General features: G+C 51.7%; 2 protein-coding genes and 1 long non-coding RNA gene across 7 annotated transcripts; 1 reads left to right on the top strand and 2 right to left on the bottom strand.

The window, feature by feature from the left end:
- Nucleotides 1-10,329: 10,329 nt before the first annotated feature.
- Nucleotides 10,330-59,200, bottom strand: CCDC102A (coiled-coil domain containing 102A). 4 transcript variants are annotated; one of them, XM_048816730.2, is made up of 11 exons: nucleotides 59,057-59,200; nucleotides 51,195-51,385; nucleotides 43,721-44,047; nucleotides 37,813-38,832; nucleotides 32,131-32,348; nucleotides 30,890-30,998; nucleotides 30,095-30,211; nucleotides 25,523-25,732; nucleotides 23,542-23,712; nucleotides 21,559-21,662; nucleotides 10,330-11,735 (listed from the first exon to the last, which is right to left on the bottom strand). In XM_048816730.2, the coding sequence occupies exons 4-11, from the start codon at nucleotides 38,410-38,412 to the stop codon at nucleotides 11,609-11,611; spliced, it is 1,656 nt and encodes a 551-aa protein (XP_048672687.1). In that variant the 5' UTR covers nucleotides 38,413-38,832; nucleotides 43,721-44,047; nucleotides 51,195-51,385; nucleotides 59,057-59,200; the 3' UTR covers nucleotides 10,330-11,608. The 4 variants fall into 4 exon arrangements, with proteins under 4 accessions (XP_048672687.1, XP_048672688.1, XP_048672686.1 ...); XM_048816731.2 differs by lacking the exon at nucleotides 51,195-51,385; XM_048816729.2 differs by lacking the exons at nucleotides 43,721-44,047; nucleotides 51,195-51,385.
- Nucleotides 59,201-66,425: 7,225 nt separating this feature from the next.
- On the bottom strand, nucleotides 66,426-81,989 carry LOC142068616 (uncharacterized). Its single transcript, XR_012664491.1, has 4 exons — nucleotides 81,708-81,989; nucleotides 81,030-81,193; nucleotides 69,343-69,488; nucleotides 66,426-66,954 (listed from the first exon to the last, which is right to left on the bottom strand). It is a non-coding gene; the product is annotated as an uncharacterized LOC142068616 (long non-coding RNA).
- A 7,325-nt stretch (nucleotides 81,990-89,314) lies between these two features.
- ADGRG5 (adhesion G protein-coupled receptor G5) lies at nucleotides 89,315-116,577 on the top strand. Of its 2 annotated transcripts, none has more exons than XM_048816465.2 (13): nucleotides 89,315-89,448; nucleotides 98,231-98,324; nucleotides 99,052-99,181; nucleotides 103,262-103,403; nucleotides 104,275-104,394; nucleotides 105,321-105,437; nucleotides 106,852-106,894; nucleotides 108,438-108,544; nucleotides 110,263-110,384; nucleotides 111,943-112,211; nucleotides 112,990-113,089; nucleotides 114,284-114,567; nucleotides 115,006-116,577. In XM_048816465.2, exons 1-13 carry the CDS (start codon nucleotides 89,437-89,439, stop codon nucleotides 115,089-115,091), a joined length of 1,626 nt encoding a protein of 541 aa, XP_048672422.2. In that variant the 5' UTR covers nucleotides 89,315-89,436; the 3' UTR covers nucleotides 115,092-116,577. The 2 variants fall into 2 exon arrangements, with proteins under 2 accessions (XP_048672422.2, XP_074974424.1); XM_075118323.1 differs by having other exon boundaries at nucleotides 104,239-104,394.
- The last annotated feature ends 5,319 nt before the right edge of the window (nucleotides 116,578-121,896 follow it).

Genomic DNA, 121,896 nt, shown 5'->3' with positions numbered 1-121,896 from the left:
GAACTGTTTCACTGGGTGACCTTACACAAGCCCCCTTCCCCGCTCTGTGCCTCAGTTTCCCCATCTGTAAAAGCAGTGCTGTGAGGTTTAGGCAGCTAGTGTTAAGCATTTTGAGATCCTCAGGTCAAAGGGGAAAGGTAACATTGGGCCACAAGTCCTCCTTTTCTTTTTGCGAATACAGACTAACACGGCTGCTACTCTGAAACCTGTCATTATTTATTTATAATGATTATACTGCATAGTAAGTGAGACGCAGTATCAATTCCTCTGCTTTCTCCCATCCCATAATACTCAACCAAAAGGCAGATTTCAAATAATTCCACCAGCCACTGGTTAAACTGAGCTGTGGAAGAACAGGGTAGCGGCGAGCTGATTAACCTCAATTTAGTGCATTTTAAAACCAGAGGGGAGATTTACATGAATTAGAAGAGCAGCTGCAGATACACCAACTATAAGGAGATTCACCAGCTCAAACAACTGCCATGCATGCTTTAGGGTGGAAAGTGCTCCCTAGCTGCGTGGTCAGGTAGGTTTATACCTTCAGCATCAGGTATTGGCCCCTGTCACACAGGAGAGCTCATGAGATGAAGCTTTGGTCTGGTCCAGTAGGGCAACTGTTGTGTCTATCCATTTCAGGTATTTCTAGGTCACCCATTACCTGTGCCCCCTCCTAATATGTAATACATTTACCCTCACCCGCCTCTGATGTAGGACAGTGCTATTATCTCCATTTTACAGTTGAGGGGAAACTGAGGCACAGACTAAGTGACTTGCCCAAGACCTCACAGGAAATCAGTGGCAGAGCAGGAAATTGCCTGCGGGTTTCTGGAGTCCTAGGCTAGTGCTGCAACCACTGGAACATCCTTCCTCTCACTGGGGCTTTGTCCAAATTGACTTTACCAACCATGGGCCAGGTCCTCAATTGCTCCATTGACACGTGGCACTCTGCTGATGTAAACATGCTGAGCATGCGGCCCCTGTTTTATTACGATGCTATAATGCACATACAACAATCAACTCCAGGCTGAAACTCAGTTTGTAGGGGGCTCTGTTTAACAACACACAGTTTCTTCTGCATACACGTTTAACACCAACAGCATCACGGGAATTACTGGATGTACAAATACTTCAGAGATGAGACGGTTGAAATTATTTTGTTGGGGGGGGGGAGGGGGAAGGAGACAAGAAGGGGGAGGAGGGATGCATTTGTGTTTCACCCTCTCGATCGGTTTTATTTAAACCCTGGGCCAGATCCTCAGCCAGTGCGAACCACTCGACATCACGCCTTTGACTTCAGCAGCGTTACGCTGGTTTCCAGCAGCTGAGGATCTGGCCAGTGATACATAACGCACCATAGTGGGGTGTTTCCGTAAAACAAATGTATAATTGGCCAAAGATCTTTCTTTAGTTTTGTGTGCGATTGATTTAGGGTTGCTGGTGAAACAGCTGCTGCCTGTGCAAAATAACCACTTTACATAGGAAACGTAAAATGCCCGTTAAGCTAATCCATGAAGTCAAATGCCCTTTAGCTTTGCCTTAATTAGCACCTCCGCAGGCTGCCGCTTCAGTGAGAGCTTGTGCGGTATGCACTGGGGTTGGGACGCAGGACAGCTGGGTTTTATTTCTGGCTATGCCACTGCCATGTTGACTGACCTCGGGCAAATCACTTGACCTGCCTGGGCCCATTTCCCCTTTATCTGACTTGTCCATTAGGAGTGGAAGCCCTTTGGGGCAGGGGCTCTCACTCACTTTAGGTTGGTACAGGGCCTGGCGCAGGGCGACTTGCTTGGGATTTCACGTCTCAGCTGTGATACAAATAACAACCTGCAGCAGCTGGTCCAAATTCCAGGAGAGTCAACCTCCATCTACAGCAGTGGTTCTCAACCTGCGGCCCATGAGACAGCCTCAGGGCCACACCGGTAGTATTGGATACGGCCCACAATGGTAAATAGGTGGAGAACCACTGACACAAGAACAGGTTCCAGAGTAACAGCCGTGTTAGTCTGTATTCGCAAAAAGAAAAGGAGGACTTGTGGCACCTTAGAGACTAACCAATTTATTTGAGCATAAGCTTTCGAAAGCTCACGAAAGCTCATGCTCAAATAAATTGGTTAGTCTCTAAGGTGCCACAAGTCCTCCTTTTCTTTTTTTGACACAAGAACGTTTCTGGCAGTGGACGATGCGCTGCCTTCTTACACCAGGATTGAACTTGACCCTAAAGTCTGAAATGACCCAAGCCGTGTGGTGGCTCCCCCCTGACACCTCACTCCCCTGGGGCAAAGACTGGGGAAAGTCCTGGCACTGTAACTCCCCCAGGGAGATCGATTCCCTACCATCCCAGGAGTGGGCTGGGCTGGGCTGGGCTCCGTCTGGTGGGCAAGGAAAAGGGAGGGAGGCCTGGAGGCGCCTGGATCCCACCCCACCACCCTCACTTGGAGAGCACAGGGCACGGTGCCCGCAGACCACGGAACGTAGCTTGAGTGCGGCTGGCACAGCTCGGCCAAACTCCGCCAGTCTCGCCTCCACAGAATTGGCATCAATGGGCCACACACTGCCGAACGAGGCGCCCCGCTCCCTCCCCCCTCCAGTCTCCAAGCTGCCATCCTCTCGCTCTTCTCCTTCAGTGCCCAGAACCAGGCAGTGCCAACTCCCTGCCGAGGCAGCTCCCTTCCCTGCCAGCAAGCTGGGCTGGGCAAGCTCTAGGCCAATTCCAGTAGCCTCCGGACTACTGAGCAATTCTGTTGCCCCACAAACCCCGTTCTGTGACAGCAGCAATGCCATCACCCCCAACATCCTATTAACTGGCCACGCCTCCATTAGCTGGGCACTTCCCTATTAGTAGATGGGACTCGCCAGGCCTTTTCTCTCCCCTCATCTCTGGGCACCACTCAGAAAGGCCTCATCAATGTGCTAAGGACACGCCAGGCCCTGACTGGAATCCTGCTTCCCTGATGGCCATCCAGCCTGATCCCCCATGCCAACCTGTCAAAGGGTACGCCTGCCCTGTAGCACCCCCTGCTAGACGAGCCTGGCTCCGCATAAGCCTGACTCAGTTTCCTTTACTCTCCAGGCTCCTTAGTCAACTCCACCCAGGCTGTCTTGTGGCTACCACCACCCCAGCCTGGAGCTGGCTGAGCAGCAAGAACAGTTCAAAGCAACCCTCCAACTCCCCCACCACAACACAAAAGCTCACACTCTGCCCTGGCGTTTCCCACAGGCCTGGTGCTCGTCTGTCCCAGTCGGCTCTTCACCACGCAACCACGCCCAGCCCTCCCGAGCTAGCATTCAGCCTCCCTCAGCACCCTGTCTTTGGCTCAGAGAGGTCAGCAGACAACCACCCCTCCGCCTACCCATCACGCTCACAAATCTTGGGAGACAGGCCAGTCCTTGCTTACAGACAGCCCCCCAGCCTGAAGCAAATACTCACCAGCAACCACACACCACACAACAGAACTACTAACCCAGGAACCTATCCTTGCAACAAAGCCCGTTGCCAACTGTGTTCACATATCTATTCAGGGGACACCATCCTAGGGCCTAATCACATCAGCCACACTATCAGAGGCTCGTTCACCTGCACATCTACCAAGTGATATATGCCATCATGTGCCAGCAATGCCCCTCTGCCATGTACATTGGTCAAACTGGACAGTCTCTACGTAAAAGAATAAATGGACACAAATCAGACGTCAAGAATTATAACATTCAAAAACCAGTCGGAGAACACTTCAATCGCTCTGGTCACTCGATTTCTGACCTAAAAGTGGCAATTCTTCAACAAAAAGACTTCAAAAACAGACTCCAACGAGAGACTGCTGAATTGGAATTAATTTGCAAATTGCAAACTGGAATCAGGGCTCAGGATCGGTCCCCAGCTGGATGCACAACGGGGCAGTAATTGGGGCCCAGGATCTGTCCCCAGCCGGGCACATACTGGGGCAGTAATTGGGGCCCAGGATCAGATCCCAGCTGGGTGCACACCGGGGCAGTAATTGGGGCCCAGGATCTTTCCCCAGCCGGGCACATACTGGGGCAGGTTTCATGGGGCGCAAGGGGCAAAGAGTTGGGAACCCCCTAGCTGTAGAGCGTTTGAGTGTCCAACATCTGAAGCCCAGGCAGGCCCAGATCAGGGCTCTGCTTCCTGCCAGGTGTGTGGGGCTGAGCCCGTCCTGCTGGGAGGATGCCACCGGTCCGGTCGGTCCTCCCACTGCTGCCAGCTCCCCATCTCCCAGAGAACGGGAGACAGAGGAGGGGAAAGCCCAGGGGACAGGCTGCAGAGATGGACGGGGGCTGAGTCAGAGGTTACACAGAGAGCAGGCCTGCCTGGGCTCCCCCCCAGCCCGGGCCCATCTGGGAGGTGCTGTGTCAGCCTCCACGGGAGCCTGTGTTTCGCCCGCCTGTCACTGGAATAGAGATGGATGAGGCGGCAGAGAGACAAGAAACAGACATCGGCTCTTTCTCTGAGCAGCATGACAGGCCTGCAGCAGCAATGCAAAGAGCCCTGCCTAGCATTCCTCTCCTTAACCCTGTGCGTGCCGTAGCCCTGCAGCGAGGCAGGGGGCCAGTGATCAGATCAAATCCTGGAGTTCCCCATGCCTGGGAAAACCCATCTCCTCCTGCTGGGAGAAGGGAGCCAGCCCCTTCATTCCCTCAGAGCTGGGCCTCCTCCATCAATCCAGCCCCCTCTAGTGCCTCGGGAAGAGAGGGACTCTACCCTCTCTGTGCAGGGTCCGGGACAGGGAGAGCTCCAGCCCCTGACTGCAGAGGACCCCCGTGCATTAACCTACTCTGAGGATCTCCTGCTTCACGTCTGCCTGGTTCCGGTGGGCTCAGCTGATACTCCCCTGTGCACTCAGCCATGCCCATGCCATGCCACGCGACCCACGCCAGCGGAGGGAGGACAGCTCTGCGTCCGGAGCTGAGAGACGCAAGCCCTTTTGCCAACACATGGCCACCAACTCCAAAGGTTGGCGTTCAAGGCAGAGCTCCGAGCCTGCCCCTGAAAACAGGCCGTGCCCACGTTCAAGGACGATCATGGAGAAAGGCTGGAGACCAGCTGCAGGGGCAGGTTGTGGTGAGCCGTGACCCTACAGGGCCTTAACAGGGTGTTTATTGGTCCCCAGCCCTTCCGGCTGCTGCAGGGCCGATCTTGCTGGTTTCCAAATCGGCTGCTCTTTCTTCACAGATAACTGTTCCCTGGGGCAGAGGCCTCCAACAGGGGGGCCACAAAGGCCTGGTACACCCCATGTCAGTCATCATGACATAACCAGCACCCAACACACCTCAGTGTCTTTGTGTCATAGCACTGGACAAATACTAATCACCAGCTCTTATACAGCACTTCTCATCTGTAGAGCTCAAAGCGCTTTACAAAGGAGGTCAGCATCATTATCCCCATTTCACAGATGGGGAAACTGAGGCACATGGCGGTGACTTGACTTGCCCAAAGCCCCCCAGTGGATGAGTCGGGAATAGAACCCCGGTCTCCCATGTCCCCGTCCAGTGCTCTATGCACTGAACGACACTGCTGTTACCGCAGCATAGCTGGATGATGACCTTGTTTTGGCCTGGAAAGTTTTTTTCAGGTTGCTTTTTGCCTGTACAGTTCAGGCTTTCGTGTTTTGGATCAAGGCCAGTGCTCAGCACCTGGCAGGATTGGGCTCTTAAAGTTACGTCAGCTCTTCTTGCACTGTCAAACCCAGGCGTGTCCCTTCAGAAGTCAGGATGAATCACTAGGCAACCTAACTCAGGTGTCCTGCCATGCCAGCCTTCCAGGGAGAATCATTTCAGACCTCCTGCCTCTGCCATCCAATGACCTTGCCCCAGACGTCTGCAGCTAACCCAGTTGCTTAGGGCTGCCGAAATTGCTGGGTGAATACCTCTGCCACTACAGTTGGATTTGTTTGGCCATGAAAAAATTAATGTTCCCCGCAAATAAAAAAAAAAGGGAGAGGTAATGCTTCTTAGACAATCAATTAAAAGCCAGAGAGAAAGGGATTAGCTCATTGAAATATCAATTTTTAATAACATTGCGTCTCTGAGTCCTTCTAAACTTTTCTGCTCTGTCGTGCTCTCTCTAAATATGCGCCCTGCGACACAGACAGGACAGCGACTCTGATGCCAGGTGAAGTCGGGTTTCAGCCGGGCCTGGCATTTTCACTAGCACCCCACAGTGAGGGTGATTAACCAAGGGAACAGGTACACTCTCTCTCTCACTCTCTCTCGAGATGTGCTCAAATCCAGACGGGCTGCCTTTCTGGAAGATATGGGTCAGCCAGACACAAAATATCGGGCTCAGTGCCTCGGTAACGGTGAGATTCTCTGGCCTATGATATACATGGCTCAGCACAACTCCTGCTTTTCAACAGTTGCAAAATTTTCGCCCCAAAAATGAGCTTTTTTTTCAGAATTTTGTGATAAATGTTCCGTATATAGTTCAAAACTTCCCCTTCAACTCGGACGCCCTCTGGATAAATAACTTCTCAGCATCCTCTCCACCCTAATTCTCACCCTCTGTGGCTTTAAAAAGAAAGAGAATGCTCGTGTTGTTTTTTAAAGATTGAGGCGGATTATTCCTAGTCCCCTGAAACCTGGTGTTTAACCAGATTGAAAGTATCTGGATGGAAAACAATCTGAGGGGCTTGGAGTTTACATGCAGGGAAACAACAAAGCAAGGAAGAACATAAGTAAATTCCTATGAGAGAGTGCAGTGTGCCCCTCCTGTGACAATGCTGCATTAGCTATGCCCACAAAATGGCAGCCTCCATCAGAGACCTTGAAATGTCAAGGTGCAGGGCACAGAAAACAAGGTCATAACAATACCTAGCTGTCTACAACACAGATGATAACTTGGGATGGGTAAGAGAGGAGTGTGTGCTTTAAGGGCTAAGACTAGTTGGGCCAATCCTAAAACATAAGTAGCTCAGATCCTAGTTCCCCTTATATGTTCCCTAGTTCCCCGTATGGCCAACCCACACATTCAAAAACCACAAGTCAGCCCCTCAACATCATGAGAGTGACTTAAAATCCCGAATCCCTCCTGTTGGCGTAGGTAGCATCTACACTGAAGCCAGAGGGGCTCAGGCCCAGATGGGGAAGAAGGGAAGGCCACGGGGATGGGGCAGAAGACGTGAGAAGGAGCTGGTGGGGATGGAGGCAGTGTGGCAGCACCCCACCTCTCCCCAATGGGATGACTGACCCCAGTGATGCTAGAAGAACCCCAGAATGTTTGCCCGTTGCTCTTTGCTTTGGAAGCATCTGAGAGTTCACACCCGTGTCCAAAACCACCTTGAGGCCTGCTCTGTCCCCAGGCCCCATGGCCAGGCCCTGCTCCTGCAGCAGCCTGCTACTTGCCAGCTCAGCTTCAGCCAGCTGCTCTGGCTGATCCCCACCTCAGAGCCACTCGGCTCCCTTCTAGTCGGGGGTGACCTGGTGGCCCAGTGACCCAGCCCTTTACAAGGGAAGCGGCCTTTGTGCATTCAAGGAAAGGGGAGGGCTGAGCTCTGGCTCCAGCAGAGGGGTGGGGCAAGGTTCACAGTGGTCGAGGGGGCGGATTCATATTTAAACCAAGCTGGGTCAACCTTAGCTAATCGCTACTGTTGTTCACCCAGGTGGTCTGAGAAATACACAGCGCCCCAGCCAGGCACTGTGCCCACCTGCTCGCCCGAGCCAGACTTTCCCTGCTCCACAGGATGGGGAGCAAAGAGATGAATTTGCCTGGACCCCTGGCTTTCTTCCTGTGGGATTTCATGCTCTAGGCCCCGCGGGGCTGCTGCTGCAATGAGTGGGGCTGCTCCTCACGCCTCTATCCTCAGCCTCTCCCAGAAGGAGGCGCTGTAGGGAGCCGGGGCTGAGTGCTGATGGGCTGTGTGGAGCTCACGGCTGCGCCAGTCCCAGCAGGTCCTGGGGGGTGAAGTACGATGTAGCCAAGGATTCTGTTGGTCCTCGGCTTGTTCATTCTGCAGCCGTCTCGTTGACCTGCAGCAAGACCCAGCCTCCAGCATGCACAGACTCCTGACTAATCCAGGGGGCCCTCCCCAGAGCAGCACAAACACCCGCCCGCTCCGAAGCTGTGAGGGCGGAGGCTGGATCTATCCTCACTCAGCCAAGCACCATGGTGCTGGAATACTTGGGGGGAAGAGGGGGTGGGGCGGATGCACCCACTGAGGGTTCCCACCCTGGAGGGAAGGAGGACGAGGGAGGGGGCAGAGTTAAGGTTGATGGGGGAATCTGAGTTGTACATTCCTGTGAACAGGCTTCAGAGATGTTAGCGGGTTACAGAGAAGACAGGAACACACTGCTCTCCATGGCCACTGAAGGTAGGACAGCAGGTCAGCGGCCTAACCGGCAGCAAGGGACATTTTGGCTAGGGATTAGAAAAAGCTTTCTAACTATCGGACAGTTAATAGGATTCCCAGAGCTGGTGGAAGGAATGCCCATCATCAGAGGTTTCTAAGAACAGGTTGGAAAAAACCCCTGTCAGGGATGGCCTCGGGGTGCATCGCTGGTTTTGGCTGCGTACAGGGGGCTGGACGAGCTGACCTCTCCCGTCCCTTCCAGCCTTCGCCTTCTACGATTCTCCGAGATTGTGACATGTAGGGATTTCCCCTATTGTTTCAAAAGGGCAATGGAGTCTCAGACTGAACTCTGCCATCCCTTCCCTTAGGAGTAATTTGGCTTCCTCAGACCCACTCACACCCTTCTCCCTAAACAGCGTCTCTCTCCTCCCTTCCTCTGCTCTCCCATCTCCAGGTGACAAGCGGGATTCCTCAGCGCTGAGCTGGCCCTCTGCAAACAGGGGCCGCAGGAAGACCCAAGCGCTGTAATTACCCTGCTTGCACAGACGCTATCTTGTTTTCGGTGCCAATGAGTCTGGAGCAAAATACCCTTGCATTCTGACTATGTCTGCTGTGTGTCTGAGAAGGGCCGGGCTGGGGAGGGGAGTTGCCTGAATGCAGGATGGTGGTGCAGGGGCTTTGAAGATTATGGGCTAGATTAATCCTGGAGGGACTGGGATCAGATTCAGTGGGCTTAGCATGTCCTGGAGGGGAGGGAGAAAACCTGGGGCAACCCGCAAAAGGCAGCTGGAGTTGTCTTTTCTCCAGTTTCAACTTCCCCTTTGAAAACAATCGGGGGGAGAGTTTCAAGGAGCGCCCCCAAACCAGAGCTGCTGCCCCACTCCCAGAGCACCCCCTGCTGGGAGAAGCTGGGAGTTGCCCCGCTCTGGGTGCTCGTGCAACATTCCCTCCCGGGATTCCTGGAAGCAGCCGACTCTGGAGGAAGTGAGCTCCTTGCCATTACATCACACTCTGTTATGGGGGAAATAAACCCCAGGCTCCCTATAAAATTGTTATCACAGGCCATTACTGTTTAGGGTTTTTTTTACTAGCGTTTTAGGCCCCAAGCCAAGGCCCTTTTCAGCTGCCCTGCAGACTCTGGGTGTCATGGGAATGGTGAGAGCAGTAGTTTATTCATGGGCTGATCCAAAGGGAAAACAACATGGTTCCACCAGGGCCTGTTAACAGCGATGTCACCCACCACAAGACACGGCGGAGGGGCCCTCAGCCCTCCAGTCATATCCCTCTAGCATCCCACCCGTACTAAGAGCAAGCCAAGAGGTCTTCTGCCCCACCCAGCCTCTCACTTCAGGGCCAGGCTTTTCAGCAAGTAGCATCAAACAAAGCCACCACCTTGCTCCCCCTCCTGCGACTCTGAGATACCAGTCTCTCCTCTCATTCCCCTACTCTCTTCCCATTCCCCTCTGCCCTCCCGTCAGGACACTGACCCACAGGGCCATGTCCCTCAATTCCTCACCCCTCCCTGGGAGCCACCAGAGGAGTGAAACCTGGCTCCTGCAGCTTCATCTCTCTTCTGCTTATGGCTGGGTTGGTCTTCTGCCTGACCACCCTACTCCCCCGCCCTGACTTATGGAAACTGCCCCAGCTGGGCCTGCTCCTCAATTGAGCCTGACATGCCCATGGGCTCTCAGGCACCCATTAACCCCAGTGTGGAGTTTATACTTCCCACCTAGGCAAGCCTCGCCTCTGGGCATCCCAGCATATAACACCTCTAGACACACACTTGGGTTTATCAACGGTCAGACGGTCTGTAAACGTTCCCTGCCCAAGAAGCCACCTGCTTCCTGATCTCCTGTCTCCACCAGCCTCCGTTTCCACACCACCGGCCGGCACAGCAACAGATTGACTGGCCAGGGACAACCAGCCCAGCCCCAGCAGACGGGGCGCAGTACAGAATAGAGCAGAGCATTAACACCAAAGGGGTTAGGTGTGGGGGGAAGGACTGCCCCATATCAACCACAGGGATCGCCTGGGCCCATAGCTCTATGTTTATAATATAAACCATATACAAATACATACATATATATAAAATCCGTATATAAAATAGAAGGGTTTGCTCCTGTGTACTTGGCTCCTGCTGTCAGTGCTCCAGGGGCCGGGCTCATCTGGGTTAGCTAAGCCTTGGATGCTCTCCGGTGTATTGTTGCAATGTCTGGTTATGCTGTGAGGTGCATGTGTTCATAGAATATCAAGGTTAGAAGGGACCTCAGGAGGTCATCTAGTGTACTCCCCTGCTCAAAGAAGGACCAATCCCCAATTTTTGCCCCAGATCCCTAAATGGCCCCCTCAAGGACTGAACTCTCAACCCTGGGTTTAGCAGGCCAATACTCAAACCACTGAGCTATCCCTCCCCCCAAACAGGGGTGAGGGAGAGGGGCTGTTGGTGGACAGGACACATGGGGAGGAAGCAAGACCTAGTGCCAGAGGTGCAGGCCTTGGAGGTCCATGATCCTGGGTAAGTCACTGCCCTGCTCTGTGCCTCGGTTTCCCCATCAGTAAAAGGGAGGTCATTGGTTGCGAGGCTCAGTTCATTCATGTGTGATGCTGAGGTGCAAACTGTTCCCAGGTTAGGCTGGAACCGAGGAAGGCATCCGAGATGGGGCCTGTCAGGCGAAAGCCATGTGCCAGGAGAGAGCTGGGGAGGGAGGGACTTGGCAGGCCAACTGCAGGGCGTGTGCAGGAGGCTGGAATTGCAGAGGGCATTCCGGGCAGGCATGGCGAGGCGGGGCGGAAGGGGCAGCGACTGCCCTGCGTACCATCCAGTGCACTGGCCTTCACGACCCCTCAGCTGTTGGCATCATTTATACAGAATTGGCCCCAATGCCATTGTTCTGCCAGGGCGGCTAATTCAGGCTCCGCAGCCTGGCCCCTCCCCCCTCCTCTCGTTATTGTCTGGTAACAGCCACCTGGGGATTTCTCTTCATCCCACTCTTTGGCGCTTTAGCTCCCTGTGTGTACGAAACCCACTGGGGTAGAACCAATCCTGCCCCCTGGGATGGGCCCTTGGCCACGGGGTTTCCCCCTAGCACCCCCCCATGACTGGTGGTGACACAGGCCAGCAGGGCCAGAGGCTCTATCCGCACGCATCCTCTGCCGGCTCTTGGCTTGTCTGACTGCCGATGCTGAGGCCTGGGACAGGGAGCGTGTGCGGCCCATGGAGCAGGCTCCTGCCAGTATTATCCTCCCCAAGTGTCCAGCCTGCCACTTCCTTCTCCTCCAGCCACAGTCTCATTGGCCCTGCGCGCCAGGCACTAAGGAACCTGGATCTGTAGATCTTCGTCTTCATCCAGGTCACTGGTCCCGTCGTCAGGGTCGTCGGGGCCAAACCGGGAGCTCCGGATCTTCCCAAAGAGCGGCGCGTTCTGCTGTCTGCGGAGCCTGGGCCGAGAAAAACCAGAGCAAAGGCAAACATAGCGGAGAGGGGGACCCAGAGATGCCCGCGAGCTCCCTGCCGCGCTGTCTCTATCTAGCCCCAGATGTACAGACCTCTCTATACACCTATCGCCACACGTTCCCCTTTCCCTCTCTGTCTGGTTAGGCTCTTGTACGACATCCATCAACACGGCATTGGGGTCCACTCCTCCTGCCCCCAGACCTTTCTATTTTCCCCTCTCCATACCCCTCACGCCTGCCGGGGCCCCAGTGCAAGGCAGGGCCCCAGGGGAACAGCATGTGACAATCTAAATGCTGCGGGCTCTGCCCTGCCGCTCTAGGGTGGGTGCTGCTGTGTGCAACCTCGTCTGCGCTTTGCTGTTTCTCCCAGGCCAGGGTGAAAGCCAGGCACCAAGCGGTTGGTGTGGGGCAGACATGGGGCTGACGGGAGAGGCACTGGACAGGCAAGTCCCTTTGGCCTCGCCCTCATTATAGACCCAACCTCCCCCAGTCCCACAAAGACCTGCCAGAGCCACCCTTCTACAGACCCGCTCTCGGCCCCACCTTTCCTGGCCAGATTCCCCAGGCAGCCCCGGAATCTGGCAACGGAGTGAAACCTGGGAAGAATCACTGGCACTAGAGGTCAGTGCCCATCCAGAATGGATGCCAAGGCACAGCCCCTGGGGGAAGACCTGGCACTGGATTTCAGTGCCTGCAGTTTGATCCTGCGATCCAGCCCCGGGGGTCCAGGGTCTGCAGATAGCTATGTTACAAACACCTGGAACCTGGCCATTCCCAGGGAGGGCTGGGCCTGGGAGAAGAACACAGAGCTGTCTTCTCTCTCCGCTAAGTGGGTGTCACCTGCTGATAAAGCCAAATCCGAACAGCCTTTCCCACAATGGCTCCAAGCAACACTTAATGGACTTTTGATTAAAGCAACCAAGTTCACTTAAAGCCTTTTTCAGATCCCGGGTACTTAACAGCAGCACATTATTGTCTGGAGCCATTTATCAGAGGGCAGAGGGGAGGGGAGTGAGGGCTCAAAGCTGTCATGACCTCCGCCTGCCTCCACCAGATTATCATCATCCAGCCTGGGCAGCACAGAGGTCTGGGTGTCACTAAGACCGAAATGGAGCCTGCATTGACACTGCTGGGAAGAAGGGTCTCCCAGCACTTCCCTGATCAACTGGGATGTCTCGTTACAGCTCCCGAGTTGGATCGCTGGACCCCAGCCCCTGCCAGTCCCAGGGGAAGCTCAGATCCAGCTCCCAATTCCACAAGCCCAGGGCCCATCTCTAGGCCACGATTCCAGCTCATTAGGGGTGGCTTTGCATTTGGTTCTGACATTGGTTTGGCAGCGCTGCGTGTTAGTTAAAGTTGCACCCAGAGCAGTCAGAGTTTGGCTATTTTCTGAGATTTTTGTTTGTTTGGCAACAAACAAAACCAATCCCCGCAATCACAGTGCGTCAACTTCTCAGCAGCCTCCAGCTTCGGCTGATTCTAGGGCTAGTTCTCTGCAGGCTCCAGCCCCAGCATAGAGAGCAACTCATATCGCCCCCCACTGGCTGGGGATTGCAGCCGTCTCCTCTCCCTGGTCCTAGACGGGGAAGTGATATACATTGACTCACCACCCCCTGTGCTCTCCTAGGCCTGGGGAATCCCTGGCTGGGGAGATCTGGGTGCTTTACACCCCTTTGAGCTGCCTGAGCAGAGCTGATCACAGCAGCATCACATGGCCCATTAATATTAAAAACAGAGACTTTCTGGAGGAGGGGAATCCCTTGGATTCCCCGCCCCCCCCCCCAGGTCAGACGCCAGGGCGAGCCCTGGAAAGCTGCTTCAAATCAGGCAGTGAGGCCAGGTGGTCCCTGCCGTTCCTCCCCCGATGCCCTCTCAGCCTCGGGAGCCAGCGACTGAGCCCCATCCCAAACTGGATCTCCCAGGACAGCCCCCTAGAAGTTTCCAATGTGCCCTGGGCAGCAGTACGTGGTCCCCCAAGAGGTTTCTAACCCCTCCCTGGGTGGCAATAAAATATCCCTGCGTGGGCAGCGCCACTTAGGGCGTGTCTTCCTGCGGAGTTAGCCCAGGGGATCGGTGCCTGGGTTAGGCTAGCCCAAGTGTCAGCAGCCACACTGCAGAACCCTGCCTGGGTTACTGGATCCTCACGGGTGCTGCACCCACCCGTGTGTGGCGCTGGGATTTCTGGGGGCACATCCCATGGGTCTTTATGCTGCAATGCGCTGAGCCACTCTGTGAGTCTTTCCCAGTGAACCGTGGGAGAACTTCTCTCCCTTTCAGGGCACACGGGGGGGAATGTAGGAGGGCACTAGAGGACTATCCGCGCTCGAGAGCTTTGCCCTGTGTCCTCACTGCAAAGCAGGTGGGTTACCAGCCCAAGGGACAGTTGAACCCGGGATCCAGCCTCTATCCCCAGCTGGGCCCGTGAGTCTGGGTTGAAAGCACCATCAAACTCGGGTGAGAGGGTTTTGTGTGAGAATGGGAGAGTGGCTAGGGGCAACGCCAGGTAAGAGTCTGGTTAACTCTGCAGTGAAGACAACCCTTCGTCACCGCTGTGATGGCACAGGGGATCGAAGGCGGGGAGGGGAGGGGTCGAATGTTCCCCACAAGGCGGCCCAAGGAAGCTAGAGGTTCAAAGTGCTGGAATTATTTCGACAAGAACCGGTTTTCCCCCGACAAAAATAGGTTTTATCCGAAACTGGCTGTTTTTTAGCAGGGAAATAAATCAGCTCTACTGGGAGAGGCTTCAGAGAAGCGTGTAGAGGGCGATGATGCCTTCTGAACCACCTCAACGCATCCACAGGGGAGAGTGGAGCACACCCTTGACTGAGGGAGTGCGGCAGCTGGAGCGGGGAGGAGGGTAAGGGCCGAGGTCTGTTATTGGAGCGATAGGAGGGAGGCCCAGAGCTGACTGGACATGGAGAACACAGTCTCATTGTGTGGCCTCCCACAGTATGGCCTAGTAGACAGAGCACTGGACTGGGACGCTGGAGATCTGCATGATATCCCAGTTCTGCCAGCAGGATTATATTACTGCTCTGTGCCTCAGTTTCCCCATCTGTAAAATGGGGATAATGCTCCTGACCTCCTTTGTAAAGTGCCTTGAGATCTACTGATGAAAAGCCCTGGGTAAGAGCAAGGGACTGATAGTACAACAGTGGGTGGGAAGCCCATGACTGCTCTCACTGGTGACTCTCTCCAGGAGACAGGACCAAGGGGGCCTGTACCCAGCACTGCTCCTCAGAGATGGTTTCAATGCCCACTGAGGTCAAAGGGAGGCTGTCCATTGGCATCAGGGGGCTTTGGATTGGGCCCGTGTTCTCCTTGTCAATGGGAATCTCTTTGTATTCGTATCAACTCACTCTCCGGAGCATTCTCCTTCATCAGCTAAATGTATGAGTCAAATTCCAAGCCCAAGCCCCGAGAACGTGATGGAAGCAGCTCTCCCATCATCCTCCGGGCGAAAAGCACGACTTTGCTGCCTTTTACTGGAAAGCATGAATTATTTAAAGAGGGGGTTGGGGAGGCGGGAAGAGCTGAAGCCTCCATTATTCCTGTATGATTTAATGGAGATGTCCCAGGAAAATAAAATCAGATTAAAAAAAGGCCAAGCTGCCTCTCAGAGGCACTTTGGATGGTGCAGAATCGATTTGTCATGCGTCCATTTCAGTGTTTTATTGCTGGAGGAATGTACCCCCCGCCCACCTCCCCTCCCCCGCTGCCCAAAAAAAAAAAAAAAAAAACTTTTTAAGAGCAATAAAACCAGAGCATCTTTAAGAGGACAATGCATTTCTCTGGCCCTGTGTCGTCCCCCCACCCCTTTCAGCCCTTCAGTCATATCACACACAGCACGCTCTGTCTCTCTCTCTCGAGATCCCCTGCTCATCCGGAGCTTGGTTTGTTTTCTGCTGCGTGCTCCTGTGCCTTTGTGTGGAATCCTCTCTCCGCAGCACAGTCTGGGGGGACTCCAAGGGTCTTTGCATGGAGGGAGGGTGAAGGGTCCAAGAACCTGGGAGCTGGTTGCCTGGCTGGGCACAGGATGGGATGGGTTCTGCTAGATGGACCCTTTTAAGCCAGTCTAGTAAGAGTTGCTCTCTAGACCGGAACGTCCTTCCGTGCTGCGAGCTAATGTCGCGGGCTAGTGAAGGTTCTTCCAGCTGTCCCAGGCTTGGCAGATTATAATCAGGTTAAAATAATAATTCTGAGCACTTCCATTGCCTAGTGCAGCCATAGATCTCACCCTGATTTGCACAGCAGGGTCAGTATAATTATCCTCATTCTTCAGACGGGGAAAGATGAACAGAGAGTCACGCCTCAAAGAGCAGAGCGGAGCCAAGGCCACGATTTTCCACCAGGACCAGCGATTTTGGGGGCCTGACCCGCTATAACGGAGTCTGGCTTCCAGAGGGCAGGTGCTTGGCGCTTTCTGAAAATCATGCTCCTTTAACGTGTCTCACGTTGGGCACCGATAGCTGAGGCACCCAAAAGCACTAGCCACTTCTGTTGATGTTGGCTAAACGCCTTGACTCCTGGCTTCGTGCCCAGGCCCTCACATCACACGTGCCCTCTCCCCAGGTCTGCCTCTGCTGGCTCAACACGGCTCCAGAGCTTGAAAGCTTCACTCCCCACAGGCCCTAAGCAGGGACTTTCTAGGTGCCCCGCAGCCCTCTGGCCTCGGAGGGGTTTGAAATCTGAACCCAGCTCTGAACAACGCACAATCTTCCCCATGGGCCAAGCCCGAACCGCGGAGCTGAACAGCCCAAAGCTGAGGACACGTTGGATCCATGGTTCTGATTTGGGCCAGTGTAAGGACAGGAGCCATTTGTGAAACCCTCCTCTGGGCCCGATCCTCATTTACATAGCTCGAGTTGCATAAAGGGGCCTTAGAGTAGGTGCAAATAATAGTTTATTCCCCTTTGAAGGCCCCTTTATGGTGCAAGAATGGGTGAGAATCAGGCCCATCACTTCCACTGAATTACCATCCTCCTGTGCAATTCCCATCGTCCAGTGTCTCGCTCCTGTTACTAATCATAGGCCTTTCCATGCAGAAAATTAGTGCAGTTTCATGGATCGCTCACCTGATGGAGCTCATACTACAGGCTGGTCAACACACCTGCTGTGGTCTCCCATTCCCCGGCTCCCCATAAGAGCTAGCCTGACCCCAGCATGGCCTGCCCTCGGCCCTACGCCTGGGCCAAGAGACAGGCGTAGATGAGTATCAGTGCTCGTCCCTGCCGTGTTCCATCCAGGCGTCAAACTGAGGAGGTACTCCAGGAGAACAGAGACAACCAAGTAAATAATGAATGACTCGCTCGACCCCGAGAAGTGACCCCTTGCAGGTTATGGCAACGGGGAAGATTGCTTCTCAGGGAACATGGATCAGCCTCGCTCATTACACTTCCTCCTCGGGCACTGCAGGTCTATCCCAGGAATGCCGGATCAATGGAGGAAGTACCCATGTGCTTTATATCATAATCACTTGCATTTCCGTCAGGCCAAACCCTCTGTTGACTGGTGCCTTCCAAATGCCAGTGATGGGTTAGAGACAACATCCTCCAAAAACACTGCGCGGCCTAAAATCCAAGACCTGCCGCTGCAACCCTGCCCCTCCTGGGTGCAAAGTGCACAGCACCCTACCCAATGGCTCAGGGCAGGAAACGAGGAGCAAACTGACCAATGGAAGCAGGAGGGGAAATTCAGGCTAAGTCTAACTCCCCCAAGTGACTTTGGCCAGGACACTGGGGCTAGCAGCTCGGCAATCTCTCTCGACTACTCATTAGCAAGGCCTCATTTTGACATGTTGTCCATAAGACAGCATCTCCAGCAGCAGCCGGGTTCAGAGGGAAGAGCGTCCCCCTACTGAAGCCCCAGCACTACTTCCTGTCACACCAGGGTGCTCCTTGGAAGTCTCCCAGCCCATTCGGACCCTGCTGAACTTGGGGGTGCTGATGGGATCACAAGCCAGGCGGATTCAGTTGTAGACCACATGGGTAGTTCTAGGGGTTTATGCAAGAGACTCTTTTCTCTCCTTGGCTTGTGCTATTCAGTGGAGCTTGCTCCCAAGAGCACAATGGAGAGTCTGCTCAGGGTGTCCCAGGTGGCGGCTCTTGTGAAGCCAAAAGGAGAGCTAGATCTTGCCTAGAAAACCTGCCTGGTGGAGGGGAGAATTGGCTCTTGCTTCGGAAAACCCTTGTGACAGGATGGCCGTCCCCAGCACCTCCTCCAGCGACGAACAGAGACATCCTTTCCCTTCGGGAAGCTGGTACCAAACTCCAGGCACTGGTAGCTGTGGACTTATTAGTGCCTTTCAGAGAGAAGGGAATCCGGGGGCTGGGAACCAAAGCCAGACTGAATACAACTGGAGCCTCACCTACACTCAGGGGTCAGGCCTGGGGCAGCCGAATCAAGGCTATGCACACAAGGCCTGGGCCCGGGCTAGGTGGTGTTGGCTAACACTGGCGGTGGCAGCAGAGAGAGGGTGCTGGTGTCTGGATTCCATGACCCAGCCTGTGGGGTTAGACTCAACCTGCTACAGCACCCTGAGGGGCTTGGCAGAGGAACAGCAGCCAGAGTCTAGTGGAAGTGTCACACCCACCTTGCTGGCCCCAACTTCAGGTCAAATGCTGCTCCTGATGGTGCCGGACACATGCAGCCACGGGGGCAGTGGGGAGCCACAGGGGATGTGCCTTCCCCCCACCTTTCACTGGCCTGGCCCTACTCAATACAGCTGCAGGGTTCATGCCTTTTCACCTCGCCAACTCGTCTCATGTGTCTTCACCTCTCCAGCTACGGGAATCCTGAAGCAAGTGAGCAAGGACCCTCCCCTGCATGTGCTTCTCCCCCTCCCCAGCTCACAGCTATAACCTAGCAGCTACCAGGTTACGTACAGTGCAGACCCATCCACATTGTGACCAGGTGTCATCTGGCCTGTGTGAACTGCGCCAGAACCATCTAATGCAGAGGTGGGCAAACTGCAGCCTGCAGGCCACATGCGGCCCACGGGACCCTTCTGCCTGGCCCCTGAGCTCCTTGGACACTCAGATGTGGGTAGGTAGAGGTGAAGCTCAGCCACATGGGACATCATTATTGGGGCAAAGAGATTTGGGCCAAGGTCTCCCAGCAGAGGGAGAGTGGGGAGGGTCCTGTTCCTAGTATAAAAATAGGAAGTCAAATGATTTGTAAAACCCTGGGACAGTCTCTGCAGAGGACAGTGCAGCTGCAGACCCAGCCGCGTGGTCTGACACTGCCAGGGCAGCAGGAAGACGCCGGAAGGTGTGGGTGTTGCTGCCCTTGGCTTTCCAAGCTGCCAGGACTGAGGGAGGCTTCCTCTGGTTTTAGCTTCCAGGCCTTTCTTGAATGAACGTGAGAGAGAGAGGGAGAGAGCACTGCCCTTGCAGATCCGTCACTACACACCAGCACTGGCCCTGCATTCCCATCATGACCCTCCCCTCTCCTCCCATCAGGAGCTGACAGGCATCCCCTGGGGGGACACTAAATGGATTAGCCCACTTTGGAAAGCAATTTATCACTGGCAGGAGAATTCTCTCCTGCTCCACTTGATAAATAATTCAGGGCAGATTCCGCCCCCATCTATGCACCCTGCCCTTCTTCGGTAAAATCCTCCTCCTTGTCCCCCCACCATTTCCAGCAGACGGGCTCAGACCAGCATTAGTCCATGGAGATTTGTCCAGAGTCCCAATTAACCCTCCCTTAGCAGCACTTAGTTATAGCGTCTGTGCCCATCTGTGGTCTAGACGCCACCTTAAGTGACTATGGGGAACGTGAGGTAGGTGGGATGAACGCTCCGGCCAAGCACCATGGAAAACAAAGAGGCAGAAGCCCTGGCTTGGCAGCTGTTCGCCTGAGCCTCCATCCCTCCTGCATAACACAGTTTAGCTGGGCAAACCTGAGTGCCTCCAGTTTGGGATTTCTGACAATGCAAGTACAGTGACTAGTCGTCCTGCTATTAGGGGGTTTTCTTATATACGCAAATATAACCTTCCCCCCCACCCCACCCCGAAAAAAGTGTGTCCTGATTTTTCACACTTGCTATCCTAGGTGCAGGATCACAGCCAGCGACTGTGGGGTGAAAGGAAACCCAAACCAACCCTGTTTCTCAGTGGCATCCCTTACGAAAGGGTAGCTGCCTTTCTACTACTGATTAGCTGCAGTGTGGCACCGATTTAATGGGAGGGGTGATTTTATTCCAGTGTAGTTAAACTGGTGCAAAAGGCGGTGTGGATGCTCTTATTTCGGTTTGGTTTAAATCGATTAGGAACCGAAATAAGCCCCTCTTAAACTGAAATAAGAGTGTCCACAGAGAGGTTTAACTAACCTGGGGCATATTTGTATGTAAACAGAGCTCTAACTAAACTGGTGCAAGTCTGTGAGTAGACCACCCCTGAGTCTGCCATTTAGACTAATCACTGGGAATCCCAGCTCCTGCTCCCTCACCATAGGCCAGTACCCTGGCCTATCCTCCCTTCCCGCTCATCCTCTCTTCTCCTTCCTTCCTTTCTGCTACTTCCCTTCGTCCACCCACTTCATACCTTTGTGATGCTGGCAAACCAGGTGCCAGCTCATGCCAAGGCCACTAGGTCTCAACTGAGCACTGACAAATACACAGTGGGAACTAGTCTGGCTCCTCCGTGGATTAGTATCATGAAAATAGGAATTAGAATTATAAAACTGTGTTTAGTGATTAGACTTTATGAAATGCCTGTAAACTGCCTCATGTATCAATCTCACTTATAACATCTGTAGCCCACGTGAGAAAGTAATATTTAAGTGTTTGCTCTGTAACTGTAAATCACCAGAGGAGAGAAGCATTACCAGGTGTGAAATACTAGCTTCCAACAGGAGATGTCTTCTGCCCAGCAAAGGAGGGCCATGAACATCAGACCAACTCTTGTGGAACATCAGAGGACAAAAGACTTTGTTGATTCCCTCCCACCCCCACCCCATGAAGAGGAGATGAGCAAGTGAACTGCTCCCCACAGCTGAATTTGCAACTCGAAGCAGAAACCGGGGAAGGAACAAAAAGCCCTAACAAGGAGGAACTGTATCTTTCATGCTGCTTGGACTCTGAGGGCAGGGATTGCTAAGAATAAGCAAAAGATTCCCTGTGTTTGGCCTGGGTTAGCCCTAAAGGACATATAGAGCTTGCTTATTATAGAAGCTTCTAGTCCTTTTGGAAACTTAAAATTGGAACTCTGTGTGTGTGTGTGTGTGTGTTTACTTGCATTAACCTTGGAAATAACTCTCTTATTTCCTTCTCCTAGTTAATAAATCTTTAGATGGTTTATCATAGAATTGGCTACAAGTGTTGTCTTTGGTGTGAGATCTAAGGTGCAGTCAACTTGGGGTAAGTGACAGGCCCTTTGGGACGGGGATCAACCTGAATATTACTGTGATTTTTGGTGCAAGGGACCACCTATCACAAAGACAAACTGAGCTGGGCAGCCAGACAGATCGGAGCCCCCACGAGGACTGTCGGACTCCATGTTACGGCTGTTACAGTGCTTGAGGAGTTTACACTTGAGAATTAGTTGGTGAACTCTAAGTATAAAATTCAGTTAATTCGGGGTTTGTGCCCTGCTTCCTAACAGTCTGCCGTGAGGTTAGTAACCGCGCTCTTGAGCCACTCCAGGTCAGCTTGACAGCTTCACCGTTCAGTCTTTCCACCCCAGCTTCCAACTTCATCTTGCCCATCTTTATTTCTGTCCTTCCTGTCCTCCCACATTCCAATCTCTGTCCCTCCTCAGGTCTTGTCAACAGGGACTCCGTCCTCCCCAGCCCTGCTTCTCCTCACCTGGATTGCAGGTGCTCCAGCTGCACTTGGAGATTCTCGCTTTGTTCTGTCTGCTCATCCAGGGACCTCTGCAGTTTCCGTGCCTGGTTATGGGCTTCATCAAGCTGCAAGGCCAACAGAAACACAGCTGTCTTCGCCATGTGCAGTACCCATCGTCCCCGGTCACGGCCACCCCCAGGGTTTGTAGGACAGCCCAGTGATCTGAGACGAGAGGATCAGATGTAGGGCATAACTGAACAGGATGGAGGCAGCTCTGCATTTCCTGGATTCTGTGGGTTGGTGTCTGAACATATGTGTCTTTTCTGCCATTCCCTCCTGACTGTTCCAGTGGCACTGGATACACAATGCACCAAGCCTGGCCTGGAGGGGACTGCTCTGGGGGCGAGCAGGGAATTCATTCTTTATACCAACCCTTGCTAGCAGGAGAGGTAGGTAGCGACATGGACACTGAGTGACTCACTAGGAACTGGGCTGAGCCCCATCAAACTTGTTTCACACAAGGCCATCATCCATCCGATAGTAACTTGCAGTCACTTCCGACCTAGGCAGGAGATGAGCTGGCACCAGAGGTGGGAAAGGCTCTTTACCTCGTTAGCCTATCTCCTGAGCCACTCAGTCCATCACATTAATACTTAATCGCCTTTTCTGGTTCCATCTTAGCACCTTTGAAACGTTGCCAGGGACATGACTAAGTGCTTGGCCTGCCCTTTCAGTAGGTCAGGACCTCCCTGCGGTGTGTTTAGATGTCCCTGATCTTACTTGCAGGGGAGCTGCTGTGACAGTGCTATGGGAATGGGTTCCTCTCATTGGGAAAAGGAAATGCTGATAGTTTGAGAGGTTCTGATCGTTGGGCATCTATATGTCTCTCTGTGGGAGGCAGTGTGGCCTAGTGGATAAAGCACTAGACTGGGATTCAGGAGACCTGGGATTCTATCCGCAGGTCTGCCCCGGGCCTGCTGGGTGATGTTGGGCAAGTCTCCGTGCCTCAGTTTCCCCATCTGTGAAATGGAGATAATGATCCTGACCTTCCTTGTAAAGCGCTTTGAGCACGACTCGTGAAAAGTGCTTGATAACAGCTAGGTGTTAGGCTGCCTACCTGTGGTTTCATAAAACCCTCTCACTGTGGCATCGCAGACATTATAAATTTATGAAGATGACAGGACAAGAAGTAATGGTCTCAAGTTGCAGTGGGAGAGGTTTAGGTTGGATATTAGGAAAAACTTTTTCACTAAGAGGGTGGTGAAACACTGGAATGCATTACCTAGGGAGGTGGCAGAATCTCCTTCCTTAGAAGTTTTTAAGGTCAGGCTTGACAAAGCCCTGGCTGGGATGATTTAATTGGGGATTGGTCCTGCTTTGAGCAGGGGGTTGGACTAGATGACCTCCTGATGTCCCTTCCAACCCTGATATTCTAGGATTCTATGAATTTTACCCTCCCAGCCCCTCTGGGCTGTGACCGACTATCAATATCCCCATCACTGGTCGGGGATGCAAGAAATTAAGTGCCGTGCTCAAGGTGACCCAGGAACCCAGCTCTCCCCCAGGGAAGCGGCGATTCCGCATCTCCAGACTGGCTGCCTTTCTGGGAGAGATGCTTTAGCCATGCGCAAGTTGCTGGGCTCCACACAGGGGTAAGCTAAGTGAAACTGAATGGCTTGTGAGACACAGGTCTGAGGAGATGGTCTGATAGTCCTTCCTTAACCTCTCTGAAACGACGTCTCTCCTGAGTCCCAGCTCAGTGCCTTTGTGCCGTTGCCACGACAGAGTCGCCGCATGCCAGCAACGGCCTCGCCATATTACCTGGGCTACTGCTCCATTTCCCTCTGCTCAGAGCAAGGAGCCCCCTGCAGCATCTGCTGGTCGATGGTGACATTTCAACGGCTGCCCTCCTCCGATTTTGGGCTGGGTGCTAAAAACCCTCCCCTTGTCCTGGAGGCCAGGGAGTGGACGGGCCGGGGGGAGGTGTGTGTGCCCCAGACTTGCCTCATCCTCAGCCTGGCCCAACTCCTTCTTCAGCTCCTCCACCCGCAGACGCAGCTTCTTCACCTCCCCCTCGTGCTGCTCCACCCGGCGGTTGGCATGCGCCAGCTCGGCCGCCTTCTCCTGGCACTGCTTCTTCAGCTTGCTGTGGATGTGCTTCAGGTCGGCCAGCTCCTGGAAGGGCCGTGGGAGGGAGTTAGAGTATGGGCAGGCTGGGGCACAGGTCATTCAGGGTGGGCTAGCCAGCCAGTATATTAATAATCCGCCCTGCTCTGGCCTCTTTAGCCAAGGAGCTGAAAGCACGGAACCAACACTAGTGCCTTAAGGCTCCTATCAGCCCTGCTAGAGGGTCAAGTATCGTCTCCCCTCTTTTACAGATGGGGGAAGTGAGGCAGAGAGAGGGGAAGTGACTTACTCAGGGTCACAGAGCAGGGAATAGAACCCAGGAGTCCTGAGTCTCAGTCCCCTACCTGAACCACTGCCCCTCCTCCATACTTCCTCTGAAAAACGTATTACCCCAGGACTCTCCAAGTTGGGGGGCGTGAACAGGTTTCAGCGGGTCGCAAGCACTAGGGAGAGAGGTTATTAGAGAGGGGCAGAGAATCATTAATATAAGGGCTTTCTTTATGGCTAGAGGAGAGGGGCACCCCAAAAGTCTGTCTGGAAGAGGCCCAAACCCAATGTTCTCTAGTAAAGGGTACAGATAGGAGTGAGCAGAGCTCCCAACGGTGCTACTGCGGGTGATCGACCTACTACTGTTTTACACTGCCAGACTTGTCACTGAGGGGTTAGACTGAACCTTCACCCGCATCTCAAACCAAACTCAAACATTGATTTTTGAGATTCCTATGTTCAGGAGACTTCCCCTCCCACAAGCCCTCGTGTCTCTGCATTTCCCAATTGCTCTCCAAATACCAACGTAGCACAAACTCCAGGATTTCCACCCAGCTGAAGCCAGAAAATGCTGATGTCCAGTCCCTTATCTCCACCAGAAAGGTTTGGGAGAATGGTCGTTCCAGGGGAATTGCTAGTGGGGGTCACAGCTACACCTGGACAAAGCCACCTTCGTTCCTTTCCCATCTGCCCACCCACAGGGCTGGAAATATGACTGACTCTCCAGGTGAGGAGGCACACGATGATGGGTGAACCTCAAACAACAGGGGATTTTGCTTCAGACATGCACCCCGAAAGGTGCATCCAGAGCTTATCTGAGTTGCTGCTTATAAACCTCTCTGGCTGGAAACCTCAGGACTCGATCGTCTTGTATTTCAGCAGCTCCTCTCCAGAGGCAGCCAGGACCAGGTCATGCAGAAACACATGGACCTTGACCACTAATGGGGGAAAGGTTAATGGAGCTGTCTCACACCTCACAGCAGCAAAAGCCCGGGTGGATTTTTATTTACTTGGATCTAGTTCTTCCATCCCTAAAACCATGTAGGTTTTACATCCAAGGTAGCAGCCTCCTTTCCTCCCTCCCCCAGCAATGACACTGGGTGCCCAAGCCCAAGACGCACGTAAAGCAACGCCCAGAAACCCCCCATGATCACTGTGTCTACACCTAGCCTGACTCTGGGCAACGACCGGAGGTGTCACGGTGTCTCTCACTGGATGCAGGTGGCTAGGTTCCTCTGATCCCCTTCCCACCTCTCCCCGTTGTCCTCTTGGTGAGATCCCAAAGAAGCGGAGAAGCCCACAAACACCATCTGGCCTCCTGAGCTTGACCTAGAACCTGGGCACCCTGCCCTGAGGTCTCTAAGGAGGACACGGAGGTTGGGATGGAGATGGGTTTTAATGGCCAGCAGCCTAGAGCCAACTGGGGTGTGACTGGGAGCATTCCTGGCCCCAGATGCTCTCGAATATCAAAGAGCCCAATTCATCCCTGATCAATGGGGTTTCCCGAGGCAGGAATTTCCCCCCAAGGCTTTCCCACTGCGGTTGCTTGCTGGGTCCCCACTGTTACTGATGCTCTGCCCATCAGCCTCACCTTGTTCTTCTCAAAGAGCTCGGCCTGGATGGTTTTGAGGTCAGTGTCCAGCGCGCTGGCCGTCTGCCGGCGCTTCCGGGCCAGCACCTCCTCCAGGTCCTCAATCTGCGCCCGCAGCTTCTTGTTCTCCCGCTCCAGGTTAAGCTTCTCTGTCTCCAGGCGCTCGCGCTTCCCCCACTCTGCCGCGTTCTCCGCTTGCAGCCGCTCCATCTGGGTGATGGGGTGGGGACACACACACCATGTCAAACCAGGCGATTGCCGTGTGTCAGGTACCAAAGGGCACCGTGGGGAGCCCACAGCTATCCCCTGTCTGAGGGTGATGCCCCCCATGCCACCACGGCTCATCAGCAAGGCTAGAATCCAGGGCCTGAAATGCACTCCTTAGCTGAAGTGGCAGAGGCCTGATTCCCTTGGCTGGTGGCAGTAGTAGACTCTTTTCTCTGTGGGCCAGCCAGTAGAGGGAGATATGCCCACACCTCTTAGTCAGTGATTAACGTAACATCCCGCATGGAGTAGCACAACTCCAGCCAGAGCTGGCCTCGGGGAAACTCACCAGGGGTTTCCCATTGAACTGGGTGTATGGGCGAGAGTATGTAGACCCAGCCGGCTGCTGGTCCCCTGGGTCCTGGTGTCAGTACCCAAAGGGTGGACGGGACTCAAGACATCTCAGTTTGGACACTGACACGGATGAAGCTCCTCGTCTCCACCCTGCTACGCCGCAGCACACAGGGCAGTCCCAATCAGAACCAACACCAAAGCAAAGCCCCCTTTCTCCCAGTGCTGGGCCCCTCCATACAGCTCCACCAGGGGTCCTCACTCCTGACTTGCCTCAATCACTGCGGGTCTAAGCCTCTGCACCCAGCTCTACCAAAGCCCCTCCATGCTGACCCACAGCCCTCTCTGCTAGCCCAGCCTGGTGGCTCCAACGCAGCTCTGCTGATGGATCCAGTCCTGACCTGCAGCTCCCCCTACTGTTCCAGCCTTGGGCCCGCACATTACTCTGCCAGCACCTGAGTCCTGGCTACACCAACCCCCATGGGGCTGCCAATGCATCTCAGTCTTGACCTGCAGCGCCTCCTGCTGGCCCAGTGCTCTGCCTCTTTCAGGAAGATACGGCCAACTAATCTATTCAGTGGTGGCTTTGTGATGTGCAGACTAGGGTGGGGATCAGCTCCTTTTGTTCCGTAAATTCAGCCAAGCTTCGCACCTCACTCCCTCAGCTCTGTGCCTTTCTCCACACTCCTCAAATGCCTGGAATCCTTTCTGCCATACGTCAAGCACGCCCTGTCTCTTCCAAGAAACCATCAAAGCATTCAAACCCCACTGGAGAGATCCTGCTCTGAGCAGCTTGCCCTTGTCTCGTCCTGTTGGTGTTCATTGGTGCCTTTACATCATGCAGCCGTTGGGGTGGGGACCTGGGGGGAGGGATACCTCAGGGGTTTGAGCATTAGCCTGCTAAACCCAGGGTTGTGAGTGCAATCCTTGAGGGGGCCATTTAGGGATCCGGGGCAAAAATTGGGGATTGGTCCTGCTTTGAGCAGGGGGTTGGACTAGATGACCTCGTGAGGTCCCTTCCAATCCTGAGATTCTAATAACTGGCACTGATCTGCTACTGCCCGACACATATAGGAGGCTCTAAAAATGATTGGTAGGAAGAGACCCAAAGCAGAAAGAAAGGATGTCCTAGTGGCTGGGCACCAAGCGGGCACTCAGGTGATCCAAGTTCAAGACCCTGGTCTGCCATAGACTTCTTGCGTCTCTTAGTCTGTCTGTACAATGGGGTAACAGCCTAGCCCTATATTAAATGCCTTGGGGTGCTCAGACAGTGGAGGGCTGTATAAGTATTTGGGCATTTGACTGGTCCCAAAATAATTGGTCAATTGAGCAGCCAAACAATGTAAAAAATGGCAGAACGATGATGTATTTTATGAGAGATAAGGCATGTGAAAGGTCATTGAAAAGGTTATGATTTGCTGAATATGGTTATCCAGTTTGTATGCATGTATCGTTCTGGCATCTGAAGTTAGGAATATTGTCTCTGCATCTATTACAAATGTGTTTACACCTGGGGAACACCCACTAGGCAGAATGCAATCAGTCTAGATGGCTGGCTGGGAACGGCCATTAGGGACATAGGTGCCAGCTTCTACTGGGGCTGGTGGGTGCTCGACCCCTGTCTGCCCCCGGCCCTGCCCTGACTCCACTCCTGCCCCGCCCCCTCCGCCCCCATTCCAACCCCTTCCTCAAAGTCCCCGCCCCAACTCCATCCCCTCCCTGCCCCTATTCCGACTCCTTCCCCAAATCCCCGCCCCGCCCCCGCCTCTTCCCCGCCTCCTCCCCTGTGCGCGGCACGTTCCCACTCCTCCCCACTCCCTCCTAGAGCTTGCCACAGCTGTTTGGCAGCGGCAAGCTCTGGCAGGAGCGGGGACACGGCACGCTCAGGGGAGGCGGCGGAGGAGGAGGTGATGTGAGGTGGGGCGGAGCGGGGCGAGGAGCTTGGCTGCCAGTGGGTGCAGAGCTCCCACTAATATTTCCCTGTGGGTGCTCCAGCCCCGGAGCACCCAAGGAGTTGGCACCTATGATTAGGGAGAACAATAGGTCTTAGAAGATGCTAATCTCCCACCAGGAAACCTTCCTGGGGAGCCTTCCCGAGGATGCTCCAAACAGCCTCTGACTCATGGCTGCTACGGCCCTACAGAGACATGTGACCTGGTACTGGACTCCATCATAGAATTTCCACTGAAAGGCATGGGAACTAAAGTAGAGACAAAGGATTCCCGCCATATGCAAAAGCTATTTTAGGCAGGGGAGTGACATCATTGTTGTTCTCCTTCACTGACTCCCTGTCCAAGATGACTGCTGGAAAAACCTGAGAAACAAGGACTGAACTGGGGGAGAAGTGCTGAACCCAGGCTAGAGGGAATTCTAGCCTGTGAAAGGAATACCTGGGGTTTTAAGAGCAAGCAAGTGAAGCTTGCCCTCAAGAATCTCTGCAAACTGCCTAAATGAACAATTAGGGTGAGAATTTGCTACTCATATTCAATTTCTTGAGTATGTCAATCTTAGATTGTGTTTTTGTTTTATTTGCTAGGTAATCTGCTTTGATCTGTTTGCTATCCCTTATAATCACTTAACACTGATCTTTTATGTTAATAAATTTGTTTTTATTTTGTCTAAAACCAGTGTGTGGAAATCATAACTTGGGGCAGAAAGCTGTGTATATCCCTCTCCACACTGAGGGGGTGAATTTCATGAGCTTGCGCTGTCCAGTTCTCTCTGCAGCACAAGACAGTATAATTTTGGGTTTACCTTTCGAAGGGGGGTGTGCACTTGGGTAACTGGGCAGTTCTTTAGCTGAGCCTTCCCATACAGAGCGGATCTCAGCATCTGTGTGTGTGGCTGCAACTGATGTGTTCCTACCTGCATGTGTGCTGGTAAAGTGCAGTCTGAAGCCTGGGAAAGGGCTTGGCAGGTTTGCCACCGCAGTACAGTGTATAGGGAGCCCAGGCTGGTGGGTCGGGGGGGCTCAGTGGTACCCCATTTCCAGGTGGCACCCCGGGGGGAACCCGTCACAGCCACCTAAGGGATGTGGCTGCCTGTGACAAAGTGCTGGGAATCAGCAACTGAACCAGCACTCATGCCACTGTTTAACCAATGAGGACCTCGGCAGGGAAAGATTAAGGAGAGGAGTTCCTGATTACCAGATCAAATTGCGGCTAGGTAGCTAGTGAGCTAATTAGCCCCTTAACAAGGAGACTGGATAAAAAGAGCACAGGAGGAAAGTGCAAGTGGGGAGAAGCACAAGAGAGGGAATGGCTAGGAGGGCCTGAAAAAAGGGAGTTCTCTGGGAAGAGACACCTTTTCAGAAGGGGTAATAAAGCCAGATAACACTGTGACAGCACTAGTGTGTACAAGGTGGTGGAGTGTGACCCTGTAAATCAGGGGTGGCCAACCGGAGCCTGAGAAGGAGCCAGAATTTACCAATGTACATTGCCAAAGAGCCACAGTAATACATCAGCAGCCCCCCAGCAGCTACCCCCACCCCCACCCCCAGTGTCTCCCACCTGCCAGCAGCGCCACTGATCAGCCCTAACCCTCCTGCCCACTGCAATCAGCTGTTTTGTGGTGTGGAGGAGGCTCGCGGGGATGGGGGGGGGGTAGGAAGAGGAGCAAGGGCGCAGCAGACTCAGGGGAAGGGGCGGGGGCCTTGGGGGAAGGAGTGGAGTGGGGCTGGGCCTGGGGCAGAGCTAGGGGTTGAGCAGTGAGCACCCTGGAGCTGGTGCCTATCCAAGGAGCCGCATCTTAACCACTGAGGAGCCGCATGTGGCTTCGGAACCACAGACTGGCCACCCCTGGTGTAAACAGACGACACAGTGGTATCTGCATGAGGAAAGATCTCAGAGCGCTCTGTGCAGAGCCAAGAAGACGGGAGCCACGGGTACCCCGTCACAATGCCCAATTCTCATTCATCTTCCTGCAAACTGGGCTTCCAGAGATCTTCCGGAAGCTTTGAAAATCTCAGCCATATCCGGGAGAGGCTGCATTCCTCCCGCACACCCCGCTCGCTCTCACCTCCGTGCGCAGCTCCGCCAGCTTCTTGTCCATGCTTGAGCGAGCCCCCAGCTCGTCCTCCAGGTCCTCCGAAATCCGCCCTAGTTCATCCTGGTGGAGCTCCTTCAGGATGTTTAGCTGTGGGGAGACAGACGCAGAGCGGTCACCACAGCCCCGGGGCTGTGAACCAAGCTGGCACCAAGTGGTGGGCTCACACAGAGCAGGAAACAGGAAGCAGCTTGGGACTGATTTAGACCCAGAAGGGGGCAAGGGGTTAGTTGTACCCAAGGGCATTCAAATCCACTTCTCAACGGGACCCACCTGTGATGCGACAACCCATGCTGGCAACCCTCCCTCTCCCGCACATCTGCCATGGCCTTGCGCAAATAGCGTATGCTGGTCATTGGCACCTCAGACTGGGCTCAGAGTCACTGCACATGGCAGCCAGGAATGTCCACTGCACTAACCCCGTCTGTCCCGCCCCGTGCCTTGCGGCTCAGATACTATGGGCATGGCCGGCTACATGCCTGGCCAGATTGATGGTGAGAATTCACTAGGGTAGAGCATCCTTGCGCACGAGGAGGTTTTCCTGGAGCAGGGGCTCCCCCTAGTGGATATCAAGTACTAACGGTCGCAGGGCACGCAAGACGGAATGAAGGGTGTGATGGAAACAGCCCCCCACCACCTCGCAGCCTGGGCTGAGTTTTCGGCCGCGTCGACGGGGCAGGCCTGTGCGCGATCGCTACACACGAGCGCCCTTCGGGGCGTAAGGGGCCCCCCGCTCCTCTCCAGGGTCACAGAGCCGAGCTCGCCCACCTGCTTCAGCACTTCCTGCTTGTTTTTGTTCAGCTCCTCGTACTTGATCTTCCACTGGCTGAGCTCGCCCTCCAGCTTCTCGATGTTCTTGCTGAGCGACAGCTTGTCCCTGGAAGAGACAACAGGGAGCGGGCTCTAGCAGGGCTGAGGCAAGGACAGGCTCCAGCCGCGGGAGTGTCCAGTCCATTCCTGGAGGGGAGGGGAGGCATCTTTTGGAGGACACCTTAAAACCACAGCTCTGGCCTCTGGTGGCCACGAAAGGCTGCACTTGCCACCACAGGGTGATTCCACTGCTGCTCAGTGACTTGGGGGGGAGAGACTATTTTCTCCCACAGGCCCCAGAAAGCTTTCAGCTACATGGGCTGAGTGCTGGAGAAATCCTTTGGCTCTTAAAGCATTCAGGTAAGATCCTCAGCTGGCATAAGTCAGCCAAACTCCATTGATTTCAGTGGAGCTAGGTGGCCTGAGAGCAGCTGAGGACCTTTGTTCTGAAACTGAGCTGGGGCATCGGACAGGTGGGAGGGCCATGAGGACGAGTGACCGGGGAGGGGAGGGGTGTTTAAGCAGAGAGGAGTGAGCAGGGGGCAGGGTCTTGGAGGGAAGAGGTGGGGCGGGAGCAAGGCTTCGGGGGAAGAGATGACACAGGGGCGGGGCCTCGTGGGGAAGGGAAGGGACGGTGCGTGGGTGGGACCTCGGGGAGAAGAGAAGGGAAGGGACGGTGCAGTGGTGGGACCTCGGGTGAAGGGAAGGGGTGGCGCGGGGGCGGGACCTTGGGGAGAAAGGGTGACAGGCAGGGCCACGGTTCTGGCGCTGGTGACCGCCCCACTTTTAGGGAGCTTCCACCGCTCTCATACTGAGTGCACTGCAGTCCAGGTGACGGGGCTAATATTTTTCCCAGACGCCTGCTTCGATGCTGGGTTTGGTTTGCACAAACCTGCCCTTTGGGTTGATCCATGTGGATTCACACCCTTTGCGTTTTGGGTGCAAATGGCTGCCCCAGTTCAAAGCAAGACTCTGGAAAGCACCAAGCGTCCCCTGATCTTAGGCTGAGACCATGGACTGGGCAGCCGGGCCACACGGGAATGGTTTGAAGCTGGACTCAGATCCTCTCAAGAGGTTCACAAACTGTAGGGAACCTGAGGCAGGTTCCAAGTCCAGTGCTTAGCTGCCAAGGCTAAATATGAGCCCCCCCGGCCTGCCCTGGGTGAGCGGGCAGGAAGTGATGTAAGAGGAGCACTCACTCCCGCTCCTTGAGCAACACTTTCTGGGACTCATCCAGCCTCAGCTTCAGTGCAGTCACTTTGGTGGCATCTTCCTCAATGACGCTCATGTCCTCCCAGAGCAGCCGGTTCCTCTCCGGGCGGGTGAAGGACGTCCGGATGCTGACTGAGCTCCGCTGGTCCCAGCACTCGGGCCCGTCCTGTTTGCTCTTCAGGAGGTTTTCCATCAGCTCGAACTCCTGGAACGACGCGGAGGGAGAAGGAGGATCGTCAACAGCACGACCACGCTCCCGAGCCGTTCGGGTTTTCAAACATCCAGGATAGATCCTGCGATAGACACAGCCACCCAGGCACTTCCTTCCCACCTCCCCAGTAGTCTGTCTCCTCGGGCCACCTTAGCCCAGCTCCTACCGGTCTGGCCCTGGCAAGCCCCTTTTCTGAAAGAATTGGCCCACCAAGGTCCTTGCTCAACTGGGTCAATGCCTCCTGCAGTGTAGGAAACCCAAGGCCAAAGGAATATGGGCACCAGGCTGCAGGGGGACATGTGGGCTGTGCTAATACCAGGGGTATAAATAGTGCTTTGGGGGCCAGATCCTCAGCAGGTGGAAATGGGGGCGACTCCACTGAAGTCAGTTGAGCGACATCAGTTTACACCAGCTGAGGATCTGGCTCCATTTCTTCAAAGCACCAGTGATCGCATGAATCCTCCCAACCACCCCGGCCAGGTAAGTCCCATCCCTGGTTTACAGCTGGGGTCCAGAGATGTCACCTCTGGGACTTACCCAAGGCCAATGAGGGAGTCAAGTGTCCAAGGAGGGGGTCAGCACTCAGGAGTTCCTGCTCCTACACTCCAGCAACTGGGCCACACCACGAGGAAACACTTTCATCCTTGCCTGCTATACATAGTGGCCTCTAACCCTTTCCCCCCCCCCCCACCTCCCCCCAAATCTTTTGGGCTGACATTTTGTCATGCTTCCCCTGCCAAGAGATGGACTTCTTTTCTTCTTAGAAAGGTTAAAAAAACAGGTTTTTTAAGTATCTGACCATGAAACACGAGAGTTCTTCAGCAATCAAGAAACATCTCAGAAGCATTTTCTGTGCTCGGGTAACCCGCAAGGTTTGGAACGAATACTTCAGACGTGGCACGCATGTAGCCTTCAGCTAAGGGGCAAAGGCCTGGTCTACGCACAAAGCTGTCCCGAGATACCCAAGGGGTGATTTTATATGTTGTTAAAACGGGGCAGCTGTGTGTGTGGACATGCCGATGTCAGCTTGAACCTTCTGGCTTCTATGGGTTTATCACGGGAACAAACTCCACAGGGTGCGTTTAAGAGAGCAGGCTGGGTCGGATGTGGAGCTGCTCTGTAATAAGATACGAACACCGTACTCGGTGTTGCCAATCTCAAGAGAACAAAACCCAGGAGTCAGATCCCCCCGAATCATGAGATTGGCCCCACAAATCATTAGACTTTTATATTATCATCAAACCATGTTTCTTCAGGCTGTCTTTGGCTGTTTAATTCCCCTCTACTCCGCCGGCTACGTGTGTCAGGTAATATCAGACTGAGAAGTCAAAGCACAATTCACACCTCTCCCTGCCTGCTCACTTACCCTCTCCTCACCCGAGCTAGGGGAACTGCCATCCGTTTCCTATTACTGTCCTGACTCCCCCATGGCTTGTCCCCTTCCCCAGACCCAGCAGCACCAACTCCCTGTCTCCCCCTCTCTCCTGCCCCCCAGGCTTCTCCTCTGCCCAGATCCCGAGTCGAGACGTCCCAAGGCAGCGGGAGCCAGGGACGTGTTGTGACGGGGACCAGGCCCCTGGACCCAGCAGCCACTTTTCCCCCCATGCCTCCCTCGACTGCCTCCTGCTGCCCCAGGACCCTCTCTTTGCTTTGGGGTCATGCATGAAGACTGGGCTCAGCTGCAGGGCAGGTCTGTGTCCTCAGCCCCAAGCCCTGAAAATCAGAGGAGCTTCTTGTGCCTTCACAACAGCTCCCGCTGCAGGGCACCAAACTCTCAACATTTATTTTTTGAGCACTTGTAATCCTGGAACACTGTCTTCCCCTGGCTGCTCGAAGGGACGCCTTTTCCCCACTGCTCCCCCCAGCCTGGGGGAGTGGCCATCTTATCTCCTCCATCTCCCACCCCAATCCTCCGCAACCCCCCCCCCCCAACCTCCCTTCCGGCCCCCCACATCCTGCTCAGCCTTCCTCCTTGCCTTCGCACCCCACCCCCTACCTCCCCCGCTTCCCTGCGCCCCGAGCTTCCCTCCTGGCCCCACATTCTCCTGTCCCCAGCCTCAGAAGGGACCGTTTATGATCATCTAGTCTGAGCTTTTGTACCAGCTTCTCCTCGCAAGCTGCCCCTATTCTAAAGTCCCCCTTGAATCTCGCCTCAACCCATCTTAATAATGGCATCGTAAGGGCCCCAGGCTGCAGGCACCATCCATTCCTTTCCCGGGGGTATGACAGACACCCAAGCAGCTCTGGCAGCCACTCCGCTGGCCTCCAGCCCTGCACACTCTATGGAGCACCCCTGCTCTTTGAGCTCACAGCCCCAGCGCCTGGGAAACCTGAATGGAAAGTGCCCAAACACGGGCATTTCTGTAACGACGCCAGCCCCGCCTCAGCCCGTCTGCAGTGCTTTTTGTCAGTAGAGCCTCCAAGCGCTTTACAAAGGAGGTTAGCTTCATTATCCCCATTTTACAGCTGGGAAAACTGGGGCACAGGAAGGGGAAATGACTTGCCCGAAGTGGCCAAGCAGAGAGTAGAACCCTGGTCTCCTGAGTCCCAGCCCAGTGCTCTAACCCCTAGGGCTAGTAGTTTTCAAAAAAAATTTCTGGCGACCCAGTTGAAGAAAATTGCTGATGCCCGCGACCCAGTGGAGCTGGGGCTGGGGGTCAGGGTACGGAAGGGGGTCAGGACTCTGGGCTGGGCGTGCAGGCTCTGGGGCTGGGGATGAGGGGTTTCGGGTGCAGGAAGGGGCTCTGGATTTGAGGGGAGGGTCTCAGGTCTGGGGCAGGGGATTGGGGCACAGGGTTGGGGGCACGAGGTTACCTCTGGTGGCTCCCAGTCAGCGGCGCAGCTGGGGAGCAGAGGCAGGCTTCCCACCTGTCCTGGCACCGCGGACCGCTCTGCGCCCTGGAAGCGGCCAGCAGCAGGTCTGGCTCCTAGGCGGAGGCACGCAAGCGGCTCTGTGTGGCTCTCGCCCGCAGGCACTGCATCTGCCCACCTCCCAGCTCCTAGGAGCGCAGAGCCGGTGCTCAGGGCGGGGGCAGCGCGCGGAGCCCTCTGGCCCCACCACCTAGGAGCCGGACCGGCTGCTGGCCACTTCCAGGGCGCAGCGCGGTGTCAGAACAGGCAGGGACTAGCCTGCCTTCGCCAGGCAGCACTGCCGACGGGACTTTTAATGGCCCAGTCGGTGTTGCTGACCAGAGCCGCCGTGACCCAGTGCCTTCCATTCTGTGACCCAGTTCTGGGTCACGACCTGCAGTTTGAAAACCACTGCACTAGGCCACGTTGCCTAAAATGCATATTTTTGGATCCTGCACTGTTTGACTGTACAGAGTCCAATCAACGTATTGGCTTCACACTGTTTGAACATAAGGAAATTAAATGCAAAAACCTACGTTAACCACACGTCACGCTTGAGATTTTACATACCCAGGTGTCAGGCGATTCTAAGTTACGGTCGCCACACCCTTTGCATCTCTTGTCACATCACTCAGATCCAGAAAGGCATTCAAATGAACACCCCACCCCATACAGAATTGGAGGGGGAACGCCGGGGCAAGTTACAGTTGCTGTGGGAACTGTATCGTTGAATGTTGATTTTTGCGGCTGTGCAATCATCAGCTCAACGATCCATTCAAACAGGCCTTTGCGTCTAATTCACAGCACCCTGCAAGTGCATCTCTTTTGATCCAGGCCATCTGGCCCTTTGAAGAGGGACAATCCCTATTAATTTTCTTGAGCAAAATATCTATTATTTTTCACTCTGCTTCGGCAGGAAACAATCCCAACTGAGTGCATTTCAGAGGAGTGGTAATGATTTTGTTTTTTACCCCGGATACCACTATGAATAGCTTCCAAACATTGGCAGATGAAACCCGGCAACCCACGCATTCGTGGCAGGGGACAGCAACTGGAGATTTGCCATCCGGTATCAGTATCACACCCCGAGGCTGCAGCACAAAAGAGGAGACAGCAATCTGACAAGCAGGACACACAGCTGGACAGCTGACCTGATCCATTTTTGTAGATCCCTCCCTGGTCTCTGGAGGAGGAAGGAACCGGGGCAGGCGGGGAGACCGGGGGTGGGGGGGGGGTTGTCTGGTAGACTAAGCAGGATGGTGGGATTAATCTAAACTCAAAGCAAGGGAGCATGCTGAGCTGTCCTGCCCCTAACTGGCCATGTGCTCTCTGTCTGCCCAAGGGTGGAAGAGAAGAACAGCCAGGATCTGTTTTGCAGAGGCACAAAACTCCAGCCTGGGGTTTCTCCTCTGGCTGCCCTTCCAGATCTCAAGACACTGTGGCCGTTTGTGTCAGCCTCCAGCTTGGAGTGGCCTCCCTTATGGGCGAGTGGGTTATGTGGATGAAGGGGGATAGTTTGGATCAGGTGTCTGCCCCCCCACCCCCTGGGACGGCTCAGCGATACAGCCCCTGGCAGAAGGAAAACCCGGACTGGAGTTCTTGCTCATTTCGGAAGGGACTCGGGGCACAGCATTGCCTCTGGGAGAACTTCATTTCTACCCCCACCTGGAAAGGGGTTTATGTTTCAGGGCTGAGACAGCACGGTGCCAGGTGCTATGAAAAATGCTAGGTGCACCTGCCATGGTGCAGACGAACCTGAAGCAGGCTCCGGGTAAAACCACTAGGAGACCTAGTCCAACACAGATTTCCTCGCCACGTGTGAGTGGACTCAGGATAATCCCCAGCCGGTGAGGATCCTGAATTTGGTCTCTCTGGCCAGCTGGGTAGAGAGGAGAATCTCAGGTGGGTCTTCTTAGCATAGACGTGGGGCACAGACATCAAACCACCAGCTCCTCTAGCAGGGACAGGGCTGGTCCCTGATGACCAAAATGAAAATACATTTGTTCCTCGACTGGAAATGTTACAGCTTGTAAAATCCCTGCTGGTCCCACCCCAGAGCCCCCCAGCTAGCCAGGGAGGAGAGGGTCCTAGCACAGGGCTGAGCAAGGGGGAGACTGGGAGGGGAAACAGGGGACAGAACCACCAGGGCGCGCATGAGTCTAGCCTGCTTTGAAAACAAACATGCCTGGTTCTGAGAGCGAACGTCACTCTGAAGGCCTGTGGAAGCTGTTTGGGGGGCGGGGGGTTAGTAGCCAAGGAGAAGGGGCTGGTTAACTAACTGGTGATGCTGTGTTCCACACCCCCATCGCTGGCAAGGCAAAGCTTGTACACGGCTCTGTCCACAGATCTCAGGGTGCTTTACCCACAAGCTGATCATACAGACCCTCCTAGTCACAGATGGGGAAACTGAGGCACGGAGTATGGCACGGACTTGTCCAAGACCACCCAGCTGGCCAGGGCCTGAGCCCACAACAGAGCTCTGGTTCCCAGTCCAGTGCCTTGTCCACTGGATCATGCTGGGTCAACCTGCGAGCGCATCCATTTGCACATGAAGGTGCCCTGCATGCGTTGGGGGGTGATGGAAACCTGTTCCCTTCTCCCCCCTCACCTTGTTTTTACTCAGCTTATCGGAGCCCACATCCCGCACGGGTTCCTGTTCCTGGGAGCCCTCGTTCTCCTTCTCTGAGGCCACCCTGTTGTCCAGCTCCTTCTCCCGCTCCTCCTCGCCCTCCCCTTTCAGCCGCGCCACCTCCTTGCCGAGCTGCTCGTTCTCGTTCAGCACCTCCTGCCGCTCCCGCTTGAGGCTGGTCAGCTCCTTGGTCAGGGTCTCCAGCTTCTGCCGCAGCTGGCGCACCTCCTCCCGGGCCTTGTTGCGCTCCGCCCGCACCTTGCTCCACTTCTCCCGCCAGTTGGCGGTGCAGTCCGACCACCAGCGCATGGTCTTCTCCATCTGGGCCGCCCGGGCCCGCGCCTCTTCCAGCTCCCGCAGCCGGAGCTCCTCCCGGCTCTCCCAGTCCCCGTCCAGACACACGGCGCCCAGCAGGGGGAGCTGGGGCGGCCCCGGCGAGGGCGTGCCACTCTTCGGGGTGGGGGGCATGGAGTCCGGCAGGCTCATCGTCTCGGGCTGGGGGCTGCCGAGGATGTTGAGGAGGCTGGCCCTGGAGAGCTGAGGGGAGTCTGCCAGGCGCGAGCTCGTGCTTTGACTCATGGCGGCCTAAGGGCAAGCCCACCTCTCAGATTTTGGGTTACAGCAAATTCTCTCTCATCTACTGCCGCTGGGCAAGCGGTGGGGACCCAGACTCGCTGTGCACAGACATGCAATGGGGAGCAGTTACAGCGTTGGATCAAGGGGAGCCCTATCTATCCCAGGTCAGAAACAGGCCAGGCATGACGGGCTGAGCAGCCAGACCCCCTCCAAAAGGTGCCTCAGACGAAGAAGGGCAGACATGATCCAGCCTCTGCTGCCTAGCCCCTGAGAGGCACAGCAGACGGCACCCCAGCGGAAGGGAAACGGCCTGCTATCTCCTCACTGAGAGGCAGCTGAGGCCCGTCATGAGCTTGCTTTCTTGCGTGGGAGACACTTTTCTTGCTGGGCTAGTTTCTCAGGCGACGAGATGATCCTGGAGCCCTGAAAGGAGGAGGAGAAAGATGAGACGTACAAACAGCTGCTTGTTCCTCAACCCAACCCAGGACTCTGCACTTCTCATCTCACACCTCAAGCTCCGGAAGCAACATCCCCGATGCCTAGCTTTGGATTGACTGAAGCGGGGGCCTATTGAGGGGAAGGGCAAGACGCCACCTAGTACCAAACTGGGCATCATGGAAGAGAGGACAACTGGGAAGGGACACACTGGTGCTTTGCTGCTTCTGTATTATTAGGGTTGGAAGGGACCTCAGGAGGCATCTAGTCCAACCCCCGGCTCAGAGCAGGACCAATCCCCAACTAAATCAGCAACTAGTCACTGCTTCGGGTCTGATCCCGCCTAGCTGTTCACTAAGACCCCAGGCCAGAAGTAACTGGTGATTCTGGTTGCCTCAGGTTTTTGGAGGCCCAACTTGAGACATCTTGAAGGAGGCTGATTTCCAGAGGGTGGGTGCTCGGCCCTTTCTGAAATTATGCCCCTTTTGGGAATCTCAAACAGGGCATCCCTGATTGCTGGTCATATTTGAAAACCACATTTTCAAGCGGCTACTAAATTTGGATATCCAAAATGAGATAACTAGGGCACCATTGCGAGGAGGTTCTGAGCAACCACAACTCTGGTGGAAGCCAGTGGGAGTTGTGGGGACTCAGCTCCGCTGAACACCAGCCCCCAGGGGTCTCCAGCTGGACACCGAAGAGAGGCCCCCCAGATTGGGAGCCCCCTGGTGAACGCGTTGATCTAAACTCTCCTGGGGTTCTAATAGTATGGAATGGAATTTGGTTTTGTCTCACACTCTTCACCCCAAAGGTCTCCTGCAGCTATTTCCATAGGGATGATACCACGGTCTAGGTAAACTTTATGCTGCTTCAGCCCCGGGGCTGGCCTAGATGACCTCTTGAAGGCTCTTCACCCTATGTTTCTATGATTCTATACAGGACAACGTGACAGTATTAACATTTGCTCTCTCAGTAATTTCCGGTGTACACGTTAAAATGTGCCAACCCTGCCCACTCTGCCTGGAATCTAGACACCCAGCTATCTCCTTTCTACCCCTTCCACCATCAACAGTAAAGATTCTCCAGTCAGAACTGAGCCTGCAATTCTACTGATGTGCAAACCAGAATAGAACCTTACTCACCTTCCCAGGCTAAGAAGAGTAAAAGTTTATGTCAATAGAGTAGACACAAAGGGAGATGATCAGTCGTAGATTTCAAGGCGGGAAGGGATCATTTTGATGATCTATTCTAGTCTGACCTCCTGCATTACACAGGCCAGAGAATTTCCCCCAGCGATTCCTGCAATGGAGGGAATTATTCTTCTCTCCAGCAACTTGTGGTTAAGCTAGAACAAGTCTTGTCGAAAAGCATCCCACCTTGATTTAAAGACTCAAGTGATGGAGCATCTGCCCCACCCCTTGGCGAGCTCTCCCACTACATTGCAAAAGATTTCCAATTTGAATTTGTCTCTCTTCCAGCCGCGGGATCGTGTTTTGCCTTTATCTGCTCCCTAATATCATAGATTTTTATAGATCACCATCAAGTCGCCTCTTGGCCTCCTTCTTGTTAAGCTGCTGCGTAAAGAGGTGTCTTTTCTGCACAGTCCCTTTTCTGACCCTAGCTGGAATCTCACAGTTTGCACCCATCTGCCAGAGCTTGGCCACCGAGCTGCAAATGTTTCTTAGAAACGCCTTCGCAGAGCTTCCAGCGGCACGTGTGTTCAAGTGGAGTCGTACTGCATTCCACTGTGCAGCCAGGACTGGGGGCCCAGGCCGGGAGCTGGATCGAGCTCCAGGGGGCGCAGGGAAAGGAGCACTTCGGCGAAGAATTCTCAGGGCACGCGCATGTGCACACACACACACACAGCGGGCTGGGCGAGCGAAGGCAGACGGATATAAATAGAGCAAGCGAGAGAAGCACACATGTACAGGAGGAATTGGCAACACCAAGGTGCAATTTGGGTCTAGCAAGCCTGTCATTAGAGGCAGCCTTACAGCATCTCTGCTGGCAGGGGTGAGGCAGGGACAGAGACCTTGCTCTTTAAGGCAAGGTGGGCTGTAGCTGGCTGGCCGTGACGTGTCTCTGGAGGGTTGGGTAGCCTAGCCCATCTGGGGGCGAAAGCCTAGCTAACATGCTGGAAAGTGGATTGCTACAGGGGGCCCTCGCCAAGCAGAGATCTGTGCTTCTCTCTCTCTCTGTGGCTGGGCCCCAGGACCGGTGCGTGTATGCACGTGTGATGGGGAAGGGGGACAGGCTAACCGCAGCGAACGGAGGGGCCTTTGGAAATGGGAGTGGGGGAGGGAGGCTGGATTCACGGCCAGTTTGGAAGCATCACTCCAGCCAAATGCCGGAATCTCCCCTGACCTGGTGTGGGGGGACGCAGTTCAACATGCATGAGTGAGGCAGGGCAGGGGTCGGTGGGGCTCAGCCAGGGCGCTGATCATGAACTCTCTCGCCTTCCCTCCCTCTTCACCTCTCCCAGCCGACCCCAGCCATAGTCTGGCATTGCTCTGTTTCACTGTAACCAGGCCACGGATGAAAGCAGCCCCCTTTTCCCTGGCACCGCAGGGACAGGAGCTCTTCGCGCCAACCCCCTGACATAGGCCTGCACCCCTTTACCAAGATGTCATGTCGTGGCTCCTGCTCCCCATCTCTGGGGGCTGCCCAGGTGTAAGTTGAAAAGCTCATGGCTTCAAAGGGCCCAGAGGCCATAAACCGTCCCACCCCAGGGCCATACAGCGACCGCGCAGGGTGCCACGATCCCTTTGCAGCGCGCCGGTGCAGCAGGAAGGTCACCGGAGCGTGATCACAGGTTTGCGCCCCCCGGAGGGTTGTGGAAGGGTGTCTCCTTAGGGGGTGTCCTGCTGCGATGGGGAGGCTGGGGTCTGCCTGTGGAGAAGCCACCTGTGTGCTGAGCGACCGCTCTCGTGCAGGTCATCCTCACCCGCCCGAGGGGGCCATTTCTGCACTGCAAACCTAGGGGTAAGTGATGGGGATTGTGGTGGCTTTATGAAGGGAAACAAGGATACTAATTCCCACTACAACAGTCAATGGGCCTCACTCGGCCTGCTCATCTCCAGCCAATAAGTGCCCTTCACCCGGACCGCTCCACCCAGCTCACCCACTGAAAAGCTGGGGATGCCATGGGAAAACCCAGAAGCCTGCTCCAGAGAACTTGGGTCTCTCCTCATGGCTCCATCACAGTGTGCTGCCCCCACCCAGATTCCTCATGGGGGGCACAGCTGTTGCGCAAACCTGCCCTTCCTGCAACGAGCGCACCCTCATGCTGCTCCTCACGCCCAGTTCTCCACTCTGTGCGACTCCCCAGCAAACCCCAAGATGTGTGGTCCATGTGGGATGGCCACCCATCCCACTGAGTCCTTGGCCAAGCCCTAAGGATGTCACCCATTAGCCATATTTGATCCCTTTACTATGTCCCCCGCCCCAATGTGCCAGCCGAACAGCACAGGACGGGACCCCAAGGAAGTCACTGTTCAGCAATGCCAAGCGCTGCCCCCCACCACAGTGCCCTTAGGCCGGAGCGCTCCATCTCCACAGCATCCCAGTCCTGGCCCACCCTTTATAGGGAGCAGAGTCCTCAGAGCCCCCGGGGCCACACGCTCTCTGCTCTTCCCATAACCACCACCGCTGCCCCTCTAGGCCCCAGTCCAGCACAACCATCCCCCTGGCTGAGAAGAGATGGCCAGGAGCAAGCTTCTGTGCCATTCAGGCGAGGGGAGGGATCCAGGCTCACCCGCCCTGGGCACTGAGAGAGATGTAGTATTTATGTAGCTCTCTCAAACCCCCAGGGCAGCCTCCCTTATATTCCAGGCCGCCCCCCCAGCCGCCAGTTACACATGCCATTGAGGAAATCCAGCAGCAACCCCACACACCGTAAGGGCAGCTGAAGGGAGCAGAGGAAGCTCCTTGCCCTCCCTGGACAGCACTTTGTGACCCAAAGACCCTCCAGGCCACCAGGACCGAGCTCTTCCAGACCGGAAGCAGGGGAGGGGAGAGCGTTCCAAAGGGAAGGGGTCTTCATGGAGAATCCTAGTGTCGGCACCCCAGCTGATCTCAGCGTGCTGGGGTAACGGGCAGCCTCTCAAGCAGGGAGACCTAAGCCTCTCAGCGCTCTACAGGTCGGAGCCAACATCTTGAAGCCACCCAGAAGCCAACAGCCAGAGCAGGTCACAGAGCACTGGTCTACATACTTGCAGCAGGACAGTGCTTCCCACGTGGGCAGCAGCGCTCTGCGCTAGCTCGAGTGGCTTCAAGGCACATCCCCAGGCAGAGCACATGACCGGGGCCTAGTCTCCAGGTGCCAGACAGAAGCAAGGAGCAGTTCCAGGCTCCTAGCCAGCCAGAGACAATCGCCGCCGAACTTGGCTGCAGCTCCGGGCACATGACCCCTCTCTGATCCTTGAAGCCACTTCCACTGGCTCCTCACCCCTACTTCCCCGGGCTGAGAAAACCACAGCTGCTTCCCGCTGCCCTCAGGAATCTTGCTTCGCATTTATAGCCAGGCCCGGAGACCAACACGCTGGAGTTTGCTGCAGAGTCCCTGGCTCCTCATCCCTCCCCGTAGCTCACGGCACAGGACACCAGGCCATTGCTGCGGCAACACGAGGACAGGCAGAGTCAGAGCATCGCAGCCCGGCTCCATCCGCCAGGGTCCCTCTGGTCACAGGAGGCTGGCTGTGCACATGCCCTCAGCTTGTCCTACAGCATCTTCTGGGCCAAATCCTGGCCCCAGGGGAGTCGGTGGGAATCTTGCCATTGACTGCAATGGGCATCCATGGCATTTCCCTCGACACTAACTCACTCCTTTGCTAGCCCCACCTCCACAACTTGTTTCCATGCCCTGGCAGCATCTCACCTCCAACACAACCGCTTCTTCCTCTCCGCCCGCCCTGGCTCCCGGCGATCTGTCCAAACCACGGCTGACCAGATCCGCTTTCCCCAGGTCAGCCCGCGGAATCTCTGCACTGGCTTCCCTTCCTCTTCCTGCACTTTGGAAAGGCTTCAGGGATCTTCTCTCAGGTCCCCCTTTGTCACCTCCCACGCCCTAGGTCCCAGCCGCGCCCCTCTCCTCGCTGCTCCCAGCGTCTCCTTCTCCCATGCTTGACTTCGTGCCTCCATCCCAAGGCCAGCAGGAACAGGCCAGATCCTCAGCCAGTGTAAATTGGATTGGCCCCAGTGAAGTCTACAGAGGGAAGCGAAGTCAACAGGTTCACACCACCTGAGGGTCGATGCCGATGGTCTGTGCTGTACGTCTGAGCTCCCTTACCTGCAGCATCCAGTTCTGGCGCCAGATGACTAATGACCATCGGCTTTCCCCAGCATCTTCTTTCCTTTACCTCCCTCCCTTTCTCCCCAGTTTGCTCTTCCCCTCTATTCCCCTCTCTCGCCCCCTTCTATTCTGCATACTGCCCCATCACCATGGCATCTGAGCCCCCTTCCCCGCCCCCTTCTACTTTCACCATCTCTTTGCTCACGCCTTGGCCATAAAGTTCTTTTACAGAGTTCAGCTGAACCAGGCTCTTCTATGTGGCTTTCACCCTGCCCCCCGCTCCCTCTCTCCCCCTCCCCGTCTTCCACCGCCCCCAGGATGCCATGGGAGGGGCTGCTAGGGAAGGGTGCCCTTGTTAAGTCTGAGGGCATAAATCACTAGAGGTAATAGAGCAAGAAAGGGGCAGCCGGAGGGCGAATAGGCCTCATTCAGAGAGTGGAGATGGCAGCAGATGGCTGCGGAGGGAATTGCAATAAAAATGAAGCCATATTCTCCCTAACAGGAATGTGCCCGAGGAACATCAAAGCCAGGGATTTCCCCAGAGCAGGGAACGTGGCTCGCCAGGGCACTCACGCAGGGAATGCGGAGGGGAGCCAATCTGGGCTTACTAGCCTGTGGGTTCAGAGGCTGGGAGAGCGACTTCTGGCATGAGTGGATCTTCGACACTCAGATGTTGGGCACACGGATCCAGACGCTAGATCCAGACTCGGGGACTGAGTGCGAATCCTGCCACTAGTGGCCCAGGGGATGGATACGCCTGCTCACAGCATCTGGATACTGGTGCTCCAGTGTGGATCCCTCACCAAGCATTTACAAACCAGGCTATTGCTGACATGCCCCAAGCTGCTCTAGCAGGCGGTTACACAGTGATGCTCAGAACAGCCAAAGGTTCATCTGTCTCCACCTCCCTCCCTCGCTGCCCCTGGCAGGCCCTCTGATCTCTGTCATCCCCTAGGCAGAGTGGGCCGCACTCCCCTGCCAGCCCAGCGGCCAGGCACACCGAGCACCTGACTGTGCTCACACCGCAGAGCCGGTCCCAGTCCCGGGCCGGGGGCTGGCGAGCTGTTTGAGGGGTGAGACACCACCTGCAGGACACCCCAAATGCTGGCCACAGTGCCTCGCCCAGGGAGAGGAACCCGCAACTTACCTGCAGGAGCTCTGCTCCAGCCTACCCCCTCTCCCCTTCTCCCCCACTTCAACCGCTTCAGTAAGTTACTAATTAATTCATTAACTCCTCCCTCTCCCCAGCTCTCCAGAACAGCTGTCACAGCACTGTCTGCCTTTGTCCAAAGAACAAACCCAGATAAACTCTCCTAACCTCTGACCCCCGCTCTCCCCACCCCATTAAAGCCGGGCATCTGGCCACTCCCACAGCAACCATCCCCAAACTAACTCTATGCCCTCACGTATGACTCGCGCAATGAGCTTGGGGGTTCTCTGCTCAGCTTCTCCCCTAAGGTCCTGTCCTGCTCCCCCTGAGATCAATGGGGCTTCTGCCTTCAGTGGGAGAACGGGATGAAAGCCCAAAGGCAGGGGCACAAGGATAAGGCTTTTCCTTATTTATAACAGGTATATTGCCTGGCTCTCGCCTTTTCATTCAAGGATCTCAAAGCACTTTGCACATCCCCTGAGGGACAGCTAAGGTCACCAAGCCCCACAAGGTCTTGGGAGATTATCTGCCTAGTGCTTCCTAATTATCGGATCTCTGGATTGCCCCATCATCCTTGGTGTTGCCCAGGTGGCTCACACAAGCTGATGCTACATCTTTATCCCTATTCTACAGCTGGGGAAGCAGAGGGTGAGGATGATTTGCCCTGGGCAACACAGCAGGTGAGTGGCAGAGCCAGGAGAGCCATCACATATGGCACCTGTCACTGCAGCATCTGAGTGCATCTCACAGAATGTAGGCCAAGAGCCTCACACATCCCCCAAACTAGGAAGAGAACCCAGGAGTTCGGTCTCTTGGAGCCTGCTCTGTGATAGACGACAGAGCGGGAAATAATGATCTTGGAAACATGTACAGCCTCATCCCACCCTGAGGAGCGCAAAGCCCATTACAGATGATAAGGAACCAAGTTTCCCTACCCGCTGATGCATTGGGCATTATGATCCCTATCGTAATGGGGAGGAAATAGAGGCACAGAAGGGGGGAAATGACAGCCAAGGGTGACGTGAAGATACCGTGCAGCTTGTGCAGGGAGAGGACACGGGGTTTAAATCAAACATCCCGTTTCCTGCCCCGCGTCAGCGCAAACATTCAGCTCGCTAACTAAATCCAACATGCCAGCAGCAGATGGGAGTTTGTGGTAATGCCCTACGAAGGGATGAGCGTCTGCTGTAGATTAATGCTTAGGACTGTAGTCAAACAATGGAGGGCGCAGGAGGAACATGCGTGTGTCTATGGCATATTATCCTAATTGTACAGTGGGGGAAACTGAGGCAGAGAAAGGCAAAAAAACGGGCCTAGGGTGAGGCAGGGAGTCAGTGGCAGGGTCAGGAAAAGAACCCAGGTCTCGTGAATCCCCCCGAGACAACGCAACCTGTCTCATGAGGGCATGTAAGTGAGCATGCGTTGCATGGCGGAGGGGAGCAGACGAGTACTCAAGGAGGAAGCCAGGCGAGAGAGGGAGCTGGAGAAGGTTCGAGGTAGAAGCTCTGCGGTGAAGCTGAGACTGGGAGACAGCGGAGTTTTAGGGATAATGGGAAAGATTTCCAAAGGTAGTTAGGCACCTTATTCCTATTGAAAGTCAATGGGCATTAGGCACCTATGTTCCATTGGGGCCACTGAATATCTCCCCAACACAATTTTCCTGATTCTAACAGAGTTCCTTGTTCCGTGCTGGAAGAAAGCGACTCTCTCTGGGAAATCTGCCGGTGCCGTACAGTAGGTGGTGAACCACATTTTGGCTTGGTGGACAAGAAAAAGAGATGGGCATGTTGGAACAAGCTGAAGCTATTAGAGAGGTTACTGCAAAGATTAGCAGGACCATCAGAGGAGCTGGGATTCCCACAATAGAGAGCAAGCCAGATATTCTAACACCTGCAAGCTTCACTTCACAGCTGGAAATTAACACCGACGGTGCACTTACTGTATAGTCAGGGCCTATTTAGATTGGAAGCTCTTTGGGGCAGGGACTGTCGCTTCATTATATGTTGGGAAAGGGCCTAGTTCCACGGGGCCTGGATCCCTGCTTGAAGCCTACAGGCACAACCATAATAAATAGCAATAATTCACAACGTCCCCTGGCAGGATACATTGCTGTTGCCAACTCTCGGGGAGCTAATTTTTAAAGCCCCAGCTTCTGGAGTCCTTGGGAATCTCAGCTTTCCATTTATAAAAGAGAGAAAGGTTCTAGCTCTCATGGTTGCGGAAAAAAACATAAAGGGATGAGATGGAAAGCCCCGGAATGGGGCAGCTTCTCTGTTGCACTGCAGTAACAATGTACAACCCTGGGGAGAGAAGGGAGGGGAGAGAGGCAGAAGATGTGTGTGTGTGGGGCACACATGTGTGTATACAAGGGGATGAATTTGGGGGGGGGAGGGGGGGAGGGAGGAAGCCCATTGGAAGCCTCTCTTGGAATGGTTCTGCAGTGGATCAAAGCCCAAAACCACAACATAGTTTCCTCCTTGATACTCGACTTGGGGAAGAGGCAAGGGCGCTCTCCCAATGTTTCCACTAGAGCCGTTAATCCCATCACTAAAGCTGGAGTGGGGCTGGGGGGAGGAGGGCGGGCAGTCTGGCTGGCTCTGGCTCTTCCTCCTGGCTCTGGGCTCCATCCCTGCGCGGAGGGGGAAGCGAGCTACCCGCAATTCACACTAATTAGTTGCAGATCTGCCCATTTCCAAGTAGTTTTGCCCACATGAAAGGACATTGCCACGAGCAGCCAGACAGCATGCAGACATGGAGGAGGGGGGCGCCTGGCCTGGGAGGGAAAGGGGGTTGTGCCAATTTTCCACTGGGCTCTTCTGACATTTCCACATTGCTTCAGCCAAGTGCCACAACACAACACAAGCCCCCCACCGCTCCCACCCAGAGGGAAGGGAAGAGGAGAGAACAGAGGTCTGCTGTTGCTCTCTCCTTCCTCCCCGCTATAAAGCCCTCTTTACACTCTTTCCCCAACCCAGCACAGCTGGGGGGGGAGGGATAGCTCAGTGGTTTGAGCATTGGCCTGCTAACCCTAGGGGTGTGAGTTCAATCCTTGTGGGGGCCATTTAGGGATCTGGGGCAAAAATTGGGGATTGGCCCTGCTTTGAGCAGGGGGTTGGACTAGATGACCGTCTGAGGTCCCTTCCAACCCTGAGATTCTGTGATTCCCCAGCGCGCACACAGGTGCTCCCCGTCACTCCCAAAGGCTGATCGCCAAAGACAACTTCCAAGCTACAGAGCAGGAAGCTTGTCCCATCCTCTGCACTTAGATCACAGAGCAAAGTGCTCAGCTGGCATAGGAGCTGTGTAGCTCCACAGACTCGAAAAGCTTTACACTAGCTGAGAATCTGGCTCCCTGGTGGACTGGGGAGATGGAGGAAGCTCAAGGCCCAATGGACATGAAGAATGAATCCTTTGGTCTGGTTTGTCTTCCTGAAGCGTGGCCTCCTGTAGCCAGCCAGCATCCCCCATGCAGAAGAGAAGTGATGGGTTAGATACAGAGACAGTACAAGAGTGGGATGGCATCCCCTGGCCTGATCCTCATCTTTCCCCTGTGAACGCAAACCACAGGAAGAGGGAGATCCCATTCCTTTTCCTCTCGCCCTGCAGGCGTGCGAGAGCCCTCTTCTGAATGGAGCGGAAGCAGAGTGGAGACAGAGTTGGCACGCAGTGCTTACTCCCACCAGCACGGCCCTGTGGGCCCCACCACTTTCTGCAGAACTGGCGTGTTCGTTCTTTAAAAAGCATTATCACATTCCTAGCTTTTATGGACACAGAGGAAAGCTTCCAACTGTGGCCTGACCGAGCACCGTTTGCCTGAGTCTGCAGACAGGCAGCGTGAAACAACAGCTCTGAGAGGTGCGATTGGCCCATTGAGGTGTATCCCTGAAACCGTCCCAGCACAACCTAACCATCAGTCCTCTAACCCAGTGGTTCTCAAAGCCAGTCCGGCACTTGTTCAGGAAAAGCCCCTGGCGGGCCGGGCCGGTTTGTTTACCTGCTGCTTCTGCGGGTTCGGCCGATCGCGGCTCCCGCTGGCCGCGGTTCACCGCTCCAGGCCAATGGGGGCTGCAGGAAGTGGCGCGGGCCGAGGGATGTGCTGGCCGCCCTTCCCGCAGCCCCCATTGGCCTGGAGCGGCGAACTGCAGCCAGTGGGAGCCATGATCAGCCAAACCCACGGACGTGGCAGGTAAACAAACCGGCCTGGCCCGCCACAGGCTTTCCCTGCACAAGCGGAGGCCCTAGTTTGAGAACCACTGCTCTAACCGATCTCCCTGCCAATGCTGAAGAAACATCCAGCTACGCTGGTATCACGGGCAGAGCTTGCCACTGTGGGTAGAGTGCCTGACCCAAAAGCACAAGGGCAAAGTAAAGAAAGCACTTTAACACCGTATTTTTGTCCCCATTTTGAGGGACTACTTTTGCAGCATAGGGGGAAGACTACCAAAATAGAAAAAGTCATGCACACTGGCTCTGCCATCCCAGAGCTGAGCCAGAAGACAGGTCACCTGCCATGGGCAGCGACCCCTGCAAGAACGCTCCGACAGCGCCGACCCCTTCGATGCCTCCACCCCCCGCTGTCTTTGCCCGTTCTGCACAGTCTGCCCTGCTGCGCCAAAGCCTTGCTTCAGAGCCTGACAGTGCCACTTCAGGGCGGATGCCTGCTGCCCCAGGAGCTGAACGGATTTCTCAGTCCAAGAACCTGTGACCACAGCACTGTGGCCGGTGGCTCTGCTAAGCTGGTAAACCGCTTCAGGAAACCACAATGGGAGGGTGCTGGAGAGTCTTAATTGGATAAGTACAGGGTCCCGAGGACAGTCAGCCCACAGCTGTCACAGTCCCTAATCACTTAAAGCTGCTTAACTGCACAGGGCAGCCCAGAAGCAGATGGACACAGCAGCCAGCTACAGGTCTCAGTCCTCCATACGAATGCCAGATGAGGGGATAGGGCATTGAGATCTAGCTATGCTCATCCCCCAATAAACACCAGCCTGCACCTGCTAGAGGGCCCTGCTCCACCCTACAGAAGGAGACCAGGCCTGCCAATGGGGTGGGCAAAGGGGGCAATTGCCCAGGGGCCTAGGCGATTTAAAAGGGCCCAGAGCAGCCGGGAGCCCCGGGCCCTTTTAAATCACCTGGGCAGGGCGCAGGGCTCCTTGGTGCGTGCGACCGCTCTGGGCCCCATGCTTTGGGGGACCCCTGGGCCGGTGCGATTGGCCAGCGGGGTTGGTCCCGGAAGTGATGGGTCTGTCCCAGAAGTGACGGATTTGTCACTTCCGCCCTGGACCCCACCCCACCCCCAAAGAACAGCCCTGGTCCCGGGGCCCAGAATGGCTGGCAACGGGCCTGAAGTGTTGCATAGAGTTTAAGGCCAGAAGGGATCACCTGGTCTGACCTGCACATCACAGGCCATTGAGTTTCACCCAGACACCCCCACACTGAGCCCAAGGACTTTGGTTAGACGAAAGCATTTCAGACCTCAGGAGACTAAACTGCAGTGGGCCACAAGCAGAGAGCAGGCGGGACCAAGGTGCCAGCAATACCCAAGGCCCCCGCGTCAGCAGGGGATTGATTAAGTTGGCTATGCCCGGATGATCCCAGCAGGAGAATCGTGCCCCATGCCACAGAGGAAGGTGACTCCATCCCCCACAGTCCCTGCCAATCTGAGCTGGGAAAAAATTCCTTCCTGACCCCCCCTTGGATGGCTGGTTTACCCTGAGCAAGACACACTAGGTAGGCGTGTGAGAAAGGATTCTCTGCAACCCCGCAGAACGCTGGTCCACCCTGCCCAGTGCCCCCGCCGGTCTCTCCAATACGGGTTCTGCCACTCAGCCCAAGGAGGGGAGAATTCCCGTCTGGCTGCATAGCCGGGGCCAGTCTGTGGAGCCCTTGCTGACATTGGCGAGCACTTACTCATGTAAGGGGTCTCATTGGTTTCAATGGGGCAACCTGTGGAGTAAGGGGCTATTCAGTATGTCTAGTCCCCGCTGATCAGTTGAGTTCTGTGCACGTGAGCAAGAATCATCCGCATCCAGCTCCATTTACAGCCTCAGATTCTGTCGGTGTCCAAGGTCATTAACCCTTTGTTTCCTGAATCCTTGTGTCTGCAGGGGCAGAGAATGAAGAAGAACAGGATCCTAGTCGGGTTACTGAAAGGAAACAGGCACACCCCGTTAGGACAACAACCCCACCCCCACGGGAGAGAAATCAGGATTGGTACCGGGTCTCCAGGCATATGGCACATGAGGGGTCAGAGGATCCTCACTGAGGAGTTGGGAGACTGCTCCCAGACATCTCAGCCACTTGTTCTGTGTGAATGAAGTGCTGGTACCGTACGACTGGGGGTACCAAGTCAGACCACTGGTCCACACAGTCCGGTACCCTTCCTCCAGCGGGGGCTGGGAGAAGGGCTAGAGTTAGGAAGAGGAAGCTGATAAAACATCCTACATCATAACGCACCCAACCAATTGTGCAATGCTGAACCCAGGAGGAAATTTTCCATCAGGACTCTCCGGCCCGGGGCATTAGTTTACTCCCTGCAGCATGAAATTAGATGATTTGGTACACTGGGTTGGTGCACTGGCCTGCCACCTCTGGACAGCTGGACGGAGATCCTGTGTTGGATCCTAACACCCCTAAATGTCATGGAAGCTCAGGGACATCCATAAGAGATGCAAGTGGATGGAGTTTGGTAGGGCTCAGCCCAGCCCAGCCCCCATCTGTTCACATCACAAACTCTCCTTCCCTCAGAGCAGGGTTGGCCACAAGAGGCTGAGAGCGTTCAGTGGTTGCAGCATGGAACCACGTACCCGAGAGCTCCAAATCTAGGTCTGGCATCACTCCCTATGTCACCTTTGGCAAGTCACTTTACCTCCAGGCCCCTCAGTTTGCCCGTCTGTAAAATGGGGGGATACTACTTCCCAGATCTACTGTGGCAACTAACTGGTTACTCGCTGCATAGTGCTTCGAAGAAGTAAGTTCTCTAGAAGGGCAAAATACAACCCTATGTGAGGCCAGTCCCAGATTGGAACAGGAAGAGGTGGTGTGGGTCAGAGCTGAGGTTAATTGGCAGAACTATGACTGGCCTGGGAAACGGTGCTTTGGGTCAGGACCGAGTGCATTGACAGAGCTATGCGAGAGCTGCCACAGCAGGGGCAACGCAGGCCAGAGCAAAGGTGCATCAGAAGAGCTGTCTGGGGCTCTAGGACTGGAATAGCGGTGGGAGAGAAGGGCTGCAAGTCACAATTCAGGTGCATTGGCAGAGCGGTACGGGAATCAAAGACTGGTAATGCAGATCAGAGCGACGGTGCATTGGCAGAGCGGTACGGGAATCAAAGACTGGTAATGCAGATCAGAGCGACGGTGCATTGGCAGAGCGGTACGGGAATCAAAGACTGGTAATGCAGATCAGAGCGACGGTGCATTGGCAGAGCGGTACGGGAATCAAAGACTGGTAATGCAGATCAGAGCGACGGTGCATTGGCAGAGCGGTGTGAGGATCAAGACCTTGAATAGCCGAGGTTGACTGTGCCTTGTGTGAAGAAATACTTCCTTTTGTTTTAAGCCTGCTGCCTATTCATTTCATTTAGTGACCCCTAGTTCTGGTGTTATGAGAAGGAGTAAATAACACTTCCTTATTTACCTTCTCCATACCAGTCACGATTTTATAGACCTCTATCATCTCCCCTTAGTCGTCTCTTTTCCAAGCTGAAAAGTCCCAGTCTTATTAAACCCTCTTCATATGGGAGCTGTTCCATACCCCTCAGCGTTTTTGTTGCCCTTTTCTGAACCTTTTCCAATTCCAGTGTATCTTTTTTGAGACGGGGCAACCACATCTGCACGCAGTATTCAAGATGTGGCCGTACCATGGATTTATATATAGAGACAATAGGATATTTTCTGTCTTATTATCTGTCCCTTTCTTAATGATTCCCAACATTCTGTTGGCTTTTTTGACGGCCGCTGCACATTGAGTGGATGTTTTCAGAGAACGCTCCACAATGACTCCAAGCTCTTTCTTGAGTGGGAACAGCTAATGTATGTACATATTCCAAGCCGAGTAATGCAGAGCCTGCAGCAGGTCAGAGCTGAGGTGCATTGGCAGAGCAGTAAGGGGATCAAGGCCTCGAATAGCTGGGGGTGCTGTGGGTCTGGATTCAGGTTCATTGGCAAAACTGACTAGGATTCAAAGCCTAGTAACGTAGAGAGCGCTGCAGTCAGATCTGAGGAGCGCTGGCAGAGGTGCCTAGAGGAAGCTCACGGTCAGCCTTCCTACAATACGTCTCGTTCTGCCCAGCGTTATGCCCAAGTACCAAATTCTACTAGCAACCCCCCGCTAGACAAACCGGGGCTGGAAAATACAAACTCAATAAGGAGCCTTTTCCACTACCTGCAGCAAATCGATAAAGACCAACCACTGTAGCTTGCAAACAGAAAAAAGCTGGCAGAGCCACCTGGCTCTCACGTTTAATGCCATTCCCCCCGCTTAGGAGTGGACATGTCTAGGGCTGGCTCCCAGGTCCCCCAGAAAGTGCATTTCACAGGCCTACTCCACGTGTTTCCGCACACGGGGATTTGCATGGAGTGCAGAGCACGACACACACCTGGCAACCCCAAGACTAGCTTGGAGCCATTCTGAGCAACCTATCTGGCTCCAAAACACCGCTGCATACCATACAACTCACTGCCAAATGGAGCCCATTCTTGGCTCTGACTTCCTGCCTCTGTGCCCACTCAGGATGCTATAAACATGACATGTTTCCAGATGTTTCCCTTTCCTTCTTTCGTTCTTCTTTTCTAATTAAATAAGGAGCTTATGAGAGGTTTTTCCACACTGTTACTAGACGTTGCAAGCAGGAGCATTTATCATTCATATTGCAGTAAAACGCACAATTTGCTGGGTGCTTTCCAAGACAAGAGGAAGATGCGGCACGAGACCCAAAGAGGGAATTATCTAGGGGCTCATTTTCAGTGTTAAGATCCAAATTTTCCTAATCTTCAGGGGGTGCTGTGTTGGTTTGAGCTCATCTCTAAAAATAGATTAGATTAATTTAACATGGTGATAGAAATATGCAGGCAGAAAGCGCGGCAGAGATGGGACAGACATAGGGCAAAATCCTCAGCCCTGCTCCGAACTCTGTATGCCACACGTAAGGGCTGAAGTGGGCTAAAAGGCTGCTGAATGCACAGGGGGAGGATTCTCCCACTGTGGAAGTTACCTGTCAAGTGGTCTTCCAAGGACCCCCTGCAAGCCCCTTGTTACTCCTGGTGGAATTCTGCACCAAAAAGTTTAAAATTCTGCACACCATATTTTAAAATTCTGTATTTTTTGTCAAAATAATGCAATATCATCAAGTTGGTTTCAATTATTTTAGTAATTTATTTAAACTACAATACAATGGATGGCGAGTGGGGGGCACTGGAGGAAATCACCGACCCCCTTTGTCTAATAGTAATGAAGCTAGTATTGACCCTTTACTTCTAGTTAATAGTCAAATATATGCAGCCATCTGCTGTGTTGCATCATAGGCAACTGAGGGGCAAGTGAGGGCTGGGGACTCAAACTCACAATTTATATTGGCTACAGACCACCTCCGGAAAGGTCAGTAGCAAACAGTTCATGGAGCAATTTTGACAGGAATTCTTTTCAGTCCAAAAATGTAGACCAGTTCTAATCACTAAAGCACCATAAGTTTTATATGGCCATACTTTACACCAATCTGGCAATGTAAGGAGCCTTAAAATGTTTTACACCTGTTTTATACTCCTGGGGAATTCAGCAAGAACAATGGGAACAATTCACTCATCAGGCAGGCTGTTACATATTCTGCTCTGGCTGAGGGAACAGAGCCAGCCCCACACCTGCTTCCTCAGAAACACCCCAAAGTCCTGCCCCTCCACGCCAAGCGGGCCACAATAGCAAGCGAGAGGGACAGAGGCTCTCTCCTCTGTCACATGCATGACTCGCCAGCCTTCCACCCCCATCCTCAGGTGGTCTCTACTGGTTGCTCTGGGTGCCCAAACCAACCTGCCTGCACTGCCGGGGAGGGGGTGCATGACCGCTCTTACAGCTTCCCTTTGCTTCCCCATCAGAAGTCATTTTTCTGCAGAGAAGCAAAGAAATCTGCAAGGGCCTTGAATTCTGCAGAACCGCAGTGATGCAGAATTCCCCCAGGAGTACTTTGTGAAAGACATGCAGAAGAGATTCCAGGGGAAGTTCAACCAGGGCCCTTTTCAACCCCTGAAGTAGCCTAGAATTGGGATGGTGCAAAGGTGGGTTAATGATACCTTAGCCCCCTCTCTCACTGGGCTGTCAGTTCTTTGCTGTGCTTCTTGGTGGGGCAGCACAGAATCTCACTTTTATAAGAAATTCTTTACACACGTTCTCTCATGCTCAACTTCCCATTTAATCCCAGTATGTCTAGTACCTACCAAACCCAATACAAAAAGAACATTCATGTCACAAAGTCAAGCACTCAAAAGTTAGGAAATGACAGAATTAAGGCTGCCCAGAGCCTTGTGTGCATGCATCAGGCTGCAGCTTTGAATTACGGGATCTCATGCTACTCTTCCATAGTACCTCTGCTTCATTTAGTGCCCAGAATGGATGATGCTCACTGTAGGGGTAGCTATTCAATATTCCTTTTTATCATCCTTCTAAGAGTGGCCGCAGGACCTGTTTAGTGCACACCATCCATACCCTGCACTAAAGACAGAATTCTTAATTTCTTAATTAATTATTAATTAGCTGGGCGTTGCAACCTTAACGTTCTGTTAATGTAGTTTTGTGCATGTAATTTCCTAGGTTTAAAAAAAAAAAAAGCAAACTGAAAAAACAAATTCCCTCACGTGGAACTATCAGCAGGAGTCACACCTTGAGAGCCACAGCACAGCCTGCTACCACTTGAACCAGTAGCAGTAGTAGGCTGTTATTCTCTAAGTGGACCAGCCGCTCGGGGGGGGCAGGGGCGGTGAGAAAAATCACAGCTTTTGCCACCGGGTGTCACAGCTACTTTCTGACAGAAGAGGAATGGTGAGCCTCGGAATCCAGGGTTCAATTCCAGGTTCTGGAAGGAAATGTTCTCTAGTGGTTATAGACCTTTCTTTCCTAAGCCCACATTCTTGCGCCATCCCATAGCATATACCCCACCCACCCATCTCTGCCCCCTTACTCTAGCCACCCCCACAACCTCTCTGCTTGCTCCCTCCCTACCACAGCATGCCTCTTCCCCCCACCCCCCACTTCTCCCTACCCTCACCCCCCTTCGTCTCTCTTTGTGTCTGCATTCCAGCCAGGCAGCTTCCTCTTTCTCCTCCCCACTGTCTGGGAGCTAGCAATGGGAGCTTTGAAAGAACACACAGGTATGGTGCCACGATTGCCACTGATGGCTCACCCACAGTGGCCCTGGGCTAGAGCCTGCTCAGTGCGAATGGAATGCACAGAGAATTTAGCTGCCAAACTACCAAGTCTCCATTGGGTGTACATGAACTGAGATTTTTCAGAGGCTTATAACTTGGCCAAATTTGGGCCAGTTTTCACAGGGAAAGCAACAGGCACACCCCTGGCACGAGGGTGACCTCGCCCTGCCAAATTTCAAGTTCTTGCCATAAAACATGGGGGGGGGGGGGATGGAGGGAGCTAGGGCTTCTCAAGGAAAGCGATAATTGTTTAGCCATTAGTTAATCATGTATTTTTCTCTAACTTCACTCTCAGAAACAGCTGAATTTTTTTTGTTGAAACTTTCCAAAAAAATTCAGTCCAAAGCAGGCAACTGGTATGGAAAATTTCAGCCTGAATGGTTATAGTTGAGGAAAAATTTGTGTGACTGAAAACAGGGTCTTATAATGGAATGTGTCAGGCAACCTTAACTATAGGCAGTGCTACCTGTTCCACCTACAATTTACTTTTTTCATCTATCATAATAATGCCTAGCTCTTATACCAGTGGTTTTCATCCCTAGATCTCAAAGTGCTTTACCGAGGTCAGTATCATTATCCCCATTTTACCAGAAGGGGAAATGGAGGCACTCTCTCCCCCCACCATCTAGACAGCGTGACACTGTGTGGATGGAACAGACAGAAGTGGGTATTCCCCCAACATTAAAGTATAAATTATGAGTATAAACACAATCACGTATTCTTTCTTCGGGAGTTGAAAAGATCTATATTCAGGGGTTTAGTTGAATTTTAACTTTTTCCTTCAACAGTGACCAACATTTTGTTCATTTTGAGGAGGCGGGGAGGGGAAAACTGCCGGTTTGTGTTCTTCAAACATCTTTTTCGGGTTAAGGCCAGAAGAGTCCACCTAGGGTTGCCAACTTTCTAATTGCACAAAACGGAACACCCCTGCCCCGAGGCCCCACCCCTGCTCTGAGGTCCCGCCCCCACTCACTGCCCTTGCGCTCACAGACGCCACCCCCCACAGCTCCCATTGGTCGCGGTCCCCGGCCAATGGGAGCTGCGGAGCCAGCCCTCGGGGCGGGGCCAACGCACAGAGCCTCCTTGGCCGCCCATGCACCGAGGGGCCACAGGGACCTGGTAGCCACTTCCGGGAGCCACGCGGAGCTAGGGCGGGCAGGGAGCAGACTTTTAAGGGCCCGGGGGGGCGGTGCCGACCGGAGCCGCCAGGGTCCCTTTTCGAGGGGGCGTTCGGGTGGTAAACCGGCCGCCTGGCAACCCGAGGTCCCCCAGATCTAGTCCGGTGGCCGGTGTAGCACAAGCCAGGGGCGCCCCCCAGAACCCACATGCTAAACCCAACGACCCAAAGGGGACCACATCCCCCCCCAGCTGGTGAACACGTAGCCAAGGGCCCCAAGCAGCAGCTGGCGGCGGACACACACACAGCCCCCCCCCCCCCCAGCTCCCCGCTGCGCCGGGCGAGGGCGAGGTCGAGCCCGGGCGCCCCCTCTCCGAGCCCGGCGCTGCCCGAGCCCGGAGCTCGCCGCCGCCCGGGGGAATGAGACTCGCGCCGCCGCCGTCAATGGGAGCCGGAGCCGGAGCCCCCCCACCCCGTCCCATCGCGCCGCCCGCCCCCGCGCGGCGCCCATTGGCCCGGGCCCCTTCTCCGCGCAGTTCGCTCACAGCCCCTTCCCCATTGGCCCGCCGGGCTCGCCAATCCTCAGATCACCATGGTGACTCCCCCTGGGAGAGCTTCAAATTCCTCTGCACACCCCCCCCCCCCTTCCCCAGCCCCCGCTGGCGAGTGTAACCACAGCCCCCCCCCCACCGAAGTGGGTCGTCCCGAAGTGGCAGGAGAAGCCCGCCGGCCCCACCCCTGGGGAAAGCCTCCCTCCAGCTGCCTGCAACCAGGTCCCTTCCTGCCCCCCTCCACGCTGCTGCCCGCCCCGGGGAAAGTTCTGCTTAACTCTGCAGCCGGGACGAGTTCCCAGTTTGCCCTTCACCCTCCTTCCCCGCCCCTGCACCGCATGGAGCTCCTGCAACAGGCTGCGGGCCAGCCCAGGGGCTGCCCGGGAAACTTGTCCCGGGGCGAAGGGCTGATCCCCTGGGGCAGCCCCGCCACCCCGCCTTTGGGGCTGCGGCAGCCCTGGCTGGAAGGGGTTCCCATCATAGCCAGGGTTTACAGTTTGGTTCAATGGCTCTCAGCACCCCTGCTTTAGGGCGGGTGTCACCCAGAGGCCCCAGCCGGGATCAGAAGCTATTGTCCTCAGTATTGTACCCACAGATAGGAAGCAGCCGTCCCTGTCCCGAAGAGGCATGGGGGGGGGGGACACCTAATAAGCCCTGAAAGGCTCCCACTGAGCCCAAGCGTCACTCACCTCCTTTCAGAGTGTCGCGCCCCCCTTTGCAGCGGGACCGAGCTGGCCGGGAAGCCGAATTGTGGAGGAACCAGGGTCTGCACAGCCAGCCCAAACAGATCCGATTGCTGTGGTGGTGGTGACCTAGGAGAGAGGCATAAGAGAACTTAGTCTCCTCCTCCTCCTCCTCCTCCCAGCTGGTTACAGAGCTGGGGGAAGGGAAGTGGGAAAAGTCTGGCACAGCCCCGACACAGAGGGGAGGTGGAATGGCCCAAGTTACACACCCCTTTCCCCGCGCGGTGTTGGGGCCATGAGAAGTCCCCCAGGGTGAGTGGGGGGTCGGAGAGCAGGGAGCGTCGGAAAGGGGGGGGGGATCTTAACTTGGAAAACAGTCCTGGAGGAGAATGGAAACAGGCGCACAAAGCTTGGATCAGCTTCTCAGCCTCTGCTTGCTGGAGCGGGGGAAAGGGGGCTCTGCGCTGGACTTGGCATTGCATCCTGTTCACACTCGCAGCAGGGAGTGCGAGACACTAGTGAGCATCAAAGCCCAGGAATGGGAGCCCCAAAGAAAGACCCATCCAAGGCCCCCAGGTTTGCTCTGTGTGTCTTTGGCCAGTCTCCTCTTTTCTCCTCAAGCCTCCTCGTGTGCAGACGAGCCCTGAACATCAGCAAAGGGCTCTGCACTGAGCCAGATAGTACAGAAAACAGGCTGATAGCAGCAGCAATTCCCCTGCTACAGCCGAACTGAACCATGCCAATAAATCACAAAAACCCACACAAGTAAGACTGCAAACCCCAGAGAGGTTTGTTGCAAATGTTCAGATTCTGACCACTCCCAAGTTTTTCTGTGCAGGCGTATTTGCGTGCGCACATCTCAAATCTCAAGTTTGGGTTTGATCCCTTATAGATAATAATAGTACCTAGCTCTGACTTTCATCAGTAGCTCTCAAAGCACTTGATAAAGGAAGTTGCTATTGTGATCCCCATTATAAAGAAGGGCCATTTGCTAAATTCAGATCTGGACCTTTTTTCAGATTTCAGGCACCCCTAAAGCTCATGGGTGTTTGCATGAGTGGAAATTTGGCCACAACATCAGAGCAAACACCCCATGATCTAGAAAAACACCATAGGATCATCAGTGGCCACGAGTGGTTAGGATCCATCTCATCAGAAAGGTGTCACCCCCAGAGCCCTCTTACACCACATGGGACTACTGGTTCAGGGCTACTAGGGGAACATGCTACCTACTCACTCCAGAAACCAAGACAACTTCCTACGTCACTATAGGTTCTACTGAAGGCCACACCATTCAACACTGACCAAGCGTAGCCTCTGTGATGGGGCGTGGCACCCACCTCTCACAAGCACCCCCTTCTGGTCAGGTGTGTCTGCAGTCTCAGTTTATGGTGACCCATCAGTGGTTTCTCAGGTGGTTTTTCAGTGACTCAGGCCTCCAGCCGAGTCACATGCGGTGTCTGAATGTGAAACAGAGCAAACCCCTTCTGGGGTATACAGTCTTTAACTCATCCCAGCCCTGATATGGGGCCATACCCCCAAGGGCTTCCTCCCTGTCTTCTTGGAGCCCTCCCTGAGCTCAGTCCTTACTCACTCCCAGCAGCCAGCCATGAGCTCCTGCTTTGCTCCCTGCTGGCAACCATCTTGGGCTCAGTCCCAGTGGCCAGCCAGGAGCGCCTTCTTAGCTCTCGCAGTCCTTGCCCACACTGAGTTATCAATGGTCCTGCTGCTCTTTCTTTCAGCCAGCCAGGAACATGACCCTCTCTCCTCCAGCTCCAGGCAGCAACTGACTGTTGCTTTAGTCTGCAGCTCTCTTTATATGGCCCTGATTGGCTGCTCCCTGCAGCCTCTCGCATTGCCTGCTACCCCACAACCACGCTAGGCCGCTTGGAGGACGTCTCTTCTACTCCTCTGTGGAATGAGTGTGGCAGGGCCCTGAGGCCTCCAGGAGGGGACCTTTGGGCCTAGTCCACCCCACCACAGCTCCTGAGGGATTTGATGAAATGACAGCCCCAGGGAGCAGGGCCGGTTTCAGTACTGGACCCTGGGGAGCTCCAACCCCCGCCCCGCCCAAAGGCTGCCGGGGGAAACTCGACCTCAGCTCCTGCACCATGTGTATTTAATATTACCAGCCTCACGCATCAGTGCCTGGAGGGCTACGAGGCACAGTGCTACCAAGGTGACCTAAGTGCAGCGTTTGCTGCTGCAATCGGATCACTGACATCATCTCACTCACACGTACCCCTCTGGCTCTGACTCTGCGCCCAGGGGATTTGCTGGATTGTCTTCACCTCACCGCTCCTCTGTCATTGCCAGCACCGACTGCTTATGCAGGATGGACTGCGGGCAGGCTAGAGGCAGCTTGATGCAGGTTCTTGGGCATCATCTGCCATCAAGATGTAGTAATGGTTGGATTAAGAAGGTGACTAGTGATGGGCTAAGGAACCTTTAATCTCTACGTTGCTGGCTGGACCCTTGGCCTGATCCAAGAGTGACAGGAAGGGCTGGAAATCAGACACTGTAGAGCAGTGGCTCTCAACCTATTTACCATTGTAGGCCCCAGCTGCAGCTCTCTCCGTGTTATGTGGGCTGCCCCCACACAATATTCATCCTACCGGTACGGCTCTGAGGATGCCACCTGGGCCCCAGCTGTGTGCTGACTGCACCCGCACCAACTTCCTCTCTACCCAGGGGGTGCCCCGCCCCAGGCCTCGCCCCCCACCCCACCTCTTCCCGCCCTCGCTCTTCCCCTCCCCCGCCCCCTCCTTCTCCCCTTCCCCCCAGGCCGCACTCCACCCCGTCTCTTCCTGACCCGTCTCTTTCCTCCCCAGAGCGTGCCCTGTCCCTGCTCCTCCCCCTCCCTCCCGGCACCTGAGGCGTGAGGTCCTGGGCGGGTGGGGGAGAAGTGATCAGTGGGGCTGCCGGCGGAGGAGAGCTGGCTGCCGGTGGGTGCTAAGCACCCGCTAATTTTTTTCCATGGGTGCTCCAGCCCTTGAGCACCCGCGGAGTCGGAACCTATGGCTGATGGGGTCGCAAGCGGCCCGCGAGTTGAGAACCACTGCTGTAGAGGGACAGGAAAGGCCAGGGGGACATCCTGAATGGAAGCCTCCATGAGCAGCCTTTGTGGAAGCCCTAGTGAAGAGCAGTCACCAGCTTTACTAAGCAGGGAGAGCCGGGGCTGGAAGCTGGGGGAGTGCAGGGGCAAAGAGAGGCTCTGTGGCATGATGGTAAGGTCATAAAGTGACTTGCTCCCACTGAAAACAAATTCCACCCTGGCAAACCAGAAGCTTTGACTATATCAACCCCCACAAGAGCAGCCTACCACCTGGCTCCAACTGACTTGGGTATGAAAGCAAAGGAGACGGAGTCCTACAGTGGAAGCAGAGACCACTGAAGCAATCTGCTCTTCCGAGGGTCAGGATGCTCCAAGCCAATGCTGCGGAGAGCCTGGACTGGTCAGTGCTGGACCTGGTGTCAGTCACTCAGCATGAGGTGTCCTTCCACGGGAGTCAGAGGTGCCAACTTCTCCTGGTGCCGGTGGGTGCTCGACCCCTCCCACAGCCCTGCCCCGACTCCACCCCTGCCCCGCCCCCATTCCAACCCCCTCCCCAAAGTCCCCACCCCAACTCCGCCCCCTCCCTGACCCTATTGGACTCCTTCCCCAAATCCCCGCCCCGGCCTCGCTTCTTCCCCTGAGTGGACCGTGTTCCTGCCCCTCCCCCCCTCCTCCCCCAGCTTGCTACGCTGCAAAACAGCTGTTTTGCTGCGGCAAGTTCTGGGGGGAGGCAGAGGTGAAGTGAGCTGGAGCGGGGGCAGGGAACTTGGCTGCTGGTGGGTGCAGAGCACCCACCAATTTTTCCCTGTGGGTGCTCCAGCCCCAGAGCACCCATGGTGTTGGCACCTATGACTGGAGTCAGTATCATGCCGGGTCCCCAGCACTGTGGGAGGGGCCGCTTGGCCACTGGATGAGACCCTAAGGTCAGTAAAAATCCCCTGGCCCTGGCTGAAAGAGCCAGAGTATCAGCATAGCCAAAATCCCACCCCCGCCTCCCCCAATTACGTTACCTTCCTAAATGTCCCTGTTGGTTCAAAAGGGATAATGTATTGTTCATCTCCTTTCCAGCTGCGGTCACGCTCCTGAGCTCGACTGGTGCGTGGGTAAACACACCAGTGTGCTCGTGTCAGAATTCCCACTGCCAGTCCCTAGGTGCGTGCACCAAGATTCACCCTCAAGATTTACACACTCCAAGATTCACACTCCAAGCACAGAAGGATACACAGCAATGCACTTGGGCCATGATGCAAAACCGCCGTCTTTGTGCACACAAACCAGCCCGAGCCTGATGCGCCCAGGCAGGGGATTGCGAGCTCATAGGACGCCCACTGACTTCTGTGCCAGGATGCCAAACCCCTGTCTCCAAGTGCAAGTGGATCTTCCCACAGAGGCTGCTTTTACGGAGCTCAGGAGGAGGGAGCTGAGGTTTTGGGGAACTGTCAGCAACTTCCGACAGTGTGGGCAGAGACTATAGCAAAACAGCTTTGAAATGCAGTGCAGCGGGGGCCCCACCCCACTGGCAACCCAGGGGCATTGTCTCGGCATCAGACTAAAGGAGACCCATGTGCTCAGCACTAGCCAGCCCTTTATTTATGGCACGCGCGAGCCAGAGATGGAGGGAATGCAGAAACCAGAAGCCGCTTGAAATCTCTAATTTAACATCTTGTGTTTCAGAACATTCACCCTCCCGCTGCAGATGTGGGAACGCAAGGCCCGACTGAAAGCGCATTTGCTGCCCTGGTTTTATGGGTTTCTTTTTTCCATTTTTGATTTTTGGGGACCCCTTCAGTGTGGGACACACAGGGATCCCAGAACTGCAATTCCCCTGAACAGGGAGGGGCCCGTCTAGTCTCTGCAACATAAACATTGCCTAGTTCAACCCCACGGCACTCCCAGTAGTTTGGGATGGAGGGCTTGTCCAGGAAAGAGAATTAAGGGCTAGTTTTTTGGCAGCCCTCCTTTCCCCAGGGTGCATGATTTGGGAGGGACTCTGTTATGCACACACACACACAACTTATATTCACGTGTGCAAAGGCTGGAAGTACATGTGCAAAACACCAGTTTGTGCACACACAATGACCCATTCTGTGCGTGCAAGCCAGTTGCACTGGGAAATCTCTGCAGGTGTAGGTACAGAGGCTACAGAGAACATGGCTCTGAAAATGTGACTTCTGGCTCTGCAAAGCTCCACACAGCTTCAATTCACGCAGCATGCCTGGGTCAGCAAGAGGTCCCCAGCAGTAGCATTGTCAGAGAAGACCTGCACCTAGGAAGGTTCCCAGGTGGGGAACTGGGGAGCTGGGCTCTTCTTCTTAGTCCATTAAAGGAGCAGTGTGTGACCAAACCTAAGATTGACTGGATATGGACTGTCTCACCTTCTCTCTCAGGCGATAGTTCTTCCAGGGTAGAATAAGGGCACGCTGCTCCGGGGTTCCCTGCTCCAGGGCGGAATCGGGGCACGCTGCTCTGGGGTTCCCTGCTCCAGGGCGGAATCGGAGCACGCTGCTCTGGGGTTCCCTGCTCCAGGGCAAACTCGGGGCACGCCGTTCCAGGGCAGCATTGGGTCACTCCTCAGCTCTCTCTCTCTCCACTTGCCTTTCCCAAAGACAGAACAGAGGGGCCATATCTAAACCCTGCCGGTTCCTGACTCTTTCAGAAGGAAAACTAATTTATTGCAGGAAAAGTTTAAGTCAAACATTTGTGCCTCATTTAGCAGGTCTCCCTTGAACGTGCAGGATGAGATCACTCTTGGAGTGTGAATTTAGAACAGTATCTCCTCCTAAACCCAGCCTTCCCTCTTGGGGGGCCAGCTTTTCACGTGCTGTCTCTTCTCATTCACCCAGGACCACCAATGATGCCTTTGGGCAGGGCGCCAGGGTGATAATCCACCCCCACCCCCACTTCACCCACCACCTCACTGCGTTCAATCAGGATGTATATGTAGAGAGATACAGAAAGCAATTCATGCAGCGCTGGACTCCACCCAGAAGGATGCCAAGCGGGGAAGGAGAAGGGAAATGTCTGATACTGGACTTCCCTGCTCCGGGCTGGGCTACCCCCTCCCTTTCGGACACGGACTGAAGCTTCATGTGGCCCAGGTTTACTAATGCAGGCTCCAGACCTGCTCATGTCTGGGGGCAAACAGGGGGTTGCTAGATGCAGAGGTGGGGGGTTCTTAGGAGCATGGGGCTCGGGTCCTGTTTTCACCTGGGTGCCAGCAGGATTTCTCCAGTGACAGCTCAGGACATTCGGGAGATCATGACATCATTTCTCCTCCCCTCCCTGCAAGCCGCAGGACACCTCCAGGAGGCTGTCGGACCCAGGCCAGCCAGCCCTTGTGCTGCCCCATCGCTGTGTCAGATTGGTGTCCTCCCCTAGGCAAACTCCCTGGCCCACCTGCCCCTAGGTGTGCCCCATCGTCCCAGCTCAGTGGGTTTCTGCTCTTCCATTCTGCCTCTCCTGTTTGCCCAGGGCCATCCCTGGCGCCCGGGACATAGGCACCAAGTTTCGATCTGCTGGGGGGGGCTCCTCTCTGGCTCCACCCAGGCTCTGCCCCACTCCACTCTTTCCCCCAAGTCCCCAGCCCCACCCTACCCAGTTCTGCCCCCCCCCCTCACTCTTTCCCCCTCTCCCCAGTGCCTCCAGAGGAAACAGCTGATCCACGGTAGGCATTGGGAGGGAGAGAGAAGCGCTGACTGGCAGGGCCCGCCAGTAGGTTACGGGCGCTGGGGGGAGGGGGAGGTTGGTAGGGGGACTCCTCATCACCCCCCTCCATCCGCCTCTTCATGAAGCCCCCCAAAGCACGGGGCCCAGGGTGGTCGTCCCTATTGGCAGATGGCTCTGTGTGTGCCCCTCCTCCATAGGGGAGAAAGGAGAGGAGAGGCACACCTGACTAATCTCTCGTCGAGGTCGAGGATGATCTCTTTCACGGGTTTTATTTTTCATGGGTCCTTTGGGTGACCAAGGAGTGTGATCCATGAGCCAGAGGCTCATTGGCAGACATTGCAGGTGGGGCTGGAAGACAGGGTTGGGCCGCGATTGCTGCGTGACTGTTGTCTTCCCTTTCATTTCTGGGGTTTTTCTGCCACAGGGCAAGGCGATTTTCCTCTACGGTGCACGGTCCCTCTCTGACAAGTCTTCGCCAGGTCTCCCTATTCTGGGTGGCTGTCTCCCAGTGTGCGGTGTCGATGCCACATCTCTTGATGTTTCTCTTGAGGCTGTCTTTAAAGCGTTTCTTTTGAGACAAAGACCCTGGCTTCCCTAGCACACTGCTGGAATGGCTCTGTGCGCCGGGTAAGGGCCAGCACCTAGGGACTGAAGTGTGAGCCAACGCTGTGCCTGCCCCCTGCATGGCATGCCCTCGCTCTGTGGGGCAGTATGCTGCCCTGGCTGGCATGTTTGGGGGGCAGGGTATGGAGACAAGCCTCTGCCCACTCCCCACCCTCATGCGTGGTAGGAAAAATAGAGCAGAGGTCCTGTGCTGTCTCTGCTCTCCCGCATGCTGTGCCCCACACCATGGGGAGCCCACACAGAGGCATCAGGGGGTGGGCGTCCTATGAGCTCGCAATCCCCCCGCCTGGGCACATCAGGCAACTCGTCAGGGAGCCCTTCCTGCACATTCAGGGCTTGGGGTTTTTGCACTCGCATTTGGGAGAAGAAGCAGATTCGATGTAATCAGCCCAAGCATGTGGATTTCCTGCCAGCGGAGCTGCATAGGAACCGGAAGTGGGTCAGACGGGAACTCTGTGTCTTCTCCAGGAAGACTCCAGCTGGCCTGCCAGGTGAGTGTCCCTCAGGTAAATCTACACTGAGGTGTGGTCCGAACTCCTTGGGCTGTGAGAACCTCCAGCTAGATTTAAATGAAGTGGGGGATAGGGCAGACAAAATCTGATAAGACGAATAAATAAAGGAAACGCACCGTGGCAAAACAAGCCTAAACTTCTCATACACCATTGTACCATGATTGTACCATTGTCACCAGCAGTGAGGATTGAACCTGAGACCCCAGGGTCTAAACACATGGACCTCTACTGCCTCAGCTAAAAGACTTACTTCTCTTAGGCCACAGGCTGTACAGACTCAAACCTCCTTACACAGTCAAGCCACTGGAAGTTGAAGCTAGACACTTTCACACTGGAAATAAGGTGTACATTTTTAGCAGTGAGAGTACTCTGCCACCAGAACAATGTACGAAGGGCTGCCCATGGTGAATTCTCCATCGCTCACAATTTGTAACTCAAGACTGGTGTTCTTCCAAAGGATCTGCTCACGGCATGATTTTGGGGCAGGTCTCTGGCCTGCGCTATACAGGAGGTCAGGCGAGAGGATCACAATGGTCCCACCTGGCGTTGGAATCTCTGAATCTATGAAACCAACCGGCCTGGTGGGATCCAAATAATGGTGTTTACTCAACATGCAAGGCTAAGAAACATATAGACACAGCTGCTCTGCGTGGCTTTTAACATACAGGGCACAAAGCACTATGAGAGGGCTTGCCAGCTATTTAAAGGGATACCCACCCCACTCTTGCACACCACAGCACGGACGCAGGCAACATATTCTTCTTAAGCCTCATTTTTATGCACTCTATACACGGAGTTCTTGTTGTCATCGGACAAAGACAAGCAGTGAGAAAAGCAATAGTGGCAAAGCTTACTCACAGGCGGCTGCACTAGACCTCCCGTTAAATACAGCTGTAGTGTGTTCCAGTGCCAAGCCGGGCCTGCTGGAGGTGACCCTGTCCCCTCGCCCCATCTCAAACATGCTAAAGAACTGGGGCCAATTCTATGTTGGTGTAACGCCACTGCGATCAATAGAGCAGTGGATCACAGATGCTCAGGATGAGCTTCCCGTCACAGAGGAGGTATGTTGCAGAGAGTGTGTTGTGTCCCAGTCTAGTGGCTGGTCTGCCAAAGGATAATAGCTTACTACTGCTACTAGGTAATGGAATTATTCCCTTATCTCAAGGGATGGAGACTGGGGCTGAAGATCCCAGGTTCACACATCAGTGGTGACCCAGGCAAAGAGAGCATTACGTGAGCGGCACCATCCCTATGGATTGTATAGCATGTTCTCTACCTCCGCAGGCTGGTGCTGGGGAGAGGGAAAAGGCCATGCCCTGGCTCTGTCGGGATGGTATCGTCCCCAGGAGGAGAGAAGGGCGCAGCCCCTTGAATTCAGGGACTGTGATTGTGCCCTGTCCTGTGAAGGAATGCAAGAAGGAGCTAGGGAGAGGTGCTGAGCTCTCCTCCACACACTGTATGGGAACCTGTCATGTTCTATTCTGTGTGATGTAGCACTCTTCTAGGTTAGTGTCCCAATAAACTGCTGGTGAATCTAGCCAGACACAAGCAAGGCTGGGTGGGAATGGTTTTCCCGTTGTGGGAGAACTTTCAAGATTTCCAAACATTTCCCATCTCTAGTCGGGAAGAACAGTTACTATCACAAAAACTTTTGCAAACAAACAAACCAAGAACATTTCAGATTCAGTCAATCGAGATGTTTCACTGCGATTGTTCTGACATTTCATTTCTGACCATTTTTTGGACCGTAAATTATGTTACATTTCAAAGGAAAAAGTTATTTTGAATTTGAAAAATGAAACTTCCCATTTCAACTATGTCAGAATGGGACATTATGACAATTTCAAAATGTTATGGGGGTGGGAGGGGAGTTGGGAAATTCATCGACACTGATCCTTTCCGGGGAACAGTTTCGGTTTTGACAAATTGGCATTTTTCATCCAGAAATATTTTACTGAAAAATCCCTGATGGGTTCTAGTTACCAGCCCTCCAGAACCAGGGCGAGGAAGGGAAAGGATAGCAGAAATGGTCTCCTGACTTGTTCTCCATCCAGGGCACGTATCACTTTAGTGCTCAGGGCTGCAGTTCCTGTAGCAGGTCTAGTGGCAACCCTCCCCCACTAACTCCCGCAGCTGATCCCAAGGGGTTTCATGGCACTTTGGCTATTTACAACACTTGTCCCAGGGATGGCCGAGTGTCAGGTGCCCATTAGCAAGAGGAGGTTGAAATGGGAGTTATGCAGATACAGGGTGGCTATTCTGCTATTGCAGATCTGCACAGCAGAGGGTGCTGGAATTATTCTACGGATTTGGCCGCCGAGTTAATATTTAGAAATACAACTGCAGTCTTGCAAATGGGTGTCTGCTCAAGCACACAGATCGAATCACTTTCCTTTTCCTTTGCTGACAACAAAGAAAAAAAAAAACTTACTTACCTGTCAGGAAAAGCTGCCGCAAATGGGAATTCTGCAAAGCCGAGCTAAAGAGTAATGAAGGAATAATGAAGACCCTGTCTGACCGTTCATGGATGCTGTCTCCCTTTGGAGTGATTCAGAAGCTCAGGTTGAATCTTGCAATAGCCCTAAAGAGAAAATGGTATATTGTGGGCACTGCAGGGTGAGAATCACAGATTCATAGAAATGTAGGGATCGAAGGGACTTCAAGAGGTCACCTAGAGTCCATCCCGCCCCCTCCCCCCCATGCTGAGGCAGAATTAAGTAAACCTAGATCTTCCCCGAGGGAAGTTTGTCTGATCTGTTCTTACAAACAAACGTCCAATGACGTAACCTCTCCCAGTGCTGAACCATACTTAGAGTGAGAAAAATTTTCCTGTAAAATCATTAACTGCAAATAATTTGCCTGGCTCAAAACTTGCCTGTGAACTAGCACTGACAAAAATACTCCATTCAGAAATCCAAAGAGCATGGTTTCCCCCCTGATATCAACAAGGGGCAACCACACAGGGGGGTGATACTCAGAGAATGTAACAGGTTGGGTCATTGGTTGAGACCTGGGTTCTAATCCTGACCCTCTCGCTATATGTGAAAATGCTTTTTGGGGTCTCCTCGCCTGCACAGTCCCACATGCTCAAACAGTCAGCCTCTGCTGTTTCTCGTGGCAAATGTTAGCCTGTTTGTCAGAGGAGGTACATTCAGATCCTGAGCCTTGAGGGAGGCATAGGCCATGTCTACACTAGCAAGCTTACGGCTGTACCGATGCAGCCAACTTTTCAGCCGGATTTACACACCAACGAGAGGTGTGATCAGAGATCACAGAGATCAGAATCAGCCCCTAACTCTCTTTGCATTACATTTGAGCAGTCAGAGCTCATCCGATCAGAATTTCCATTGCTCTCCTTCAAGAATACAATTTGTTTTCAAGTTTAGTTTAGTTAATATGTTATTTTCCAAGTGCTTTGCAGCACCTATGGTGCTGGTCATAGCTAGGGCTGTAAAGGGATTTAAAAAAATGAATCGCGATTAATCGCACTGTTAAACAACCATAGAATACCATTTATTTAAATATTTGTGGATGTTTTTCTACATTTTCAAATACATTGATTTCAATTGCAACACAGAATACAAAGTGTACAGCACTCACTTTTTATTTATTTTTGATTACAAGCATTTGCACTGTAAAAAACCAAAAGAAACAGTATTTTTCAATTCCTCCATTACAAGTACTGTAGTGCAATCTCTTTATCATGAAAGTTGAACTTACAAATGTAGATGTACAAATAAAACTGCATTCAAAAATAAAACAATGTAAAATTTCAGAGCCTGCAAGTCCACTCAGTCCTATGACTTGTTCAGCCAATCGCTCAGACAAACAAGTTCGTTTACATTTGCAGGAGATAACATTATCTGCTTCTTGTTTACAATCTCACCTGAAAGTGAGAACAGGCGTTCGCGTGGCACTGTTGTAGCTGGCGTCGCAAGGTATTTACGTACCAGATGCGCTAAAGATTCATATGTCCCTTCATGCTTCAACCACCATTCCAGAGGACATGCGTCCATGCCAATAACGGGTTCTGCTCGATAACGATCCAAAGCAGAGCGGACCAACGCATGTTCATTTTCATCATCTGAGTCAGATGCCACCAGCAGAAAGTTGATTTTCTCTTTTGGTGGTTCGGGTTCTGTAGTTTCCGCATTGGAGTTTTGCTCTTTTAAGACCTCAGAAAGCATGCTCCACACCTCGTCCCTCTCAGATTTTGGAAGGCACTTCAGATTCTTAAACCTTGCGTCGAGTGCTGTAGCTATTTTTAGAAATCTCACATTGGTACCTTCTTTGCATTTTGTGAAATCTGCAGTAAAAATGTCCTTAAAATGAACATGTGCTGGGTCATCATCTGAGTCTGCTAGAACATGAAATACGTGGCAGAATGCAGGTAAAACAGAGCAGGGAACATACAATTCTCTCCCAGGGAGTTCAGTCACAAATTTAATTAACGCACTTGTGATAAATGAAGTGGGGGAGCGTTGATCCCTTTTAACACCCAGCCTGCCAGTCAGCTATAAAATCCCTGTTAGTAGCTGTTCTCTACTTGCTTTACCTGTAAAAGAATTTAAAAAGCCAATAGGCAAAAGAGCCAATGGGAAGGCTAGAACTTTTTAAAATTGGGAAAAAACTCCCCGCTTTGTCCGTCTGGGTTGTTCTCCCAGGAAGAAGGAGACAGAGCAGCAATGCTGTAAAAAGCTTTGAACCAGGTATGAAAATCATCAGCTCATACCTAGAAACTACTAATTTAAAACCCCAGATATGTAAATAGATCAGGAAATATCTAGAAAGACACGATTAGGTTTATCCCTTTTATTTCTTTATGGCTTGTGGACTCCTCTGTACAAACCCCAGGTGCTTTTATTTTGCTTGTAACCTTTAAGCTAGACCTCAAGAAGCTATCTTGATGCTTCATTCTTGTAATTGTGTTTTTTTTAAACCTAGCAAAAAGCCTAAGTTCCAGATATATTTTCTTTCTTTTTGTTTTTAATAAACTTTACTTTTTTTTTTTTTAAGAACAGGTTTGGATTTTTGTGTCCCTAAGAGGTTTGTGCAGATGTTTAATTAGCTGGTGGCAACAGCTGATTTCCTTTGTTTTCTTTCTCAGCTCTTCCCTAGAGCAGGGATGAAAGGGCTTGAGGGAAGCCTACAGGAAGGAATTCCCAAGTGTGCCTTCCTGGGCTCTCAAAGGGGTTTTTGCCCTTGAGTGCTGGCAGCATCTACCCATCCAAGGTCAGAGAGAAGCTGTAACTCTGGGAGTTAATGGTCTCAAGTTGCAGTGGGGGAGGTCTAGGTTGGATATTAGGAAAAACTTTTTCACTAGGAGGGTGGTGAAGCACTGGAATGGGTTACCTAGGGAGGTGGTGGAACTTCTCCGTCCCTAGAAGTTTTTAAGGTCAGGCTTGACAAAGCCCTGGCTGGGATGATTTAGTTGGGGATTGGTCCTGCTTTGAGCAGGGGCTTGGACTAGATGACAGCCTGAGGTCCCTTCCCACCCTGATCGTCTATGAGTTTAATACAAGCCTAGAGCAGCCAGTATTACATTTTTAGAATTCTTGTGGGCCCCACCTTCGGCACTCGAAGTGCCAGAGTGGGGAATCAGCCCTGACAGTACTATTTGTTTAATGAACATCGTCAGCATGGAAGCATGTCCTCTGGAATGGGGGCCGAAGCACGGAGGGGCATGCAAATGTTTAGCATATCTGGCATGTAAATACCTTGCAACGCCGGCTACAAAAGTGCTATGCAAATGCCTGCTCTCACTTTCTGCTAACATTGTAAATAAAAAGAGGGCAGCATTATCTCCCGTAAATACAAACAAACTTGTTTGTCCTAGCGATTGGCTGAACAAGAAGTAGGACTGAGTGGACTTGTAGGCTCTGAAGTTGCCAATTTTTTTTGGTTGTTACACACCTGCACTCAAAAACAAAACAACCACCCGACATTTGTAAGTTGCACTTTTAAAACAAAGGTTGCATGACAGTACTTGTATGAGGTGAATTGAAAAATACAGTTTCTTTTATCATTTTTACAGTGCAAATATTTGTAATAAAAATATACACTTTGATTTCAATTACAACACAGAATTCTACATATGACTATGTAGAAAAACATCCACACTATTTAATACATTTCAATTGGTATTCTATTGTTTAACAGTGCGATTAAACCTGCAATGAATCGCAATTAATTTTTTTGAGTTTATTGCGTGAGTTAATGGCGATGAATTGGCAGCCCTGGTAAGAACATTTCCATTGACACTGTTTCTTCAACCATGACAAAAATTTCCAGTAACGCTTTTTTCCCTTGGTTTGAAATTTATTAACACAAAAATTGGAGAAGCAAAATTTCAATTTTTAAAACATTTTTTGTTTGGTTTGGTTGGGGACAAACCACTTTCTCTTGGTTTTTAACATTCACCTTCTCCCCCCTTCTTCCACCGGGAAAAAAATAAAAATAAAAAGTGAGAAAAATCCCAGTTTCTCTCATTTGCTCCCCCTCAGCCCAATGAATTTTTTCGAAAAATTTCACAAGATTGTTTGGAATTTTTCATCGAAAAAACCCCCAAAAAAACTTTCCCAACAAAACAAAAACCTTTACATTTCTTTTGATTTTTACCCCTGAAGACTTTGAGAAGCTCTAATTACTTAATGGGCCTGATCCTGAAATCCAGTCTTCAGGGAGAGCTTTTCTTAAATAGGAGCTGAGTAAAAGCTGGGTAAGGCCAGCAGTATCTGGCTGTGTGTGTACACAGACAGATCATTCACCCACAACCAGCATAGGACATGGCAACTATATAACAGTGCTATATTCGGAAAAGACTGGTTGGGTCTTTAGTCTACAAAACACAAAGGGCCAAATGCCCAGCAGATATAAATGTGTCCAGCTCCATCGAAACCAGCGAATGAGCTGCTGCCATTTATACTAGCTAGGGACTAGACCCGACTTTCCGCGGGACTCACACTCTGACCCATCCCCCTAGCAGGGTCCTACGGCCCAGGTCCTGAGTGCTTGCTGACCTGCGTCAGACTGATTTGCGTGTAGACAGAAGAGGGGCTTGGGCTCAAACCTGAGTCAGATTCTGGGCTTAATGTGCAGTGTAGACACACTCACAGTCTCTTCCCCGAGACCCAAAATAGAAAGTCTCTCTGGCCAGTCAGCCTATAATTCCCTAGGTCCTCTTTGTTCCCCTATCATTGCCCTTGTCCAGTCCTTTGGGACCTCACCCATCCTCCAAGATTTCTCAAAGATAATTGCTAACTGTTCTGAGATTGCTTCAGCCAGTTCCTTAAGTACTCTAGGATGAATTTCATCAGGTCCTGCCAAATTGAATATATCTAACTTATTTAGATTTCTTTAACCCAATCTTTCCCTATTTTGGCTTGTGTTCCTTCCCTCTTGTTGTTATTACTACTTGTGTGGAGTACCTGGTCACCGTTAGCCTTTTTCGTGAAGACTGAAGCAAAACAGGTATTCAACACCTCAGCCTTCTTGATGTCATCAGTTATTAGCTCTCCTTCCCTGCTAAGTAGAGGACCTCCACTTTCCTTCATTTTATGTTTGTATTTTGTATAATTTAAAATGAAGAATAAAGAATAATAATGTAGCATGTATTAAATGTATTGGTGTATGATCTGACCATATCCTGATGGCCACCCTTTCTGAAAGCAGAAAGGAATGGCCTAATGGGCCACTGGTAAAGATGCATCAGCCAGAATCTGTATCTGAGCTGATTTCAAGGCAGTAACAGACCTTTCAGGGTCACCACTTTGTTGTAGGTTTAGCATTTTAAAATAAGTAAAAGAATGCCATGATTGTTTCTCTTGCATTGCAGTTTGATGTTCCTGTTCAAATGTTCTGTGTAAATCAATTCTGTGTTGTGTGTGAATGAGGAATGTGTGTGTTAAGAAATAAGTGTGAAGCCCATCGCCGAGCCAGATGTTCTAGGGAGAAATCGAGGACAGACATAAGGGTGCCAGAAGATTGCGACACACCCCTATTGAGATGTCAGAGGAGGGCAGATTGACGACTCTAAAAATAAGACAGGCACCTACCAATGGGGACAAGATAGCTGTGATCAAAACTAGCATGGGGTAATTCCCTGAGAGACTTAATGAAAGAACAAGATAAAGAACGAAGAGGACAATTTAAGAAAAACAAAACACTCAAACAACTATTGACTACAGCATGACAGTGCAAAACTCATTGGTCCCAATGAAGGAAAATCACTATATAAACAGGGGGCCTGGCCATGAAACTTTGGGTTTGTCCTGCCAAGACTTCCCCAGAGCATCGTGTCGAGACCGACAGAACCCGGCTCCTACCTACCAGTGATCACCTAGCTGGCCACTAGATTGATCTGGACTGGTGACTGTAACATCGCCTGGCAGGACGGGGGGGGGTGGGGGGGGTGGGAGGGGGAAGTGATTAAATGCATATGCTAATTGTTGTATCTTCAATAAACGTGGCATATTGCCTTTTCCCCTGAAAAAGATCCCATGTGCTTCTTATAAGCATAACATTTTTGGTGGAGAATTGCGAAAGGAGGAAGACATGCACTGTGATTGTTGAACATACTGCTAAATGGTATACCATATGTATAAAACGATAGATCGTTCAGGTGTGCATACCCTTGGTTGTACAAGTGCCGGGCAATACGTGGAGGATTAGAGTCTTCATTCTGACCCGTCTGTTGAGGAAAACTATACAGATTATATATATATAAGTGTTTGTACAAACTGTCTAGCTATATATACCCCTGGTCGTAGAGGTGCCGGGCCATAAGGGGGAGGATTAGAGTCCTCAATCCTACCCGTCTGTTGGGGGAGAATTGCATAGGTGAATATACCCTCGGTCATAGCAGGATCAAACTCAAAAGGTGCGGGGCTTAGTGTTCCCCCCTCCTGCTCTGTCAGGCAGAGTTTTTAGTGGGTATAGACTTTTTGTGTGTGTTGTGTAAGTCCCAGCACAAGCTTTGGTCTACAGGAAAAGTTAAAAATGTTTAAGGAAAGGGACCAGGAGGTGTGGGGGCTAGATAAAGAGCCCACCCTCCTTGCTAAATGGTTAGTGGGACAAAGCCTGTGCCCATGGGAAGGGACAGTTCAGTGAGAAAAGCAGGATCGGGCCCAAACAAGCAGGTAGGCAACAAATAAAGAGCCTGGAAAACAAGTTGGCAGCCCAGAGGGGCATAGTAGCAGGAGTAAGGAAAGGAGTAAGTACAGGCATGGGGATTTCAGATCCCTGGGACAATATTTGGAATGGTGATATCTGGGCTGATGGAGGTGTCATTTTAAAAAAATAAGCAAGTAATTTAAGGAAAAAAAGTGAGAAGTTAACTCTGCAAAAGCTGGAAGGAATTAAGCCGTTAAACGTTGTAAAAATTGTTAAAAAGGAAAAGCATTCTAGAAAGAGAACTCTTGGTTTCTTTGCAGCCATTCTGAAGGGAAAATGGGCCCCTTTCCAAAGAAATGTCTATAAATAAGCCAGGCAAAAAGACAATCTAATTTAAATAATTTGACTATGAACATAAGTCAAATGATAAGGGGTTTCTCTTGGAACTTAACTGCCCTCAAATGTATACAAATGTAATCTATGTACAGCTGTGTAAAAATTAAAGCAATGTAAGGGATGTTAAGAAAAAAATGTGTGTGTGTAAATATCTTGTGTAAATGTGTGAGGTTTTAAGGACCTAAATCAACACTCCTGGTTTGTAGGTTTAAGATGAATTGGTTTTGTTTTTAAATAATACCACTAAAATCCATTTGAATCTTTCATTCAAAGTTGCAAAACTGAGAAACCCTTTTTGCCAGACACAGGTAACTAGTGTTTGGCGTTGGTATTTAGCATTTAATCCTTAAGGTACCTTAATGCTTTATAACATTCAATATTTTTTTAAAGACCAAAGTTGTGGCTGCAGCAAAACCCAGAGAAGGGAAAGAGATTCTGGATTTGTTTTTTGGTAACAAATAGCAGATAAGAGCTGTAAATAAAAATTTAATATTAAAATATAAAAAAAATATAAAATAAAAAAATTTTAAAAAAGACAGTGCCCCTCTGGAGCAACATAAGGGATAAGGTGCATAAAAAGAAGCAGCAACATTCAGAACACTGAGCCTTAAGGTGGCTCTGAGTAATCAGATGGTCACTTTGATAAAGTTACATGAAAACTCTGTAAGCACAAAAAAAACAGTTATACCTTATGTAAAAATCAATATGGCTAATATAATGTTATAGAATTTAAACTATGGAAGGAATGTGCATTTTTCCCAGGACATGTGCAGTGTGTATTCTAGAAGGGGTAAAAAAAAAATGCAAACAAAATATGCTACTTAATTCAAATGTTATTAGGGCTCCTAAAAGGAGCCACCATAGGGTGTGTTTTCTTTTTCAGATCACTGTGTGTTCCAAAAGCAGAAGCAGCAAAAAGTAAAAAGTAATCAAAACTCTGGAGGAAGTTAATTATGTCCCTTTTAAGACTGTCTCTGAGCTCTGCTGATGGCTTTAAATACAAAAGCAAGCCAGAAAGCATCTGTGTTAATGCAAAATTACCTAACTAAGAGAGGAAGAAATAGCATAAATAGCAGCACAAAGGAGCCAAAAATAAACAGGTCAGCAAACAAACTGTCTAAAACCAAAATGCTCAAATTATAACCCTCAACAGAAAGGTAAAAAAAAAAAGTCAAACCTAAGAATAAAAAAGGAACAGGTTAACCCTAAGTAGAAAAAAAAAACACTTTGTGTGTAAGCACAGGGCTAAAATCTGAAGTCAAATACAAAAGGGGTCTGCTTATATGCATGACACCCCACCTTTTAATTCACCAAAACTCCAAGGATATAATTAAATTAAGAAGCCTATGCAGAGATTTCAAGAGGACATTAAAAGGACACTGGCCTCAAAAACAAATTGTCTAAATAAAAAACATGGTATAACAAGATACTTTTAATAGATTTGATGTTAATATTAAACATTGGGATAAATTTAATGTTAATAAGTACCCCTGTAACAATGTATAGTGTATATAATTTTTTAAAAAAACCTTTAAGGTCAGATGGTAATGATGCTTCTTAGCGATTACCTGTGAATAAACTTAAAGCTTCGCACAGCAGAAAAAAACATTACAAACCTGGTGTGCTGCATAAAAAGGAAAACCAAGGTACACCACCTCATGAATTTAATGACTGAATAGTGGGATAATTTCCCCTAAATCCTTAAACGGTAAAAGCCATTGAAACCTGGTCTGCCTATAAAAAACAAAAACACAGGAAAATCTGGGGGTAATTTCTCCATTTTGCCTGCAATCAGCAAGGATATTTGTAAAAGGAAGGGCTATTTTAAGCAATAATCTGCCACCCGAAAAGGGGTAGAAAAATGTTTTTTGTCTTTCAAAACTTCAGAAAAAGCTGGTACCAGCAAAGAGCAACCCAGAATACCATGAATCTACTGTCATGATAAAAATTGTGTTTTATGTTTTGTCTTATGTTGTCTGTCTTGTTGCTAGCATTGCTGTGTATTGTTACAAAAAAAACCCTACCGCATTAAGCAAAAATGAATTAATAAGCATTTTAACAGTATTTACAGAAACCGATGTTGCAAAAGGGTGAAGGTCAAGGAATGCCGGTCTGTTAACAGGGAAACATCCTCATGTAGCAAATACCATATTAGGAGAAATTGGTTTTGGAGCAGGAATTATGAATCCTGTAAACCTGGAGGTAATTAAGAATAAGTTATGTTCCTGGTCACAACTGCAAGATAGCAGTATCTGCCTGCTTGTGAATGAGACTATGGACTTGTTACAAATAGGTCTGAAAAGCCTAAAAGCAACATGAAATATGTGGCGGTGGCTAAACACCACCTCCTGGCTGCTGTATAAACAACAAATAGAGTTAGGAAATAAAACTGCCTTGGCCATAGGATGTACTGAGATGCAAATTCTTAGTTTAGCATCACTTGAACACAAAATGTTATGGGTAATATCTGGGAATGTTCGGGTCTTAACGCATCTTTTAAAACAACGGAAAAGGTCCTTACTTACAATACTTACAAAAATAAATGGATGCAATATGTTTCCAGCATGGTTAAGCCTGATTTGTTATTAGGTAAATTATTATTAAAACTGCTCACCAACAGTCTGTGGAGACAGAAATATGGAAAGTAAGCTTGCTCCCAAAATTGACCACGGGAGCCTTTTGGCTACCCCGGGTTATGGGTCAGTGGGCTGGGAAAAAGGAGAAGTTATTGGACACCCGAGGGTGTACGGAGTGGAGCCCTCAGAAATGGGTGTGCTTGTCCCTGCCTGTCACCACAGAACCATGTAGCAAAAATACCTCATTGGGAACCCGTATGTGGGACGAACTAGACAATGTGATGTGTGTTTTGTACAATGGACAACGCGTACGTGCTACATCCTGGAAAACAGTATTTTGGGAAGATGCAAGTGCTACCAACCAACCCCCAGTGAATAAATGTAGATGTAATGTCTGTGTATTAGTTACCAAAAATAGAAAGAGCACAGAGCATTATAAGGGCTTCTCCGGTTAATTTCTCTGTTACTAATCACTTATTGTTAAAAACAAAGGTGATTCAGTTTTTACAACTGACACAGAGGGATACAGGGAAGTGTGTCATTCAAATATTGCATGCAAATGGAGACATGCTAAAAATTGTATGATCTGAAAAAGAACTGAGAGCCTATCATTGGAATGACGTTTTTACAGGCTGGTCCCTGACTTCTAAGGGCATGTTGTCTATCACGTTCCACCCATTGGTAGTTGTGTTAATATTGTCCTGTGGTTGCTTGCTAGGAATGTGCTGTATGTGCTGTCGAACAAAAAGAATGTTTGTTAAATTACAACCACAAGCTCAAATGGCCTCTCAGTATATTGCTATAAAACAGTTGTATAAAATATGACCCACTCATGAATTGTTCTTCAAGGGTCAAAAGGGGGAATATGTAGTAGTAAAATGTTATGATTGTATTTTGTATCATTTAAAATGAAGAATAAAGAATAATGGTGTAGCATGTATGAAATGTATTGGTGTATGATTTGGCCATATCCTGCCAGCCACCCTTTCTGAAAGCAGAAAGGAATGGCCTAATGGGCCATTGGTAAAGATGCATCAGCCAGAATCTGTATCTGAGCTGATTTCAAGGCAGTAACAGACCTTTCAGGGTCACCACTTTGTTGTAGCTTTAGTATTTTAAAATAAGTAAAAGAACGCCATGGCTGAATATCATTGAATGCCATGATTAAATAGCTACCGATGAACTCATACTGGCCTCTTGCTATTTTTCCTATCTGTCCTTTGCATCAGGATAGTTTGCAGTCCTTAATAGTGTCTCATTGAGAAAACACCAGCTCTTCAGAACTCCTATTCCCTTAGATTTTCTTCCCATAGAATCTTACCTACCACTTCTCTGAGTTTGTTAAAGTCTGCTTTTCTGAACTCCATTGTCCTTATTCTGCTGCTCTCACTCCTTACCTTACCAAAACTGCCTTCCACCTTCAGATTTGGTCAGAATCAAGTCTGAAATGGCTGTCTACTTGGTTACTTCCTCTACCTACTGGAACAGAAAGTTCTCTCCAGTGCATTCCAAGAACTATTGGAAATGTTGTGTTTTGCTGTGTTACTTTTCCAACAGATGTCTGAATAAAGTCCCTCATTACTATCAGGTCTTGCATTTTGGATATGTCTGTCACGTGTTCTAGAAATGCCTCATCCACCTCCTCTTCCTGATTTGGTTTATAGTAGTCCCCTACCATGATGTCACCCTATTTTGTACCCCCTTTATCTTTACCCAGAGACTCTCAACTGGTCTGCCTCTCACCTCCTTCTGGACTGCAGAACAATTGTATATATTCTTTGTGTAGAATGCAACACCTCCCCACTTTTTCCCCTGCCGATGCTTCCTGAACAAGCTATATCCTTCTATACCAATATTCCACCCGTGAGATTTATCCCACCACATGTGCGATACCAATTACATCATAATTTACCTTATGTATTGATACTACCGGTTCTTCCCGTTTATTCCCATACTCCTTGCATTTGTGTAGAGACATCCAAGATGTTGAGCAGATAAGAACCTAGAACAACAAACTGACTAAGAGACAACAAACTCACCAGCAGCACTCCACATCTTCTCCTTTCGGCTGCGGTGTTCCAGGTGTTCTGCCCAGGAACCTGAGAATATGGCCATGTCGTCAAGGTAGGCAACTGCAAATTCCTGAAATCCAGCCAGAAGGTTATCGACCAGCCTCTGGAAGGTGGCAGGTGCATTTCACAGTCTGAAAGAGAGCACATCAAATTCATACAGCCCTACATGGGTGATGAAGGCTGACCTTTCCTTGGCTAGGTCATCTAGTGGCACTTGCCAGTACCCCTTAGTTAAGTCTAAGGTGGAGATGAATTCGGCACGTCCCAGTTTCTCCAATAGCTCATCTGTGTGTGGCATTGGGTAGTTCTCTGCGTGAGTTACAGCATTTACTTACGGTAGTCCACGCAAAAGCAGATTTCCCCATCTGGTTTGGGAACCAGAGCCACTGGAGAGGCCCATGCACTCTCAGAGGGGCGGATTACACCCATCTGTAACATGTCCTTGATCTCTCTTTCTATTGCGGTTTTGGCTTGAGCAGCCACCCGGTAGGGCTGGGCTCTAATTGGGTGAGCATCACCTGTGTCAATGGAGTGGTACGCCCGTTCTGTCCGTTGTGGGGTGCCTGAAAACACTGGTGCAAAGCTGGTGCACAGCTCCTGGATTTGCTGTCGCCGCTTATGCCTAAGGGTTATGAAAAGGCTCACCTTCTCTATGCGACCATTGCTTTTTCTTTTCATAGTAGACTCCTTCAGGCCACTCAGCGTCATCTCTCTGCTGCGCTGTGAGCTGGAGAACCTTGATTTCTCAGGAATAAAAGGGCTTTAGAGAATTAACATGGTATTGTCAGGGTTCCCACCACACTCTGAACTCTGGGGTACAGATATGGGGACCCCCATGAAAGACCCCCTAAGCTTATTTCTACCAGCTTAGGTTAAAAACTTTCCCAAGGCAAAAATCTTTCCTTGTCCTTTGATGGGTACTGCTGCCACCACCAAGTGAGTTAGACAAAGATTCAAAAAAAGGGTCACTTGGAGTCCCTATTCCCCCCAAGCCCCTTCACCCGCTTTCCTGGGGAGGCTTGAGAATAATAATTGGTTACAATGTGATGTGACAAAGTTCCAATCCTGTATTGGTGGGTCCCGCACTTCCGGGCGGATTCAGTAACCTCAAAAACTCACTAAGGCCCCAGTGTGACCTTCCCTTCACAGTGTAGTGGCCAGAGTCACAGCCTATGGAGTTACTTTCATCACAGGCCAGTATGGGAGTTGGGAAGGGGAAACACCCCACAGTCTTTGTTACTCCATAGAGTTCAATAGGCACAGTTTGGCCTCCTGACCGGACCAAAGCCTGCTTCCCCCCTCAAGGGGATCTCTGTAGAGCATGGGGTGGGGGGGAACTCAGGCCCACCCTCTACTCCGGATTGCAGGCCAAGGACCCTAAGGGTAGCAGCTGTTGGTGGATTTCCCTTCACCATTGAAGCTGCTTTGATTCCCTGGGCCACTTCCCTGTAGTCCCCTTTTCCTAGCTTCACCCTTACCTTAAGATTCAGCAATGCTTCCTCACCTCCAGCTCCTTTCACCTGGACTTCCCCTAAGGGGGCTGGGAAGGAGAGCTTTTAAACAGTATGAGTGAGACCTTGATTGGTTCCAGCTGTCTCCATTAGCCTAATAGCCTTAACTGACCCTTTGCCAGTTAATTGGGGTCAGGTGCCGGCATTAGCCTAATTACCTTAACTGGTTAATTGGCATCAGATGTCTTAATTGGCCTGTAGTAGCCTTTGTTTGGCTATCCAGGGAACAGGGACCTGCTCATTCTGAGGCTGATACACCTGCCTTCTGCTACTCTCTTATCTTCTGGTCTGAGTCTGTCACAGTGAGCACAGACCAAACCCCTTGGTTTTTAGGACACTGAAAATCAATCAGGTTCTTAAAAGAAGAATTTTATTTATAAAGAAAAGTAAGAGAATCACACCTGCAAAATCAGGATGGAAGGTAACTTTACAGGGTAAATAAAAAGATTTAAAACACAGAGGATTCCCCTCTGACTCCACTTCCCAGTTACAAAACAGGAATGAAATTACCTCTTAGCATAGGGAAAATTCACAAGCTAAAACAAAAGATAATCTAACGCATTTCTTGACCTTACTTACAATTTCTGTAATGTTATATCGATCATTTCAGGTATGTTTTCAGAGAGCTGAAATGCATAAAGAACACACAAATGAGTACAAACTTTTAAAACAAAAGGTCAGAATTCGGATGGGGCTAACACCCGAGCATGCCCATCAGTGGTTCAGAGCCCTATGGTGGAAGCTAGACATGGCATTTTCCCGACACGCCGACCACATTGTGAAACATTGGATGCCTGGATATCAGGAGCAAGCGTTAAATCTTGGGAAGATCTGTCTCTCCTAATGCAAACAGAGCCATTCCCAGAGGGTGTTCCTGAGGAAATAGAAAGAAAGAAAGAGGAGAGAGGTGAAGCATTTGGAGGTGGAAATGGAGGTGATGCGCTTGGAGGTGGAAATGGAGGCGAAGCGCTTAGAAGCAGAGACAGAGCTGAAGCTGGAAAGGGCTAAGCTGGGTCAGCCAGGTAGCCCTAATAGTCCTCCTGCAGGCTCCCCATTCAAAGAAATTCCCCACATACAACATAGGCGATGATACAGAGGCCTTCTTAGAAAATTTCGAAAGGGCCTGCCTTGGGTACAACACCCCTACAGACCAGTATATGGTGGAGCTGAGACCACAGCTCAGTGGGTCCTTAGCAGAGGACTGTGGAGACATGACTGTTACTTGTACCGTCTTTTACTAACACAAGTATGGAGGGGACACATTCATATTGACAAATTTAAACAAGTTTTATTAATCGCCTGGTTTGACACGCCATTTTACAGCCACCTGTGAAAATGGATGTCGTGACCCCTACCATTAGAGAGTCTGAGCTGGTTCATTCTTCCATTTTGTCCTTTTCTGGATTTTCCTCTGGAGATCTGTGTCTCAGACATGAGCAAAAACAGCAGAGGCATGATAGATTTACTCCTACAGGGTTACCAATGCGTAAGTTCGTAAAGGCCTCTAGAAAGGCATCATCTAGCTGTCGAGAGATTTTCAGAAAAGAAACCTGTAGGCCCCTTATACTACTGGCAGTCCCAGCCCCGAAGAGCTACAACCTACACAGAAAAGACAGACAACAGGAACCTGAATTACCTGTTTGACAGAGAAACAGAACCACACAGAGGTTATGTGACATGCCTATGGTCACCGCAGCTGAGTCAGGAATTGAATTGAGGTCGTCTGAGCCATTGACACCCTGGATCTGGGCCCATACTCAGAAGGGGGCCTCAGCCTGCTCTGCTTGCCCTGTGCCCTGAGACCCCGCCAGCCCGCTGGCCAGCCGAGGGCTCCTCTCCACTCCCTGGCCCCATCCCGGGCTTCTCTCTGCCTCCTGGTCCGACCCCAGGGCACCTCCAACTCCGGGCAGTGTCTGCTTCCCACCACCTGTGGGTCCCCACCTGTCCCCCCAGAGCTGAGCTTTACACAGAGTAAAACGGATATATTCGGGGTTTAGGCTTCCAGAAAGTCTGAATACTGGGTGCTGGAAAAGTCTCTGTTAACTGAGAAGCCCCTGGGCCAAGTGAAGCTTAGTTTCTGCGAACTGCAGGGAGGATAAGGTGGATAGAAAGCTGGCTAGATTGTCGGGGTCAAGGGAAAGTGATTAATGGCTCCATGTCTAGTTGACAGCCAGTATCAAGTGGAGTGCCCCAAGGGTCGGTCCTGGGGCTGGTTTTGTTCAATATCTTCATAAATGATCGGGAGGATGGTGTGGATTGCACCCTCAGCAAATTTGCAGATGACACTAAACTGGGAGGAGTGGTAGATACACTGGAGGGTAGGGATAGGAAACAGAGGGACCTAGACAAATTGGAGGATTGGGCCAAAAGAAATCTGATGAGGTTCAACAAGGGCAAGTGCAGTCCTGCACTTAGGACGGAAGAATCCAATGCACCACTACAGACTAGGGACCGAATGGCTAGGCAGCAGTTCTGCGGAAAAGGACCTAGGGGTGACAGTGGACGAGAAGCTGGATATGAGTCAACAGTGTGCCCTTGTTGCCAAGAAGGCCAATGGCATTTTGGGATGTACAAGGAGGGGCACTGCCAGCAGATCGAGGGACGTGATCGTTCCCCTCTATTCGACATTGGTGAGGCCTCATCTGGAGTACTGTGTCCAGTTTTGGGCCCCACACTTCAAGAAGGATGTGGATAAATTGGAGAGAGTCCAGCGAAGGGCAACAAAAATGATTAGGGGTCTGGAACATATGAGTTATGAGGAGAGGCTGAGGGAGCTGGGATTGTTTAGCCTGCAGAAGAGAAGAATGAGGGGGGATTTGATAGCTGTTTTCAACTACCTGAAAGGGGGTTCCAAAGAGGATGGCTCTAGACTGTTCTCAATGGTATCAGATGACAGAACGAGGAGTAATGGTCTCAAGTTACAGTGGGGGAGGTTTAGATTGGATATTAGGAAAAACTTTTTCACTAAGAGGGTAGTGAAACACTGGAATGCGTTACCTAGGGAGGTGGTAGAATCTCCTTCCTTAGAGGTTTTTAAGGTCAGGCTTGACAAAGCCCTGGCTGGGATGATTTAACTGGGAATTGGTCCTGCTTTGAGCAGGGGGTTGGACTAGATGACCTTCTGGGGTCCCTTCCAACCCTTATATTCTATGATTCTATGATTCTATGACACTGGTGAGGCCTCATCTGGAGTAGTGTGTCCAGTTTGGGCCCCACACTACAAGAAGGATGTGCAAGTCTGGTCTTCCTCTTGGTCATCTTCCATCCATGATCATGGTCAAGGCCATCCTACCACTCTAATTCTTAGGTCTCTCTCAGCTGAACGTGTCCCTACCAATGTAGCCTAGCCTCCCTCAACTTGTCTTCATTTGGAGCAACCTGCTCTAGGCCTCAGCTTACACTCATACAATGGATCCTATTATATTTGGACATTTCATTGCATAGTCGAGATCAGGGGTGGGCAAAATTTTGGCCCCAGGGCCACATCAGGGTTATGAAACAGTATGGAGGGCCAGGTGGGGAAGACTGTGCCTCCCCAAACAGCCTGGCCCCCACCCCCTATCTACCTCCTCCCACTTCCCACCCCCGACTGCCCCCCTCAGAACACCCGACCCATCCAACTCCCCCTTCTCCTTGTCCCCTGACTGCCCCCTTCCGGGACCCCCTGCCCCTAACTGCCCCCCTGGAACCTCACGCCCTATCCAACCCCCCCTGCTCCCTGTCCCCTGACTGCCCCGACCCCTATCCACACCCCCACCCGCTGACAGGGCCCCCAAGACTCCCACGCCTATCCAAGCCCCCCTGTTCCCCGTCCCCTGACCGCCCCTGAACCTCCACCCCATCCAACCGCCCACTGCTCCCTGTCCCCTGACTGCCCCCTGGGACCCTCCGCCCCTTATCCAACCCCCCCATTCCCTGCCCCCTTACCATGCCGCTCAGAGCGGCAGGAGCTTGCAGCCCCACGGGAGCCAGCCACGCTGCCAAGCTGCCCAGCAGGAGCTTGCAGTCCCGCCCCCCAACGCCCTGGCGGTGCAGCGAGCTGAGGCTGCAGGGGAGGGAGGACAGCAGGGGAGGGGCGAGCCGCCCCGGCCGGGAGCTCAGGGGCTGGGCAGGACGGTCCCTTGGGCCGGATGTGGCCCGTGGGCCATAGTCTGCCCACCTCTGGTCTAGACAGGTAGTTTTGCTGAATCCAGAACACCTGCTACTTCTATGGCAGTTGATAGTATTTATTATTTGTATTATTAGAGTGTCTAGGAGCTCCAGTCACGGACCACAACTCCACTGTTGCTAGGTGCTGTCCAATCACAGTGCAAAAAGACAGTTCCTGAAGAGTCACAGGAGCCAAGAAGATTTCAAGAAGAGCATGGTCAACGAGTCAAAGGTGGCTGGCAGGTCAAGGAGAATGAGGCTAGAATACTGGCTCTGAGCTTTGGGTCGGAAGAGTTATCAGAGACTTTGGTGAGAGTGATTTCAGGACTGCAAGGAGTGGACTGAGGAGGGTTTAAGATGGAATTGGAGTCAAGGAACTCCAGACAATGATTGTACATTCAATGAGATCAGAGATGAAAGGAAACGGGGCAGCAGTTGGAGAGGCAAGTTGTTGATATTCAACAACCATGTCTCAGTCTGGAATCATGAACAGTGAGGCACCCCCAACCCATCCACCCAGGCCCTTTCATCATAAGATCCAAGAACCTGATTTGTGGTCACTTGTGAACGTTTTGGCCAAAACAGCTTCCCTGGCAGCAAGATAGCTTTCTCCACCAAGAGATGCTAAAATACCCATTATTAGGAACCGTAAACTTACATTGCTAGCAAGGACTCTTGCTTACTACACCAATTTGCACAGTGTGTGCGCTGAGCATGGTTTTTAATAACACATCAGTATTCAAACTGGAGAACATGTCATGGGTGTAATTCACACTCCTGCTGTTGCTGGGGAAGTGAGAACTTTCTCAAAGGCTGGGTTTGGCAGGGCAGCGGTTGCAGTGAGCAGGCTCCTGGCATACTGTCAATGAGCTCAACTGAAAACTCTTTAGGGCAAGGAGTATTTCTTTACTGTGTGTTTGTACAATGCCAGACTGAAGGAGGCCCTGAGCCCTGAATAGAGCCTCTAGGCTTTCCTGTGTGATAATAATAGTAAACTGTAAACATTATTCCTTGTACAATGCATCTCTGCTCTGAAAAGTGACCATAACAATGGCCTCCTGGAACTCTGTCAATTACCTTTCAGTGATTGTAGGACAAATTTGCTCAGTATATAAGTAAAACTATGTGGGTTTTTTCCTATTCGTCATCCCCACTCTTGATTCAAACAGGGCTCATAACCTCTTTAGATCATCACCAGTAAGGGTCTGCAGAGCAAAATAGCCCCTGCCTGACATGTTTGCAGCTCCCCTGGTCTTCCGTGGAGGTTGCCTGGCTGTAATATAAACATCCTGGAATTCAGTACGCATTTCTAATCTGAATCCAGTTCATTCTTTAACTGGGAATTGGTCCTGCTTTGAGCAGGGGGTTGGACTAGATGACCTTCTGGGGTCCCTTCCAACCCTGATATTCTATGATTCTATGATTCTATGATTCTTCCTGCAGTGTTGGCTTCTGCTGGGCTAACAGGGGTAAAAAGTAGCAAGCACTCGGTTTTGTCACTCCAGCCAGCAGATGTAAGTGCATGCAGGAAGCAGCAGAAGAGAGGGGAAAAACGTGCACTAGTTCCTCTTCAGAGCAGAGCTGCACTTGAAAGCCATGTTTCTGATTATGCTGAAGGAACCAGAAATAATAATAATAATAAATTTTATAATCCCAGGAACCAGGATTATATAGAGCCCACAGATTTCCACTGGTTTTAGTCATAGCATTTAGTCATAGCATAGCATAGTACGGGCAGCTCCGCGAGTGTGCTTCAACCCTGACCTGCTCGCCCAGTCCCAGTTCTCTGCACCGCTCTGCTGATACATCTTAGCCTTGCTGTGCAGCACCACCCTGCTCTTCCTGTCCTGGGTCCCTCAGCTGATCAGAGATTCCCAACCGGGCCATCCCAGGTGATGGGTCTGTGATGTGGGAACTATGCTCCAGGAGCCATAACGTCCCACACGCCCTGCACCAAGTGAAGGAGGTACAGGCACTCAGTGCCCAGCCGGGAATTCACCCTGCAGGGTAGATGGCGTGCTCTGCCTGTAGGAGGCAATCATTGCCAGTTGCAGTCTGAGCTGGCACTTGAATCCTCCTCTCCACAGCCGAGAAGCTGACGCCTTAACCTGGCTGCTTCTCTACCAACTGAGAAAACAGTGAACAAAACCTGGAGAGGAGAGGGTTAGGAGAAAATTGCAGAAGAGGTGGTAGCTCGTCTCCTTCACCTCGTCAATGGCTCTCTGCCTCTGCTCGAGGGTTCCGCACTGAACACCACACCTGGAGTTAGAGCGGGCAGAAAGGGGAAGAGATTATTTTGGTATGACTTGTTCTCAGCCCACAGCCGTGAGAAGTGGGTGATGTCCCATACTAGATATGTACCCTCACCACGAACTCCTCCACCATGAAACTTCCTCCCCTAGGACCAGCTCCTCCCCTGCCATAGAGCAGCCCAGCTCCATTAACTGCAGTGGAATCATTGACCCTTGTGCACCAGCTGAGGACCTAACCTCCAGCATTTCTTTTGGTTTAATCTCTACATCTGCATGAGGTGGAGTTGCATGAGAGCACTTCCTTCTCTGCTGCACAACGCTGTCTGTGCAGCTCGGGGACTCGACGCTGCTCTCAGACAGGATGCATTGTGCAGCGATCTAGGCAAAGAGTGAGGGACAGGAGACCATATGCACTAAGGGCAAAGGGAGAAACAAACCTGCTTGAGGAAGTCACCATCCTGCATGAGACTGCAAGTAAGTCCTTTGGTTTGAACTGTATTGGTCCAGTTCTGATCTTGCATGCAGCAGAGTAAATCAGAAGTTGCTCCAATGCAATTACACTGTGTAAAACCGGTGTGAGAAGAGATCAGGCCCACTTATATTGTGATTTGTGGTACCCTCAAAGGCTCTCCTGGAGCCAAAAGAGGCAAATGGGGTTGTCAGCCTCTTCGATGCAGCCTGTGAAATGCCCAGTGTATTAAAGGAAACAGGGAAAAGTGTCAGACCCTAGAACTGATCATCTGAGTTGGAGTGTGCAGTGGGTAACATAGGAGTGAGCAATACAGAGAGATGACTGGACTCTCACATCAATGCTCTGTCTTAGGGGTTCAAGTGACACCTATGTCTGGAATATCTAAGGGTATGTCTAGGCAGCTGGTCCATGCCAGCTGTCTCAGCCTCGCAGGGCTTGGGCTAAGGGACTATTTAACTGGGGTGTAGACATTTGGGCTCCAGCTGCACCCCGAGCTCTGGGACCATCCCACCTTGCAGGGTCCTAGAGCCTGGACCCCAGCCTGAGCACAAATGTGTACACCACAGTGAAACAGCCCTTTGGTCTGAGTCCTGCGAGCCTGAGTCAGCTGGCACGGGCCAGCTGCAGGGTTCTGATTACAAGGTAGACAGACCCTAAGTGCTCAACAGGTTATTTCTAACTGCAAAGGGCTGCTCATAGTGGATCCAGCTGTTTGCCTCTCCCAGGGGAGCTTCCAGTTCTTTCTTCTTATGCCCCCCGCCACCCCATGTCTGCTGGGGAGCAAAGGGGTTTTCTTCCTCCTTGTCCAGTTTTTCCCTCCCTTTAAGCTGTTTCGTTGGGAAGGAGGGAGGTGCAGCGTACGAACCCCAGCGGGAGGAGGGTCACAGATGTACTTCTGGGGGCTTCAACCACCTTCCCTTTCTCTCTGGCTAAAGGGCAGTGGATGGTGGAACCGTGTTCTGCTGTAACACGTAGTCCTAGGAGGAGGAGAAGGTGAGCAGCACTGTTCTGTTTCGTTCTTTAGCACGCTGCATCTTGAAGCGAGAAGAAGGGCGGGGTGGGGGGGTGATATGGCTACCCTGGAGCTGGAATTTCCAGCGCAGGGAGACGTACCCCTGCTAGCTCTGATGGTGCTAGCATACTAAAAACAGCAGCGTAGCTGCCCCGGCGGCACAGGGTGTCTCGGTACAATCCCACCCAAGCTCCTGGGCGCGTCTTCAGGGGACTAGCCACCTATGTAGCTGCAGCTATACTCCTATTTTTAGCCCAAGCGCTCGGGCGTACGTCTACCCGAGCCAGAAGTTACACTGCCAGCTGCAGCCTGGACATCGCCTCTCCTACCGCCAGACACACAGGGGGAGTTCACCCTTTGCTGGGAAAGCCTCAGCTCCGGTTCCCTGGGAGCACTGGGCAGCCCCTGGGGCAAGCCAGGCTGGAGTTCAGCCTTCACTCTCTTTGAAGCCCAAAGCCTGAGCTCTGTGCTGGAGAGCATGCTAGGCCACAGAGCATGGGAGTTGTCACAGCTCCCAGCTAGGGGAACCTTGGCTCTTGAGTTCCAGCTGTAACGGCTCTTGCTTTTAGCTTTGGAGGTCCCTGATTCCATCCTCGGTGTGTCAGCCAAGATAGCCACTGTCCCATAACAGCACCCTCTGAGCAGCGCTCCCTGCCCCAGTTTCTGCTCCCACTCAGCTGTAGGCCAGACTTCCACGGCGAGGAGCGTCTGCCCCACGCAAAGCCCAGCCTCTGCTCCATCGATGGAAAGACTTTTTTCCATGGGTCCAAGTGTGTACAGTGAAAATGACATTTACCAATAAAAATCTAATACTTCCAAGCCCACTTGTGGGGGTTGGGTAGCTTTAATCTCTCGCTAGGCTCTACAGCAGCCCCACCAGCACAGGCTGTCGGGAAGACGTGCGGAATCAGCACGTCTCCCTTTCTGGTCCGTGCCAGGTTGTTCCAGGGCCCCAGGATGGAAATGGGACTGACAACAACTTGTGCCACTGCGGTCACGCCCCTGGTGGACTTTCTGCTACTGGGGGCTGCAGCCTGGGTTCTGCTGTTGTACCCAGTGGGCCCAATTCTCCGCTCACTTGGAACGATGCAGTGGGGTTCAGTGGGGTTACTTCTGATTTCCAGTTAGAGTCCGAAACTTACTAAGAAAATGAAAAGCGAAACTTACTATTAGTGACTGTAATAAAACAACTCGACCGATTTTAAATCCCAAACCACTGCACTGAAGCTCAAGACTAGCTGACTATGTCACTTGATCACATAGAAAGAGTGCTCAGACTAGCATAGCAAAGTAACTCTTTTCTCTGTAAAAAGAAAAGGAGGACGTGTGGCACCTCAGAGACTAACCAATTTATTTGAGCATTCGAGGGTCGCATAACTAGTTAATTCTGATAACGAACGAGACTCTGGCATGCTAACTAGTTATGCGACCCCCGAATGCTCAAATAAATTGGTTAGTCTCTAAGGTGCCACACGTCCTCCTTTTCTTTTTGCGAATACAGACTAACACGGCTGTTACTCTGAAACCTCTCTTTTCCTCTGTTTGATTCGTACTTATTTTCAGACATGCTTACTAGCCAGTTGTGTTTCTAAATATTGCTGCATACCAGTATGCTGCTGTCTATTTCCTTTCCGTGGCCTAATAAGGTACAGGCAAAAGTTAAGTAAAGTGCTTGGATCAAAGTTGTGCTCTCCTGTGCAAAAGAGGTTATAAGTGGGTATTTGTGTCTACTTTGCTGTTACATTGAAATCACTATTTATTGCATTATATGTCTGTATTGCGGTTTCATATTAGTTTAATATTTTTGACCATGTTTTGGGGACTGGTTTACCTGTGCCCTGAAGATGCCACTCTACGTGGCAAAAATTAATTTATTTTTCCCCTTGGATTGTACATTAAAGTAACACAGATGAGCTGTCCAATGACAAATGGATTTGGGGACTGCCTGGCTCAGAAGATAAGCACGGGGAACAATGGAGCCTATCACCTCTAGATTGTCCATTCTAATCTGCTCCAGGCTGCAAACCACAATCAGCTGGAGCCTCTGTGAAATGAAGGGCTGGTCTCAGTCCAGTTCTTAGTGGACACATGTCCACATCATTACAGCCATTCCCCTAATTGCCATGCCTGTGGCATCCTTCTTGGAACTCTCACTAGTGAAGACTAGTGGGCCATGGTGACTGAACTATCATCTCTGGGCTGTGGAGAGAGGATCCCAGCAGCTTTGAACTGCATTAGCAGGGCAGTGAGGGGCGAGTGGGGGGTACTTTCACTGCTGCAAACACTGATGATAATCCTCAGCCCTTTAGGTAGGCGTTTTTCATCTGCGGATGACAAAGTATTGCTCAAAAGGAGGTCAAAGTCCTTATCCGTGGTGTATAGACAGGGAAATTAAGGCCCAGGGACTTGTCAGAGAGAATCAGTAGCAGAGTTGGGAGTAAACACAGGTCTCCTCATCTGCAGGCCAATGCCCTGTTCATGGGAGCACACCACCTCTCCAGGCAGCCAACAGCTTCCGACTCCAAGACCATCAGTCCAGCCCCTTGCAGAAGAACTGAGATATTGTTTAAAATGTATCAATACTTTATATTGAAAATTCATACTGAAAAATATATCATTGAATACAGTGAGCATATAAACAAAGCTTAGGGAAGGGAAGGTCCCTGGACGAAGGAGCTACCCTAAAAAAATACCTATCCTTCTATTGCAGATTTTTGTATAGTCACCATGTTTACAGGTAACAAGGAGCAGGGCAGGAAGGGGAAGTTTTTACCTTGCTACAACTTATTTCATTCTCAGAGCGTATCTTTCACCCTTATTACAAGTGTACTTCCTCTTCTAGATGTAAGCAGTAAACATGCATGTTTTGCTGGGCCAGCACCAGCCCTCCTTGGGTTGCCAATTCCAAGATCACATGAGCTACCTTTAAACTTTCAACTCATCTGCCAACAGTTTACACCATGTTAACTGCTGTCTGTGAGACATTTGTCATTGTGTGAGCTATAAATAGCTAGTGCGTAGTTAGAGTAAGAGCGAAACGAGGAATTGGAGAGACGCTTCACTGCACTCTACGAAATTCTTTCTTTTGGGGCACACAAGTCACTCAGTTGCCAGCCTAGGAGCAGGATGGGTTTATTATTTGTACTACAGCCAAATCTACTGCCCAACTAAGACTGAGCTGCTATTGTGCTAGGCTTTTGCACATACATAGGAAGAGACAGGCCCTGCCCCCAAAAGCTTATAATCTAGCAAGATAAGAGAGACAAAGAAAGCAGCATTTAAGGAGGGCAGAGAGATTAAGTGACTTGCCCAAGGTCACAGGAGACATCAGTGACAGAGCAGGCGATTGAACCCAGATCTAAGGTCAAGCCCACTGCCTGAAACACAAAACCACCAGCTGCAATTCAAATAGACGATTTCTAGTCCCATCAGTGGAACTCACACTGCTAAATTCTCTCACCCACTGGTTCCAGCTGTTAGAGCGCTTTCCCTTCACCCTCTCCCCTGGTTCTTGTCACGTAGACAGAAAGCAGAAGACCAGAAGTCCAAAGCGCAGACAATGTGATGTTCATTGGGGTTACTTTCCAAGCAAGCATGTTCCAAAGCCCTTCACACCAGTCGGGCTTATCTCTATACGCCGGAAGAGTCTGTTCCCCAGTGTTTCCTTCCCAGTTCTGATGCCACAGAGCATTTACCCCGTGTCCCCCTTCCCAGCTCTGACACCACAGAGTGTTTACCCAATGTCCCCCTTCCCAGCAGAGCCTTGCCTGTGTCCCTGTTCCCCGTTCCCTATTCTCATTCCCCCCTTAGCAAACATGATTCCAAATTCCCTTCCCCCCACTTCCTGTTTGACTCCAGTTTATACAGTAATATTCTCAGCTATATCTTAACCAATCATTTTACTGAAATTTAACTAACCAACCCTAACATATTGTAACATAATTCTCTAACCAATTATATCCCACTACCCTAATTAACTTACATCTAGCAAAATTAAGGATACAGCAGATATGTGTCTCTCAGTCCCAGACACTGGATATTATTACAATCTATTATAAAACCAGGAGAATTTCAGCAAATCACAGTGCAGAAAAAAAAAAATCAAATGTTCTCCTCACTGCAAACACTCTTGGTCAGTCCAATGATACCTTTACCCAATCAAGGCCATGGAGCTGCCTGGATCGAAGAAGGGGCAGAATTTGGTCCTTTATGTCCAGGGTGTCTGGACTCCTTTTCCCCACAGGCCACTCCCTCAACAGTTATTTGTTTTAGCCACACCCACTGGCAGTTACTCTATTCCCCACCCTCAAGGTGGGATCCCTGGAAAATGCCCAGAAAGCAGAGGTTCTGTCTAACCCTTGCAAGGCAAGAAAAACTGTGACACTGTCTAATTAAAACGTAACCATGCAAGCCATTATTGCTACCACTGCTATATAATGGCAGCAAATCTTATACAAAATATAACTCGTGGCCAGAAAGGGTTAACCAGCCTGCAGGCTGAATGACCCAAAGCCCACTTTTAAAGGTATGCGAATGGTAATGAGGGCCGTTCATGCTAAGTAGGCTAGAACTTTGAAATGCAAACCTGTATTGTTAGAAGTTAGATGGAATACTAATTATGTGTATTTTAAATGCTACTCGTGTAAACAGACAGTTCCTGTCTGCTACTAAGTCAGGGATCAAAAGGGAATATTAACATTTAGATGAATCTTGGGTAAAATAATGTCATTGTCTATATGTCTCTTTTAAGTTTGTAATAGACTGCCTAATGGGTAAATTGCCCTCCTATGTTGATTTGCATAACTAATTACTGGTGGTGTTTAGAAAGCAGAAGTTTACATCAAAAGCCTATTGTTTAACCAGGACTGTGTGGTCAAGTGGATGCTAGAACACTGTATAAAAGATCCGTGGGTCCAGATTCTGTCATCTCAGATCTGCTTAGGCTTCATCAGGGGAAGTTTGAGTCACAAGACTGAGGTCCCAGTTATGCTGGTACGCCCTGAATACGAGATACGGACATTGGACTATAACCTATGAACTATTTCTAAAATAACTCTTTGCAACTATAAAGCTCACCATCTCTGCTATGAATCTGTACCTAAATAAACTGAACTCATGTCTGTATGTTAGGGTTGTCAAGCGATTAAAAAAAATTAATTATTTTTATTGCGCGATTAATCACAATTAATTTTGATTAATTGCACTGTTAAACAATAATAGAATACCATTTATTTAAATATTTTGGATGTTTTCTACATTTTCAAATATATTGATTTCAATTACAACACAGAATACAAAGTGTACAGTGGTCACTTTATATTTTTTATTACAAGTATTTGCACTATAAAAAAAACAAAAGAAATAATATTTTTCAATTCACCTAATACAAATACTGTAACGCAATCTCTTTATCATGAAAGTTGAACATACAAAGGTAGAATTATGTACCAAAAAAACCTGAATCCAAAAATAAAACAATGTAAAATTTTAGAGCCTACAAATCCATTCAATCCTACTTCTTGTTCAGCCAATCGCTCAGACAAACAAGTTTGTTTATATTTGCAGGAGATAATGCTGCCCTCTTCTTATTTACAGTGTTACCTGAAAGTGAGAACAGGTGTTCTGATGGCACTGTTGTAGCCAGCATCGCAAGATATTTATGTGCCAGGTGCACTAAAGATTCACATGCCCCTTTATGCCTCAACCACCATTCCAGTGGACATGCGTCCATGCCGATGACAGGTTCTGCTTGATAACAATCCAAAGCAGTGCGGACCAACGCATGTTCAGTTTCATTATCTGAGTCAGAGGCCACCAGCAGAAGGTTGATTTTCTTTTTTGGTGATTCGGGTTCTGTAATTTCTGCATCTGAGTGTTGCTCTTTTAAGACTTCCGAAAGCATGCACCACACCTTGTCCCTCTCAGATTTTGGAAGGCCCTTCAGATTCTTAAACCTTGGGTTGAGTGCTGTAGCTATCTTTAGAAAATCTCACATTGGTACCTTCTTTGCATTTTGTCAAATCTGCAGTGAAAATGTCCTTAAAATGAACATGTGTTTGGTCATCATCTGAGACTGCTATAACATGAAATATATGGTGGAATGCAGGTAAAACAGAGCAGGGGACATACAATTCTCCCACAAGGCATTCAGTCACAGATTTAATTAACACATTTTTTTAATGAGCGTCATCAGCATGGAAGCATGTCCTCTGAAATGGTGGCCGAAGCATGAAGGCGCATACGAATGTTTAGCATATCTGGCACATAAATACGTTGCAATGCCAGCTACAAAAGTGCCATGTGAACACCTGTTCTCACTTTCAGGTGACATTGTAAATAAGAAGTGGGCAGCATTATCTCCTGTACATGCAAACAAACTTGTTTTTTCTGAGCGACTGGCTGAACAAGGAATAGGACTGAGTGGACTTGTAGGCTCTGAAGTTTTACATTGTTTTGTTTTTGAGTGCAGTTATGTAATAAAAAAAGTCTACATTTGTAAATTGCACTTTCACAACAAAGAGATTGCACAGCGGTACTTGTATGAGGTGAATTGAAAAAATCTATTTTTTGTTTATCATTTTTACAGTGCAAATATTTGTATGAAAAATAATATACAATTTGATTTCAATTACAACAATACAATATATGTGAAAATGTAGAAAAACATCAAAATATTTAATAAATTTCAATTGGTATTCTATTGTTTAACAGTGCGGTTAAAACTGCAATTAACCACAATTAATTTTTTTAATTGCGCTTAATTTTTGAGAGTTAATCACGTGAGTTAACTGCGATTAATTGACAGCCCTACTGTATGTATATTGATCGTTTAACCATACTCTCTCTCTCTCTTGTTTTTTTAATACATTAGTTAATAAGAATTGGCTGTAGTGTGTATTTGGGTAAGATCTGAAACATTCATGTGTCCGATCCTTTGGGATTGGTAGAATCTTTTCTTTTATATGATAAAATAAGATTTACAGAAATCATCATATTTGACGTGTGTACCTGGATGGAGGCCTGAAGCTGGATCACTTTAAGGGAACTGTGGTGTTTGGACTTCTGAGTAACCAGTGAGGTAATAAAGAAGCTGTTTTATGCTGGCTGGGTAAATCTAAGTATTGGAATATCCACCAGCTTTTGGGGAATTACTTGCCCCATTCTTTGCAGTTCACCCTAATTGAGGGACCACAGCTAACCCCCACTGGGACCCCGGTCACAAAAACTCTGGGCTTCTTGCTGCTGCAGCTCATTGAATCTGCTCTTGTCTTGCTGTATATCAGGAATAACACTAATGCACAGTGGAGTGCACTCAAAATAAAGGTCCCTGGCTGTTGTCAGCAACATTCCCTCTTTCCCCTAGTCTAATGGTAAATGGAGCAGCTCCCTGTCATGGAAGGAGATCCAATCCTTGAGTTGTCTTTGGAACTAAGCAGAAAGGGTTAGAAAGAGACAGGGTGTGACAGACACACAGTTTAGGCCTTCCTGAATGTGGTTACCACTACTAAGATTATAATCAGAATCCTAATCTTCTGTTTAGTGTCATCTGGTAAACCACCATGCTGGGTACAGCGAGGACTATATCAGAGAGTTTAAAAATGCCCTGCGATATGCCCCCCCATGGGCTTTGGATCATTTATTTAGATTGTAAAATGCACAGAGCAGAGATTATATCTCCTACTGGCTCGTTCAGCACCGTCTGTGCACATTGTCAGCCCTTTAACAACAGTGGTAATTGAATCCAGAAAGCAGAGCCCGTATGTCTCTTGCAGGAGATGAGCCACATTTGGAGCACCACACGGAGGGACTCACCCTTGCGGACCGGCCTCTTCTTGTATCTTGCTGCTCTTCTGCTCCAACAAGCAGGTATGGATATTTCTTTATTTGCAGCTCTGACATCTCCGCTGTCCTTTCGCCTAGAAGGCCACCCTGACATCTGCTGACGGTGATTGCACCAACCTGGGGACAAGTCTGGCATCCCGGTCAAAGCCCCCCACATTTGCTCTCATGGGAGTCGCTGAGTGATTGCAGTCACTGACGCTTTCCGGCCAAATGTTTTGTTTCTGACGAAGTGGCCTTTTCCAGACAAAAAAAACAACAACAACAACAACAAAAAACGGGTTACACACACACACACACGTGCAGCTGCAGCAATGGAAGGTCTCTGTGGATCCGGGGGCACGTGGGGAGTTGTGGTGGGAATCAGACTCCGTGAAAGCAGCAGCGTGCAGGGCTCACCTCAAGCCCCTCTTTCATCTCCCCAAAGGCCTTTGCGACCCTCCTCCCTGCCCTGGTGCCAGGCCACTTGCTCCAAGTACAAATTCATTCATGAGGTGCAGCTTTAAGAATACTGCAGGGCGGGGAGGGAGCCCTCACGGCCTTAGCCCAGAAGCAGGAGGGGGTGCTGTTTATCTAAGCCAAGGAGAGGTGTGGGGAGCTCTTCCTCTGCTTTCCTCATGCTCTCCTGAACACCTTTACTCGAACCCCCAAGATCGGTCAGGTGGTGGCGTGTCATGGGAGGGCACAGGGGTCAAACCTCCCCCGCACGGTGCTGTCGCTCTGCCCATCCTGACATGGCTCATTTCCCTCCCAGACCCCACAGGGGCCCAGGTACGCTGTCAGGGAGCCAGACAAGTGGGAAGGAAGAAGGAGGAAAACGTGGTGGCTGACATGGACAGCTACATGGAGAAAGGATGCTCTGCACAGCATGGGAAGCTGGTCAGGTGAGTGGGGAGCACGCACAGGGGGCTTTGCCAGACTACACTCTGGGGCCAGCTCCCTGAGTCCATCTCCTGCAGCTGGGGAAATTTCCAGAGAGGCGTTTTGAAGCCGAACACGGTGCTTTGGTCAAATGGAAATTTGAGTGAGAAAACCAGGTTGTGTCAAAAATTGGGGGCGGGAGGGGTTGACAAACTAAAACCTTAGCGATAAAACAAATCGGTTTTAAAAAAAAAGCCCCCCCCCCAGATTTTTTTTTCCTCACAGAACGTTTGCCACAAATTAACATTTTTCTCTTTGGCTGAAATGTTTGAAAGGGGAGAACAATTTATTTCCAGCTGGATCCACAGCCTCCCTCAATGTCTAAAGCAGGTTGCAAACCTCGCTCCCTCCTCATAACTCCCCAGGGAAGCGGCTCAGTCTCATCACCCCCATTTTACAGATGGGAAAACTACCCTGCAAAGAAAAGCCCGGGGCACCAAGTCTTGGTGACAGGATCAATTGACCTGGGCGCGTGGGGCTCAGGCTGCAGAGCGAACAATAGCAGCCGAGCTCTTCGGATTCGTGCTGGAGCCCAGGCTCCAAGATCCTTCCCCCTTGCTGGGTTTCCGTGCCCAGAAGGTCTCAGTAGTGCTCTAGGGCTGCTCCGAGCGCTCAGAGGTTCATTGTGTCAGAGGAATGGCTAAGCTCAGAGGAGGAATTAAGATCCCCATGTAAGCAGCTTCTCCCAGACCGCTCTACAGTCCATAGACTCAACGCAGACAGCCCAGAGAGAGAGGGGGGAGAGACAGGATTTGCTGAAGGTTTTTAGGGCTAGCACAGGGGAAGAGGAGAGTCAGGGTTAGCACAGGGGGCAGAGAGGTGAAGGGGAGGAGGTGGAAAGGGCTGGGGTTCACTCACCAGGGTAGCTGTGTGGCCTCAAGTAGTACAGCACCGGGTCCATGCCTCGTGGGCCAGCTCAGGGAAAGCAGACAGCAGGCAAGCGAAGCTGAGACACCCTTAGAATCCTAGAATCACAGAATCTCAGGGTTGGAAGGGACCTCAGGAGGTCATCTAGTCCAACCCCCTGCTCAAAGCAGGACCAATCCCCAACTAAATCATCCCAGCCAGGGCTTTGTCAAGCCTGACCTTAAAAACTTCTAAGGAAGGAGATTCCACCACCTCCCTAGGTAACGCATTCCAGTGTTTCATCACCCTCCGAGTGAAAAAGTTTTTCCTAATATCCAACCTAAACCTCCCCCACTGCAACTTGAGACCATTGCTCCTTGTTCTGTCATCTGCTACCACTGAGAACAGTCTAGATCCATCCTCTTTGGAACCCCCTTTCAGGTAGTTGAAAGCAGCTATCAAATCCCCCCTCATTCTTCTCTTCCGTAGACTAAACATCCCCAGTTCCCTCAGCCTCTCCTCATAAGTTATGTGTTCCAGTCCCCTAATCATTTTTGTTGCCCTCTGCTGGACTCTTTTCAATTTTTCCACATCCTTCTTGTAGTGTGGGGCCCAAAACTGGACACAATACTCCAGATGAGGCCTCACCAGTGTCGAATAGAGGGGAACGATTACGCCCCTCGATCTGCTGGCAATGCCCCTCCTTATACATCCCAAAATGCCATTGGCCTTCTTGGCAACAAGGGCACACTGTTGACTCATATCCAGCTTCTCATCCACTGTAACCCCTAGGTCCTTTTCTGCAGAACTGCTGCCTAGCCATTCGGTCCCTAGTCTGTAGCTGTGCATTGGGTTCTTCCGTCCTAAGTGCAAGACTCTGCACTTGTCCTTGTTGAACCTCATCAGATTTCTTTTGGCCCAATCCTCCAATTTGTCTAGAGCCCTCTGTATCCTATCCCTGCCCTCCAGCGTATCTACCTCTCCTCCCAGTTTAGTGTCATCCGCAAACTTGCTGAGAGTGCAATCCACACCATCCTCCCGATCATTTATGAAGATATTGAACAAAACCAGCCCCAGGACCGACCCTTGGGGCACTCCACTTGATACCGGCTGCCAACTAGACATGCAGCCCTTGATCACTACCCGTTGAGCCCGACAATCTAGCCAACTTTCTATCCACCTTATAGTCCATTCATCCAGCCCATACTTCTTTAACTTGCTGGCAAGAATACCGTGGGAGACCGTATCAAAAGCTTTGCTAAAGTCAAGGAATAACACGTCCACTCCTTTCCCCTCATCCACAGAGCCAGTTATCTCATCATAGAAGGCAATTAGATTAGTCAGGCATGACTTGCCCTTGGTGAATCCATGCTGACTGTTCCTGATCACTTTCCTCGCCTCTAAGAGCTTCAGAATTGATTCCTTGAGGACCTGCTCCATGATGTTTCCAGGGACTGAGGTGAGGCTGACTGGCCTGTAGTTCCCAGGATCCTCCTTCTTCCCTTTTTTAAAGATGGGCACTACATTAGCCTTTTTCCAGTCGTCCGGGACTTCCCCCGATCACCATGAGTTTTCAAAGATAATGGCCAATGGCTCTGCAATCACATCCGCCAACTCCTTTAGCACTCTTGGATGCAGCGCATTTGGCCCCATGGATTTGTGCTCGTCCAGCTTTTCTGAATAGTCCCGAACCACTTCTTTCTCCACAGAGGGCTGGTCACCTCCTCCCCATGCTGTGCTGCCCAGGGCAGTAGTCTGGGAGCTGACCTTGTTCGTGCAGACAGAGGCAAAAAAAGCATTGAGTACATTAGCTTTTTCCACATCCTCTGTCACTAGGTTGCCTCCCTCATTCAGTAAGGGGCCCACACTTTCCTTGACTTTCTTCTTGTTGTTAACATACCTGAAGAAACCCTTCTTCTTACTCTTAACATCTTTTGCTAGCTGCAACTCCAAGTGTGATTTGGCCTTCCTGATTTCACTCCTGCATGCCTGAGCAATACTTTTATACTCATCCCTATTCATTTGTCCAGTCTTCCACTTCTTGTAAGCTTCTTTTTTGTATTTAAGATCAGCAAGGATTTCACTGTTAAGCCAAGCTGGTCGCTTGCCATATTTACTATTCTTTCTACACATCGGGATGGTTTGTCCCTGTAACCTCAATAAGGATTCTTTAAAATACAGCCAGCTCTCCTGGACTCCTTTCCCCCTCATGTTATTCTCCCAGTGGATCTTGCCTATCAGTTCCCTGAGGGAGTCAAAGTCTGCTTTTCTGAAGTCCAGGGCCCATATTCTGCTGCTTTCCTTTCTTCCTTTTGTCAGGATCCTGAACTCGACCATCTCATGGTCACTGCCTCCCAGGTTCCCATCCACTTTTGCTTCCCCTACTAATTCTTCCCGGTTTGTGAGCAGCAGGTCAAGAAGAGCCCTGCCCCTAGTTGGTTCCTCCGGCACTTGCACCAGGAAATTGTCCCCTACGTTTTCCAAAAACTTCCTGGATTGTCTGTGCTCCGCTATATTGCTCTCCCAGCAGATATCAGGGTGATTGAAGTCTCCCATGAGAACCAGGGCGTGCGATCTAGTAACCCTTGCTCTCCTTCAGGGCATCTCAGCTGAAGGGGGAACTAGTGAGGAGGAACTGATGAAGAAAAGCCAGGCCCTCTGTCCCAGTCCTGGTCAGCACAGCCCATATCAACTACTTTGCATCCAGATTTGGGAAGAAAGCAACATTGCTAACCATTGGAATTTTCTGTGGGATGGCTTGTCTGTTTTTCGACCAGATCCAGTTATTTCTAAGTATAATTCTAAAGTTGGGCACACAATATAATACAGACTCGGATCTGCCCCACAGTCCCCTACAGACAGGAAGCCTCACGGACAGGCTTGGCACAATCTCCCAAACGAGGCAAGCCCAAAGAAAACCCATTCCGTCGTTTGTGTGAGGAACGTTTCAAGCTGACGGTGACAGGGTCCGATGTTTGAATCTGTTTCCAGTTTTAGTGCCCCTAGTCTGAGGCAACCTCTAACGGTGACGATACCTTCTGGACGTGATCTCAAATACACATCTTCAGTGTCTCTGCCTCTTTCTTATCCTCATTCACTCCCTTGTTCATTCCTTCCTCCTCCTATTATCTGCCCCAGCCCCGGCCTCTCTGATCTTCTCTGCCCCTCTGAGCATGGATTCTTGTTTCTCACGCTAGGTTAAAACAGTTAGAACAGAAGCTGTCGGAAGTCCGTTTCCGAGAGGACAACTTCACTGTCATATGCCCCAACATCCAGACTTTCGTATTCAAGATTAACGAGCTGTTCCGAGGGCTGAATCTCACCAGTGAGTTACTACAGGTCAGTATCCACCTTGCTCTAACAGCCAGGGGCTTTGCTTTCTAATCACTCTTCCCAGCACAGGGCCTCTCATACGGACAGCATTCTGGCACACGGAACGACAGCACAAGCTTTCGTTTCCACGGGAGTCTGATCTCTAGTTCTAGTCCCCCATTTCTCTGTCTCCCCTGACCCATCCCCCCTGCCTCTTCCTCCTTTTTTGGCCGAGTGCCTAAAGTAAGATCGACACAGGAACGATTTCTGGAGGAGACCTGATTAGTTTAGTTCCTTCCAGCTTGGTTCCCTCCTTGCTCAGCGGGCAGCGCTGCAGCTCACCAACCACAAGGAGCCCCATTTGCATCTTGGTTGAAATCGTGTTGGGATCAGGCCCCCATTGTGCGGGGCAGCGGACAGACGTGGACGCGGAGACATCGTGGCGAACGGAGGTGTTTGTCGCCCCTCGAGTAGCTGGTCCATAAAAAAGTTTTAGGAACCAGCTACAGCGCTTCACTTCGTTCTTTAGCTCAAGGGATGACAATTCATGCTTTTAGTGCAGACGGTCCTGGGTTCAAACCACACCGTTGGCCCAGATGGGTTCAGGGACATGAATAAATCTCTCTCCCTCCAGCTATAACCACATCTGACCCAAGCACTGCTCTTTTCATCCGTGCCTCATTTCACTTCGCTCTCCCTCCGCTATCATTGATCTAACGCGGACGCTGTGCTTAGCTCTTTCCAGCATGCTGGCATGCAGGGTGTTTGAAAGATGCTACAGGTATTACTGAGTTGCACTGCAGCCCCCTGCGATCACTCTTTCAGCACTTGCTTCTTGTAATCGTAACCTGGCATGTGTCAGTTTGTGCCTAGGAATGTTTCTGCTTCAACCTCGCAGCCCAAGCCCAGAACCCAACACTCCATGCGTTTCCCAGCTACACTGGCGAAGAAAGGCTGGAGTCGAGCTGCAGAAACGAAACTCGTCTGCATTTATCTCAACACCCCTTGCCTGTTCCAGGTTAGACACTGTGAAGATTTACCAGCGCGGGTGGGTTGGGGAAGCGGAGAAGAGACATTAGTTTGCATGTATGCAGCCCCTTTCTTTCGAAGAGCTGTCCAGACTAACGCACCAGACTGTACACATGGGGCCCTTCCGCAACACCGAGATGCAGATGAAGCAGGGCAGCTGCTTAACAGCACGCAGCAGCCCTGCATGACGATTAGCTCATTTATAGCACAGAAGTCGAGAGGAATGCCTTATCCAATTGGAAGTGCCGGGGAATTTAGAGAGGGCAAGGGCCCCAGGTATTTTGGAATTGTCCCAGGGGAACACCCTCTTCTGGTAATTAAAGCCCCAGGAAGTTGTAAAGATGAGGTCAGCCCATGGTCAAGCCATAGCCAGACTTGTCTGGCCTTGCTCACCAATGGGCCCCTCTGACCAACGCTAAGAAAATAGCTTCCACTAGCGTTTCAATGAGATGAGCAGGACGGTGTCTCTCGCCCACCCGTCTATCGAGCTGGATCCTTTCATTAACAGCATAGGACATGCCGGTGCCCACAAGACCCACACATGAAGCATAGAGGAATCTTAGGTATAACATGGGAAGCAGCAGTGCAAACTTCTCTGTGCAACCCCAATAATATGCATTGTGAAGGGACCCCTCTTGGAGTGGAAGGGTAGCTCGGCCTCTGACCATTCCGTCCATGGCCTCCCTGATGAAATGGTTAAGCATCGTGGTGTGGGAAGTTTGCAATGTGAGCACCTGCCTGCTAGGAACTGGATTGAGACCAACAAACTCATTGCACATAGGCCATCAGATTGCCCATGGATAGGAGCAGCGTTGATCATCTGCAGATGAAAGGCTCCCTATCCCAGTGACCTCCCCCCTCCTGGTAATAGTCTTTATGGGTCTGCGCATTGTTTCTTCTGCTCTGGCTTTGCAGGACGGGAAGAACAGCTCCCTGCTGAACAATGACATCTTAGGGGCCACCCTTGAAAACGTCATTGTCACCGGCCTCAGTGAGCCTGTGGAGATCCGGTTCTGGCATAACACCACACTGGTGAGCTGGTGGTCATGGCCCACAAAGGCATTTAGCTGCAGCTATCGCTCTCTGGGCAAGGGAAGGCAAATCCCTCTCCAGGGCCCTGGAGAGGGGAGGTCAGTGTAGCTGAAGTCTCAGGCCTCTTGAAACCCAATGGGAATTCAACCTGCTGCTTGAAGGGTGGATTTGGGCCAGTATCTATCTGCCTCGGTGTGCAAAGAGGTGAGAGCGAGCGCATAAGGAGCTCCCTCTCCCTAAGCCCTGGCACCGTTAACTGCCTGGGATCCCAAAGGGGAATGTAATTCCTGCTCCCTGCTAGCAGTGTGCTCAGGTGCTAGGAGCCTGGCAGGGAATGGCAGGCTAAGAGCAAGATCGCCCCTGCTCTATACCACCCAGTAGAACAGGCCTGGCCTGGAGGAGGGAGCATGCCACTTCCTCGAAGGGGATGCAGCGGGCCATGCCCGTGTGTGCTCCCTGGGAGGAGTTCTAGCTGAGGCAGAAGCTGTAGCAGGAAACAGAGTGGCTGCTGCAGGGATGGAGTGGGGCTTTTGAAATGCTTCTCTCCTCCTCTGACCTCAGCTGGAGCTACGGGAGAGAGGGGGGAGGTCCTGGCTCATTGCAACCAAAAAGGCGTGTGGGGGTTGGTTTGCTTTTAACCACAAACCCAGTGCAACCCCACTGCCCCTGCCAACTCTTCTCTGCGAAGTATTGCTGAGACTCTGAGGGTCAGCCCACATGCAAGGTGCCTTTGTCCGGACTGGGGAGCAGGTGGGAACCTTTGGGCGGGAGAGACGTGCCCGCCAAGTGGGCACGATGCAATGTAACCAAACTGTGCAGACGTAGGAGGAAGCCATTTGACTTTTTGTGCTCTCGGGTATATGGGAAACATGTCAGAGAGCAGCAATGAACCGATTCCGGGGATTTAGAGGAAAAGATTGCAAAGCAGAATGGACAAATGACGAAGGAGCTCTAAGACAACTGCTTGATAAGTATGTAGGGCCAGATCCTCACCTGGTGTAAACCTGCTTCAGGGAAGCTACGCTAATTTACACCAGCTGAAAATCTAGGTGTAAGCAGGGGGAAAGAAAGAAAGGAGCGTAGGGTACTCCAAAGGGGTATTACTACTCCAAGGGGTTATTATTACTAACTCAGAGTAATGGGATAAAACTGAGTAACTATCAAATATTTCCTCACTCCACTGCGGAATAGTCTCCCAAGCGATGCAGTGGATTCCTGTGATGGGGCTTTATGTGAACAGTGGGTCGGAAAAAGAGCTGGGAAATACGCTGTAGGGACCAACGCTGCATAGGCAGGAGGGACCAGGCACCAGGCTTTCCCCTAACGAGCCCAGGGTACATACATTGCTTGGAACTAAGGGAGCACAGACACCTCACCGTGTGCCTCATGTTTTCTCCCCCCGCCCCCCAACCAGGATAACTCAAATGCGACCTGCGTCTTTTGGGTGGAAGGATCAGGTAATTATGACACTCACTGCATCACGTGGTACACGTGCGAGAGAAACCGCTCAGGTAGTTACAGTTCACTCCTGCCCTGGGTTCAGGTAAAGCATCCCCAGAGCTCAGTGGTGCCTGCAAAGGTCCATCTGCCAGGCTCCTGGAGAGAGAGTGCATGCTTGCAAGGAAGGAGGATGGTGGGAGTCATTCAATGGAGAGCGCATTGCCTTAGACACCAGGGGGACCTAAGGACCAAACATGCAGCTGCAATCTACCAGACAGACTCTGGGGTTTCATGCTAGGACCATCCCTGTCTGCTGCCTGACTGTACTCACCACAGCCACCTTGCCAGGAGAACTTGTGAACCCCGACCTCCCTTGGCTCCCAGCGACAAGCATCCTCCTGCCATCCCAGAGCGGCAACAAGCTGCCAAGCCATCCTCTGCTCCGTGCTGCTTGCGGAGAGGCCCCCACACTGTGCACAGAGCCTTGCCGATCGTAGGGCTATATGGAGACCCACCGTGGCACCTACTGGAAGCCTAACCCCCACATCCTTCAGGGGGTTCCCGAGCTAGTGCCATTATCACGCACAAAGGGGGTGGAGAGCGGACCCAGGTCAGCCAGAGCCACCTGCAAACAGCCAAGCAGGGCGCGGTCACCTCCCACAGGCTTGTGAAAGCAGTTCCCGTTTTTATGCCCTGCTTCCGAGGAAGGAGTCATCTAGAGACCCAGGGCCATAGAATTTAAGGCCAGAAGGGACCCCCAGATCTTCTAGACTGGCCTAATGGATCATCGGCCACTAAAAACACAACCAAGCACCAAACCACCACCCGTAGAGCGGGATGTTACAGCCCTCAGAGACTGAACAACTGTGCCCCGCAGGCAGAGACAGGGACTCGGGTTCCACCAGGGCCCGGGGCCCCTGCAATGGCTGGGAATTAAGTGACCTGCCCCCGCACGCTGCAGAAGGCAGCGAAAAACTGCTCCAAGGTCCTTGCCCCTGAGAACTGGAGGCTCCCTGCTCTTTAAGAGGGCCTGTAGGTGCCCAGGGCTGGATCTTAGGGGACTGCCGGGGAGGGTGCAGGGCGGCGGGACAGGACGCAAGCTGTCCCTCTGGTGCAGAATTTGGGAGCAGCCTGGGGGACATTTTGTCCTGCTCGCTTTATTCCTTCCCTCCACTCTATGCCTGCCAACAGCTCTCCAGGGTTCGGCACCAACCCACGTGAGCCCTAGTGCTGTGTAGCCTTGAACCACAGCCAGCCCAAACCCAACCCTGATCCCAACGCCGGCCCATGTCTAGCGTCAAACACCCCCATGCCGCAGTAGCAATACCCGAGATCACACCTTGCCCCACACTCTGATTGTTTTTGCTGTTGGAGACGGGGGGGGCGGTGGTGGTGGTAACATTTTCAAAAGTGCCAAAGCCCCACTGAAAATCAATAGGCCTTGGGCTCCTAAGTGAGTTGGTGCTTTGGGAAATGTTGCCTACGGGCTTTCCCGAGGGTCTGCCTCACGGCTCTGTGGCCAGGGGCTGCTTTCCTTAAGGCCGTTTCTCCCTCTTTCAGAGAACGGCAGCCTGGGGAACTGGAGCAGCGCGGGCTGTGAGACCATCCACCAGGACAAAGTGGTGCTGTGCCTGTGTAAACACCTCACCTACTTTGCTGTGCTGCTGGTAGGAAGGCTGCTGCTCCCCTGCGGCTCTTGCTCTGTTTGGGGCTGTCTGCTCCCCCCACAGCCATCAGACAGAGTCTTTGCTCCCTCTCAGTCCCTGCCTCTCAGGTGCGCTAACCCAGTGGTTTTCAAACTTTTTTTTCTGGCCACCCAGCTGAAGAAACTTGTTGATGCCCACGACCCAGCGGAGCTGGGGATGAGGGGTTTGAGTTGTGGGAGGGGCTCAGGGCTGGGGCAGAGGGTTGGGGTGCGGGGGTGAGGAGTTCAGGATGTGGGAGGGGGCTCTGGGCTGGAGCAGGGTGTTGGAGGGGGTCAGGGCTCTGGGGTGGGGCTGGGGATGAGGGATTTGGGGTGCAGTAGGGGGCTCTGGGTTGTGGGGGGGGGGTCAGGGTTGGGGCTTACCTCAGGCAGCTCCTGGTCAGTGGCGGTGCTAAGGCGGGCTTCCTGCCTGTCCTGGCACCGCGAATCGCTCTGCGCCCCAGAAGCGGCCAACAGCAGGTCTGGCTCCTAGGCGGAGGCGTGTGTGGCTCTCGCCCACGGGCACTGCCCCCCAGCTTGGTTCCCAGCCAACGGGAATGCGAGGCCGGTGCTCGGAGTGGGGCCAGCGCGCGGAGCCCCGTGGGCCCCCCGCCTAGGAGCCGGACCTGCTGCTGGGGTATAGCGCGGTGTCAGAACAGGCAGGGACTAGCCTGCCTTCGCTGGGCAGCACCGCCGATGGGACTTCTAAAGGCCCAGTCAGTGGTGCTAACCAGAGCCGCCGCGACCCAGTGCCAGACATTGGGTCGCGACCCACAGTTTGAAAACCACTGCTCTAAAGCACTTAAGGGCGGTTTCCTGTTTTCATTCTCCTGACTCATTCCCCATCAGCCGCTCTCAGTGGCTCATTTCCCCGAAGCGGATCTCCACCATAAGGCCCTGCTTCCATTTCCCTTTCCTCCTTCACGCCCGCCCTGCAGGGGCTGACAGATGCTCAGGGCCATCCTCTGGGGTCGCCTCGCTCCAGAACCTCAGTTACACTGGGGGGGAGAGGCGTGCACACGCATGTACCCCCACAAGGGTTACACTAGGACACACGCTGCCCTGGCCCCCCGCCTTCTCCCCTTTCCTCTTGGACCTGCTGATCAGCTGCTTTTAACTACCTGAAAGGTGGATCCAAAGAGGATGGATCTAGACTATTCTCAGTGACAGCAGATGACAGGACAAGGAGTAATGGTCTCAAGTTGCAGTGGGGGAGGTTTAGGTTGGATATTAGGAAAAACTTTTTCACTAGGAGGGTGGTGAAACACTGGAATGGGTTACCTAGGGAGGTGGTGGAATCCCCTTCTTTAGAAGTTTTTAAGGTCAGGCTTGACAAAGCCCTGGCTAGAATGATTTAGTTGGGATTGGTCCTGCTCTGGGCAGGGGGTTGGACTAGATGGCCTCCAGAGGTCCCTTCCAACTCTGTTATTCTATGATTCTATGATCAACCCATCTCACCGGGTCAGGACAGGGGTTGAGCTTTGAGACGGTTCCTCCTGTCCCCCTCGGAGCTCTGGAAGGGGAGAGGACATAGGACAGAGGGCAGGGACATCCAGCCTCAGGGATGGGTGCCAAGCTAGGGGGTGGAACAGGCTCCAGGCCTGAAGAAGCTGGAGGGGGTTGAGGGGAGGTGAGTGTGGCCGTGAAGGCCAAGTACCAGTGCCCAAGGGCTGCGTTCATTCCCCTCCTCATCCCATGCAGAAAATCTCCTCAGCGCCCATAGACGAGGCCATCCTGGTTCCTCTCACCTACATCTCCATGGTGGGCTGCAGTGTCTCAGCCGCTGCCTCGCTTCTCACCATCCTCCACTACCTCGCCTCCAGGTAACCCCGTTGCTGTGCAGAGCGGCTCCCGCCCGGGGTGCCTAGCTGAGTTGAATCAACAGGGGCTCCCTCAAGAGAGATGCTAAACCAAATTCATCCCTGATGGGGACGCCCTCCTGAGGCCCCTGGGGTTACACGCAGGATAAGGTTGGCCCTTTTTGGAGAGTTACACTTGCCATTCCCCCCCCCCACGCCCAGGATGTCACGTTCCTGCTTGAATTTCTGCACCGTTCGCCCATCTGCTCCCAGGAGGGATCCAGTTATCCCTCACCACATCCCTCGCAGCAGAGACGAGACAGGGGCCAGAGCCGCAGCAGGTGTCCAGCAGCCGCGCTCCATTGAAATACAGGAGAGAGGTTCTGACCTGGGGCAGAGTGTAGGGGTGCAGGAGAAGGTGTGGGGTCTGGGAGGGAGTGTAGGGGGCAGGAGAAGGTGAGGGGTCTGGGAGGGAGTGTTGGGGCGCAGGAGAAGGTGAGGGGTCTGGGAGGGAGTGTAGGGGTGCAGGAGGGGGTGAGGGGTCTGGGGCAGAGTGTAGGGGTGCAGGAGGGGGTGAGGGGTCTGGGAGGGAGTGTTGGGGTGCAGGAGAGGGTGCGGGGTCTGGGAGGGAGTGTTGGGGTGCAGGAGAGGGTGCGGGGTCTGGGAGGGAGTTTGAATGCAGGAGAGAGGTTCTGACCTGGGGCAGGGGGCTGGGGTGCAGGATGGGGTGTGAGGTGCAGGCTCCAGCCGGGAGGCTCTTACCACAAGTGGCTCCCAGCCTTTGGCGCAGCAGGGCCCAGGCAGGCTGCCTGCCTGCCCCGGCCCCACGCCACTCCCAGAAGCTGCTGGCACCTCTCTGTGCGCCCCTGGAGGGAGGGGGACTCGGTGCGCTACCTGCGCCTGCAAGTGCTGCCCCCACAGCTCCCATTGAACCAGCCAATGGGAGCTGTGGGGACAGTGTTGGGGGCAGGGGCAGCGCGCTGAGCCGCCTCCCACCCCGCCAGGGGCCGCAGAGACGTGCCAGCTGCCAGCCGGGGCCAGGGCAGGCAGCCTGAGCGCCCCGGAGATCGCTGCCTGTGATTTATTTTTCTGGGAGCCCCCTTGAGCTGGGGCCCCGGGCTGCAGTCTCTAAAGCCCCTGATTTAATCCGGCCCTGGGCTCAGCTGTACTGCGACTGGTATCGCTTATACCTGCTGCCCGATGCACTTTGAATGGCATCGATGCGAGGGGTTTGGCCTGTAAAGAAATAGAATAAAAGCTAGACATTGCTAGAGTCACCGATGGTTCGGATACAGACCTGGCCTCACGCAGTGTGCCCTGCCTGTGTATTGCCACGTGGTCTTGTGGACTCGGCCCCCAAGGAAGGGGCATGACATTTCCAAACACCGCCCCAGCCTGGGCCCTCTCAAGAGGGGACACGGCTCTGGCGTTCTCCGGCAGCACGCGCTGACTGGAGGGGACGTCCCAGGTGGAGGGGCTGGGTGCGGCCGGAGTGGACTGCGATCCCTGCTTCGCACCCGCCCCGTCCCCATTTCGAGGGCAGTCAGAAGGAGCCGAGTTCCGTTTGCGGTGTTCATTTTAGGAAAAAGAGCAGAGATTATACAACCAAAATCCACATGAACCTGCTGGGTGCCCTCTTCTTGCTGAATGCCTCCTTCCTGCTCAGCGAGCCCCTGGCATTGGTTCACGCCACATGGCTCTGCAAAGGCACTGCTGCCTTCCTGCACTACTCCCTGCTCTGCTGCTTGACCTGGATGGCCATTGAGGGCTTCCACCTCTACCTGCTCTTGATCAAAGTCTACAACGTGTACATCAGGAGATACATCCTCAAGCTGTGTGCTGTTGGCTGGGGTAAGTGCAGGGTTCTCTACCCAGAAAGATGCCTCCCTCACAACCCACGAGGAGCTCTGTCCCTCCTGCCAAAACCACAGCCCTTCCTCTGCACTCCCTGCAGTGTCACCAGATTCCAGTGAGAAATGTATCCACACGTCCATCACTCAAGATCTGGGGGGAGGTCAGAGCCAGGCACTGGCCCGTGGGAGGGAGGTGGTCCACCGCTGATCAAAGTGCTACTTTAGCTGTATTCTGAGAGCCAGAGGACCACGGCTCTAGAATTATATAATAATTGTCTGTCTGCAATACATTAGCTTGTTGCATAGTAGGGGCTGGTTGCAGAGTTTATATCCAGATTTGGGTTCCAATCCCTCCCCAAATGCTCAGGGGTTTTGATGGGGCCCACCTCTCATGTCTGCGTTTTCCATGCATGACAGGGGTGTGCGGGAGGAAATCTACAGTGCCCTACCAACATCTAATATAAGACAGCCTGGTTTACCTGGAGTGTGCTGGGACAGGAGAAACTTTTTTGAGGGACATAACTGCATCTTGCTCACAGAGCCATGACCTGCCTTTGTGTTTCTGCTCTCTAAAATGGCCCCTTATTCCATCACCACTTGTCTCATCTGCCTTACTGGATTTTTCCTTCCTCCAATATACTTCTCTTCCTAGGGCCCCAGGACCAACTCCTTCGTATGCTACCCAGTTTCCTACCCTCCAATTACTTGCGTTCTTCTTATGTATTCCCATCATGTTCAATCATAGCTTAGTCAGTGTTTATCTCCCACCCCCACAGGACTGCCAGCCTTAGCTGTGGTTAGCATTCTCATCTTCAAGGAAGAGGCATATGGGCTGCACATAATTGAAACCAACACGGGCTACAACAATGCAACTATGTAAGTGTTAGCCATGGGTTTGATAGTCCACACACAATCACATTCTGCCATAATGGGGGACCAGTAGGCGTTGAGGCTGGGTTCCCAGTGGTACAGTAGGTCTCCTAATCATTAAAAGCTTCTGTTCTCACAGTCCCTCCTGGTTCTTTTCCACGTGGTCCATTCTTCTACAGAATGCAGGATAAAAAATGTTCTCCTGAGCCTTGTATCCTACCTCCAAGCACCGTGCCCTCCATGGAATGCTCTGATCAGATCCATGGGCAATGACGATTAAGGCTATGGCTAGGCTACAGAGTTTACGGAGGTACAGAAGCTCTCCTGCCAACATAGCACTGTCCACACTGGTGTTTAGGTCATTGTAACTTACATCACTCGGGAGTGGCTTATTCACACCCTGCAGTAACATAGGCTATGTACACACGACAGCGTACATCGGTATAAGTTAAGTCCAACTCTCCAAAACATGGTGACTTTCCCGGGTGCATGATGCTGGTTTATAACAGTTGTGCCATTTAGTCAGCATTGTCCTCTTTCGGCCTGTCCCAGGATTGTGGTATGGTTTGAAAACTACAGTGCCATTCACACATCACTAGACCATTTCTGGTGGATGGTGCTGTCCTCTACCCAGGGCATGCTCCTATTCCCAGAGGCAGTGCAATTTTGCAAGTATGTTGCCCTTCCCAAAGAACAGGGCAGGTCTCCAAAGCATGGTTCCAGCCCAGAACCACAGTGCCGTTTCCCCACAGATGGTGCTGCTCCCTATGCACTGGTACTGAAATCCCATCTCAGCTATGGCCCGATAGGCTTCCCCCAACACGACACCCTTCCCAGGCACTGCTGTGGTCCCCCCTTTCCAAGGCAAATTAAAGCCTGAACTCACCAGCAATACTAAGCAGCCCAAAAAGCCTTTCCACCCCATCCGAGACAGATATCCCTTCTGTCCTCCTCATCCGGAATCCCGTTTGCTGGCACGCAAAGTGGCTGGCTCCCCAGCAGCCTTGCACGGATGTCTGCTACCCTGTCTGGGCTCTGACCACAAAGGCCTGGATCCCAGGGGCCCTGCTGGAATGGTGTAATGCTCATGGCATGGTGTCATTCCCAAAGTAAGACATCCCTCCTCAGTCACGGGGCCAATCCCCACAGTGTAGCATCATTGTCATCAGCATACAAGAGTCTCCTCCTCTTCTCCCACAGGTGTTGGATCACAGATAAGGGCCGGGATGTTCATTACAGCCTCAACCTGGGCTACGCTGGTATCACCATATTCTTCAACACGGTCATCTTAGTCACCGTCGTGAGGATGCTGAGGAAACTGAGATCCAACGTGAACAATCAGAAAGAACAAGGGAAGAAGGATCTGGTGACAGTGCTGGGACTGACATGCCTGCTAGGAATGACCTGGGCACTGGCCTTCCTCAGTTTCGGTGTCTTCTTGATTCCTCAGCTCATCCTCTTCACTATCATCAACTCCCTCCTGGGTCAGTGAGGTTGCAGGAGCACAATGCTCAGGCAGTGGGATGAATGGGATGGAAGCAGAAGTAGCTTAAGACCTGAAGCAAAGCCCTGTCAATGGGGATTCTGCAGATGGAGCCTCAGACGGCACGGCTGGCTTAGCTCCAGGTTTCTATTTCCACTGATTTAGGAGCAGCAGAGTCCCCTCAAGGTTTCTGCGTGCTCCTGGTCATTGCCATTATAAGTAGCACAGTTCTCAGCCACCACCAGGTCAGTGCACTTCTGCTGCTTCTGCCCCCACCTCTGAATCCAGGAATGGCAAGGAGTGGGAAGGGGAAAGGACATGGAGGTTGCTGTGAGGTCAGAAGTCAGAGGGCCCTGCTGCTATGTTACTCACTTATTGCCATGGGCACCACAGAGCAACCCTAGCGACCGAAGGCTTACAATGTGCTTTCCACCTGCAGGGTTCTTCATCTGCCTCTGGTACTGCACCATATGCCGCCAGCTAGACACCAGCTCCTCCACCGGAAGCTCTCAGGTGACAAAATAACCAGGCCAGCCAGATAAACTGTGCTCCCAAAGGGGCACAGCTCACCCGCCCTGGAGCAGATTCACTTGCTGGAACAGGCCTGCCTCAGTTGGCCCAGGCAGGTCTGCGCTTCTGATGGGGGATTTAGCAAGGAGAGAGAGAGACACTCCTCAGTGCCTTCACACACAAGGCAACAAATAGCGTGACAATGAGCCTTCAAAGCAGCTTATGCAGAGTTTGTCAAGTAGGCAAACAGGACCTGGGGCATAGCACAGACCAGCATGTTCTGTACACGAGCGAGACTGAGGGGTATCAGGAAAGTCACTCTCACAGCACAGGGAATTGCTCTTCCCTAGGAGGCTATAGGCAGACAATGCTTGGGGCGTTGATTCCTCCTGCTTTGCACCTTGTGTCTTTATTTATGCCTGAGCACAGTGAGTGCAGAGAGGGTGTACATCGCTACCGAACCAGACCTCCCCACCCACTCACACCAATGGTAACGTCGTACAATTACTTCAGACACACACCACAAGGGGCAAAGCAAGGAGAATCAGAGCCTATGTCCCTGTCCTCCTCAGGAAGCTATAAACACCCTGGTTTGGTACATTTCCTTTTCAAATCATGTGATGATTCCCCCATCCCAGTCACTTCACCATGGAGAGAGATTCTATACTCAGCTAACTGCCCTGGCACAGGCCCCTACCATTAAATGAGAGGATCTGTTAGCAGTACGGGGCTAATGACATACATCAGAGCAGATCTGATTCCCTTCAGTAGGGGGCAGTGGTGTAAGCAGGTTCGTGCACACACCGACTTGCTCACCCCAACACCAATTCATTATGAACAAATCAGATCCACCCAAACACCCTGACTTTCGAGGAGACTGAAACCCAAATCCTAACCCCGCTGCTCAAGCCCATCTCGGATTTAAAGAAGACAGGTGAACAATCGAGGAAGGAGATGGAAGGAAACTGCAGAAAGGAAAGAACTAGAAATTGGAGAGGAGGAATTACAGAGCAGGGCAATAAAGAAACAGACATGGTGAAACAGGGAGCACAGGGAAAGGAAGTAATAGCAAAGGGGCTGTGAATTCCTGGATGCTGGAGACTATGTGGGACACCAGCCGCCACTGACTGGTCAGCGAAGAGATCTTAATGCAACGGTAGATGCTGCAGCTGAGTTCTCTCTCACAGATAAGTCCACAACCCGGATGGACTAAACCTGGAACCATGTGCTTTTGCTTCTTAATGACCGTGTGGGGAGTTCATTGCTCTTTTGTACCTAACCAGAGGCTTCCATAAAAAGGCTTTACAATGGCACATCCACCCCACCCCCACCTTCCCTGGCCAAAGCCCATTCCCAGTGTTGGACCTCATTGCATTCAACAGACTGAAGCCAGCCTGCTGGAGTAATAAAAACAAACAAACAATTACCCCAGTTTCAGAGTAGCAGCCATGTTAGTCTGTATTTGCAAAAAGAGCAGGAGGACTTGTGGCACCTTAGAGACTAACCAATTTATTTGAGCATGAGCTTTCGTGAGCTACAGCACACTTCATCGGATGCAGTGAGCTGTAGCTCACGAAAGCTCATGCTCAAATAAATTGGTTAGTCTCTAAGGTGCCACAAGTCCTCCTGTTCTTTTTGCAATGACCCCAGTGGCTCCTCTTGAAGCCTGCCAGTCTGTTATGCATTTGCAGCTGGGCCGGGGCCAACATTTCCTTACTGAAGGCTCCACTACTGATTGAATGTGCTTAACCGTGGCCCTCCTACTCACGCCCCTTGGAAGGCTCCACAGAGCACATTATCACAGCGGGGATAGTATTTGCAGCTGGGTGGTTGTAGCAAAGTCAATGACTCACCAGTGCAGCGCCTCCTGCTGGTTGTCAGGGAATTAGCTCTTTTTTAGCCTTGGAGCGTCCTCTGCTGGCCGGTGGCTTACCTGCCTCAGGCCCCATGTCCCTCCCGGACCCTGGTGCCTCTAACCTTGGGGTTCTGCCCACTGCAGTACCCCCACACACTGGGTCTCCCCTCTCAGGGGAACCCTCTAAGCCCACCTTGCCTCAGTGGCTACTGCCAGTCATCATCTAGCCCCTGCTCACTGGGGCAGACTGCAGACTGTAATGGCCACACATCACGGGCAAGGGGGTTGGACCAGCTGCCTCTGCCCTACCCCGGGCTGCACCTCTGTAACCTCAGGACCTGCTTTGGCCCTTAACAAGGCCTGCAGCCTGGGAGTTTACCAGGTTGGAGCTCCCCAGCTCCTCTTTCCTTTTCCTAGCACTGCTCTGCTCCTGGTATCCTGAGCTCCCAGGCAGCCAGGTCCTTCTCTCTCCACAGCGAGAGAGAGAGCAAGAGAGTCTGTAGCTCCTGGCCTCCAGCCCTCTTATTAGGGCCAGCTGGGCCCTGACTGAGCTGGCCGCACCTGTGGTCAGCTACTCAGTCAGCCTCCCCCAGCTGTTCTCACTCCTCTTATTTCAGGAGCAGGGTAACCACCCCCCTACAGTGGTCCTGTGCTGGTAGGGATTCCTTTGCCTCCCTCCCCCTCAGTCCACACCTGACAACCCTTTATACAAGTGATGGGAGCCTAGAACACATGCATGATGCCACGGGGCAGAGGGGTTTTACATCCATCTCTGTGGGCTCATCAGTATTGAGACTGTTACTGTCACAAGTACGTAGCTACTAAAGCTGGTTGGAAAAAATATATTCCTGGGGAAATTCAATGAAAACGGAAAAAATAATCATTTTCTTATAAATTTAAGTCTCCAATGACTGAGCAAGCGAGAGCAGCCCCAGTGGTTTGGGACACCTGCTTGCTGGGGACAGATAGGTCATAGGTCTCACTAAGTTTAATAGGCAAAGCAATCGAAAATTTATTTGTTTTTCTGGCAAAAATTCAAAAAATGGAATATTTTAGTCAACCCCCCCACCCCATAATTTCAGTTTGGATGTGCTGCCAAAATGCCTTATGGGAGTCCTAGTGTGTCACATACTCATTCCAGGGGTGAAAGTCATTTACATTTCTTACTGGTACGGTCCAATCGCAAGCAACCCACCTCTCCTACATACTTCATGGAGCCCTCCCATTGCGTGACTTTGCTATTGAAAATAAAGCTACTGCTATTATGAATACTGTCTGTAATAAAACTTTAACATTGGAACAAGCCTGAAAAAGTGAAAACTCACGGTCCCATTTTTCTCCTTGTTCTCCCTCCTCCTCCAACCAGGCTGCTGATGCAGCTAGGTTCCGAACTCCCCCCGGCCCTGTCCCCCTGGCTGTCTGGCTGTGGTTTTTGCAAAAAAACAAAACAAAACAAAAAAACCAAGGCAAAAACCACAGCCAGCCAGCCGGGGGGAGGGGGCCGGGGGGGCAAGGGGCTGCGCTGCACCATGCATGCCAGTGCCCCGCTTTCCCTAGATGACCCCCCCCCCATTTCCTAGCAACTATGGCATCATCTATCTTCCCAATTTGGCGTTTGATAGGCTTTATCGCCTCCACTCGACTTTCCCACGGTGTGGCACTCAGTGGTTTCAGTGTCAGAGAGGATGTTCCCAGATGTTGCTTCAAAATTTGCCATCGACAAGTTGATGCAGAGAAAAATACATCGATGCTTTGAATTACATTAAACAATTCAGCAGCCTCACTAGAAGCTGATGCTGCATCACTGGCCACCGAGTTCAATGAATGAGAACTGCACGGGACAAAAAAAGCTCGAGGGTTTAACTCTCGGATCCGTGTCTGCGCTCCTCTGTTCTTGCCTCTCATGTTGGCACCGTTATCGTAGCCCTGACCTCCCATGTCAGCTATCGCAATTCCCGTATCTTCCAGCTTTTTAAGGAGCACATTTGTCATACCAGCTCCTGTAGTATCATCAATGTCAATAAATTATAGAAAATGCTCTCTGACAGTCACCATTGCAGGGACATTTTCACTCAGTTCTGTGGTTGTTACAAAACGCACCATTAAAGTCATTTGTTTATCATTTGTTTCATATGGCTGATGTCAGGGGTCCAGTCCAGAATAACAGAGTAATATCTTAAAAAGAAAAGGAGTACTTGTGGCACCTTAGAGACTAACCAATTTATTTGAGCATGAGCTTTCGTGAGCTACAGCTCACTTCATCAGATTAGTCTCTAAGGTGCCACAAGTACTCCTTTTCTTTTTGCGAATACAGACTAACAAGAGTAATATCTTGCTGACTTCAGATCTGCCACAATCTTCTGTTTGACTTTTGTTGCCAGTAACTGTATGATCTCATTTTGAATTGTTTTTCCAAGGTAGTGGTGTGTGTACATTTCTTGGGTGGTGACTCTTCTTAGATGCTCCTGGATCCAGCATCAAACTCAGCCATCAGCTCCACAATTTTAAGGAGGTTTCCATTGTTTGGCACATACAGCTGATCTGAAGTGCTACGCAGTGCTAGGTTTTGGGTAGCAAGCATTCTCACAATGGCAATGAGCCTTTTCAGAACATTTTGCCAGTAAAGAGACTCTGATGCAATCTTCACTTGATGCTGATCATCTATGGTGGCCTTTAACCTTAGTCTCAAGCTCTTTCCACCTGTGGAATGCTCTCTGGTGATTAGCTGCCTTCTCATGGCAGGCCAGATTTCTAGCCAGATTTTTCCAGTCCTTTGTTCCTGTAGAACCCAATGTGGCTGGAACATTAGACTGGAAGAGTTTGCAACAAAACCAGTATGCAGCATTCTGGGTTTTTGAGTACATAAGCCATGGCCTCTCCACTTTGTCACCACTGGGGATTTCAAGCCAACGTGTTGGATGGAAACTTCTATTTTCATTGTCTTTGGGGAACATGAAGTTTTTCACTTGCTGTGGCCTGTGCAGTACAAGGAAGTCCCTCGGGCTACTGCTCAAATGGGTCCACAGTCCTGGATCATCTAGACTTAAGGGACTAAACTCAGCAGCAGCTGTTTCTTGCGCCTCCACCACACTCTTCTCTGATCTACACTTTTCTTCAGGAATGTGCATGGTTACATCCATTTGAGATGGAGCTATGGATGCTGCAGTAGCTGCCAGGTCACCTGCACTCTGACTAACTGGAAGATCAGGCATCTCCTCACCACTCACATCCTCCCTGGGGCTGGAAGGCTCACCGTGAACATTTGTGTCTATGTATCTCTGGAGGCTGGAAAAGACTTTCAGGGGACCATCCTGTGACAAACTGTACAAGAGATTTCCTGGGACTGAGGGGGGAAGAGGGGGAGCAGATATGGCAAAAATAAATACAGTGCAAAGTGTGAAATTCACTCCTGTGCCGAGGGGCCCATCTGAAGTCCCACTGAATCCCCCTGAATGGGACTGGAAGAGTGTGTGGGCCATGTGCCAGCCCACTGCACAGGGTCATTCTGCCCTCCTGGATACTACGCTCGTGAAGAGCAAGAAGAGGTGCTACATGGTGAGCTGCACCAAGTCCCCCGCCCCACCCCCAGTTAGTCACGACAGCTGCCAGTGCAAGCTTAGCGTGGGAGAGGGCTGAACAGAGGAGATATAAAAACAACGAGGAGTCCTTGTGGCACCTTAGAGACTAACAAATGTATTTGGGCATAAGCTTTTGTGGGCTAGATCCCACTTCATCAGATGCATGGAGTGGAACATACCGTAGGCAGGTATAAATACACAGCACATGAAAAGACGGGAGTAGCCTTACCAAGTGGGAGGTCAGTCTAACAAGACAATTCAATTAACAGTAGGATACCAAGGGAGGAAAAATTACATATGTAGTGGTAATGAGAGTGGCCCATTTCAAACAGTTGACAAGAAGGTGTGAGTAACAGTAGGGGGAAATTAGTATGGGGGAAATTAGGTTTTGTAATGACCCAACCACTCCCAGTCTTTATTTAGGCCTAACTTGATGGTGTCCAGTTTGCAAACTAATTCCAGTTCTGCAGTTTCACGTTGGAGTTTGTTTTTGAAGTTTTTTTGTGGAAGAATTGCCACTTTTAGGTCTGTTATTGAGTGACCAGGGAGACTGAAGTGTTCTCCTACTGGTTTTTGAATGTTATAATTCCTGATGTCAGATTTGTGTCCATTTATTCTTTTGCGTAGAGACTGTCCAGTTTGGCCTATGCACATTATATAGATATAGAAATGGCTCCACACTAGAGCTGGGTGCAACTTTTCAACCAAAATCCCCCCTGCCCCATGAAAAAGGCAGATTCAGGGACATCTAAACATTTCATGAACTTGCATCAATTTCACCAGCTTGCACATTTTGATTTTTTAGGATACATTTTTTCAAAGTCAGCAGGTTTGAAACGATGCTATTGTAAACACATTTTCCTTCCCTGTTATTTATGAAAAAAATGAGAAGCATTAAAATGCTCAAGATCACAATGAATATTTTGTTCGACCCACAATGATTTCTCCCCCCTAGTTTCTCAGAATTTCCTGGGAACAAAACAAAAAAGAAAAACAAGGAAAAACAAACAAACCCTTATTTGCCTATCTCATGTTACCACTAGATGGCAGCCACCCACCAGGAAGCTGCTGCGGAGAACTCGTCCATCTGTCCATGTGGTTGATTAAATTGAGATCATCAGTGGCTAGTGACTTTGGTTCTGGACTGTGCTTCTGGTTTCCTCTGGGACAGCACTAAGTTCAGCGCTGACTGGTCTTGGAATTGTTCCTTTGACACACACATTAACTAGATAGTCCTTGCAACAGTTCTGGGAGGCCGGCAACTGTACTCATCCCAATTTCACAGATTTGGGAAGCTGACTCAGAGATGACTCAGGCATTTCCTCAAGTCCGCATGCTGAGTCAGAGCAGAGCTCATCTCAGTGGCTCCTGGCTCAGTCCACTCCCA

This window comes from Caretta caretta, chromosome 12, assembly GCF_965140235.1.
Source record: "Caretta caretta isolate rCarCar2 chromosome 12, rCarCar1.hap1, whole genome shotgun sequence".
NCBI classification, from domain to species: Eukaryota; Metazoa; Chordata; order Testudines; family Cheloniidae; genus Caretta; species Caretta caretta.
This window is presented reverse-complemented; position numbering and strand designations above follow the sequence as displayed.

What these genes read in the sequence shown, in the direction of transcription:
- ADGRG5 (XM_075118323.1), top strand. An exon ending in CAGCATGGGAAGCTGGTCAG is followed by an intron (nt 99,182 to 103,261) that starts GTGAGTGGGGAG and finishes TTCTCACGCTAG; the next exon opens with GTTAAAACAGTTAGAACAGA. An exon ending in CCTACTTTGCTGTGCTGCTG is followed by an intron (nt 108,545 to 110,262) that starts GTAGGAAGGCTG and finishes CATCCCATGCAG; the next exon opens with AAAATCTCCTCAGCGCCCAT.
- CCDC102A (XM_048816730.2), bottom strand. Translation starts at nt 38,412, where the DNA reads ATGAGTCAAAGCACGAGCTCGCGCCTGGCAGACTCCCCTCAGCTCTCC. An exon ending in ATAAGCTGAGTAAAAACAAG is followed by an intron (nt 32,349 to 37,812) that starts GTGAGGGGGGAG and finishes GCGTCGTTCCAG; the next exon opens with GAGTTCGAGCTGATGGAAAA. An exon ending in CTGGAGCACCTGCAATCCAG is followed by an intron (nt 11,736 to 21,558) that starts GTGAGGAGAAGC and finishes TTCTCGGCCCAG; the next exon opens with GCTCCGCAGACAGCAGAACG.